This window comes from Theropithecus gelada, chromosome 13, assembly GCF_003255815.1.
Source record: "Theropithecus gelada isolate Dixy chromosome 13, Tgel_1.0, whole genome shotgun sequence".
Classification (NCBI taxonomy): domain Eukaryota; kingdom Metazoa; phylum Chordata; class Mammalia; order Primates; family Cercopithecidae; genus Theropithecus; species Theropithecus gelada.
Window position 1 is genome coordinate 51,113,445 of NC_037681.1, and position 144,179 is coordinate 51,257,623.

General features: G+C 43.3%; 1 protein-coding gene across 1 annotated transcript; it reads right to left on the reverse strand.

Annotated features, from left to right (window-relative positions):
- Window positions 1-38,916: 38,916 nt before the first annotated feature.
- LOC112604483 (calpain-13) lies at window positions 38,917-97,641 on the reverse strand. Its single transcript, XM_025353517.1, has 12 exons — window positions 97,480-97,641; window positions 77,554-77,783; window positions 68,008-68,080; window positions 66,356-66,471; window positions 60,381-60,517; window positions 54,173-54,347; window positions 53,099-53,173; window positions 48,208-48,299; window positions 44,428-44,502; window positions 43,197-43,342; window positions 41,263-41,411; window positions 38,917-39,015 (listed from the first exon to the last, which is right to left on the reverse strand). Exons 2-12 carry the CDS (start codon window positions 77,749-77,751, stop codon window positions 38,917-38,919), a joined length of 1,335 nt encoding a protein of 444 aa, XP_025209302.1. The 5' UTR covers window positions 77,752-77,783; window positions 97,480-97,641.
- Between the last annotated feature and the right edge of the window lie 46,538 nt (window positions 97,642-144,179).

The following is a 144,179-nucleotide window of genomic DNA, read 5'->3' on the forward strand; positions in this document are numbered from 1 at the left end:
GGAAAACAAAAGCAAAGTTGGAGGAACCATGCTACCTGATTTCAGGACTTACTATATTTATCATAAAACTGTAGTAACGAGGTCAGTGTATGATTTTGGAGGGAAAAAGAAAAAAACAGATATGTCAATGGTACAGAATAGAGTCCAGAAATAGATACACACATGTAGTCAACAAATTTTTTTTACACAAATACAAAGGAAAATCAGTAGAGAAAGGATAATCTTTTCACAAATGATACTGAAACAATTAAATATGCATAGGCAAAAAGTAAACCTCCAATCCATACTTCCCACTCCTAGGTAAAAATTACCTTAAAATGGATCATAAACCTTAATGTAAAAGTATAAAACTTCTAGAAGGAACACAGAAGAAAATCTTTGTGACTTTGGGCTAGGCAAAAACGTCCTCAACTCAATACTGGAAGCATGATTCAGAAAAGAAAAAAATTGATAAGTTGATTTCATCAAAATTTTAATAACTTCTGTTGTTTGAAAGACACTGATAAGAGAATGAAAAGACTAACCACAGACTGGTAAAAAAATGTTGCAAATCACACATCCAAGAAAGGATTCGTATCCAGAATATAAAAAGAACTCTCAAAACTCAATAGTAAGTAAAGAAGCAACCAAAATTTTTAAAAGAGAGGGCAAGTACTTGTAACAAAATAGATTTGTAGATGGCAAATAACTACATGAAAAGGTGTGCAGTCTGGGCATGGTGACTCACGCCTGTAATCCCAGCACTTTGGGAGGCCAAGGCAGGCGGATTGCCTGAGGTCAGGAGATGGGGACCAGCCTGTCCAACATGGTGAAACCCCACCTCTACTAAAAATACAAAAATTAGCCGGGCATAGTGGTGCATGCCTGTAGTCCTGGCTTCTCAGGAGACTGAGGCAGAATGGCTTGAACCCAGGAGGCGGAGGTTGCAGTGAGCCTAAATCGTGCCACTGCACTCCAGTCTGGGCAGCAAAGCAAGACTCCATGTCCAAAAAAAACAAAAACAAAAAATGTGTGCAACATCATGAATCATTAGCAAAATACAAAATAAAACCATAATGAGATATACAATTAAAATGGTTAAAATAAAATAACCTGACAATACCAAGTGCTGATGAGGATACGAAACAATTGGAATACTCATTCAGTGCTGGCGGAATGAAAAAGGGTACAGCCACATTGGAAAAGAGTTTACCAATTTCTTATAAACTTAAACAAGCAAACATCTAACATACAGCCCAGTTATTCTATTCCTAGGATTTACCATAGGGGAAAACAGATTCACAGAGAAATCTGCATGTTTACTGCAATTATAATCATAGTGGCCCCAAACTGGAAACCCAGATGTCCCTCAACTGGGCAATTGATAAACTGTAGTACGTTCATGGAGTACTATTTGGCAATAAAAAGGAGTGAACTAACATATGCTGCCGCAGGGATGAATCTCAAAAGCATTATTATGCTAAGTGAGAAAAGCCAGACATGCTTCCATTCATATGATATTCTGGAAAAGGCAAACTACAGGAGCAAAAAACAGGTTAAATGATTGCCGGTAGCTGGATATATGGAGATCAATACAGAGAGGATGGGGAAGTGTTTAGAATCTTGGGACCATTCGGCTTATATCCTGATTGTGGTGCGGGTTACACAAATAAATTTATTTGCCAAAACTCACAGTACTGTATAATAAAAAGAATGAATTACTCTATGTAAATTATACTTTAATTGTTAAGAAACAGTGGGTGGAGAGGATGGCTATACACCTATCTCCTTATGTTCTAGAACTTCCCCATGGCCACACAGCTTATAGGGGATATAACCAGGATTCCACCTGTCCATTTTCAAAGCCCATGTTCTTTCCACAGAAGCCCTCTGCCTTTTTTTAGAGAAAAGTAAAACAGCACTTGTATTGTGCTTTACTGTTTAGAAAGCACTTTTTAAAAGTCCTTTTCCATGGCCCAGCTCATTCAATCCTCACAAAGCCCTCTGCAATATTATCACCACTCTCCTGTAACAGATGAAGAAATTGAGACCGAGAGAGGTTTGATGAGCTGCACACGGTCCTCCAGCAAGTCAGCGACAGGCCTAGAGCTTCTGACTCTAGTGATGGTTCCTGTCCCCCATAGCTGTAAACCCTGGCATGGAGGATGCTGTCCCCAGGGACTCCCACACTGTCTGGCTTCCTCTGTGACCTAGTGGCCCCTCCAGGAAGGGTCCTCATCCCAAACTCAGGCAAGCATTTACCCACTCATCCTTACACTAAGTAAAGTCCTATTCTCCAAGAGCCGCTGGAACCACTCTCTTGGGAAGGGCAGCTCAGGGCTCTGCAGCCCCCAGCACAGCCCAGGTTCCACTAGGAAATTACCTTAGGTTTGAGTCCCTTCGGTCAACTCTTGTCCCCTTTCTACCAGATCCCAACCCTGTCTCTCCCTTTCCCAATCCCTGGTTCTTGAGTCTTTAAGACTCCTTCTGCTGATGTTCTCTGGGTCTCAAATTTGGTCCTGTCTTTAGGCACACACTGACCCATTTTTCTCTCTCTCTTCGGTTGTTTGATACCTGAACCCAGCATCTGTCTGTGATTCAGCTTAAGAGACCTGGAGCCAAGTGCTTCCCCTGCCTCCCCACTTTCTGAGTTACTGCCTGGAGACCTTTGCAGCTCTGACAGTCCCAGCGCCCAGATCACACGGCGGGCACCTGCTCACCCTGTAGGTAGGAGTCCCCCAACCCATACTTGAGGCATTAGTGTTGATAATTTAATTTAAATGCAGAACAGAAGATGCTCATCCTGGTAACAGTTCATCGTATTGTGCTTCTCAGGCTTGCCCTAAAAAATCCTGAATCTTGCTTCAGACTTCCCTTACCCGAGATCTCAGCTTTGGGTCTCCTGCAAATAGAGTACCTCTGCTCTCTGTGACTTCTTGGAAGCTAGAGAACAAAGTGCTCTTTCTGACCTGGTTCCCTCAGCCGCTACCCTGGCAGGTGTCTCTCAGAGCTCTCCCTTGCCCTCATGCCATTTACCATAATATTAAGTGTTCAGTGAACTTGGAGGCAAAAATATAAATGAACAAACTCACAGTTTCCTCTTTGTTTCTCCTGTTCCTCCTGTCTATCTGCCTTTCTATCAACCATGCTAGGTAAGTCTGAATCAGCCATAGAGAGTCACGGAATTTTAGCTGTTGGACCATGTGCCTGCCTCTGTGTGTGCACGCGGATGTGCGGATGTGTATGTGCGTGTGTGTGCATGTGTGGGGGGTATGTTTATACAAAAGAAGTGTGTGAGAGACAGAAGCAGAGGCAGGAAGAAATGAATAGGAATGACACGTTTTTGTTTCTTGAAGGGAGGGAGCCAGAAATTACATCCGCTCAAAAATATCCTGCCTCTTTCATAGATAAATATAGCATCGTGAGTAGATGTATCACTGAATGATACTTTCAAAACAAATCTGGGAAGGTCACTTGAAGAGGCTGCCACTACTGGCTCTCTCCCCTTGCTCGAATGTCCCCCAGTCCTCCATTCCCTCCCAGAGCTCTCAGACTATGGTCAGGAATAAGAGGTGGGGGAAGTGTGCAGGCTTCCCACTCGGCATTCTGGAAAGGGGAGAATAGCAGGAACAATGGTGCTGCTTAAAACAGACTACTGGCCAGAGGCTCCAGGTGACCAAATGTATCCCTCACAGGGAGGCACTCAAGAAGCCACGTCTCCCTGTTATAGAGAAGTAAAAGCTCAGCACAGGAGGCCAGCCCCATAGAAATATATTTACCAGGTGTGCTGGCTGGTTGCAGGTAACTGGAGCTTAAGAATACCTGACTTAGTTCCAAGGGGTAGAGTAAAATCGTTTAATCCCCGGTGAGGTGCCAGCAGCTGCCAGCCAGAAGGGACTCCAGCCCCTGACAATGGGAGGCATAGCGGTCAGTACCAGCTGAGCATCAGTTCCACTTAGACTAATATGCAACTGATCCTTCCAACAGCCCACAGAGGTGACATTGCCATCCCATCTACAGCTGGAGAGACTGGGGACAGGAATGAGTCAGTGATTTATCCAGGGTCTTGTGGTCAGTCATGGCAGAGCTGGGCTTTGTCTCTTCCAAGTGTCAGAGAAGGTCCCCTGCCTTTTACTCACTCCACGTGAAGGAGGTAAGAGGTTCTGCTGGCATGCTGGCCCAGCCTCCTCTCTCAGCAGAAGCCCCAACCAGCTGTGATCATGGAAGGGCAGCTCCTGGGTCCTAACCCCTGTGAGAACAGAGAGCTGTCAGATAGCTGCAGATCCTCCATGAAGAAGCAGGGGCTAGGGGCCATTTTGCAGTTCTGAGCTTCTCAGCTCCTGGCTCATGTGGAGCACCCTTCCAGTGCCTCAAGGCAAGGCTCAGTGTCGGTCCCTCCAGCTTGGCTGTGGGCTAGGACACCTCTCTTACCTGGACAAGTAGCATCACCCTTTGCTGTGTGTTCTGAGCTTCTTAACATCTGTATTCATCGGTTTGAGCTGCCATAACAAAATACCATAGACTGAGTGGCTTGTTTCTCACAGCTCTGGAGGCTGGAAGTCCAGGATCAAGGGACTGGCACTGTCAGGTTCTGGTGAGGGCTCTCTTCCTGGCTGGCAGGTGGCCACCTTCTTGCTGTTCTTGCTGTGTCAGAGACAGAGAGAGAGAGAGAGATTCCATTGTTTCTTCTTATCAGAGCACTAATCCCATCTAATCAGGACCCCAACCTTAGGTCCTCATTTAGCATTAGTTATTTCCTTAGAGGCCTCATGTGCTGGGATTTAGGGCTTCAACATACGAATTGTAGGGGAACACAAAAATTCAGGTCGTAACATCTTTTAGAGTCAGACTTGGGTTCTGTTTTAACCTCTTCCCCTCTCTAGCTCTGTACCTTGGAAAAGTTCATGCCTCTTATACTACTTTCCTGTTGTTGCTGAAACAATTTATCACAAAATGAGTAGCTTAAAATGACAAATATGTATGATCTCACAGTTCTAGAGGTCAGACACCAAAATCAGCCTCAGTGGGGTAAAGCCAAGGCGGAGGCAGGGCTGCGCCCCCTTCTGGCTCTAGCTAGGAGTGTCTTCACTTCCTTGCCTTTTGCAGCTTCTAGAGGCTGCCCATGTTCCTCGGCCCATGGTGCTACATCACATGGACAACAGCTTCCATGGACACATCTACTCTCTGACTCTGACCCTCCTGCTTCCCTCTTGGAAGGACCCTTGTGATTCCATTGAGCCCACCTGGATAATCAGGGTCATCTCCCCATCTCAGGATCCTTTACCTGATCACATCTGCAAAGTTCCCTTTGCCATGCGAGAAAACCAACCCACAGGCTTTACAGATGATGATGTGGACTTCTGATTTACTTTGGGCTTTGTGGGCTGAGGGCGTCCTGAAGTGGCCCAGCTTGGGGCCTCTCCATCCTGTGTTTATTAAGCTGGCCTGGATCATCCTGAACCTTGCTTCGGATTTCTCCTACACAAGGCTCCCCGCTCCATGCCTCGGCATTGGGTCAGCTGCTGTTCTGCCCTCTGGGCGTCACTGGAGACGTGGAGCAATGCACAGAGCAATGCCTCCTGCTGACCCAGCCCCAGACGGTACCTCCGGGGGCTTTCTCTTGCCTCTCCATGTGCCTGAAGACCAGCCATGTTCCTACTGAAGCTGGGACTCAGCAACACCTGACCTTCCTCTCAACTCCTCCCAGCCTCTGGACTGAGGCTGACCCTGAAGTCCCAAGTCCAGTTCCCAGCCAGTTTGAGCTGTGCCTTCACCAGCTGTCTGGTCGCCTGTTTCCCTTGGGCTAAAGTTACGTGGAGAAAAGGACACTCCAACTGAGCCCCTGCAGGCAGGAAAGTCACACAGGTAGAGTGACCACACACTTTCCTGCCTAGAACCTCCATGGACATCTCATGCCCAGCTTCCCAGCCTCCTCTGTCACAACTCCTTCCATTTCCCATGAGTTCCAGCCATAACGGCCCAGTGGCCACACCCAAAATCATGCACCTCTGTGCCTCTGGAAATGCACCTCCGGGCCTCTGGAAATGCACCTCCGTGCCTCTCAAAATGAACCTCCAGGCCTCTAGGCCTTTGCACATACTCCACCTCTGCTTCTGCTGTCTTTCCTTTGCTCCTCCCCCTCAGGGGGCCTAGCCATCCCTCAAGCCCAACTTAAACAGCTGCTTCTCTGTGGTGCCCCTCTTGCACCCCAAATGTGATTACTGCTCCTTCCTCAGTGTCCCCAAAGTGTGTATGCAGCTCTTCCCTGACACACAGGGCACTGAAGTGTGGTCTCTGTGTGCCTGGCTCTCCCTGGGATCGTGAGCATTGTGAGGGTGGAAAGTAGGTCTTATTTTTTGAAACCCTAAGGACTGCTACAAAGCTGGACTAAAGGAGGTGTTCAGGAGAGGTTCACTGCCTTTATAAGGCACCAGCTGTGTACAATGTGCTGCCCAAAGCATTAATGTTCTGATGTTTTAGCAACTTTATAAACCAGGTGGAAAAACAAGATACCCACCCTGCCTGGCAGGGTGAACCAACGAATAAGCAAGATTCAAAGAAACAGAAGAGCAATGAAAGCAAGCGTAGTTTATACCGGTGGTCTCCAGAGTGGGGCATGCCCACCAAATTCATTTGTTCCCAATGCAGGATCAAAATGTGGATCCTCTGTTTACATTTATTTGTATCCTTTTACTTTTCCATGCTTTTCTTTTTTTAAAGTTTTAATGTGTATAATACACAGATCTGTACAGTAATTTATGTCATATAATTTGTAAATGAATACAATATACATTTAACAGGGCAAGCTGAAAGATGTTTTATTCATATAACTTTGGAATAAAATGGGTTTAAACTGTGCTAGGTGAGAGCCCTGTAGTAGGGGGAGCATCAGAAATGCTTCCTGGTGACGTGGGCGCCTCCCAGCCCCATTTCCCCTTCATTAAGGACATGGTCCCTCAGGGTCTGAATTCCTGCCTGGATGACAGGCCCTTTCCATCCACTACCTGTGGCTCAGCCCCTGCCACCTGGTGCCACCATCTTTCCAAGCCAAGGCAGTGATGCAGGCACACCTTCTCCCGAACAGGGTACTTGGCCTGCCCTGCTCCCTCCTAGGGCCTCACCTCTGCCTGCAGGAAGGAGGGGTGGCTAGAATGGGTCTCCGCTGAAGCCAACCTGGGAGAACAGTTCCAACATGGGGAATGTGGATGGAATTATTTTCTTCAGATTTCCCAACAAAAATAACTTGGAATTTATGTCCTTGGACATGCTGTTCCACGTTTCTGCTCAAATTCCTCCCGCTGCTGCCTAGGAGCCTTTAGATTTGCAAACAGCCCAGTCTTGGCATTGGGAGGTCAGAGCCATCTATCACCACTGTGTACTTTATTTTAACAGGGATTCTTTAAGTCCCCACTGAGCACCAGGCCTGAGGCTGGGCCTTGGTGATTCCAGATGAACTCAATACAGAAGGGGAGAGGGGCAGGGACCTCTTATTCGTGATTTTGTTGTCATCTTTGTGCTGGGCACTTAGTAAAACATGAAGGCCTCCCTGCCGACCTGTGAGGGACAGATGATCATTTTCCCATTTTACCAATGAGGAAATCAGGATCTGGTAGGCTGAATGTCTGTTCTCTCCCCACCCCATCACCAGGAGGGATGAGGGATCCTACCCGAGAGGCTGCAAGGCTCAGACTGGTGAGGCCAGAGGAGAGGTGAGAAAGGCCGATATTTGGCTCTGGCCCTGACCCACTGGGAGCTGGCTTCCGGCTCCTCACCTGGCGATGAGGCAGGAGGGTCGCATGTCTCCTGAGGTCTCTGCCAGCCCTGACCTTCTTGGCTCTGTCTGGGCTCATCCAACCCTACCCTGCCTTCTCCATCTTCCAGTCTGAGCCAGGAGCCCTTCAAAAGGTGGGCCCCCCAACAGGGGACCTGGCACCACTGTAGGGTTTCTGAGAATTTGCAAACAATGGCGACAGGCAGTTTCCTTCCTGAGAAGTAGGGAGGCACACGAGCCTTGTTCTCCTCTGTGCCCATTCCACCACAGGTGCAGGGAAAAACTGTCGCCCTTTCCTTGGTCTCAAGGCCTCTGTGGCATTCTGTGAATGCGTCTGAAAACAAGCCATTGCAGGGAGGGAAAAATAAGCCGCTTACCCCTAAATGGCTCTCTGAAGCTCTGCCGGCCACCTCCTCCCAGGCCTTTGCAACAGAGACACCCTCCTATGTTGCCAGGGCAGGTCACCCTAGGAATCCCGCGATTCTCTCTTAGGTGTGAGCTTGCAGCACTCCCAGGAGGACAGGCTGGGTCAGGAGCCCGCCTTCTGCTCTGATGAACTCCCACAGACCCAGGATGGAGAGGCCACAGACTCCCTTTTGCAGCTTTCCCTGGTGGAGGGACAGGTTGAGGGACAGGCTCCAGGCCGGAGGCACTCGGCTTCCATCCAGGGAGAAAAGCTGTGCAGACACGTTTCCCTCACTAGTCACCAGGACTGAGAGCAGGGAACGAGTGAAGCTGGGACAAGCCAGGCCATGGTGCCAGCTGTGCCTGAAGCAAATACTAACAACAGCTATAATTAGCAGTAATGACCTGAATGGCTAGCATACTGTGCTGATGGATTTACAACAGGGGCAGTGGGGCCTGGAGAGAGAATTCGAAAGGTCTGTGAACCTGAATGGGGAAAAAATTTACATCCTTATTTTCACTAACCTTCCACTGAAATTGAGTATCTCCTGCTCTTCTGAATGTAGTCAACAGGCCTCAGATATTTTAGCAGCATCTGCGACTTGCCAGTAGAAGTCAAAGTTACATTTCATATCACAGTGCACTTGTTACGATATCTGAAATTATTGTTTAAGCTAATCACTGCTTCAGAATTATGGGGGTTGCTAGATCTGTCACTAGATCTTGTTTATCGTGTTAGGAAGAATCTGTGATGTGATACCAGAAATTCTAACTTTTATAAAAATATTGTGATAATTGTATTTCAATGTAATTGGTGTTATCCTATGTCTTCTGTTTCATGAATTTAAAAATATAGCTCTGAGGAGGGATTCAAAGCTGCCTTAACAAGGAAGAGAGGGGCTGCTCTACTCGCATGACCTTGAACAATGCTCCCAACCAGCCAGTGTGGTGGCGGCAGGGCTGGAAGGACCTAGGTTGGCCTGCATACATTTTGGGGGTGCAGGTCCCTTTGTTCAAACAAAAAGTTTTTCAGGGGCCTGGCACGGTGGCTCACGCCTGTAATCCTAGCACTTTGGGAGGCCGAGGCAGGCGGATCACTTGAGGTCAGGAGTTCGAGACTAGTCTGGCCAACATGGTGAAACCCCATCCCTACTAAAAATACAAAAATTTGCCAGGCCTGGTGGTGCATGCCTGTAGTCCCAGCTACTCGGGAGGCTGAGGCAGGAGAATCACTTGAACCAGGGAGGCGGAGGTTGCAGTAAACCGAGATCACACCACTGCACTCCAACCTGGGCGAAAAGAGCAAAAATTGCATCTAAAAAAGAAGGCAGGAAGGGAGAAAGGGAGGGAGGGAGGGAAGGAAGGGAAAGAAAGAAGACTAGGAGAGAGAGGGGTTCCTAGCCCAGAGGGCAGAGGGCTCTCACCAGCAGCTCAGGAGTTAAAAACATGGACTTAGAAAGCTCTAGGTTCAAATACTGTTCCACCGCTTACCAGTGGTGTGTGCTGTCCAGCCTCCATTTTCACCTGGTAATTAGGAATCATAAAATTTCCCAAACTTAAAGGTTGTTTTGAGTTAAATGAAAAAATGCATGTAAAGAGCTTAGTCTGACCCAGCAAATGCTCAGTAAGTGGCTGTTGCTACCTGAGCCCTTTCTCTGGGGAAGATGTTTGCACCTGCCACAGCCTCTGCCCTCATCATCCTTTCCCTCTAAGGCATCTCCCCACTGGAGACCACCTCCAGGCTTGTTTTCACCCTCCAGGCCTGAAACTCTTAGTTCTTCCAATCCTTTCCAAGCATGTCACTTGGCATTCTCGGGGTGTTTTGGTAGCAGCAGTCACAGCTCACCCAGACAGCACACACTGTAGCTATTATCTAATCATCTAATAATTAGCTTGACATTTATAAAGGGCCTTGAGGGATAACTGCTTGGGATAACTGCTGTTTTCAAATGCGAGGGTACCGTAATTTTGCACCTGTGCCAGGCAAAATGTGAGCAGGAGGGAACAGTGACCCCAACCTCTGCCTGCCCTCAATTGTCCTTAGTGTGTTTAAGCAGAAGCAGATTTACCCAGAAGCTAACAGAGCATAAACATCAAGACCCCTTACCTGCACAGTCCTGTGTTTTCTGTAAAGTTTGCAAAAGCAGCATGTTTGCTTTTTTGGTTTTGTTTTGCTAAAGAGGTGCTTCAAAATTGTATGAGCTGCAGGCACCACAAAACCTAACCCACTCCTGGGTTTAAATCAGAGCTGTCTCTTGGATCAGTCCTGCCTGGAAGCCTACTTCTCCTATTGTTGCCATTAAGAACTGGCAAATGGGTTTGGGGCAGACAGGTTAAGGAGGGGGCTGCACTGTGGGCTAAACGTGGTGATTTGCTGGATCAGAATGGAGCTCCAGACTTTCCAGCATTAGGGAGTCAGAGTTCCCTGCTCTGCCACCTGCTGGCTGGAAGACTTGGGTGCAGCCACACAATCTCAGTCCAGGAGTCCTCAGTAAATTGCCATTTAGAAGCCTGACCTGCCTACAGTACAGCCAGAGGTTACTATGAAGAGCAAACAAGCTCTCTGTCAATATGCTGAGGTGGCTGTTTGGTGGTGACTGCAAAAACACACAAAACATTGAGTTAGGAATTAAAAGGCCAGCAGTAAACTCCCTCCCCAGCCTATGGCAAGTAAGTCATGCATGGAATGAGGTACATAGCTTGCGTGTGCCTTACTCGACTAAGAAATAAAATAGGGAAAATACTCCCTAGCCATCATTAGTAGGAGCACAGGTTGTGAGAGGTGAAAGCAGTCATCTGCCCGGACACCTGGGGGGCCACAGTCTTCCCACTTCTACAGCCTCAGGCCTTTGGGAGTAGCCCCCAGGACAGATGACGAGGGAAAGGATATGGCTTTCACCAGGACGTGGAGGAGAGGGGTGAGAGGTAGATAAAAGCTCCCACGGCAACAAGGGCAGGCTCTCATTACTGCTGTTAGTGGCCCCACCTCCCAGCTGGGCTCAGACCCCAGTGCCCTCTGATACCTTCCCTTCTGATTTCCCCACATCTTGTTAGTTAAGTCCTAAAATCCCCACCCTTAGTATCTGCTGCTTCATCCCCTCCCTCCTATTCCTACAGGCCATCTTCTGCTTCTGATCTGAACTGTAGCAGCAGACATCTAACACAGGGCTTCCAACAAATGGGCTACAGGTATGCTAGGGTTTTATCTCCTTGGCCCTGGACACAACCAGACCAGGCTTGGGGAAGCTGGGGCCTCTGGACTAGCATCTTGCAGCCCCGGGAAGCCTCCTTTGGTACTCCCAGTATGCAATGCAAATGTCATCATTTTTATATTGCCTCTATGTGGAAAATCTGGGAAGCGCTGACCTCCCAAGTGCCCCTTTCTGCCCAGTCAGACACATCCTGGGCTCTGTGGCCAGGTTTATTTCCATGGAGTCCAACTATAATAGTGCAGTTCGCCTTCAGAATGGCAATCAAGATTCTGCAGCAAATGATGGTTGCAGCAAGCCACACCCGGCCACAGGGGCAGGTGAAAAGACCCAATGCCAGGGCCCTTCTCACAGCGTGGTCCTGTGAGTTGCGATGTGTGGAGAAACATAGTCTGGGAGCACAGCGGACTACGCTCCTTCTCCTAGGTTGTGGTTCTCAGATTCTATGGCGCACGTGCATCACCTGCTACACTTGTGAAAAATGCAGATTCCAGGGCCTCCTCCCTTCCCCCTACCCCACCCCCAACCCCCCACCAAAATGTTAAACTAGGGGGTTTGCAACTAGTCCGAGAAATTGACATTTTGGAGAAGCATGCTGACTATGAATGCAGGTGTTACACAAACCCTACTTTGAGAAACAGTGCCCCAGTGACCACAGCTAATTGCGGATTTCACCCAGTCAGCCCAAAAGATGAAACCCTGCAGATGGACAGGAATTAGCAGTAAAAACTGTGTTTCAACCTAAAACTTGAAATCAAATACATCGCTTGGAATAATTCCATAAGAATAAGAGATCATTAAAATATGGAAAGTGGTTGAAAGGAAGACCATCTGTGCAAACCAAAGCATTTTCGAGGAACCATAATAAGTTACTCAGACCCAAGAGCATTCTCCCAGAAGGGCAAACCACATGAAAAATACAAAATGTAATCCTAAAGAAAAAGGAAAGTCTTGAGATTCTGAAAATAAATTTTTTATAATCCATAACCAAAGCAGCCCATTGGGCAGACAAATACAGCAAACTGTTCTCTACAGTGTGAGCAGATGGAAGACATTGAATACGCACATGACCAAATATGAATGGCACGAGTTCCTTTAGGGGGTTCCCAAAGTGGAGTGAACTTCATCAATGGCATTATCATCTGCGGTGGGGATGATGCTTCAGCAACAATTCCAGCAGCTCAGGGACCTGTCCTGTCCTTCAGCTGGGAGGCTCTACAGGCTGTCACCACCTTTTCTGATTCCCAGATGGAGGCATGGTCGGCTCACAAGAATACCATAAATTTGTATCAGGCAAGTGGCACTGAACATCCGAAATCAAGACCGACTTGAAAAATAGAGATTGCACATTCACCATAATGTTATGGGATATTTGACCCTCAGTCGGCAGATATTTGCCATCCTCATGGGTTATTCCTGCCATTTGCTCCTTTACTTCCTTTTGCCCACCACATGAACCATTTCATCACAGTTCGAAACTCTGCTCAGTATGTGGAGTGGAGCAGAGGGCTCAGGAACCATTCTGGGTGGTAATGGACTGTGACTAAATAGAGACCCAGGAGTGACTGCAGAGTCCTTCTAACCAGGACAAAGCTGTGGTTCTTCCCCTTTGCTCGGGGACAGTGGAGGCCAGAGAAGACCAGGAGATGGTTCTGGAAGGGGTGACTCCACCTAGTTTACTAGCACTTTATTTGGGCTGGTTCACACCCATGGGATGGGCGCTCACTGACATTTCCACAGGAAATGTAGGACTTCGTGACCCACATCAACCTGATATCTCAGTGACCTGGATCAACAATGTTTCAGGGGGAGGTTGAGAATCAGCATAAAGAAGCAGTTAGTGACTGATACAGTTTGACTCTGTGTCCCCACCCAAATCTCATCTCAGTTTGTAATCCCCATGTGTCCAGTAATCCTCACACATCAAGGGAGGGAGGTGATTGGATCATGGCGGGTGGTTTCTCCCATGTTGTTCTCATAATAGTGAGTGAGTTCTCATGAGAGCTGGTACTTTTAAAGTGTGGCACTTCCTCATTCTTGCTCACACTCTCTCCTGCTGCCTCATGAAGACCGTGTCTGCTGCCCCTTCTGTCATGATTGTAAGTTTCCTGAGGCCTCCCCAGCCATGCTGAACTGTGAGTCAATTAAACCTCTTTCCTTTATAAATTACCCAGTCTCAGGTATTTCTTCATAGCAGTGTAAGAATGGACTAACACAGAGATGGAACATGTTTTCAGCTTTTATGTGAGGCTGTATTTTTAACCAGGATGAAATACCTATCAGGGAAAGAAATAAAAAAGCCTCAATGGGACCTTTCAGCGGTACACTAAAAACACATCCTGATATAAGCAACTTCAGCAAAGTCTCAGGATACAAAATCAATGTGCAAAACTCACAAGCATTCCTATACACCAATAACAGACAGAGAGCCAAATCATGAGTGAACTCCCGTTCGCAATTGCTTCAAAGGGAATAAAATACCTAGGAATCCAACTTACAAGGGATGTGAAAGACCTCTTCAAGGAGAACTACAAACCACTGCTCAATGAAATGAAAGAGGACACAAACAAATGGAAGAACATTCCATGCTCATGGATAGGAAGAATCAATATCGTGAAAATGGCCATACTGCCCAAGGTAATTTATAGATTCAATGCCATCCCCAACAAGCTACCAATGACTTTCTTCACAGAATTGGAAAAAAACTACTTTAAAGTTCACACGGAACCAAAAAAGAGCCTGCATTGCCAAGACAGTCCTAAGCCAAAGAAACAAAGCTGGAGACATCATGCTACCTGACTTCAAACTATACTACAAGGCTACAGTAACCAAAACAGCATGGTACTGGTACCAAAACAGAGACATAGACCAATGGAACACAACAGAGTCCTCAGAAATAATACCACACCTCTACAACCATCTGATCTTTGACAAACCTGACAAAAACAAGAAATAGGGTAAGGATTCCCTATGTAATAAATGGTGCTGGGAAAACTGGCTAGCCATATGTAGAAAGCTGAAACTGGATCCCTTCCTTACACCTTATACAAAAATTAATTCAAGATGGATTAAAGACTTAAATGTTAGACCGAAAACCATAAAAACCCTAGAAGAAAACCTAGGCAATACCATTCAGGACATAGGCATGGGCAAGGACTTCATGTCTAAAACACCAAAAGCAATGGCAACAAAAGCCAAAATTGACAAATGGGATCTAATTAAACTAAAGAACTTCTGCACAGCAAAAGAAACTACCATCAGAGTGAACAGGCAACCTACAGAGTGGGAGAAAATTTTTGCAGTCTACTCATCTGACAAAGGGCTAATATCCAGAACCTACAAAGAACTCAAACAAATTTACAACAAAAAAAACCCCATCAAAAAGTGGGCAAAGGATATGAACAGACACTTCTCAAAAGAAGACATTTGGGCAGCCAACAGACGCATGAAAAAATGCTCATCATCACTAGCCATCAGAGAAATGCAAATCAAAACCACAATGAGATGCCATCTCACACCAGTTAGTATGGCAATCATTAAAAAGTCAGAAAACAACAGGTGCTGGAGAGGATGTAGAGAAATAGGAACACTTTTACACTGTTGGTGGGAGTGTAAACTAGTTCAAGCATTGTGGAAGACAGTGTGGCGATTCCTCAAGGATCTAGAACTAGAAATACCATTTGATCCAGCCATCCCATTACTGGGTATATACCCAAAGGATTATGAATCATGCTACTATAAAGACACATGCATGTGTATGTTTATTGTGGCACTATTCACAATAGCAAAGACTTGGAACCAACCCAAATGTCCATCAATGACAGACTGGATTAAGAAAATGTGGCGCATATACACCATGGAATACTGTGCAGCCATAAAAAAGGATGAGTTCATGTCCTTTGTAGGGACATGGATGCAGCTGGAAACCATCATTCTCAGCAAACTATCGCAAGAACAGAAAACCAAACGCCACATGTTCTCACTCATAGGTGGGAATTGAACAATGAGAACATTTGGACACAGGGTGGGGAACATCACACACCAGGGCCTGTTGTGGGGTGGGGGTAGTGGGGAGGGATAGCATTAGGAGATATACCTTATGTACATGATGAGTTAATGGGTGCAGCACACCAACATGACACATGTATGCATATGTAACAAACCTGCACGTTGTGCACATGTACCCTAGAACTTAAATTATAATAAAAAAGAAAAAAACACACATCCTGATAAATGCAAAACGGCCAAGTTTTAAGATAAGCATTGAGCTGGAGCTGAATATTGCTGTCATAGATACCCTTTGCGATACAATAATAAATAGGAAATTTTGTTTAAATGAGTAATAAGCATTACCCTTTTATTATTAAAGTATTTAGTGGTCAGATTTCTAGTCTGCCTTTATAGTGCAGGAATAATGATGTCTTAGCATGGTCTGCTGTGAGATTGCACCTTGCATTTCACTGGGTGCTGTATATTTACAACACTCACTAGAAATCCACGCTCACTGAGACCAGCACACACTGCCAATACAGGCTTCTCATGATGTTGATCTTGTCCATATTATTAATCTTTCCTTTCTCTTGAACTAAAACAATTCCTTTTTAACTTCTTGATACAAAGAATTCCCAACCAGGACTTCTTGAAAGCCTCATGGCTCATATTAAGTTAAATAACTAAAAGTGAAAAGTAGCTCTTACAGGTTAACTCTCCCCACCTGAGGGTAGGATCTACCCTGAGACTGCAGCGAGCATCAGCCTACACCCAGGTGTTCATGGGCTCTCAGAGAAGGGGTCTTGGAAGCTGTAAAAACATCAAGCCAGACAAGCCATTGCACTCAGCAGAGGAGGGAAGCCTAAGAGTTACAAGGTATTTCAGGCTTTGACTTGATTATGTAACCCTGAATAGAGCAACTGATCATCAACTGACCAATGGTGATTCAAACTGACAAGTTTAAACTAAATATGCAAAAGGCATTGCTATACACTGAGAAGAAAGTGAAGGCAAAGGTGTTACAGCCAGAAAGTGCTGAGCATGGGCGACAGTTGTCATGGTGGGCTACCTGAAGGAGGTGGGGTGTGCCCCAGACCTGCAGAATCCTGCAGGAGTGGGTTGACTGACTAGAGAGACGAAAACATTGACCGGTTGTGGGGGCTCATGCCTGTGATCCCAGCACTTTGGGAGGCCAGGGCAGGTGGATCACGAGGTCAGGAGTTCGAGACCAGCCTGGCCAATATGGTGAAACCCCATCTCTACTAAAAATACAAAAATTATCTGGGTGTGGTGGTACGTGCCTGTAGTCCCAGCTACTCGGGAGGCTGAGGCAGAAGAATTGCTTGAACCCGGCAGGTTTTAGTGAGCCAGATCGCACCACTGCACTCCAGCCTGGGCGACAGAGGGAGACTGTCTCAAAAAATAAAAAGAAAAAAGAAAACATTAGCACTGATTCCTTTGCAATTCCTGACCAAACACATCCCTCAGAAGTAAGCAACACAGTTTAGTAAACTAAAAGACAGCCAAGGGAAGAAAGGGACAATAACTCGGCCCTTGTGTCGTTCATGAATTTTATCTCACTGGTGAAGATCCTGAAGCACATCATTCTGTGACTGCCCTAGGTCACATTGCTGGCTGATGATAGCGTCAGATAAGCAAGGGCAATTCCAAGTCCCATAAGACCCCATGGGCCCCAACATCTCTTGTAACATGAAAGAGCTGCCTTCCTTTCTCCTGCTAATAGGAGAGTTGGGTTTGGCTATATAGTGAGGAGTTTGGCTTGGTTAGATTCTTTGAGCTGTCTCTGTTATATTTTGTTCTGAAGGGTGATATGGTTTGGATATTTGTCCCCTCCAAATATCATGCTGGAATGTGACCCCCAGTGTTGGAGGTGGGTCTAGCAGGAGGCGTTTGGGTTATGGGGGAGGATCCCTCATGAATGGCTTGGTGCCCTCCTCATGGTAATGAGTGAGTTCCCGCTCTATTAGTTCACACAAGAGCTTTAGTTCACATAAGAGCTGGTTGTTTGAAAGAGCCTGGCCTCTCTCTTGCTTCCCTCTCACCATGTGATATGTCTGCTCCCCCTTTGCCTTCTGACAGGAGTAAAAGCTTCCTGAGGCCTCCCCAGGAATGCTGATGCCATGTTTCCAGTATAGCCTGCAGAACCTCTTTATAAAATTACCCGGCCTCAGGTATTCCTTTAGAGCAGCACACAACAGATTAACACAAAGGGTTAGTGGAGGAGGGAAAGGGCAAAGAAGTCACTTCATTTTTTCCCTGGTGGTGGAACCTAGATGCAGGCAAGAAAACCCGTGCCCCTGAGCAGCAGTGCCATGGCCCTCCCATGTGGATCACGCTCCTGTTGCCACTAGAACAAGTTCCCACAACCTTAGTGGCTTAAAGCAACACACATTTACACCTTAGAGTCCCTTGGTCAGCAGTCTCACCGGACATCAGCAGGGCTACATTTCTTCCTGGAGCCTCTCAGGTAGATTTCGGGTTTTTTGCCCCTTTCTGCATCCTCTTGCTTGTGGCCCCTTCCTCCATCTCTGAAGCCAACAACAGCCGGTTAAGTCCCTCTCACATCGCATCCCTCTGACCTGCTCTTCTATCTCCATCTTCCACTTTTATGGACCCTTGTGATTATGCTGGACTCACCCATCTAAGCCAGGATATAATCTCCCAATCTTAAAGTCAGCCACAACCTTAACATTATCCATAACCTGAATCAAACATAACATATTTACAAGTTTCGGGGATTAAGATGTGGACATCTTTGCGGGGCGCAGGCACTATTCCACATCACAAATGCTAAAGTCAGAGGATAGCATATATTTTTTATTTGACAATCCCCTGACTTGGTTTGTAATTTTAAGTATTTAGAGACACGGTATGTGGCCTCCATTTGCACGCTTGCTCTAGGTCTCACAAATGTTGGGGGTGCTCTGGTGGGAGCAGCGTTTGTCCCAAGGTGACTGTTGCCACGGCAGGTCTTGATGGAGTGGGAGGCACCGAGTACTCAGCTTTGGCCAGCAGCTGCCCCCGCTGGAAGCAGTTTCCAAGGTGCCCCCAGCCCGTGGGCCTCCAGAGGAGCAGGTCATCTTCCTTATCTTATCTCTGCCTCAAACCCAATTCTCTGCTCCCAAAACTTTGCTCTCTTTACAATGGCATTTGTCCCCCCCCCCAAAATAAATTTCCAGTTCTTTTCGCCTTTTACTTTTACATTAAAAAAGGGAGACACAAGGAAAGAAACATCCTACTCATCCCAGGCCTCGTAGTACAGACACATCAAAGCATGCCAAGCCCTTCCGGAAACCAGAGCATGGCTGACATCATCCTGCCCACATCGCTAAGCAACTGTGGGATCAACATCTGTTTCCATGGAGATATCTCATCATCACCATTCGCCAGGCAGAGCTGAGAAGTGCACCAGGAGGAATGAATATGCTGGGCTGTGCCAGGGAATAACAAAACCCAGTGGCCGTGAGCAAAAAAGCAATCACGAGGGTGAAAGGAGGATGAGAGAGATGGCGAGGAGGAGGAAGAGAGGGAGAATGGTCCTGAATGGGGTTCAGCAGGGAGTCACTGGCCAGAACCAGGCCAAGGTGGACATCACCAAGCCCAACCCTCTCATTGCCTGAGAGAACCCCAGTTTCAGACTGCTGCTCTGTCTTGCACATTGCTTCACAGGCCATGCTGGGGCCAGAACCCCAGCTCTGTGTCTCCTAGCCCGGGATTTGTCTCCTTTAGAATGAAGGCACTGAGGAGCAAGGATGCTCTGTCTCCTGTTGGTTCCAGGCAAGCACAGATGGTTCCTACTCCTTTTCCTCTGCCCCTTGCTCTGGTCTGCCTAGCATAGTTCCTTCCGAGGATGGTGGCTCCTGCTCATCCAAGGCACCCCCTGTCTCTGCAGGGCATGGCCTCTGATGTGAAGATGGTGGAGGGGAATGGAAGGGAATTGACTTTACTGAGAGCTCACTATGTGCCAGGCACTGTGTCTCGTGTTGATTATAGGCCATCTCTATTCATCCTCAAATTCCTCCTGTAAACACTAGAATCTCATTTAACAGGCAAGGAACTGAGGCTCCTCTGAGTTCTTATTCACTATAATGATAAGAAAAGCAAACACTTAGAAATCATGTACTATGCACTGGGTATTGTTTGAAGCTTTTCCAGCTATTAATTCATTTCATCTGCACACCGAGCTATGAGGGGAGGAGTATCATCTCTCAGTTAAATAGATGGCAGGGGGAGGATTTGAAGCCTCGAGTGACCTTCCCACTGTAGTCAGCTGACCCTACTGTCCTCACTGAAGAGAACAGCTCAGGAAGTTCAAATCAGGTTCACTAGAATGAGCTGATGATGGGCTGGATGTTGGAACAGGAAGCCAAGTGGGATTTTTCCTTGTGTCTCAGAATTGTAGCCAGTGGCCAGAGCTGACAGTGGAAAGCACTGAAGACCCAGCAATCCTGAGTTCAGAAATCCACCTGCAGTGGGGCTAGCTCCCACCTAGACCTGGGGAGAGATCTGGCTCCCAGCAAATGCCAAGTGCTCTGCCTGCCTTCCCACTGGCAGTGTTGGAAGAGGCAAGGCCTCCCAGGGAGGGCAGGGGTTGTGGTGAGAGGCTACTCCCCTGAGGCCCAGTGAGAAGGCCTGAGATTCCCTTGTTCCTGGGGTGTCTGCAGCAAGGGAGGCCAGTGGCTGGTCCCCAGGCTGGGCCAGTATTCAGCAAGCCGCAGACCCAAAGCCAGCGGTGGAGCTGTTGTCAGAGCCTCGGGCGCATTCTGGGAATATGTGTCTGACACAGGGCCTCCCACACTGTGGGGAAGAAGAGGACCCATGGCTGGCTCCCTTAACATTTTGGGGTTCACTTGGACCTCGAGATCAGTGCCTACCTCTGGTCCAGAGATTTCCAAAGGCAGAGGCCTGGTGATGTGGCCTTGGCCAGCGGGGCTCAAGAGCAACAGAGATGGAGGGTGTTTCTGGGACCGTACCCATTCTTCTAGCTCTCAGAAAGTCCAGATGAACACCCTAGAAGGTCCCTGGGGTCTATGTAAAGGGATCCTGGGGTCGGCACAGAGCAGGAGCTGCATAGGTCACTGGGGCAAGTAACAGCACTCCCAACCCGGGGTGGGATTTGTGGGTGCTCATTTGCTGTCAGGGCTGAAGGTAGACACAGCTGCCGTCTGCAGGAGTGTAGGACTCAGCTACGGAGGGGACCATGGGGAGCTGACCACGAGCCCCAGAAAATGTTGTGTGCCATCTATGCAGAGAAGACCACCTCATCAGCACCACCAGCATTGGCCAGAACCAAATGAAGCCAGGGACACCAGGGAGAGAGAGACAGAGAGACAGAGATGACAGAGACAGTATGTGGTCTGCAGCACTTGAAATATTTACTGTCTGACCTTTACCAAAAAAGTTTGCCAACCTTATTTGTAGCCTGACTGGGTGGGGGTGCAGCTCTAAACAAGGTAAAAGATTCACATTTTAAATTCTATATAAATCCTTCTGTCACTTGTTTCTTTCGCTCAGCATTGTGTTTTTAAAACACCACTGCTGTGAGTGAATATATTACAGTTTATCTATTCATTTTCCTCAGTGATAAATATTTAGGTTGCTTTCTACTTTTTGCTATAAAACTGCTAGAAACATTCTTGTTCATGTCTCCTTGTGCCCATGGGTAAAGTTTCTTGGAGATATATACTTACAGGTGGAATTACTGGGTCGGGGAATATAGACTGCTCCAACTTTATAAACTGTTGCCAAATTGCTCTCCAAAAATGTGGTATCAGTGTATGCTTCCACCATTAGTATTTTCAAGTTCTCTTTACTCCATGTCTTCATTCCACTTGGTATTGTCAGCATTTAGAATTTTTACTAATCTAATCATGTGAAAACAATATCTCATTATGGATTTAATTTGCATTTGTCCAGACACAAAGCGGATGTGCTTTCTCTTCTGTTCATATCTTTTGTTCATTTGGGGAGCTATTTATTTCTAGGCATTCTTTATATATTCTGTATATTAATTCTTTTTTAGTTTTATGGATTGTAAATATCACCTCCCAACATGTGGCTTGTGTTTTGCTTTGATTTTGATGTTTTTTGAGCAACAGAAATGTTTTATTTTAATGTAGTCAATTCTCAACCTTTCTCTAAAGTTTATAACCTCTGTGTCTCTTTTAGAAGATTATTTCCTGCACATGTCTATAATTCCAGCACTTCGGGAGGCTGAGGCAGGAGGATCACTTGAGCCCAGGAGTTTGAGACCAGCCTGGGCAACATAGGGAGACCCCCATATCTACAAAACATTTTTAAAAAATTAGCCAACCATGGCACACACTTGTGATCTCAGGTACTCATGAGGCTGAAGTAGGAGGATTGCTTGAGCCTCGAGAGGTCAAAGCTGCAGTGATTTGTGATTGCACCATTGCACTCCAGCCTGGGCAACAGAGCAAGGTCCTGTCTCAAAAAGGAAAATAAAATAAATTATTTCCTGGCTCAATTTGATATAAAATTATCTTATAACACATTTTTAAGCTCTGCTTTTCCCATTTGAATCTCTAATCCATCTGGAAATTATTTCTTTGTGCCTCAGTAAATAAACATTATTATTTTTTCATTGAGATAACCAAATATTACCATCATTTGCCATTGACTTATAGTGACATTTCTGAAATATGTTTAGTTTCCACTTGACTATTGACCTATCCATGTGCCAATACCACACTGCTGTAATTTACTATATGTCTTAATATCTGGTCGGAAGACGTCACCCATTCCTCTTCCAAACACTTTTGAAATTTTTGGTCCTTTGTTCATCCAATTAGATTCTACAGTTGACTTTCAGGTTCCATAAAAAACAATGAGATCTTTATGAGGATTGCATTGAAAACATAGACTAATTAGGAGATAATTAACATTGTTATATATGTACTTCTTCCACCTGTGAGCATGATGTATCTCCCCACTTATCATGTCTTCTTTGGTACCTTACAATAACTTTTTTTTTTTTTCCCACAAAAATCTTGTACAACTTCTACTAGATTTATTTCTAGGTAAAAACTTTTTTTTTCTTATTTTTTATGCCATTTGTAAAAGAATGGATAGCTGTCCACCATAAGTCTATAACCCTCTTGGATTATGTGAAGTTGCTGCTGGAGGCAACTGCACAGTCAGAGGCTGAATACCTCATCCCTCCTGGTATCCAAGTGTGGCCATGGCATCAGTGGTACCTGAGGAATGTGAGCAGAAAAGCAAATGGGTCCTGCCCTCTGGCCCCTGCCATATGGTTGCAGAGGACTTCAAAGTGTTACAGGGCAGCCAAGAGAGGGAGAGGAACCTAAGTTTCTGAGTCACCAACAACCAGGAACACCCACTTTGAAACTTCTTTGTATTACACAGCGGACCGAAGTCTGATACGGCAGTTGGCTCTCTAAGTAATACACTATTTGGGTAGAGTTTTAACTGTTTTATAAAAACTATCTTTTCTGGCCGGGTGCAGTAGCTCACGCCTATAATCCCAGCACTTTGGGAGGCTGAGGCAGGCAGATCACTTGAGGTCGGGAGTTCAAGACCAGCTTGGCCAACATGGTGAAACCCCGTCTGTACTAAAAAACACAAAAGTTAGTCAGATATGGTGGTGCAAACCTGTAGTCCCAGCTACTCAGGAGGCTGAGGCGGGAGAATCACTTGATCATGGGATGTGGAGGTTGCAGTGAACCAAGATTGTGCCACTGCACTCCTTCTGGGCAACAGAGTGAGACTCCATCTCAAAAATAAATAAATAAATAAAAAATTATCTTTTCTACTCAATGTTGTCAGTGAATTTTTTAAAAAAATATAAGTGGCTGGGCATGGTGGTTCACGCCTGTAATCCCAGCACTTTGGGAGGCCGAGGCAGGCGGATCACGAGGTCAGGAGATCAAGACTACCCTGGCTAACACGGTGAAATCCCGTCTCTACTAAAAATACAAAAAAATTAGCCAGGCGTGGTGGCGGACACCTGTAGTCCCAGCTACTCGGGAGGCTGAGGCAGGAGAATGGTGTGAACCCGGGAGGCAAAGCTTGCAGTGAGCCGAGATCACGCCACTGCACTCCAGCTTGGGCGATAGAGAGAGACTCCATCTCCAACAAACAGCCAAACAAACAAAATATATATATATGTATTTTGTGTACATTTGTATATTTTTTATATTAAGAAAACATGCTGAAGTGTCTAATAATTTCTATTCTCAGATTTTATGTACAGAGTCATGTTATCTGTGAAAACGATAACTTTGTTTCTTCCTATTCACTTCATATACTTGTATTTCTTCTTCTCATCTCCATCCTTTGGCCAGGACCTGCCTTTCTCTCCTCTCCCATATAACAGTAATCTTTCTCATGTTTCATCATTAAGTATGAAGTTGTCTAGGATTAGGGATGGATGCCATCTGTTGAGTTAAAGAAGTTTCTTTCTACTCCTAGGTACCCAATCATTTTTATTACGAATGGATATTGAATCATAGCAAGTGCTTTTGCTGCATCTATTGAGATAATACATACATTTTCTCTTTCATCCCTTCATGTAGTGAATGACTAGATAATCTAATATTAACTCATCTTTACAATCCTGGGCTAACTTTGGTCATGAAGAATTTCTTTTATACATTAATTAGTTTCTTTATCTCATAATTTGTTTAAGATTTTTGCACTCATGTTCATAAGTGATGTTTGTAATTTTATGTTCTCTTGTTTTCTTGGTTTCAGGATGGTTTTGCTAACGTTATTAAAAGAGGTAATTTAAGGAGCTAATCTCATCTGTTTCTAATCTCTAGGACAGTTTGTAGTTTTAAAAGTATATATCCAGTCCTGAAATTTTATAGGGGGAAGGAAAGGGAATGACTAGCCTATTAAGCTATCTGGTGAGAGTTTCTTCTTTCTTTTATTAGGTAATTATTTAATTTATTTAAATGTATGTTCAGATTTTATATTTCTCCTTGAACAATATTTTAAATATTTTCTCTGAGGTGTCTATTTTGCCGAAAAGTTAAATTTATTCCCATAAAATTGTCCATAATTATCTTGTTTTTTTAAAAACTCTACATTTTTGTGTTTTTTTTTTTAATATTGTTTATTCATGCCTCCTCCTTTTTTTCCTTGATAAGTCTTACTGGAGACTTTTCTACCTTATTCATCCGTCCAAATAACCAGCTGTGGGCTTGGTTGATTTTTCTCTAATGTATATTTTAATTTCATTGTATTGATTTCTGCTCTTAATGCTATAATTTCCTTCCCTCTACTCTCTATTCGGATTTACTCTATGGTTCCTTTTCTTATTCTTAAGTTGCATATTAGCTTGTTAATTTTTAGTCTTCCTAACTTGCTAATATAAATACTACATATCTCTGTCATTTCCACCTTAGCTGGATTCCACACCATTTTGTTTGTTTGTTTGTTTGTTTGTTTTGAGATGGAGTGTCTCTTTGTCACCCAGACTGCAGTGCAGTGGCACAATCTCAGCCTCCGGAGTAGCTGGCACTACAGGCGCCCGCCACCACCCCCAGCTAATTTTTTGTAATTTTAGTAGAGACGGGATTTCACCCATTAGCCAGGATGGTCTTGATCTCCTGACCTTGTGATCCGCCCGCCTCGGCCTCCCAAAGTGCTGGGATTACAGGCGTGAGCCACCGTGCCCAGCCTTCCACACCTTTTATTAACCATAATATTTTTACTTCAGTTCTAAGAATGTCTACTTTCCATTATAATTTTTTAATCCATGAATTACTAGAGGTGTGTGGGGTGTGTGTGTGTGTGTGTGTGTGTGTGTGTGTGTGTGTTTTAATTTCCAAATGTGTGGGGAGATTTGTGTTATTTTTTGTCACTGATTTCTAACTTAATTTTGTTGTGGCCAGATAATATGGTTGGTATGACACTGATCTTAAGAAAGTGGTTGAGACTTGTTTGCCTCATTCATAGATAATTTTTGTAAATTTTTTCATATAGATAAATGGATATATGAATGGATGGATGGGTAGGTGGGTAGATAGATAAATGTAGACAGACAGACAGACAGACAAATGGAGAATGCTGTAATTTGTTATAAGGGAATGTGAGAAAAATGTGTATTTTCCAATTGGTGAATGCAAAATTCTTCATGCATCTATTTAAATCAAGTTTGTTACTGGTGCTGTTCATTTCCCAATATCCTTACAGGAGTTTCATGATTTAACAATGATGAGATATGCTGAAGTGCTAAAGGAACTCACTGTGAATTCAGATTTCTCAATTCCTCTTTTCCGTGCACTTAGGCTATGTCTATCTTTTCTTGTAGTGGTATATATAGCTAGATAAGATTTCTTTTTGTTAGCGTTTCATTGGTGTATATTTTTCCATCCTTTTACCCTTTGGAGTTCTTGGGTTTTTTAGTATGTTTCTTTGGAGTCCTTAAGTTTTTTATATGTCTCTCATCAACAAAATATAACAGACTGTTGTTTCTTTGTTTCAAATAGTCCAACAATTTCTCTTTAAACTAGAAACTTTAGTCCATTTACATTTACTGAGATGATTAATAAATTCAGATTCATTTCTAGCAAAGGCATGTTGGTTTCTATATATATTGCTTTTTAATTTAGTTTTGTTTTTTCAAAGTTTATTGAGATATGATTGACATACAATAAACTGCACAGATTTAAAGTATACAATTTGATAAGTTTTGACATATGTATAAACCCATGGAGCAATTAGCACAACCAAGATAATGAACATATCTATCATTCTCCTGAGGCTTTCCTATTCCCCATTGTGATTTCTCCTTCCCGCCCTCCCCAGGCTCCATCCCTGAGCAAACACTGATCTGTTTTCTATCACTATAGATTAGTTGACATTTTCTAGAATTTCAGATCTACGTAATTATGAAATATGTACTCGATATTGTTTAGCTTCTTACATTCAGCTGTAATTACTTTGTGGTTAGCCATGTTCATTCCTTTTTATTGCTGAGCAGTGTTGTGTTATGTAGATATTCTTTAATGTGTTTATTTGCTCCCTTGTTAATGGGCATTTATTACAGATAAAACTGTTAAGAACATTTGTGTACAAGTCTTTGTTACAGACATATGTTTTCATTTCTGTTGGTAAATACTTAGGAGTGCAATGGCAAAGTCACATAAGAGATATATGCTTAATATTTTAGGAAATTGTCAAGCTGTTTCCCAAAGTGGTTATACTATTTTATATTCCCATAAGCTGTGTATAAGAGTTCTACTTTCTTCCATATTTTTACTAAAACTTCGTAGGGGCAGTCTTTTTAATTTTCTCTTTTCTAATAGACATGTAATGATATTTCACTGCAGTGGTTTTACTTTGCATTTATAATATAGTAATTTTAATTTGCATTTACCTAGCTACTAATGATTGTTGAGCATCTTTTCATGTGTTTATTTGCCATCTATCTATCTTCTTTGGTAAAGTGTCTGTTGAAGATTTTTGCCCATTGTAAATTAGGTTTTTAGTTTTATTATTGAGTTTTGAGAGTTTTATATATTCTGTAAACAAGTCTCTTATCAAATCTTTGCTTTGCAGATACTTTCCTCCAACCTGTGGCTTTTCTTTTCATCCTTTTAACAGTATCTTTTTAAATGCACAGGTTTTTAATTTTGATGAAGTCAGGTTTATTAATTCTTTCTTTCATGGGTTGTGCTTTTGGTGTCATATTTTTTAATGTCTTTGCTAATTCAAATTTACGAAGATTTTCTCCTATGTTTTCTTCTAGAGGTTTTATAGTTGTAAGTATTACATTTAGGTATATGATCCATTTTGAGTTAATTTTTATATATAATGATATATATGAATTAAAGTTTATTTGTTTGTTGTATGCAAATGCATATCCATTGTTCCAGTACCACTGAAAAGTAGAGACCTTATTCTCTCTCTATTTAATTTTGGGTAATTTCTGTTGCTGTCTTGATTCACTCACAAGCTCTTTACCATGACCTTCCATCAAGTACTTTTGAAACAGAATGGGGGAAGGAGCTGACCTTTCTTAATGGCAATAGGTTTAAAACTTGGGTAATCCACTCCCACTGGAGGACAGACACAAAACTCCAGCCACTTCCCAGACCCTTCTCTTTTACAAGGAAAAAGCCTTAAGATACTGGAAGGATAGGAAATCAAGGTCCCGGGAGAAAATCACTTTCCCTGGCTAAAGGTAAAAGCAAAGGTCATTTGACGTTGGAGGAGGGGTCAGAAATTCTTCTGCTCCTCATCTACTACTGGTGAGGCAAGAAGCCCACTCAGTCCCAGGATTCTGTACCGATACAAAGCAGAGGTCTGATATCACTGGAGGTGGGACCATAGTGAGGCAGGCAGCTCTCCTCTGTCTAAGATGCCCCACAGGTATGAGGCAAGGTATAGATTCCACAAAAGGGAGAAGCAAGAATTATGAGGGGCAGGTGCACAGAGCCTGCCTAAGACTAAGACTAAATGAGAAAAATGGAGAATCCCTCCTGCCCCCAGTATGAGCCTTGTGCTGAGTAATGAGCAATAAGAGAAGAATATAGAGGGCTCCCCTCTGTGGTGGAGGCGTGCAGGGTCCCCTGAAAGCTAAGCAGGAAGTAGAAATACTGAGAAAGATCTTCTGGCTCCCCAGGCCCTATACTAGATACAAGATAGCAGCAACCCACCACTGGAGGAATTTGAAGTGTGTTGCCCTAAAGTAAGTTATTACAACTACAAAACTAAAACCCAGCACAACTACTGATTTTAACTGACTCAACCCCCCACACGAACAGCCTGGCAGATACAGAGGGATACCTACTTCCTGGCATAAACACAAGTTACCTCAATCTTTACTGTAATTCATACACAGTGTTTGGAACACAATTTTTAAAACTACAAAGACACCCTCATACACACATTTATAAGACACACAAAAAAGCCAGAAAATAAGCAACCTATTGTAAAAAGATAAAACAATTCACAGAACCAGACCCAGAGATGGTACAGATGCTGAAACTATCAGGGGCTTTAAAATAATTACGATTATTTGGTAGAAAGGGGTCTAGTGGAAAAGGTGGACAACATATGTGAACAAATGGAGAATTTCAGCAGAGATGGAATTATAAAAGATAATCAAATAAAGATGCCAAAATAAAAAAAAACATACAGAATTTCTTGAAGGCTTTTAAGCAGACTGTATGCAACAGAGGAAAGAAACAGTGAACTTAAAGATAGGTCAATCAATAGGAATTATCCAAATTGAAACACAAAGAGGCAAAAAATGGAAACAATAAAAATAACAATTGAGAAAAGCATCCAAAAGCTGTGGACAATATCCATATCAATGATCTAACACTGGGATCCCAGAAGAAAAAGAGAGGGAGGGCCGGGCACCATGGCTCACGCCTGTAATCCCAGCATTTTGGGAGGCCAAGGCAGGCAGATCACCTGAGGTCAGGAATTCGAGTTCAGCCTGGCCAACATGGTCAAACTCTGTCTCTACTAAAAATACAAAAATTAGCTGGGCGTGATGGTGTAGCACCTGTAATCCCAGCTACTCAGGAGGCTGAGGAAGGAGAATTGCTTGAACCAGGGAGGCAGAGGTTGCACTGAGCTAAGATCGTGCCACTGCACTCCAGCCTGGGCAACAAAGCAAGACTCCAGCTTAAAAAAGAAGAAGAAGAAAAGAAAGAGAGGCTAGAAGAGAACTATTTGAATATACAATGTCCAAGAACTTTCCAAAATTAATTAAAAGCAACTCTCCAAAATTAATTCATATTTCTATGAATCTTAGCAAACTCCAACAAGAATAAATAAAAACAAAACAAAAATTAAGCTCATCATAGTCAAACCACTGAAACCCAAAGATAAAGATAAAATCTTGAAAGCAACCAAAGAGGAGGGTATCATGCAAACAGGAGTAAAAGATTAGAATTACAACAGACTTTTAACCTCTGCAATCCAGAGCTAGAAAAACATCTTTAAAGTGTCGGGGAGGGCAGGGGCAGGAAACCAAAAACATGTCAGTTCATAATTTTATACCCAGCAAAAATAGTTTTTGAAAACAAAAGCAAAATAAATACTTTTCAGGCAAAGAAACCTGAGGGAATTCACTATAAAAACTTGCAAAGGAACTTTTGCAGACCGAAGGAATATATCAAATGGAAACTTGGATCTCCACAAAGAAATGAAGATTGCTGGAACTGGTAAAAATGGGGGTAAATAGAAAAGACTTTTTGTTCCTTTTAAAAGTCTCTTTACAACAGGTAAAATGTATGACAAAAATAGCATAAAGAATGGGAGGAAGGAAATTGGATTATACTGTGCTAAGCTTCTTACACTACTGTTTAATGGTGTATTTGAAACTGTTTATTGTAAACTCAAGAGCAGGACTATAAAAACAAAAGTAAAAATGGAGATGTGAGTCACAAGTCAAAACGTATCTGTTGAAAATATATAGTTAATACAATTATTTTAAGTGAAGAAGAGGGGTAAAAAAATATTGGAAACAAAGTAAGTTTTGCTAATTGCCTTCTCTGTAACATGTGATAATGAAAAAAGCTGAATAGTTAGGCAATAGAAGTATGTGCATATTTAACATGGTGAAGATAAATGCAAAAAGATAATTTCATAAACCAGGAGAGCATTGTAGTGGAAAGGGAAAAGGAGGCATGCTAGTTTTATTCTTATTTATAGAAAAGAACTAATATATTCTGCCTAAGGAAAGCTAAGGCCATTACACAAAGCTTTAGTCTTAAAGGTAAATACTAGAAAAACAACAACAATTCACTTTCTTTTTTATTTATTTATTTATTTATTTATTTTTAAAATTTATTTATTATTATTATACTGTAAGTTGTAGGGTACATGTGCATAACGTGCAGGTTTGTTACATATGTATACTTGTGCCTTGTTGGTGTGCTGCACCCATCAACTCGTCATTTACATCAGGTATAACTCCCAATGCAATCCCTCCCCCCGCCCCCCTCCCCATGATAGGCCCCGGTGTGTGATGTTCCCCTTCCCGAGTCCAAGTGATCTCATTGTTCAGTTCCCACCTATGAGTGAGAACATGCGGTGTTTGGTTTTCTGTTCTTGTGATAGTTTGCTAAGAATGATGGATTCCAGCTGCATCCATGTCCCTACAAAGGACACAAACTCATCCTTTTTTATGGCTGCATAGTATTCCATGGTGTATATATGCCACATTTTCTTAATCCAATCTGTCACTGATGGACATTTGGGTTGATTCCAAGTCTTTGCTATTGTGAATAGTGCTGCAATAAACATACGTGTGCATGTGTCTTTATAGCAGCATAATTTATAATCCTTTGGGTATATCCCCAGTAATGGGATGGCTGGGTCATATGGTACATCTAGTTCTAGATCCTTGAGGAATCGCCATACTGTTTTCCATAATGGTTGAACTAGTTTACAATCCCACCAACAGTGTAAAAGTGTTCCTATTTCTCCACATCCTCTCCAGCACCTGTTGTTTCCTGACTTTTTAATGATCGCCATTCTAACTGGTGTGAGATGGTATCTCATTGTGGTTTTGATTTGCATTTCTCTGATGGCCAGTGATGATGAGCATTTTTTCATGTGTTTGTTGGCTGTATGAATGTCTTCTTTTGAGAAATGTCTGTTCATATCCTTTGCCCACTTTTTGATGGGGTTGTTTGTTTTTTTCTTGTAAATTTGTTTGAGTTCTTTGTAGGTTCTGGATATGAGCCCTTTGTCAGATGAGTAGATTGCAAAAATTTTCTCCCATTCTGTAGGTTGCCTGTTCACTCTGATGGTAGTTTCTTTTGCTGTGCAGAAGCTCTTTAGTTTAATGAGATCCCATTTGTCAATTTTGGCTTTTGCTGCCGTTGCTTTTGGTGTTTTAGACATGAAGTCTTTGCCCATGCCTATGTCCTGAATGGTACTACCTAGGTTTTCCTCTAGGATTTTTATGGTGTTAGGTCTAACATTTAAGTCTCTAATCCATCTTGAATTAATTTTCGTATAAGGAGTAAGGAAAGGATCCAGTTTCAGCTTTCTACTTATGGCTAGCCAATTTTCCCAGCACCATTTATTAAATAGGGAATCCTTTCCCCATTTCTTGTTTCTCTCAGGTTTGTCAAAGATCAGATGGCTGTAGATGTGTGGTATTATTTCTGAGGCCTCTGTTCTGTTCCATTGGTCTATATCTCTGTTTTGGTACCAGTACCATGCTGTTTTGGTTACTGTAGCCTTGTAGTATAGTTTGAAGTCAGGTAGCGTGATGCCTCCAGCTTTGTTCTTTTGACTTAGGATTGTCTTGGAGATGCGGGCTCTTTTTTGGTTCCATATGAACTTTAAAGCAGTTTTTTCCAATTCTGTGAAGAAACTCATTGGTAGCTTGATGGGGATGGCATTGAATCTATAAATTACCTTGGGCAGTATGGCCATTTTCACGATATTGATTCTTCCTATCCATGAGCATGGTATGTTCTTCCATTTGTTTGTGTCCTCTTTTATTTCACTGAGCAGTGGTTTGTAGTTCTCCTTGAAGAGGTCCTTTACATCCCTTGTAAGTTGGATTCCTAGGTATTTGATTCTCTTTGAAGCAATTGTGAATGGAAGTTCATTCCTGATTTGGCTCTCTGTTTGTCTGTTACTGGTGTATAAGAATGCTTGTGATTTTTGCACATTAATTTTGTATCCTGAGACTTTGCTGAAGTTGCTTATCAGCTTAATGAGATTTTGGGCCAAGACAATGGGGTTTTCTAAATATACAATCATGTCATCTGCAAACAGGGACAATTTGACTTCTTCTTTTCCTAACTGAATACCCTTGATTTCTTTCTCTTGCCTGATTGCCCTAGCCAGAACTTCTAACACTATGTTGAATAGGAGTGGTGAGAGAGGGCATCCCTGTCTTGTGCCAGTTTTCAAAGGGAATTTTTCCAGTTTTTGCCCATTCAGTATGATACTGGCTGTGGGTTTGTCATAAATAGCTCTTATTATTTTGAGGTACGTTCCATCAATACCGAATTTATTGAGCGTTTTTAGCATGAAGGGCTGTTGAATTTTGTCAAAAGCCTTTTCTGCATCTATTGAAATAATCATGTGGTTCTTGTCTTTGGTTCTGTTTATATGCTGGATTATGTTTATTGATTTGCGAATGTTGAACCAGCCTTGCATCCCAGGGATGAAGCCCACTTGATCATGGTGGATAAGCTTTTTGATGTGTTGCTGAATCCGGTTTGCCAGTATTTTATTGAGGATTTTTGCATCGATGTTCATCAGGGATATTGGTCTAAAATTCTCTTTTTTTGTTGTATCTCTGCCAGGCTTTGGTATCAGGATGATGTTGGCCTCATAAAATGAGTTAGGGAGGATTCCCTCTTTTTCTATTGATTGGAATAGTTTCAGAAGGAATGGTACCAACTCCTCCTTGTACCTCTGGTAGAATTCAGCTGTGAATCCATCTGGTCCTGGACTTTTTTTGGTTGGTAGGCTATTAATTGTTGCCTCAATTTCAGAGCCTGCTATTGGTCTATTCAGGGATTCAACTTCTTCCTGGTTTAGTCTTGGAAGAGTGTAAGTGTCCAGGAAATTATCCATTTCTTCTAGATTTTCCAGTTTATTTGCGTAGAGGTGTTTATAGTATTCTCTGATGGTAGTTTGTATTTCTGTGGGGTCGGTGGTGATATCCCCTTTTTCATTTTTAATTGCGTCGATTTGATTCTTCTCTCTTTTCTTCTTTATTAGTCTTGCTAGTGGTCTGTCAATTTTGTTGATCTTTTCAAAAAACCAACTCCTGGATTCATTGATTTTTTGGAGGGTTTTTTGTGTCTCTATCTCCTTCAGTTCTGCTCTGATCTTAGTTATTTCTAGCCTTCTGCTAGCTTTCGAATGTGTTTGCTCTTGCTTCTCTAGTTCTTTTAATTGCGATGTTAGAGTGTCAATTTTAGATCTTTCCTGCTTTCTCTTGTGGGCATTTAGTGCTATAAATTTCCCTCTACACACTGCTTTAAATGTGTCCCAGAGATTCTGGTATGTTGTATCTTTGTTCTCATTGGTTTCAAAGAACATCTTTATTTCTGCCTTCATTTCGTTATGTACCCAGTAGTCATTCAGGAGCAGGTTGTTCAGTTTCCATGTAGTTGAGCGGTTTTGATTGAGTTTCTTAGTCCTGAGTTCTAGTTTGATTGCACTGTGGTCTGAGAGACAGTTTGTTATAATTTCTGTTCTTGTACATTTGCTGAGGAGTGCTTTACTTCCAATTACGTGGTCAATTTTGGAATAAGTACGATGTGGTGCTGAGAAGAATGTCTATTCTGTTGATTTGGGGTGGAGAGTTCTATAGATGTCTATTAGGTCTGCTTGCTGCAGAGATGAGTTCAATTCCTGGATATCCTTGTTAACTTTCTGTCTCGTTGATCTGTCTAATGTTGACAATGGAGTGTTGAAGTCTCCCATTATTATTGTATGGGAGTCTAAGTCTCTTTGTAAGTCTCTAAGGACTTGCTTTATGAATCTGGGTGCTCCTGTATTGGGTGCATATATATTTAGGATAGTTAGCTCTTCCTGTTGAATTGATCCCTTTACCATTATGTAATGGCCTTCTTTGTCTCTTTTGATCTTTGATGGTTTAAAGTCTGTTTTATCAGAGACTAGTATTGCAACCCCCGCTTTTTTTTGTTCTCCATTTGCTTGGTAAATCTTCCTCCATCCCTTTATTTTGAGCCTATGTATGTCTCTGCGTGTGAGATGGGTCTCCTGAATACAGCAGACTGATGGGTCTTGACTCTTTATCCAGTTTGCCAGTCTGTGTCTCTTAATTGGAGCATTTAGTCCATTTACATTTAAGGTTAAGATTGTTATGTGTGAACTTGATCCTGCCATTATGATATTAACTGGTTATTTTGCTCATTAGTTGATGCAGTTTCTTCCTAGCCTCGATGGTCTTTACATTTTGGCATGTTTTTGAGATGGCTGGTACCGGTTGTTCCTTTCCATGTTGAGTGCTTCCTTCAGGGTCTCTTGTAAGGCAGGCCTAGTGGTGACAAAATCTCTAAGCATTTGCTTATCTGTAAAGGATTTTATTTCTCCTTCACTTATGAAACTTAGTTTGGCTGGATATGAAATTCTGGGTTTAAAATTCTTTTCTTTAAGAATGTTGAATATTGGCCCCCACTCTCTTCTGGCTTGGAGAGTTTCTGCCGAGAGATCTGCTGTGAGTCTGATGGGCTTCCCTTTGTGGGTAACCCGACCTTTCTCTCTGGCTGCCCTTAAGATTTTTTCCTTCATTTCAACTTTGGTGAATCTGGCAATTATGTGTCTTGGAGTTGCTCTTCTCGAGGAGTATCTTTGTGGCGTTCTCCGTATTTCCTGGATTTGAATGTTGGCCTGCCCTACTAGGTTGGGGAAGTTCTCCTGGATGATATCCTGAAGAGTGTTTTCCAACTTGGTTCCATTTTCCCCCTCACTTTCAGGCACCCCAATCAGACGTAGATTTGGTCTTTTTACATAATCCCATACTTCTTGCAGGCTTTGTTCATTTCTTTTTCTTCTTTTTTCTTTTGGTTTCTCTTCTCGCTTCATTTCATTCATTTGATCCTCAATTGCTGATACTCTTTCTTCCAGTTGATCGAGTCGGTTACTGAAGCTTGTGCATTTGTCACGTATTTCTCGTGTCATGGTTTTCATCTCTTTCATTTCGTTTATGACCTTCTCTGCATTAATTAGTCTAGCCGTCAATTCTTCCACTTTTTTTTCAAGATTTTTAGTTTCTTTGCGCTGGGTACGTAATTCCTCCTTTAGCTCTGAGAAATTTGATGGACTGAAGCCTTCTTCTCTCATCTCGTCAAAGTCATTCTCCGTCCAGCTTTGATCCGTTGCTGGCGATGAGCTGCGCTCCTTTGCCGGGGGAGATGTGCTCTTGTTTTTTGAATTTCCAGCTTTTCTGCCCTGCTTTTTCCCCATCTTTGTGGTTTTATCTGCCTCTGATCTTTGATGATGGTGATGTACTGATGGGGTTTTGGTGTAGGTGTCCTTCCTGTTTGATAGTTTTCCTTCTAACAGTCAGGACCCTCAGCTGTAGGTCTGTTGGAGATTGCTTGAGGTCCACTCCAGACCCTGTTTGCCTGGGTATCAGCAGCAGAGGCTGCAGAAGATAGAATATTTCTGAACAGCAAGTGTACCTGTCTGATTCTTGCTTTGGAAGCTTCCTCTCAGGGGTGTACTCCACCCTGTGAGGTGTGGGGTGTCAGACTGCCCCTAGTGGGGGATGTCTCCCAGTTAGGCTACTCAGGGGTCAGGGACCCGCTTGAGCAGGGAGTCTGTCCCTTCTCAGATCTCAACCTCCGTGTTGGGAGATCCACTGCTCTCTTCAAAGCTGTCAGACAGAGTCGTTTGCGTCTGCAGAGGTGTCTGCTGCTTTGTTATTGTTTTCTGTGCCCTGCCCCCAGAGGTGGAGTCTACAGAGACAGGCAGGTTTCCTTGAGCTGCTGTGAGCTCCACCCAGTTCGAGCTTCCCAGCAGCTTTGTTTACCTACTTAAGCCTCAGCAATGGCGGGCGCCCCTCCCCCAGCCTCGCTGCTGCCTTGCCGGTAGATCACAGACTGCTGTGATAGCAATGAGGGAGGCTCCGTGGGTGTGGGACCCTCCCGGCCAGGTGTGGGATATGATCTCCTGGTGTGCCTGTTTGCTCAAAGCGCAATATTGGGGTGGGAGTTACCCGATTCTCCAGGTGTTGTGTGTCTCAGTTCCCCTGGCTAGGAAAAGGGATTCCCTTCCCCCTTGCGCTTCTCAGGTGAGGCAATGCCTCGCCCTGCTTCAGCTCTTGCTGGTCGGGCTGCAGCAGCTGACCAGTACCGATCGTCCGGCACTCCCCAGTGAGATGAACCCAGTACCTCAGTTGAAAATGCCGAAATCACCGGTCTTCTGTGTCGCTGGCGCTGGGAGTTGAAGACTGGAGCTGCTCCTATTCGGCCATCTTGCTCCGCCCCCTGACATATCACTTTCTAATAAGATGAAGTAAAGACAAAAGAAATTTTTCTTATTAGAAACAAGATACACCATCACTTAGAGTCTTCAAACACTGTTGCACTCTAACTTTCATGACCCGACAAAGCATTCATGGACCAATCTACAAACTAGTTTTAACAGACACATAATAGCTGTAAGCAGACATGACTTCCTAAATTTATTAGGTATGAATTTTACAAACGTTACTTATATCTGTGATAACATTGGAGTTAGAGAATATTGCACCTTCTCCAAGTTGCATGGTGAGAACCACCAATAGTGTGGTAGAACTTACGGCCCTTTCCAAGGCCGTGGCTCTTGCAGCCTGAAGATGTGAGCCCACACATCCCGCGCTTGTGGACTGATTTGGTGATCCACTAGGTGTCACGATTTCCTCTGATAGCTTTATGGAGTGGATCAATGGGGATAACCTCAAAAAATGTGTAAGTGGAACATGTTCCTCTTCCTTGTGTGGCCTGCCTGTTCCTTGGCACACCTAGAGGTGAACTGGGATGACTGGTTACCCATTCTCTGTGTGAGGTTGTAAGAAATGAAACCCACTCAGTTGCAGAGAACAGCAAGAGGAAGGAAACTGAGGCAGAAAAGGAGGTGTCTGAGAGGAGGAGGTATTCTTTGGTCGGCCCAGCAAGGTGTGGTTACTCTTCACAGCAATGATGATTGCATTGGAAGGAAGGGGGAGAGTTTGACAGGGCCTGCAGATGGCACAGAACCTGGTGCAAATGTAAACTCTCTAACATCGGGAGCTTCCTTAAGAAGTCAACTTCTTTTAGTCCATCAGACCACTGTAAATAGATGGGAATTTGTTCTTGCACCCCCACCCCCAATGCTTGTAGGAATGTCTGTGTGCCTATGAATGGGGAGATACCCATGTTCCAGTCTTCATGTAGTAGAAGGAATACCTGAGGATGCAGTTCCATTAAAAGCCTCTCTACAGTTTGCAAAGCACTTGTATGTAATGTGTTGGATACTCACAATAATCCTGCAAGCCGATGCTGAGTTCCCTATTTTATGGGTGTAGAAATTGAGGCTGAGCAGTTTAAGTAGCAGAGTTGGGAACAGGGCAAGCTGTGCTGCTTGCTTTGCAATCAAGCCCTGTCACCACCAGGTGATGTCTTCCTTAGTTGGCGTGATTCTTTTCCACTGATGACCCTGGGCCCCATCCATGTTTACAGACCTCTCAGTTTTCCCAGACCGACTTATCTGGAGGCCAAGGGTGAGCTGAGAGGAAGGTGGAAAGTCCAGGCCTTGGGGAGGAACTCTGAGGGAGGTGAGGATGAATTGGCTCATTCACCCTCATCCTTTTCACTGTCCTGTCTTCTCCCTGCCCATTCATACCCCATCAGGGTCTAGTTGGATGTAAAGCAGAGCAGTGCTCCCACAGCAGCTGGGGAGTCACAGGCCCATGCCAGGGCTGGAGCATCATCATATCAGCAGGGCAGCACTGGAGCCACAGACACCATGTGAGCCCTGGAGCCTTCTGAGAGTCTGGCTGCTGGCAGGTACATTGCTGTTTCTCAGCTGAACTGTGAAAGCAACCCGTATCATTTGAGTTGTCCAGGTCTGAGCTGTTCTTTGGTGTTTAACTCAATCAGGATCTTGCAAGATCTGCTGCGATCTCCAGGAAGCCTGAGGAGCTCTTGGGTCTGAGTGTTCTTTTAGCAAATTGGGGAATGGTGAGAAGTAACACATCTCTGGCAGAAAAGTAGGGAAGTGGGTTTGATATCATTTTAAAAATGGTGTAGTTACAGTCTCCGTAGGGTTCCTGAACTGTGAAGACTTTGGGTGAATCAACACAAGGCCCGTGGTCACCCGTGTGAACAGAGCCTCGGAAGTTGTGTGTGTGCTGGGGCAGCTGTGATCTTTTTCTGGGCTTCTGTCTTGGCTCAGAAGAAGGAAGAGTTGGCTGAGATGTTTCTAGTAGGCCTCTTTGGTGCTTGACCTGGTCAATCCTGGCTGGGCAGACCAGGGACCTCAGTTCCTTCTCAGCCTTTCCCAAATCTTTCCCTCTGCCTCCAGCCTTTTCTTCCCAGAGGTGAGAGCTGGAGAATCTGAGGATGAGGGTCCTCTTAAAAGGCACCTGAGTCAGCAGGAATTCTTGTCTAAAAGCCCTGGAAACTAATGCAGGCTGGGGTGGGCTGAAAGGTGCTTCTTGGAAGGAAAGCTCACAGAGTCGATGGGATGCTAGAAAATGCAGCCCAGAGGTGGGCAGGGGCCAGACAAGAAGGATACACAGCAAATAATCCTTAGCTGTTCCCACCTATTTTAGTTATTTCCTCGAGTGCCAAGGCTCTGAGTGACTGTGTGTGTGTGTGTGTGTGTATATGTGTGTGTGTGTGCGTGTGTGTGTGTGTATGAGGGGTGAGGGGGAGATGAAGGGAGCATCTAATTGGGCAAGCCTGGGTCACAAGTCTACAACTTTTGCATCCAAGGGCTTGGTTGAGGGAATATTTGGCCTCTAGCTGCTTGCAGTAGGAGGCTGGGCCCTGCCTCCCACCAGGATTCCCCTAAGGTGGAAAAAGTGTTCAGGTACCAGGTGGTGATGAAAATGACAACCGTGTACTACTGCATCCTTAAGAGATATTCTTTGATAGCATCAGAGGGTTTGAGGCACTTCAAAACTACTCTGCTAAACTCCAGCAATGTCTCTCCACCAAATTGCTGAAATTGGGAAATGGAAATATGGTCAAGGAGAGCAGAACACAAAAGCTTTCCTGCTCTTTGTGGTTTTTGGAGCCATGAGTATCATCAGAAAGGCATGCTCCTAAGCCCTACCGAGAGCCCTGGGCCTGAGACCCTAAGTCCTGGGATCAAACACCCCTGTCACCTCCAAGGTGCACCTTGGATAGGTCATTCCTCTCTGAGCTTTAGCTTCCACACCTACAAAAGTGGGGCTAATTGGGTTTTTGAGACAATGAATGTGAACATGCTTGTACTTCTGAAGTACAGGTTGAGCATCCTTAATCCGAACATCTGAAATCCAAAACGCTCCAAAATCCAAAACTTTTGAACACCAACATAATACTCAAAGGAGGTGCACATTGGAGCATTTTGGATTTTGAGCTTTTGGACTAGAGATGTTGAATCAGTAAGTATATAATGCAAATATTCCAAAATCCTCCAAATCTCAAATGTGAAATACTTCTGGTCCAAAGCATTTCTGGTAAGAGAGACACGATCTATATTCTGTCACCGTGAGGCCCTCTTATTAGTGTGAACCACAGCCAATGCACAGGACTGTTCAGCTATGTCTGGGTACCCAGGAGCCCTGTCTGTCCATAAATGCACTGACACTCAAGGCTGTGAATTTTGCCTTCAGCTCAGTGAACAGAAACTGAAATCATTCCTAGAGACACTGTAATTCAAGTTCCAGCCCAGTCTGCTAAAGGACCTCTGATATCCCTGGTGCTCAGAAAGGTGACTTGTGTGTTTGACTGAAGGCTTAGGGGACCTCTGGAAGCCAGTCTCAGCTCTGCCATTAACTCTGACCATGTCACTTCACCTTTTGGGGCCTCATTTTCTTCAACTCTATTATGAGGAGAGAGGATCCCAGCATGTGATGAGTACATGATCTTAATTATCCACATTAGTGCAAAGAAGCCGTGGGGTGTATGATTTGAGAACCTTCACTTGACTTGGGGGATGCACCGAATTGTTTGGGGGAATAGCAGGGAGTAGAGATATCAGACGTTCTTTTGTAGCTTTTTTCTTTTAAATGGTATTTTTAAAAAATGAATTCCCCCAGCTATCGCATTACTGAGTACATACCCAGAGGAACATAAGCATTCTACAATAAAGGCATATGCATGTGAATGTGCACTGCAGCACCATTCACAATAGCAAAGACATGGAATCAACCTAAATGCCCATCAGTGACAGATTGGACAAAGAAAATGTGGTACATATACACCATGGAATACTATGCAGCCACCAAAAGAGCGAGATCATGTTTTTTTCCTGGGAAAATGGATGGAGCGGGAAGCTATTATCCTTAGCAAACTAACACAGGAACAGAAAACCGAATACTGCAAGTTCTCATTTATAAGTGGGAGCTAAATAATAAGAACTTATGAACACAAAGAAGGAAACAACAGAAACTGGGATCTACTTGAGGGGGGAGGGTGGGAGGAGGGAGCGGAGCAGAAAAGATGATTACTGGGTACTGAGCTTAATACCTGGGTAATGAAATAATCTATAAAACAAACCCCCATGACACGTGTTTACCTATGTAAGAAACCTTCACATGTACCCCCAAACCTAAAATAAAGGTTTCATAAAACCAAAACCATGAAAGGAGAGAGAGCCTAGGTGGAGGGGAAACCTGGCCTCAGAATAGCCAAGCAGAAGTTTGCATGCCAACCACCAAACTATGACTCGACTTTGGTCTAAACATAAGAGAAAAACACACCTCTTGGATTTATACTCAGAACAGTTTAGACAGCTTCCCCCCGCCCCCACAACTTCCAAAGTTTAGCCAATGATTCTCAAACTTTAATGTGCATAAGCCTCTGGAGAGCTTATGAAAATGCAGATTTTCAGGCTCTGTCCTTAAACATTCTGATGTAGAAGGTCTGGAATAAGCCCAGAATCTGCTTTGTTAGAACAGCTAGTCTTGGCCCAGACCACTTTTTGAGTAGCAAGCATTAGATTCTACAGCGTCCCAGAAAACGCTGACAAGCGACACAGGCAGGAGGTGAGTCCCACTGTAATTATGGTCGATTGTCATCTCTCTGGCCTCAGATTTCTTGCACATTTAGCCTTGGACTGGATGAATGCTACAGCCTCTTTGGGATTTGTCTCCAAGGCTGTGGTATAGTCAAATCTCCCAGCATGGCCAAAGCTGTTCTCCCCAACTCAAGGTTTACACTGAATTTCTAAAAGGGAAAGCCCTGAAGCAGGCTGCCTTACCGGAATCACTTGGAAATTGAGTGGAAGTTTCTCATCTTCTGCCTTCAAATTTGGTGGCGTGATAGCAATTGTGATGCAGATGACAACATTGGTGCCTTCCATTGGCTCTTGCACAGAAAAGTTGAATTGAGCATCATTCCGAAGTCCTCCTGCATCAGATAGAGCTGTTACTAGAGCTCAGCTTCACTACTGGGAATCCCGGGCGGGACCATGTCCAGTGCAGAGAGCTCTGTGGGGTTGTGTTGTGAACTCTGGATTGGAGACCTAAGGCCTGGGTCCTAATCCTCACAGTTACTACTTGAGATACAAGTTTATTTTCTAAACCTTGGCTTCCTCCTCTTAAACACAGGAAAGGTTGTATAGTCCCCACTGTGTGAAAAATGTTTCTTAAACTGTAAAGTCAAAGTCTATTTTATAATGATAAGTGAAATTACAGAGTTCCCAGCTACAAGTGAGCTTTTGCATTGGTGGTAACCATCAGAGCCTTGAAATGGCATGAACCACCCAAGCACAACTAGAGACAGGAAAATAGGCAGAGAGATGGCAATTGCTGTACTCTTCTAACCAAGCATGCTTATCAAAGCCAGAACAAGAGAGAGCGAGCTAATGTGAAAACCATTAGATTCAAATACATGGAAGAATGAAGATAAATCAAGATAGAGATGAATTGATATACATCAGAAGATTGGACTGACAATGGGGGAGCTCTGCAAGGGAGTGGGGAGGCGTAGAGGACCATCATAGCATGGACGTGCCGTGAGGACTGGATAAGACGGTGCATTAAAATGCAGGTGCTCGATCACTGGCTCCCTTTTCTTTTTCCATTGTAAGGTATTACTGAAAACGGCCCTCATGTACAGGTTTTGTTAGTTCATTGATAAGGACTGTATCCAGGGGAGAGGGCCTTGGCCCTATAATCAGAGAGGCGTAGCTCAGGAAGAGGAATCAGTAAATTTGCTGCCCAACAGTGACTCAGCAGCTCTTGAGGTTCTGCCCAAGACCTCCTGGTGACAAGGTTCTCTGAGCAGCAGTTCTGTAGATCGCTAGAGCCTGGAGGTCAAGAAGAGGGACACCATGGGGTATGGGCTCATTCAAACAAACCATCTCGACAGGCAGGTGCCCAGAGGAAGGGATGCATACACATCCCTGGGTGTAAACACACAACAAACACACTCTCACACACAAATGCATTGTTTACGCAGCCTCTTTTATCAAGGATGTATAAGCACACTCTGGTTCCTCTTCACAGGGAGCTCTTTCACTCATCAATGCCACAAACAGGGAATGGGAGGTACAGGGAGGGAATGTGACTTTCCCAAGGCCATGATCAACAAGATTCATCTCAGGGGAGCTCAAAGACGGGCTCAGAGGCGCCTATCTGTGGGACTTCAGCAGGGACACACCTGCCAAGACAGGGCAGGGATAGTCTCCCTTGTGTCTGGGTGGTGCTCTCTAGGCTCAAGGACAGACAGGTATGACTAATTCCACTGCTGAATGTTGGGGAGGCTGAGGACAGGGTGACCAATTATGTTTCCAACATCACAAGGCCAGTATGTGGCAAAGACAAGGGTCCAACCTAGGCCCCAACTCTTTTCCTGTGTTCTTTCTGCAGCCCTCCCCTTGTCCTGGATGTTTACTGGAGGGTGGTGAGCCTGCTCTCCTCCCAGGAAGCGGGAGGGGGTTAGTGGAAGGACAGTGGCACAGCATGGAGGGCTGTAGGAGAATCACATCAACGATTCTCCTGCTTGGCCCCTACCAGCAATCATTTTACTTGGAGGAGCAGTCACAGTCTCTTCATGCTGACAAACTCCCTTCCTTTCAGCTTCAGGCTCATGGCCCAGAATCAAGGGCCAGAGAGAGCTGAAGCCATGGCAGGGCTGGGCTGGGGCAGCCAGCTTCCAGTTGGGCAGTGTGACCACCCGTGTCATCATTACCTGTAGTGTTTCCTAGAATCACTTGCTTCCTAAACATTATTTGGGACCATCCTTCGTGGAGTGTGTTTCCATGGTCCAGGGTAATTGGAATTTGGCTACATATAAACATGGAGACGAATTTCTGTTGGAAATCTTGACATGACATCCTGTTAAAAACAGATATACATCACTCAGTGACTAGTGGTTGTGTCCCCAGGGTGGGGGTTCCTATGACTTTACAGCATAGCCACTGTCCTGCCCAGAGACCAATGTCTGAACCTGGCTCATTCACCATCAAGCACCCTTCTGTGTTTTCAGTCCCTCTGCTCCAGTGGCTGGGAGAGCAAGGACACAGTCACGTTCTGGGGTCTGCCTGTCACCAGGCAGAAGCTTTATCATTAACTGCCATCTCCTTAACGCATTGATCCAATGGTGAGCCCTTTCATGGTCAGTGGGATGACTGCCAGTCTCTGCTCTGGGTTCTCTAAGCTGCTAGGAAAATTGTTTTTACCCTAGGGTGTTTTGCCAAATTTATTGTTGAGGTCTTTATCAGCCTAAAATTGGATTCCACACCTAAAATCCCATCTCCTTCTGTGATTAAACCAGGGACACTGGGAAAGATTTCCTTCTAATCTATATTTGTCCCTCTGATTCTTAATTATTTAGACCCATGCTCCTTTCCACACATGCTAATTTTCATTGAAATACATCACTCAGTAAAACAGACAACCCTCTGAGGAATATACAGGTCATGCTCTGAGATGTGAGTATATGGCCAAGAATGTGTTCTCAAAACATCTAGTCCTGCGTGACTTCTGGGTGATGAAGCCAATGTCTCACCCAGAGCTACAGAGTCTGCATCCTGCTGCTGTTTTTGAGGTCACACTAGAGGAAACTGGGGAGCTCGAGGGTCCCAGCAAGATGGTACAGAAGATATGGGCATGACAACCATGCATCCTGGCTTCCAGGAAACCACAGATTTCAAGCCTTTGGTGCCAATATTCTCTTTTACTATTAAAATGTCCTGAAAGTTCAGCATTTCATAACTGAAATAACTTTCCCACCAAGAGGGAGCCTACAATAATTTTTCATCCAAAGTTTTTGTGTCTTGGTAGAGAAAATAGGCTCCCTCTAAACAGGTCTCTGCAAAGCTATTTTCCATCTTCATAAATGTTTAGGGAAAAGGGTAGGGATTGAAGACTTGGGCAATAGTTAAAGATTTAAAACACCGTTATATAAGAAGGGTAAATACCAAAACTCTCCATCTTCCTGTTTCTTATGTAGCTGGCTTTTCCGCGGGTCACGGGTTTCCTCCCACTCCTGAGACCTGAACATGGACAGACAAACCACGGGGTGAGATTTTCCAGTGCATTTTTTCTCAACCATGTGTGGGTCAACAGGGACCCTCTGTACATGTCCCCATTAGTTCCTGGGGAGCACATGGCAAGTGTCATTCCACCTAGGACAGGACCCAGTTATTCTCTACCTGTTGACGACTTCCAGACATCTGTCCCCAGCCTGGTCTTCTTTCCTGAGGTCTAGATGGATTTATGTTGCAGTTCACCCCACATCTCCAACAGAGTCCCATAGTGACCCCAAATCAACCTGTCCCTGACCATACCCATCCTCTGCCACCTCCTATTGTCTGAGTGAGAACATGAGGAGTCCCTCTGTCACACCCACACATCCAAACAATCATCAAATAGCATTCATTAATTGATCCTACCTCTTAAACCCCTCTCAAAGCCAGGCACTTATTTCCATCCCTCCTGCTGTTACCCCAGTTCAGGCTCCCTGCCCTTCCCTCTGGATGTCCACCTGGTCTCCCTGAACTCAGTTCTGCCCACTTTCCCATCCATTCCTCACACTGCCATTGAAATGATCTTTCTAAAATGTAAACTTGATTATATTATTTCCCTGCTTAAAACCTATCAGTGGTTCCATATTATTCTCAAGGTAAAGTTCACACTCCTTAAAGAGAACCTCGGCCTCTGCCACCCTCTCTGATGTTACCAGTTTCTTGCTTCCTCACCTTACCTCCACTCTTGAATTCTATTCTCCAGCAATAGTGCCTTCATTTCCTTAAAACACCCCCTGCACCCCCAACTTTCACCCTGATGCTCGCTGCACCTGGCGCCCTCTTCCTCCTTTTATTCTGTAACCTGCCCTTACTCATCTTTCCTCTTAAAGGGCATTGCCTCTGGGAAGCCCTGCTTGGCCCCCAACTGCCCTCTGTTCCAGGTCTTTTGAGCTTCCATAGTCTGCTGTGTTACTGTTACTTTGTGTATTGGTTGCTATGTCTCACTAGACTCCCAGAGCCATGAGATTGCTGAGCCTGGCTGGCCATCCTATCATCGCAGGTGTTTTGCCCATGCCTTGGCATGTATTAGGTGGGTGCAAAAGTAATTGCATGCCTAATAGCACACAGTGATTTTTTTGTTTGTTTAATTAATTAATGCTGCCCACTTCGTTGGAACGATATGTTCCAGAAGCCAGTCCTTGGGTCTCTGGCGAGGAAGAGACCCTCACAAGCAGAAGGCAGCAGCTGCCCCTTCTTCAGCCCACTCCTTAGAGGGGAGGCATGCTTGTAGGCAATGGGTTTCAGGGGCACAAAAGCTCAATGAGACCTTTCTCATGGATGAGGTTGCATGGGGAGCCTGGGTCCCCTCTGTGCTAGGACAGCAAGGCAGGGGCCACCACTCAGGCTTCCGGCTGCAGGCTGAAGCAGTCAGATGTGGTATTGTAAAATGGCAATTTTATAATTAAGCGATAATTACATTTTCTGCAGTGTGTAAGGGAGAATAATTGTAGTGTAAATCAATACGCTATCGATTCATACAAGTTTGCCTTTAAGTGTGTGCGACTGAAATTTCAATTATGGCTGAGATTAGACCATCTGGTTCTCTCCATCCATCTCCATTCCTAAAAAGTAGGGAAGAAATCAACCACCTGCTTGGAGACAGTGATTATGCAGTCCCTGTCACTTCCTTCCAGTCTGGTTTCTGGTGCAAAGTGGTGACCCTCAGCAGTCAGCCAAGATACAATATGTGATCCGACAGAGCAGGTGCTGCTAGATCCGTCTCCCCCAGTCCCTGCTCTGCACACATCACGGCCATGGTCAAAAGCCTTCCTTTATGCCCATGCCTGTAGGGGATAAATCCAGACTTCCGGCATCAGGCTGTCTGGTGTTGGCTCCCAGCACTCTCTCTCTCTCAGCTTCCTCTGCCTCAGGCCAGTTTGTTGGCCCTGAAAAGACTATCGATGTTCCCAGAGGGGTGCCATAGCCTATGCGTCCCCCTCCTATCTAGTGATCTCTTCTGAAGTGAGTCATACTTCCTCCACCACAAGGCCAACTCAAGTTCGGTCCCATCCATGAAGCTTTCCCTGAACATGCCAGCTCATGGGATGCTTCTCTCCCCAAACCCTGGTGTCCCCTGTTGCCTTGACTGGTCACTTGATATTTAGCATGGGAAACATGGGCAAAATATCAATTGCGAATATATTGCCTCTTCTTCTACCCTAGGGAATCTGTCATTGTCATTTGCCTTCCCTCTACTTCTATCCCAACAGGCAGCCTCAAATCAGGGGTGCTGGCTGATCCTGTCACACTCTGGGCCATATTTGGCAACTTGGAGTAATGACTGGGAAGGAGAACTGGAAGGTTATTAGGTTTTATATTGGTTAATAACAGAGGTTATTAGGATTTATATTGGAAAGCGCAAAGGATACACCTGGGAAGGAAGAAAGAATAGAGGCGAGAGAGGAGAAACTGGGGAGGTTTGACTGCCCGATTCTCCCAGGGGCGTCTGAGGTCACAGTTAGGTTTATTCTAGGAATTCATTGTGCTGTTTCCTCCCACCTTCCATCTCTGCTTACCTCGCCCTCCATCCCAATCATACTTTCATCCCACACTGGTTGAGTGCCCAAGGGTGCCAAGGTCATGGGAGATTGGAGCGGTCCTGCCACAGCTTAGCCTGGGGCATCAGGTCTAGAACTGGCTGGCTCTGCATTAGCCTCCAGGACACACCGTCCTCACTGTATTGATTTCACTGTGTGCTGGGCCCATTCCTGTTTGTCTGAACGGATTGCACTTCCTTTCAGATCAAGTTCTCCACCCCCAGCCCCACTGGTGACGATGCAGCAGCTGCTGTGTCACCACACTTTTCACGGATGGACACAGACCCCTGGAGGAGTGCGACCGGGCTGAGCCTTGCTGGCTGCCCAGAGGAGCAAGTAACCTGTTGCGGCCCCTCTGTCCCCTCAGGACCACTGTCTCCTTCACAGTCAGCAAGGGGCTGGCGGCCTAGGGGTCCACTCCTCTGGCAGCTGGGAAATGCCAGCCCAGTTCCCTGGGGAAAGCACTGACCACACAGCTGGGCCCCCATGGGATGTCTTAGCTCCTGTGCCTCCTGATTTAAGTGTGGAGAGGTGCAGCTTTATCATTTATATCCCAGGCACCGAGTACTCACAGGCATCCGGAGCAGCAGGGCAAGACTGGAGAGCTGAGTAGATTGGACAAAAACATCATCTAGATCTTTGCATCACTTTCCCCAACTGCCCCCGGTTAGGACGCCTTTTCCACCCTGATAATGTGACATGCTCAGGATCAGAATTCCATGGGTCCCTCTAAGGGAGGCAGTTCCTTCTCTCCATCTCTGTCTTGCCAAGTCGGGGCTTGGCTCCTGCCTGCCCTGCCTCCCGCCTCTTTTACTAATTCTGGGCATGTGCATTCCCTGCTGTGGACTGTAACCTTCTGGAGGGTGGGCACTGGGTCTTGTCATCCATATACACCTCACAGCACCCGCTTAACACAGTGCACTTAGTACAGGGTGTACACAGTAGGTGCCTCGTAGTTGCTTGGCAGATGGCATCACAGGAGCGTGAGATGCACAGATAACCACGTGTAGGTGTGAGCTGGACAGGCCTGCGGTGAGAGGCGCAGCGGCGAGACAACCGCTGCTCTTATGGGCAGGAGGCTCTACCAACACCAAACGCTCTGTGAAGGATGGAGAGAGGTTTCCTGAAGCCATACCCATCACTCCAGCGCCCTCTCCATTCAGTCTCGCCCCAGCCCCAGGGGTTCCACAGGGAGATAATTTCTTCCCAGCCCCTTCTGTATTGAATCTGTAAAGAAAACAGAAAAGGAAACTGTCAGTGCTCTACAGCAAAAGTCAGCAGAAAGGGGGATGAATGCAGCTGCTTTTTACCTCCAAGGACCAATTTAACTTCTGACCTCATTTGGCTGCAACCAGAAAAAATTGAAAGGAAAAAAAATCAATGTCTCTCTACTGCCTGCACGGCGTTGGAAGGAGATAGACGAGGAAATGGCCCCTCATTCCGCTCAGCCCCTCACAAGGGCAGATGCAACTTTATCATTCCTTAAGACTGCATCCCAGAACCTGAGTGAGTTGAGATTTAATAGCAGATAAACAGCAGGGGATGTTGCTTCGGGCTGCAGAGGACAACTTTATGGGTCCCCAGCCTCCTCCAAGCCCTGTCATGGATGGCATCTCTGTTCCACAGACACAGCCTCATTCTCTGCCGGCAGCCCAGTGGGAGCTATGGAGCAGTCTCAACAGCACTGTCGTGAGTGAGGAGGGTAGAGGAGGCAGATTTGAGCAAGACTGAGATGGCCTGTGAACCAAGATAGCCGGGGCTAGCCCTCCTCATCCTGCATCCCAGAGCTGATGAGATACCTCAGTCTGAGAGAAGATGGCCAACAATGGCCTGAACTTTCCCTCCTTCCCTCCCTTCCTCCCTCCCTCCCTTCCTTCCTTCCTTCCTTCCTCTCTCTCTCCCTCCTTTCCTCCCTCCCTTTCCTTTCCTCCCTCCCTTTCCTTTCCTCCCTCCCTCCCTCGCTCCCCTTTCCTTCTTCCCTCCCTTCCTTCCTTCTTTCCCTTTCTCCCTCCCTTCTTCCTTCACTCCCTTACTACCCTCCTTCTTTCCCTTACTCCCTCTCATCTTCCCTTCTTTCCTTCCTTTTCCTCCCTCCCTCCCTCCCTTTCTGTCTTCCCTCCTTCTGTTTCTTTCCTTTCTCCCTCCCCTGCTCCTATCCTTTTACCCTTCCCTGCTCCTATTTTTCCCTCCTTTCTTCCCTCCCTCCCTCTCTCCTTCCCTCCCTCCCTCTCTTCCTTCCTTCCTTCCTTCCTTCCTTCCTTTTCTCTCTCCCTCCCTTCCTCCCTCCCTCCCTTCCTCTCTTCCTGTCTGTCTCTTCCTTCCTCTCTCTTCCCCTTCCTTCTTATCTTGTTTCCTCCCTCCCTTGTTTTTCTCCTCCCTCCGTCCCTCCCTTCCTTCTTTACCCCCTGCCTTCCCTCATCTCTCTCTCCCTCCTTTCCTCCTTCCTTTCTTCTCTCCTTGCCCCCTGTCTGGGGTTACTCATCCTCACCACACTTCAGATAAGGAGGTCTACCCCTTTGCTCCCTCACACCACTTAAGCCAGAGGGCAGAACTGTGAGAAAATGACAACACAGCAGCCAACCCTTGAACCTGCATCCCCGGGAGCCGGCAGCCCTCAGCGTGGCGAGAGGAATTAAAATATGATTGAGCTGTAGCTGTGATATCGATCTGTGCTAATGTTGTCTGAGGAGACAGAAGCCCAGAGGGGCGAGGAAAGGGGCGAACTTGCTCCCTGATTCTTGGTCAGAGAAGAAGGACAACACTCTGGATAGAACAGACTATCACTGTGTGGAAGAGAAGCCGCAGGTGGAGGCAGGGCTCAGAGCTAGGTGCCGGCTAACGTGTGCTAAGGAAACAGCACGGGAGAAGCTAAGCACCTTTCTCAAGATCGCTAAGACAGCGGCAGAGGCAGAATTCCAATCTAGCCATGGTCAGTTTCCAAAGTCCTGGCTCCTAGTTTTGGAATTGGGCAAGAGTAAAGGTCCATTCTTGGATGTAGCTGTGCCCTTGGCCTCGACTGTGACCCTTGAGCCACCTGGTCAATGCCCATGCTCACCAGTGGGGCATTGCTGTGCAGGAGCCGTACAGTCACACACGGGCCCAGGAGCCTGGCTCGGAAAAGGCTGTTTTCTGTTGCTTCCCTTGTCTGCGCCGCTCCCTGGCCAGTACCTCAGCAGAAGGGGCTCTCACTTTCAATGCCTCCAAGAAGCACAAACCCAGCTTTCCTACCCCTGTCTGCCCTACCCTGAGGCACCCCAAGCCTTGCACACAGTTTACTGTTAACTCCCAGCACCTGACAGAGCCCATGGAGCAAGGACACAAGAAATGGTCACCTGGTGCCCCAAATAGCTTAATGAGCCATGCTCAGTGTCTCATGGATACTCAGGGGCTCCGGTGGGCATGGGGGAGAAAATCAACCTGCGATTCAAAGGGGCTGGAAGCAGGGCTAAGTGAGGCATGCAGATAAACACTCACCCCTTTGCCCAAGGGAATCGCCGACTGAGCTAAGTGCATAATAAAAAATGCCAATTTCATTTATCTTCCTGTCTGTGTCCTGCCTAGAGGGAGGATGAGCAGATTAAAAAGTATGCCACATTTATGGGCTGCTTTAATCTTAGCACTTGTGGTTCAGAGTTATAACCTTCTCTCTCTGGAGGAGGAGTCTTTAACCAACTCAAGTTCTTGGTTGTGTCCCTCCTTTATGGCAGTGACCCATTCGTGCTGGCATGGGCCTTGGTCTGGGGGTGCAGGGGTCACACTCGAGGCCAAGGCCATGGCTACACCTAAGAATGGGCCGGCCACATGCTTCTTCGCTCCCTGGCCACTGACTCTGCCTCTGACCCTGCTCAGCACTCAGGAAAGGTGCTACTGGGCAGGAGGTAACCCAAGTTATCTACCCTGCAATAGTACTTCCTCAAATGAATTATCCTGAATGCCAGTTCCATTGGCCATTAATAGTTATTCCTAGCAAAAATGGTTTTGTGGCTAATGGTACAATAAAAACCAGCAGGGCTTGCACTGCTCATACAGGCCTCTTGGAGTCTTTAAAATGCAAATGTACACTCTGAATCGCCAAGGAGGGGATATAGTGAGTGGCATTTTCCAAATGTATTTGGAAACCCATTTTCACAGAGGCTAGTGCTTCTTAGAACACGTTCTGTGAAGTGTCAGCAGCATGGAATGGTGGAGCAGGGACGGATTACACAGGACATGCGGTCTTGATCACCTGTCTTCCCAGGGGAGGTGTTCTGTTTAGACCACTCAGTATATTATTAAAACAATTCCAAGTGTACACTATGGGGGCACAAATGTTCGAGCTGTGGGTGTCATGATCAGGAGCCCAAACTGCAGCTGAGACAGCACTTGGACTCCCGAGTTCCCCTCTGTCACCCTAGATGTTCACATAGCTGCTCTGCAACCCAGCAGTCACTGCCATCTCCACAGCCAGCCTCTGCGGGGACTCATGCTCTAAGGTCATCTGGACCTCTAGGTACACGAGTCCCTTCTCCCCTGTGTTCAGAGCAGAAACAAAGGCTATCTCAATGTATAAAAAGGATCTTGTCCAAGAATGGCAAATACATTGCAAAGGTACCTGACTTCCTCATCTCATGCCCCAAACAGATATTACTAATTGATAATAGCTCTCTTTCCATGAATCTGGAAGTGCCAAGGTCAATTTTGGACAATTACCTGTTGTACAAAAAGCATTCATTAGAGACAGGAGATATTGTCTTGGTTTTGTGATTGGGACAATGATCAAAATGTGAAACAATGGAACAACTGGCCTCAGGTCCATGGACAAGAGAGACAGACGGATAGAGAGAGGAAGGACATGTGGGAAAGGAGGAGAGGCCAGGCAAGTATGAGAAAGCCACACATAGAGCCTGATGCTCTGCAGTCCTCGGTCCATAAAGTCCTGGGAGAAATGATGTGCCCTAGAGTTTGGAACTCAGTCTCTTAGGGCTTAGAAGACATTATTAGACCTCAAGTGTTGTGGGAACTACAGAGACCGAGGAACACTTGCAGGAAACCATCCCATGGCCAGGAAGTGCTGTCACCGCAAGTGTGGTGACAAGTGTAGACAGACACTAAAGAGACAGAGTGTCCAGGCCAGCTATCTCCCAGGTGCCATCTGTCTAACCTCATGAAAGACATCTTTCCTATCAGGCCCCAGCTTCTTTCTTTATGAACGGAGAAAGTTGGACTTCAGTAGCGTTTTCCAGGCCAAATTATACTGCACACAGTGATTACATACATTTTTGTCCAGCCAGAATCAATTTTTCCATTGAGGAGCACGATTGTCCTCCAGCGCCAACCTCCCCCTCTTCCATGAGAATAAAGTTTTATCTGGGCCTACAGTGTATGTCCCAGCCTCCCTTGGCCTTGGTGTGGTCACATAATTAAGCTTAGACTAATGGGATGTGAGAGAAATGATGCATGCCTCTTCCAATTCATGCCTTCTATATGGATATATGAGTGTACCTTGGCTTCTTTCTCTCCTCTGGCTGGGAGATGAGGGATTAGAGCAGCTGTCTTGGGCTCATGGGTGGAAGCCCCATGTGGAGATGCCAGAGCCACCTACTAGTCCTGGCATCACCTGCTTACCTGAGAGAGAAATGTACTTTGTCTTAAGACCCTATATTTTGGAGTATCTTTGTTATAGCAATTTAGCTTGCATGTAACAAATAAAACCCCTTTCAGGGCAAAACTTCCCCCCTGGAGTCAACTGGGTAGTTCATTCTACCTCCTTTGGGGCTAATCTCCCAGTTTAGATAGACTCTCAGAGCTGTCTAAGATCAGCAAGGTCTCTGGTGGATTCCTGGAAAGGAAGACAGTGGGAGTCAGAACTTCTGGATGAACAGAAGGAGCTGAGGCTGTCCATGGTGCATGTCATGATGGGGGCAAGGGTGATAAATCCTCATTTCATCTTTGTTGGCCTTTCATGTGATTCTGGCCCCTATTGAAAGGAACAGGAATGCTGGGGCAGAGGCCAGGGGAGAGCTGGACAGGCCAGCAGCCAGCCTTACCTGCTCGGCCCCAGTCACGGTGTAGGCGTGCAGACTCACCAGCCCATTCTCCATCGCCTGTGCTGTATCTGTTGACTTCAAAGCAGAAAAGCAGACCAAGCATTAGACATCTACGGGTTCTTCAAAGAAATAGAAAAACACAGTCCAAACAGCCGCTGAGCCATCTGGGTCCCACTGACTCACTTGGGACTGATAGATGGCCTGGAACTCTTTTCTAGAGTGGCAGAGTTGGAAGGCCATTGGTTATCTGAGGCCCCAGGGATTTCATGCCTCAGGGAACCACCCCCATGAGTGATGGAAGGAACCCCATGGAGTCCTGAGGGCCTGGGTTACTCTCTCCACCAACCACATGTCATCAGTGAGACACGGCACAAATATGTCTGCTGGGACATTTGCAGGAGGCAGGAATCACTTGACACCCACATTGGGAGTAACTGGGGTTTAAAGTGCATCTTGGGCTTCTGGTGGCATTTTGGATTAGCGATGTGTGACTCAAAGCCCGTATGTTTCAAGATGAAGGAAGCATCCCCGCAGATAGAAACCAGATGTCTCAGAACAGACTCAAATAATTTGGAGGGTCACTCAAGCTTTTCAAAATGAATCATGCTGCCTTTGGGTACTGCCATTAGAGCCAGTGAGCATCAGAGGGCCCCGGGGGACTCTGTGTAAACTTAAGGCAAAATACAAAGGAGTGGTCCACAGTGGCAGGAGCTGCAGCCGCCTTCTCCAGTGCATGGTAAAACCCACTGGTTGCCTGGGAGCTGTAGCAGTAGGTCCAGGCTCTGGGGCAGCAGCACTGGAAGCCTTTTCCAGCCACTTATGAGCTGTGTGATGGTGAGCACCTTAGGTAGCCTCTCTGAGCCTGCTTTCTCTTCTGTGAAGTGAATTCTGCAATTTCTGTCTTAGAGGCAGGCTACTGCAGGGTTCAATGAGGTGACCCAGGTAATACACACTGTCAGTGTTCGTTAATGGTGGCAGCTTGCCATACCCTTCTTAGCTGAATGGGCCCCTGGCTGAGCATTCCTGGCTGAGGAAAGGCTTGAACTGGTGCAAAAGGGCTCCCCGTTGACTTACCTCACTTGGAGTGGCACAGGTAATCAGGGAGCCTGCCTTGATCGCTGTCTTCACTGCCTTCACCAGGTCCACAGGGGAGGAGTGCAGATGGATGTTGGTGATCACGCCTCCCGTGAGGTCCACCAGGGCATCCTCGAGGAAGCCATAGTGCAGATCGGAATAGGATCCGAGCAGCCTGGGAGGGGAACGGGGGATGAACCATCGTGGTGCCTTTGGTGAAATGCTCCGGGAGGGGAACTTGTGCACTGACCCTCTGCCTATTTCCCAGGTGAGAGGCTGCCTGGTCCACTCCTGACCATGGCCATCTACCTCCCATTTGCCTGGATGGAGATTCTAGCACTGTCTGCTGCTCCAGGGGCTCCTACCGTCCTCTGTACCTTCCTGCCCTGGTCCCCTAGGCCTGCACGGTCCCATAAGTGGCAGCACTGATGACAGGCTGGGTGTGCCTGTGCTAGAGCCACAGGCCAGGGGTTGAACCCTACCTTTGCCACAAATTTGGCTGCTTGACCTTGGACACATTAAGGAGCCTCATGGGGCTATGTTCCACATAGTGCCTGGCACGTGGTCATCCCTTAACGAGTACTGGATATTACTACGTTGAGTATCTCTTGCTTCCCATTCAGTTTAACAGCAGTGTGAAGTACTGACTGTGGGCCAGGGACTATGAGAGGCATGTGTTTAAAAACCCCGTTCTTGCCCTCTAAGAGCTCACAGCTATACCCTGATGCTGGCAGTGGTCATTGGGAGCCGCTGTTCTCACTCTGCAAACCCTGATCCAGAATTCCCATCCCCAGAATTACCCACTCACCCCCAGATTATGAGGGAGATCACTGGCTTAACTAAAGGTAACATAGGTAAGGATGAGTCTTACGTAACATAACCCAAAAGCTTAAAACCCTCACCCCCTTCTCCAAAGCATCTCTTCCTGCCACGCCACCTCCACCCCTGCCCATGGCGTTTCTGTTTCTGGGAGATGGGCAGGGCCAGACCCAAGAGGCCTACTGTTCCCCAGGAGAGAGGGTGGCCTGATCAGTCACAATGGAACCTCTCACGCAGCGGCCAGACAGTCAGATGTGTTTTGAGAACTTCAGCTCCCATCCATGGGGTGAATTGGAAGGGTTCCATGGAATTTTGAAATTTAGGCAGGGCAAGCTCACAAAGGATGTGGAACTGAGGCCAGATCAGGCAGGAGACCCTGGCATCAAAGACGCCCAGCAGGAGCCATACTCACTGCTGCCTCTGTCACTCTCGCCAGGGACCTACGCGTTCCTGTCCCCAGTGGGCAGGCAGAGGCCGAGCCCTTCGCAGGGCGGTAGGCAGTGGAGGAAGTCCTTGCTGCAGCTTTTGTTCTGGTAATGCAAAATCACACATGGATCAGGGCCTGGGTCCGTCCTGCTGCCCCCTCCAATTCGGTCTTCTACCCTGGACAAGACCCTTCCCCTCCCTGTCCTTGGCCTTTCATCTGGAAGCTGCAGGGTGGACTGGATCAGCCCTCAACACTCCTTTCTCACTGTTTCCACCTCTGACATTCTCTCCTCCTGGGGATCACAGAGAATTCCAGTAGATTCACTTCAGCAAATACGTATGTATCAAGCAGTCACTATCAGCAGGACACTGCCCCAGGCACGAATGCTTAGAAGGAATGGCTTAGAAAGCCTTTTATTAACGAAAGCTGAGGATTTCCAGAATGAAGGGGCATCTCTACAGGAGCCCCCATGTGACAGATTAATCTTGTTTTAAAACTGGTTCTAAACCTTATCCTCCTTCTCTCCCTCTCTCTGACCCAGGGTCTAGATTCTTCTCTCTGGAGCATTTGCTCAGTCAACTGTAGAGTTTTCTTTGGTGGTGAGCGTGCCTGGTTGGGGCTGAGCTCTGGAATCCCTCGCTGTCCCACGTGGGTTCTGGCTCCTGTTCCATCGACCAGGACATGGCTGAGTGTGCTGGAAATTCACAAGGACTGGGGTTTGGGAATCCGTTCCCCACCAGTGCGACCTCCTGCTCTTTGCAACAGCCCTTTCCTGGTGATATGCTCACGGCGCCTTTCCTGGCTTCAAACAGGGCTGTGCTAAAGAACAGCACTCCAGAAAAGCCGTGGTGGGGCCTGGCCCCTCCCTCACGTCACTGTTTCACTGCCTCTGGGCCCCATCTGACGTCCTGCACCCACGGCATCCGGCAGTCATCTCGGAGTCACCCAAGACAACCTGAGGCACCCCCTGCCACTCACAGCCAGAGCCCTTGGTGTCTTCTGAAGCTTTCTCTTACTACGCATCCACAATGCCCATGAAACCTGTCCCAGCAGCAGCTGGGTGTTTTGACAAGGAACTATCTTTCTGCTTTCTAAACATGAGCTCACGGATCCTGCTGATGTTCAGGAACATGGCAACTATTCTTAGCCCCCTTTGCTGACAGGAAGTAGAAAGGAGAGAGAGAGAGAACTGTGTTCACCGCAGCCACCACTATTCCTCATCACCTGAACCAGGAATTCTGAGACAACCTTGTCCCCATCCCTCTGCTTCAGCCTCATTTGGGGGAAATGTCTTTCTGCCCGGCAATCATATGAAAGAGGAAAGAATTCAGATAGAGCCGGAGCAGATGCTGAAATGCTGTAAAGAGTCTATAGAGGATGGTAAGCAGCCTACCAGCTCTCGTCCCTCAGTCTCCTCTCTTATTTCACGACCTCTGGGGAAAACGAAACCCTAACTATGGTCTTCATTTGACTTGACCAATTAATTTCCAGACTCCCCAGCTGCAAGGAGAATAGAAAGTTTGGAGTCCATGTGTTCACTGGGCTGTTGCCTGCTCTCTTGGAGGGAAGAGGTCCATCTCCATCTGGACAGATGGGCTCTCTACATTTGGGCTGTGGTCCTCGTGTGCCAGACACTGAGCTCCACAAGCAGCAAAAAGACAAATCATTTTCCTGTAGGACTGACAATGTCAGGGATGGTGGGAAGGCATGGGAAGTAGTGACTAGGGAAAAACGTGCTCACTCCATCCTCATCTGAGTGTGATCTTGGGCCAGTCATTTCACCTCACTGAGCCTCAGTTTCCTCATCTTTCAAAGAAGGTGGGGTTTGATGCTGACAGACATCCTTTCTGGCTCTGAAACACTGTAAGTCTATGTGATTCACCCCTGCATTTTAGAGCTTCCTTTTTTGGATAGTGAGGGGTGGGGAAGCTTTTAAACAGCTTTAATAGTTTGAGACATTTTATCCTCTGCTAGATTTCTTTAAGCAGTGGAATGCGGATGCCACGTCCATGTTCCTATTTGTTTTCAAGCTGAATGATTGCTTTAGGTCATCTGTTAACAAAATGGGGTCAAAGTCATCATTTCCTTCTGCAAGCTTTCTAATTCCCACAGGGAACCACTGGTCTCCCTGTTTTTACATAAGGATAAAACAAGGCCCTGAAGAGAGGAGGGCTGAATCCGTATTGAAAAGATAATGGCAGTGTTTTCATAAGTAGCTTAGAAGTGAATTAACCTCCCAAACATGTGGATTGGTTCAACAACCTTGGCTGTTATCTGGGCTTCATTCTCAAATGCTAATGAGCAGCTCTTTCTGACACTGGAAATGAACAAAAACTATAGTTTTTCACAAGTTTGCCTCAAAAAGAAAGAATGCACAAAAAGAGGTCTTGAGGCACCTCACTGTTTGGACTGTGACTTCCAGAAGGACCGGGACTGGGGTGGACTGTGGGGCTATCACCACCTCTAGGGCCCAGGACTGCACTCGGCAAGGGTGCAGAACGGATGGGGAAGATAATGATGTCCCCTGGCCAGGTGAGTAAAGACCCGGCAGGCCCAGCTTAACTACGTGCACCTACCACCCCATCACAATTCGGAGACTCAGCTTCTCCATGTGTGGGCCGAGAGGCTGGTTAGGATGATCTCCAGAATTTTCTGGATCTGTGATGCTGTCCACTCATTTTCTCCTCAAGGGTGTGGTCCTCTCTGCTTTCATCTGCTAGCAGTGATACCCAGCTCTGACACTTCCCTCGCCTCTTCACGGTGCCTGCCTCACACACAGCCTCTTCTGAGGGCAAGTGTCCCCTCCCCAGCTCGTGCCCCTTTGTAGCCACTTGACGCAGGTCATGGCCGATTGGACCGATGGGGTCCTGACCCAGGCTTGACCAATAAGACTCCAACTCTCTGGATTGGAATCAGGTACTGGGCGGGAAATTGGGTAGAAAGTAGCAGAAGGTAAAGACAAGGCTAGGCAGCCTGATGAGGAGTTCAGAGGAAGCAGGGGTCCTCAGAAAGTCGGAGCAAGGAGGCAGCAGAGGAAGATGCACAGCAAAGACAGGCACCTGGGTGGTAGTAGGAGGAGCAGGCCAGCTGCAGAGAGGAGCAGAGCAGAGCAGAAGCCACAGCAGCTGCAGCAAAACCAATGCCAGAGCCTTTCTCCAGGCCCTGGGGACCGGCCCCATGACAGTCCCGGCCCTTGGAACTCTGCATACCTTCCTGTCCTATTTCCAGGTGTGCCGCTTTCCCCCTTCATAATATCGTCACTGTGAGGTCTTGCTCTTTTTTTTTTTAATTTATTTGTTTCATTTCATTTCATGAATTTTCTCTTTTTTCTTTTCTTCCTTCTTCCTTCCTTCTATCCACGTTCTTTTTCTCCTCCACCCCAAGACAAGCACTTCAGGATGTGGAATGTGCACCTTTTGTTCGTATGTGTTCTTGTGAAATGAGAATTGCAGGGCACAGAGTTTCCATTTCCATAAATAACAGTACATGGGATTGCTTAGTGCCTCTTACCTCATTTGCAAAACCCAGAAAGCTGGAGAGTGCCAAGTGTTTGCCAGGATATGGGGATCCAGGAACCCCCAAATAGCACAGGAGGGAGTGTACATACAGGCAGCCTCTGAAGGACAACCTGACAATACTTATCTTGGCTCCATGCACGTCTCACACCCACTAAGGACACTTCTAGGGGACCGCGAGGACCCTGCCTCTCAGAACCGTCCCGGTCACCGTGCACAGATGGGATCTGTGGCTTCTGACTGCTGCATGGCTCTCCATGAAGTGTGTCCATCCATTGTACCCACTGACCTCAGTGATGGATACTCCATACCCTCCTCGTGGCAGTCAAGAACATCCTCAGATGTGTCCCCTTAAGGGCCCCTAGGAGTGTCCCTATTGGGTGTGAGAAGTGTGTGTAGCGAAGCGAAGTATTGTCGGGTTGTCCTTCAGAGGCTGCCTGGGTGCACACTCCCTCCCGTGCTGCTGGAGGGTCCTGGATCCCCACATGCTGGCGAGCACTTGGCATTCTCCAGCTGTTGCAGTCTCATAGGAGGAGACGGATGTGTCATTGCTCTTCGTGTTTACATTGTGTTGATGACGGAAAGTTTGAGTGTATCTTCATGACCTCTGTGGGTGTTTAGGACAGGGCCCTCTTCCTCACACACACATGTGCACCTCCCCCATCCACAGTCCTGCACACATCCACTTGAGTCAGTCTGAGAGCGTCTGTCCCAGTGCCAAGCACAGTGCCTGGCATATGGTTAAATGCTCAATAAACATCTGTTGAATAAAAGCAACCCAAAGAATCTAAGCACAACATGTGAATTGGGATGTTTATAAGTTCTTAAGCTTGTCAGCACCGAAAGGCAGTCCCTAAGTCATGGTATTTTGACCATATGAGAATGAGCATGTCCTGCCCCACACCCACACATAAATGCCACCTCATAGCAGCCACACCGGGTGCCCAACTGCCTGGACCACCCCAAGGATGGCTTTATTTGAATCACTCCCATTGTTAGAGATACCTCCTCCCACCTATCCCCTCTCCCCTTGCTGAAATCCTGCCCATCCTTTGAGGCCTCACTCAAATGCCATCACTTCCACACAGCCTCAGCCTGACTTTCTGTGAGTCAGAGAGTCAGAATTGTTTACTCTCTCCTCTGCCCTCTCGTCAGACTTTGACGAGAAATATTATTAAATATATTTCTTTGGGCCCTGATACCAGCCTTGCAATAATATCATTGTCAATACATATCTCTGTCCAGCCCCTAGCCCGCCCACTCTTCACTATGTGCCTGTGGGATCCTCCTGATGGCCCCAACACTGACCTTTGCACGTGGTGACTGTTTATGGAGACGCCCAGCCAGGTGGCAAAGGCTGCAATGCTCCAGTGGGGACTGTTTGCATTCCAGGTAGGCAGGACCAGCACTGAGACTCTGGGCTGATGGGTGGCGGGGTTGTACTTACTTGGCATAGGCTTTCTCCAGCAGGCAGGGCCAGAACTCTTGGTTTTTGTGGCGAGGACGCACAAAGAGGCACTTATCTCCCTGGACAGGTAGGCGGTCATCAATCACCACTTCCACCCACTGGCCACATTGCCAGAACTGGAAGAGAGCCAAGCATATGCTTTCAGACACAGCTGAGGCACGAGGGAGCTCCTGGGTCCCCCAACTTAAGCCAAAAGTTGTAACATGACCTCTACAATGTAATAACGAACTCTATCCAGAACAAAATCCCAGCCCAGGTTGCCAGGCAGGAGACAGGCATGTCATCTCCACCGGCAGATGGAGAAAATGAGTCACAGACCAACTTAGTCCAGGAAGATATAGGCAGGGAAGAAGCAGACTTGGGTTCTAGCTTCACTTTGCTCCTAAGCGTTGCCTCTCTTTGGCAAGTCCTTTGTGAGCTTTAGTGACACAAATGAGACTCTCCAGGTACTTCTTGTGCACAAAATGGCAATAGGGAAGCAATGCTACCAACAGAGGAGAGTGGTGGGGGCAGGGCTAGCATGACAGAGGCAGAGCCTGCAGGAGCTGAGAGCTTGAAGGAGGAGGCAGGATTTAAGCATGTGGCAGGGATACAGGGAAGGTATCCCAGACAGGAGGCACACTGTGGGCAAAGGCCTGGAGACAGATGACATGGATGGCTCAGGAGGACTGAGCAGCGACAGCCTCCCTCTGGCCCCTCTCTTCTCCTGTCAAGCTGCCCTGCCATTATAGCAGCAGAAAGGATACTGGCTGGTGTTGCTACTGCTAAGAGTGCAAATGAACCAGATGTTCCTCTCCAAAACAGACTGTTTGAATCTCTAGCATTCAACTCTGAATGGTTCACCCGGGGACATGGCCAAATGAGGAAAATTCATAACAAAACCAGCTTTTTGGATTCTCTTTGCTGGCCTCCCCTGTGTAGGAGAAGCAGCAGGGCTTCCGGCTTCAGCCCTGAGCTTTGGCAAAGGCCAATTTCCACTGGGTGGACTCCATGGAAAGCTGGGTGGATGGGATCGCTCATCCACATGGCCTTTTCCACATCTGGATGTCCCAGATGTCAGGCTGTTGCATCCAGCCGCAGATGCAATTTCAGAGCAGAGATAGAGGTTGAGACAGATATGTCAGTGGAGACATGTTTTAATAGTTGCTAATGAGCCAGTGCACTGTGGCGGGTTCTGCATAGCTGTGGACTTGCGTTCCTATTGCAATGAGCAGCAAGATGTGTCAGCAGTGAGGATGAGAGGCAACAGGGATGGTTTTAGGACGGTGATTACTAAATGCATCCGAAGCACTAAGAGAAGCTAATCCCAGTCCCTAGAAGGGAGTACCAAAAGGAAAATCTGGATTTTGTGCTTAATTGGGTGGCAGCATATAGTAGATAGCAGTCAGTCGGTGGAAATGCAGTTGAATGCTGGTCTTGCCTCTTATTACTTTAGCAACAGATGTTGGACAAGATAATTCTCTGGGACTCAGTTTTCTCATCTGTCAAATGGCAGTAGGAGTAAGAACTGCCTCATAGGTTCTGATTAGGATCAGATGAGATCATAAAAGGTGAGATTATGAAAACAAGATTGTAGTTATGAGAGTAGAGACTCCTTTTTAGTGGCCATTTGGTTCAGCACCTAGGACAACGCCTGGCACACAGTAGGACGTTAAGAATGAGTAAGTCCTGGCTAGAATGAGCTTCTCTGGTTAGTTCATCTTTCTTTCTTTCTTTCTTTCTTTCTTTCTTTTTTTTTTTTTTTTTTTTTTTTGCGACAGAGTCTTGCTGTCACCCAGGCTGGAGTGCAGTGGCACAATCTCAGCTCACTGCAAACTCCACCTCCCAGGTTCACGGTATTATCCTGCCTCAGCCTCCTGAGTAGCTGGGACTACAGGCACCCGCCACCACGCCCGGCTAAATTTTTGTGTTTTTAGTAGAGACGGGATTTCACTGTGTTAGCCGGGATGGTGTCGATCTCCTGACTTCGTGATCCGCCCGCCTCGGCCTCCCAAAGTGCTGGGATTACAGGCACTAGTGCCCAGCCTAGTTCATCTTAAAAACAACTCTTAGCCCTATCTTCCCACACCAGTAATGCTGACCAAACTTGCTCTCCCTATACAAAGGGGACATCAGATAAATTTGCCACTCTCAGAGACGATGCAAAGGGCCTGACCAGTGGTAAAGAATGAGGCCACCACCTGCATTTCCTGGTTCATGCCTCTGGGTGGGGAGGGCTGGCATTTGGATCATGTCTGTACCTTCCAAGAACCATGCTGGAGGTCATTTTGCCAACACCCAGTGGTCTGACAGGGAAACCAGAGTGTTTTAGGCAAAGCATCTGAGGTGACCTGGGCACTGGATAACTTTTGGAGAGCAGTACACAAGCTCGCAGCAATGAGAGGAAATCTACAGAGGTCAGGGCACTGCAGCTGCTTCTGGGGAACTGTGTGACTTTCTTCACCACCCAAAAGGGCAGAGTGTGCCTTGCCTGGGCCTTGAGTTGTCCTAACCACCTAAGTAGCTCCACCAATGCTGGGGACAAGTCCAGACACAGCTCAATCCTGGATCCTCTAGCTCACTCGCTGGTGTGGTCCTTGGACCAGCAGCAGTATCATCACCTGCCTGACAGAAGACCTAATATGCAAATAGCTGAATGTAAGGAGGCAAGAGCAAGATAAAGGAAGGGCCCAGAAATAATAAAGGGAAACTTAGTTGACTGGAAGGATACAGGTCTTCAGACTGAAAAATATCACTGAATTCCCAGACAAGATGAATTTTTAGCAGGTGTATATATAGATATATTCCAGAGAAATTTCTGAACTTGAAGGAGAGAGCCCTTTTTTTTTCTTTTTTTGAGATATAGTCTCGCTCTGTTGCCAGCCCGAAGTGCATTAGTGCAGTGGCACGACCTCAGCTCACTGCAACCTCTGACTTCCTGGTTCAAGGATTCTCCTGCCTCAGCCTCCCGAGTAGCTGGGATTACAGGCATGTACCACCATGCCCAATTAATGTTTGTATTTTTAGGAGAGACAGGATTTCACCATGTTGGCCAGGAATGGCCTCAATCTCCTGACTTTGTGATCTACCCACCTCAAGCTCCCAAAGTGCTGGGATTACAGGTGTGAGCCACCACGCCTGGCCAGCACTTCTTACAGACTCTCAGTTGGACAGAACACTTTGCATACAAAGTCAAAGTCCAGAGAATAGATTAACATGAGATGTTTCTTCTGCAGCACTGGAAGCTGCAAGACGACGACACAATGTTTACAGACTTTTCAGGAAAAGAAACATGATCCAAAATCGTAAACCTAACTGAAATATCATTTTTAAATGAGAGAAAAGGAAAAACTCTCACATATTCTGAGGAAATTATTCAAGGAAATTCTATCTAATAAAGATTTAATTAGAACAAAAATCTTAAGGAGAAATGAAGGGTGGGAGAAACAGTGGTAGGCAATGAGTTTCAAATATGCTTTTTATAAGAAACACACCTATAACCAAGTGAGCATTAAATTAACAATAAAGAAATGAACAAAAATATAACAGGGAAATGTACATAACAGGAAGCTAAAGTGGCAATAGGAATATCAGGTAAAGAGGAATCCAAGGCCAGATCATTAAATGCAACAAATAGGGATATTGTACAAATTTTGTTGCAAGAAGAAGATAGCAAGATCATAAACCTTTGGGTACCAAAGAACATAGCAGGAAAAGTGTAAAGCCAGAGCACCCGAAAACATAAGAAGAATTCTCCTAACAATAACTATGGGAGGAACTTCTCCCCTTTGTTATGATCTAAAGAATCAAGCAGACAAAAAATAAGTAAAGATAAAAGACATAATGACAGATAACACAATTGGAAATCATAGAGCTTGATTCAGTATGTAAAACTCACAACTATTGGATAATGTAGATTGTTCTTGTGTGTCCATGAGCCATTTATAAAAACTGCTGTGGGCTTGGCTAGAAATAAAACTACTTTATTAATCTCCCCAAATGCAGATAGTTATGAATTATATTCTCCAATTATAATAAAACAGAAACTCAGTAACTAAAAGATTACCCCTTGCAAAACTTAATCACTTGAAAATCAAATAAACTTTAAAGAAACAACCCCTATATGATAAAAGATACAAAATCTAAAATTGTATTATCTTAAAAATTAATAAAAGTAAGACTTTTTATATCAAAACCTATAGATACACATCTCAGAGGAAATTAAAAAGACTACGAATATTAAGTGTGAAGTTTCAGAAAATCACAAAAAACAATACAATCAGGAGAAAGTATAAAGGAATTAATAAAGATAGGATTGAAATAATTAGTTATATAGAAAACAAAACCTCAAAAGGAAAAGAATAGAAAGACTAATGAAAATCAAAAGTTGATTAGTTAAAAAAAAAAAAACAAAAAAAACCATACACACACAACACCCACATAACAGATTCATTGGATAAAGAAAAGCAGAATTAAGAAAAAAAGGAAAAGTAAAAATACAGCACAGATTGAGAAAGTAGATTTAGTCACAGATTACAAGAAGTTAAATGAATTGTCAGAGATTCATATAAGCAACTCAGTGGCAATATATTTGAAAATACCAAAGAAACAGTTGATTTTTCTAGTTCGAGTATAAATTTCAAGAATTAACTTCGGTAGAAGTAAGAGACCTGAACAGATCAATAGCTATTGAATACACTGGAAGAATTAAAGAAATCATATTTAAAAGGGAGGCAGGCCCAGGTAATTTCACTATCGTCTATTTTACTTTCAAAGAACAGTTAATCAATGATTAGCTTTCATTATTCTACTTATTTCAAATCAAGGTATGTAAAGCTCAATCAGCTTGTTTTAAAAAGCTAGCAGAACTTAAACATGATAAAAATAACATCAACTAGAAACCACTTTTATGCATGATATAGGTACAAAAATTCCAATACAATTTTTTAACAACTCGAATGTACTAAAAGAAGAGTGAATCAAGAGAGCACATTACTGAAATCAAGAGAAGGCAGGATTTGGCTCTTGTCACTCATTCAAAATTGTGAGGTTCTAGCTTATGTCACAAGGCAAGAGAGCAAAATAAGTTCTACAGATATTAAAAGGAGAGACAAAATTATCTATTTGCAGATAATATTATTAGATAACTAAACCATTCCAGATTCTGTTAAAGAAAGAATTAAGAACTAATAAAAGAATTTGGTAAGGAGCCTAGATACAGTTTAATATACGATAAGCAGTAGCTTTTCTCTTTTTTAGCAGCACCAAGTTCAAAATGAGGGGAAAAGACCTCAATTACATGAGCCACAAAATTATAAAATGTTTGAGAATGAATTTATCAAGAAAGATACAGCACCAATATGAATATTATACTTTATTGAAGGGCATAAAACTAGTTCTGAATAAATAGAAAGGTATCCCATTTTTCTGGAAAGGAAAACTTAAAATTAAAAAAAAATGTAATTTTTCTAAATTAATACATAAATGCTGCTGCATTCTGTATCACAGTGGCTTTAAAAAAATAGACAAAATAATTTTAAAATTCTCATGGAAGAATAAATGTGAAAGAATTACCAAGATATTTTTGAGAAAATGGTAATGAATAATGAAGGAGAACTTATCCTACCAGATGTTACCACTTCCTATAAAGCTACTGTAATCAAAATAGCACAATATGGCACAGGAATAAACAGAGACAAAAATTCGATGTTAGTTACAGGGTTCTCGATCAATGACTCTTTTGCTAATCATTTCTGTCATTTCTTTTTATTCACACAAAAGCATTTCAACTCTCATCTTCCCTGTGTGTTGTCAGACTATAAGCTTGAATCCTTTTTTTGGAGATAGGGAGGGTAACTAACACAACTGTCACTTTCATCTCAGGCTTCCAGGCCATGAGAAAACTTAAGACTCTCACCTTCCCTGTACTCACAGAGAACCCCGTAGTATAATGAGTGTTGCAAGGGCACACGTACCCGGAAACGGAAAATCCCGGCATACTGGTGTGAAAAGCTTTGGACCCTCAGGATCTTCTGCCTGTACTGTGGATTCTGAGTCAAGGAGCCCAGTGCTGCCAGGAACCAGCAGTCAGCTGTGAGGGGAGATAAGGCAGGAAAGGCTGACGGGACACACTTGGAAACCCCGTCCCATAATTTAAAAGGTCCTTACCACCAGAGGCCACACACTTCCTTCTAAATGATGCATTTTTTTTCCCTCTGAGGAGAACCAGGGGAGGGAGTCACAGGGACTGGCTCCAAGCCAGATAAAGAAGGGGCAGAGGTGGTGGTGGTGTTCATGGAGTCTCGCTCTGTTGCCCAGGCTGGAGCGCAGAGGCGCGCTCTCGGCTCACTGCAACCTCTGCCTCCTAGGTTCAAGCAATTCTCCTGCCACAGCCTCCACAACTGGGACTACAGGCATGCACCACCAAGCCCGGCTAATTTTTTGTATTTTTTTAGTAGAGACAGGGTTTCACCGTGTTGGCCAGGCTGGTCTCAAACTCCTGACCTCAAGTGATCCACCCACCTCAGCCTCTCAAAGTGCTGGGATTACAGGTGGGAGCCAGCACCTCCAGCCTCTGATTCTCTTTTTGCCAGAGGTGCTCAGTTACAGCAAATGTTGGCAATGATGCTCTGTACAATTGAGGAAAACTGATTCACGTTTTTCTTTCCTATTAGGTCAGCCTCTCCCTGTGCAGAAGTAGGGGGGTGTTCTCTCCTTTTCCTCCTTGAGGGATGCATGGCCTTGAGTTTCTCCTTGGATGTCCTTGTAAGCCCTTTTGAGTCCTCTCCTCCCCTCCCTGAGTCCTTTCTCCTTCACCCCTAACATGATCAATTTGTCTTTGAATGCCATTTCATGCCAGGCACTGGGTTCAGTACAGAAGCCACAAAGACAGCCTCAGAGAGGTCCTTTTTCCAGTTAGGTGAAACCCTAATAGGGGAACCATCGGCTGGTGGCCAGGCAGGCTCTATTGACTTGGTCCAAGGCACGGTGATTTCACCAGGCGAAGTTCAATTACAGGACCTATCATCTGCAAGCTGACATTTTGAAAGCTTAGAATGTGTTCTCAGAAAGGTTGTTGTCGTTGCTGTCTCCAACTCCTATCCACTTTCCAGCCAGCTCTGCCCTTTCACTCCAACGCTTCTCTTTCTGAGGGTTCTCTTGGCCACACCTGGAACAGCCCAGGTACCTCCTCTTAGGCAGCCCCTCCTGTTGCCCTGTCCATACCCTCCAGCTCTCAGTAGCTCCTTTGCTCTGGGGCTGCCTGGTGGGGTGGGAAGCAGTCAGAGAGTGCTGGATTCTTAACTCTGTTACTAACTGAGTGTGTGACATTAAGCAAATTATTTTATCTCTTGGACTCTCCACTGTCACATATATAAAATGAGGTTGTTGCACACACAAGGTGTCTTGCACGGTCATTGCAGAAACTCAGTGTATGTTTGCTTTCATTTTTCCTGTCTCCTTTTCCCCTGCTCATTGCAGGCTGCAGGACTGGGTGTGAGCAGTTTGTCCACATCTGCACCAAGGGAACTGGCCTTTCTCCCTTAGAAGTAGGGCAGGACTCTCTGGGTAGGCACCACCCTCCACCACTTCCTATCCAAGGCAGGGAGAGAAGATGTTGCACTCTTACCTGCGCCTCCTTGTTGGATGTCAAATCTGCTTATACCATCCAGGATGAAGTGAGGAGGACCCCCTGGTAAATCCTTTAGGAAAGAAGGAGAAAAGCTATGAGCATCATTCATTGCTTTGTACCGCAAAGTGACATCATTCACTTTGTCTTTCAAGGGTCGAGGTTAATTCTTAAAAAGGTGCTTAAAATCCGAGTTAGGAAAGTTTGCTGGGCTCTTCGGCCTTTATTGCTACCAGGAAGGCAGCAGGTATCATAGGGTGTAAATGTAACTGAAAAGACAGGCCATAATGCATTAGCATACTACACGAAGAGAGAACATAAATAAGGACTTGGAATCCTTGGATCAAATAGCCATTCCATCTCAACAAGCCAGGGTTTTAATAAGAGGTTGTAAACAAACCATAAAAAGTGAATAGAATACGTTTATGAGAGGAGACATTTATAAATGTAATAAAGTACTATAGCTTTCATAATAAAGCTTTTGTTGTAAAATGGTATCTTTCAGAAATAAGCATGGGCATTCTGGACTCCAGGTTTAAGTCCAGCCATGTGCTGTAAGGGATATACAGTGCACACACCTCAGCTCTTTACCCACTCCCTGGGTAACTCACAGACTGGGTCTGGAAGGCCCCAGTCCGCTTGTGTGAGGAGCTGGTACTCAGTGCCCGGTCCTTCCCTAACTTCTAACACACATAGTGCCTGCCAGCCAAAGAAAGTGGTTACGGAGGATTCCCCCAGTGCTACCACATCTGGGAAGAACATGAGGAACTGTCAGCAGGCACCGAAATTGTGAGAGTTCCCAAAGGGGATCCCCCAGGCACTTTGGGAGAACACCGGGCCACAGGTCTGGCTCCTGCCCCAGCACCAGCCAGCCCTCTAGACTTGGCCAGGATGACCTCAGCCTCCTCTCTGTGCAGCTCTTTCTGGATTTGCATAATTTAGTAATTGGTCCTTGTATCATTTCTTTTCACATTGACCAATAAGTCCGCAGAGAGCAGGCCTGCAAGCTGGAATTGGATTCATTTGCTCAGTAGACATTCATGTACAGAGTCACGTGCCTTGTAGAACCTGCCAGCTCTTCATAAACTGCCCAGATTTCTGGAAGAGATGCACACTTAGGGGAAAACGAAGGTGTGCCTGCCTGCAAACACAGGGTCCTGGCTGAGGGCATCATTTTACAAAACTCCTCCTACTGCTTTCTCTACAACTAACTGACTCCGTCAAATGCCAGGAGGGGAACTCTCAGGCCCAGGCCCTTCCAGGTGAGGGGGACCCTGGGGTGGCACAAGGTCTGACCCTCTGCCAGAGCCATGGTGGGCAGAACTTTGGCATCTCCCTCAACGCAAGAAAGAGGGAAGGACATCCGGAGGGCCTTCAGGTGCATGCAGGGTTCCAAGTGGAGCCAGTTTTAAAATGGTGTAGGGCATTTCAGTAACCTTTACTTGTCTCCTCTCTCTACTGGAAAAGGGGACTTAAGGTCTCAAAGCAGGCCTGCTGTCAAAGATCCTCTACTCATGGGAAGTAAAGCAGGGATGGAGGCTGTGGCATTTTCAGACCCAGAACAAAGATGGCTTTGCTCCATTTTCTTGACTTTGGCCACAGCTCTTTTTCGCTGTGGTCCTGCTAGTTCCCCTCCAGGGATCCCTAGAGCAAGGGTAGGGGTGCTTGGAGAACCCATTCAGACAGACCTGGTGTGGAATCCTACTCTAACATTTCTTCCTGGGTGACCTTGAGAACTTGAACAATTCCCTTTACTTTACTGTGCCTGTTTCCTCATGTGTAAAATGGGAACAATAATACAAAATGTAAGGACAGTTGAGAGAATCTAATGATGATGCAATCAAGGCAATGGCTGTCATTCATCAAATCCTTGCTGAGGGAGGGTACCTTGCTCCAGGATTCTCTCTGGTAGGCTCCCAACAGCCTTGCAAAGCTGGACCAGTCCTTACGTTTACAAATGAGGAAGGATGTGAAATACTTAGCACAGTGTCTGACATAGTACATGTTCAATAATTATTAATCCCCCTCTTTTGAAATATTTGCAAAATTAAAAAGGCTATACTCAGACAAACCCATAGCCTCAGATGCATTCATTATTAAACAAGATAGAATAAAAACATGAATTTAGCAGTAGATCTTAGGAAGAAAAAGACAAAAAGAGCCTCACAAAAATAGGAGGAAGAACTGAAAAGAACATTAGTGAATTATAAACCAGAAAAACAGCAAGATTAATAAATAAATTGTTCTATTATTTGCCATTGAAAGTAATGGTTTATAATGGTTTTTGCCATTACTTTCAATGACAAAAACCACAATTACGTTTGCACCAACCTAATATGTGGGGGAGGGTTACATAGACTCAACCTTTGGCAAATATGGTGGAGAAACCCAAATAAAAGTAGAATTAAAAATTGGGCTTTAGAAATATAAAATAATGATGTAGAATTCTATGCCAATCAATTAAAAAAATCCGATGATTTTCTGACAAAAATAAACTTGGCTAAAATTGACTCGTGTTAGTAAACAAGCTGAAAAGACTAACAGCCTTTGGATAGTATTTTAAAGTTACCAAAGAGTATCGCCCAAATGCCCTGTAAAGGCTTACAGGTACATGCAATTTTTCCTCTGAGTTCCCTCAAACTTTCAGAGAATAGAAAATTCCAGTGTCATTTACAGTTTCAGTGTAAAAATAAAAATTAAAAAAGAATCCTGCCACCATCTAAGAAGCCAGCATAGCCTTGATGCCCAACCTGAGAGAAAACTCACATACATACCAGACTGATTTTGGATAATTTGTTATCATTGTGTAGGATTTGCTGTAGAAATGCAGAATGCAAGGATGGTTTCACATCAGGACATCTACTAATATGAAGTAGCACTTACATGGGCCAAAGGGAAAAAAATTTGTATCCTTTCAATAAATGCTATGAAGGCATTTGATAAACACACAAGTTTTTATGATTTACTAGAGTAATAAAAGTTAAAAACAAAAATTTTAGCTAATTAGGAACAAAAAGATATTTTAATGTGTTGAAAATTAGATGGTGATGATTTCAAACCACAATTCAATAGTCAACTTCAAGTTTATGGGAAAACATACGAATCATTTGCATCAAAGGTGGGCACAAAAGCAGCTTCTATGTCTCCTGTCTCCTGTCTTCTAAGCTGCTTGTTCCTCCTGGACCCTGGACTTTAGAGCTATGACCAATAATCCAAAAAGAGAGACGGTAGGAAGGGATAGAAATGATACCCAGGAGCATTTTAGTCTGCCAGGCTGACTTCCTGAGACAAGGCCCATTAAGAAAATAGATAAAGATGGCTGGGAAACTGACTCTGGGAAGGCCACCTGTTACCAGATGGGCCAGGCACATCAGGGCAGTGAAGCCAGTGTGATGAGAACCTAGATTAGATTCACCCTGAACTGGCAGCAATGGGCAGTCTCCAGTGAATCACCTAGCAGCTTCACAGACAGGGAGACTGCTGTGCCCCACCTCCCACTGCTGTGATTTCATAGGTCATTCAGAGATAGCGTTCAGGATTTGCATAGCTTCTCAGGGGATTCTGAGACTCAGCCAGGGCCAGGGAGTAGGTTCAGAGAAGTTGAGCGATTTGTCCCAGGTCACACAAGAAACAGGCTCTGAATCAGGTGTCTGCCTCCATAGTGTCTTGTTCTTCATTCTGACCACACCAGCAGTCAGCATCTTCTCAACCTTTTTGTTTTTGGATTCTGTGAGATGGACTTGGGCTTTGAGGGCTATGAAACGTTATTAGTACAGAAGAAAGCTGGGATGGTTAATTTTATATAGCATCCTAACTGGATCACAGAGCGCCCAGATACTTGGCTAAACATTACTTCTGGGCATGTCCATGAGGGTGCTTCCACATGACATTAACATTTGAATTGGTGGATTTAGCAAAGCAGATTCCCTTCCCAGGGTGGGTGGGCATCATCCAGTCTATTCAGGGCCTAAATAGAACAAAAGATAAAGAAAGGGAGAATTTGCCCTTTCTCTGCCTGACTCCTGGAGCTGAGACATTGGTCTTTTCCTGTCCTTGGGCAGGGAATTACATCATCCATTCTCTGGTTCTCTGGCCTCCCACTCAGATTTAACTATATCACTGGCTTTCCTGGGTCTCCAGATTGCAGGTGGCATATCGTGGGACTTCTCAGCCTCTATAAGCATGTGAGCCAATCCCTCCTAGTAAATCTCTCATTATAAATATATCAACAGGATATCTATTAGGATATATGTCAATATGTTAATGGAATATATTTATATAAGATATATTGATATATTTACTAGCAATAAATATGTCAACAGGATATATATTAATGATTCTTGTTCTCTGGAGAGCCCTGAGTAATACAGAAGCCAGCAGCAATAGTCAAGCTAAGTAATCTTAGGAACTTAATTCTGGATTGTGGAGACCTTTCTCCAGGCAATGCTTGGGGGTAATCTCTGTTATATTAGGTATGTCAGAGCTCTTGTAATGCGAGGGCTCCTGGAATCTTAGAAAATACCCTCTCTGATGTGGTCCCAAGCCAGCTGCTCTCCCCTAATCATCTCCAGAGGTAGACAGAGAAATATGCCAAGAAATAATGTGACAGCACCCGGCATATTTCTGCATTCTCTCTAAAGACTTCCACATCCTCATATGGCATGCTGCTTTTGGGTAAGAGAGCCCTGTGTTTAGACTCTTGGTAGTTAGCTCTTTCACATGGTGGCCAGAGTTCAGTCTGGGACAAGTGGCAGCGTCACTCCCTTTCCTATTTTTGCTAGAGGACTTTGATTTATTGGCATCCAAGTTCTCTGGCTGAATGACACTTGGCTGTTGGCAGGGTCACTTTCTGCCATTTTTTGTTACCTATTGCCTTATGGAATGCTTTCATAACCTAACCGGCACTTACAACTCTGCTTTTTAACCTCTTCCTTTCCTGAAGAACACATTTTGGTCCCAAGGTGAATCGTTTCTAGTGAATGATCCTTTCAGAAACTGCTCTGGCTGCATGGAAGGAGAGGTGTCACCTGGATAGGCAGTGCCTCACTCTAGGATGGCCACAGGCAGGAAGCCACATGGGGCTGTGCTGAGCTTCGAACACCTGTTAAGCAACGTGCTTGGGGCACACAGCCCATTTTTCAGTTGAAAAGTAAAATGTGTTTTACTATAAAATGGGTACAAAGATGAAATTTCAGTTTATCTGACAACATTGGTTATCGTTGTGAAGATCTACTGTTTACCATTGTGTACTGTCCAATATGGTAGTCACAAGCCATATGTGGATACTTACGTTTAAATTAACTTAAATTCAATAAAACTTAAACCTTTAATCCCTCAGTTGCATCAGTCACATTTCAAGTGCTCAATAGCCACATGTGACTAGTGGCTACTGTATTGAACAGTGTAAGAAGAACATTCCCATTATCACAGAATGTTCTATTGGATGGTGCTGATCTATTTAATGAGGATGATAATATTATCTACCTCACAGGACTGTGAGGCCAATTAAATGAAATATTGCATGTAAAGTGCTTAGCATAATACTTTACACATGTACATGCTTGATAAATTATCCATGAAATAAAAATTCTGCTAAAAGGGGTCCACTTTAAGTACCAAATTTAGCTCAGGGAAATATCATGTAGATACCTCATGTGTAAGTGTAATTTCTTAGCACTGTCCCTTGCTGAGACTGGGGCTGTAGGAAGCATTGAGACTGATGAGGAGTCGGGTCCTCTCAGTGCCATTTGCACAGGGCACCATCATGGGCTGTTGTGGAGCCTGACTGGGGGATGGGAAGGGCTTGGGAACAGAATGAAGCAGGATGTGAACAGGGCTTCCTTCTATTTCAGAAAAAGTTTCAGCAGCAAAATGGATGAGATTACTGGGTTAATTGTTGGAGGAAGGAAGGACAAGAGCCAGAGGAAGAAAAGGGTAGGTAAGACGGTGAGGAGGAGAGAGAAAGAAAGGTATATGACACAAAACAACTTTTCTGCACCAGGCATAGAAAGCTAAGCCTGGTTCTCATGCCCCTGACTCTTGGGCTAGTGTTGAACCTGCCAAGCTGGGATAAATACTCAAAACAGAATGATGTCCCTTGTGGTTTACCAGTTGCCTATAGGAGGAGATTTCTCATTGTCTGGAAAAACTTAGAATGTGGAAAGGGCCTAAAATACCTTGGTGCTACCTCAGCCATCATATAGTTGAAGTTTAAGGGCCACTGGTCAGACCTCTGGTCAGGCACTCAGCAAGTTCTATAGCTTGGGAGTTAACCTTCTAAAAATAGTGATAGAAAGCAGAACATGAGGCTGGGTATGGTGGCTCATGCCTGTAATCCCAGCTCTTTGGGAGGCTGAGGTGGGTGGATCACTTGAGGTCAGGAGTTTGAGACCAACCTGACCAACATGGTGAAACCCCATCTCTTCTAAAATACAAAAATTAGCCAGGCATGGTGACTCATGCCTGTAATCCTGGCTACTCAGGAGGCTGAGGCAGGAGAATAACTTGAACCCAGGCAGTGGAGGTTGCAGTGAGCCGAGATTGTGCCACTGCACTCTAGCCTGGGCGACAGAATAAGACTCCATCTCAAAAAAAGAAAAAGAAAAAAAAAGCAGAACATGAGAAGAAAGGCATTTTCTACGCTCCCTGCCAACCTTCCTTCAGCCCCTACATAGTTTCCTCTGACCCACATTTTTCCCTGAAAGAGTTTCTTAAACTGGCCAAGGGCTGAAGCTGAGATGGCTGGACCGTGAAAGCCCAAGAATCCCAAGGAATAGGCCCTGAGGCTGCTACCTTATGACATTCTCACAAATTAATCACAGTAACAGTAACTAGTGCATACTTAGTGTTTACACTGTGCTAGACACTGTTCTAAGTATTGTACTCATTTAGTCCTTAAAGTAATCATATGTGGTACGGGTGCCATTTTTATCCCTAAAAAGGAAAAAAAAGGGCAGAACATAGACAGATGAACTTTAGAGAGGGATTGATTCCTGTTTTACTCACATGAGGTAGAAGATTCTACTAGTGCAAAAAACATTACTAGTGACAGGCAGGAACCCAGAATAGGACATGAGCTTATGATGAGGACTTACAGGGTCCATTTAGCATGGTGTTAGGGGCTCAGGTCTTGAAACCAGACTCCTGGGTTCAAATTCCAGCTCTACTATCATCTAACTATATGACTTTGGGCAGAGGTACCCCTACTCTCTGATTCTGCTTCTCAGCTGCTAAACGAGGCTAATAATAGTATCTTATCATAGAGTTACTGTGAGGATTGACAAGTCAAAGCCCCTAAAGCCAGGCCTGCCATATGGTCAGCACTCTGTGGGTGTGGCCGTTACTATTACGAATGGGCCAGGCTGGCGTGGCTTCTCTTCCAGTGCTCTCTGCAGTCACAGCTGTACACTGTGGGTCAAGGACATCACAGTGTCGAAGGGGTGAGTACATTGGCTTTTTCCTTTACTGTCCTACTTGGAAAATAGGTCAACTCAAGGTTTCTTTCTTGCACATGTGAACTTGAAACGTGCATCAGGCACCTGTAGATAGGGTTCTTCATTAATCCATTCACTCATGTACTTGTTCATCCAAATTCTAACAGAGACCCTATTAGGCACTTAAGTCAGTGGAGGGAAAGCGCAGCAGGTGGAAGGAATCTTCATTTAAATTCTGGATCCTTCCCTCACTAATCATGTCACCTTGGCATGTCACATCACCTGTCTGAACATCAGTTTTCTATAAAGTTAGGAGAAAACGAAGAAGATAAAGTATGAGAAGACACATGGAAAGCTCTGGAAAGTACTATACAAAGGTAAGTCTTGCCAACTGTGATAAGAAAGACAAAGAAATATGACATTTAAAAAGAAGTGCCAGAATGAAAAAGTGCCCCCAATCAGCCCAGTAGAGCTCAGGTAAGCTTTTGGATGAGGAAAGTAGTAATGGGAAAAGCAGATTCGGCCCCTGGCTGCCTCTATTTTGGGTTCCTGGCATTATTCTTTATAAGTGATTTCACTTCCGTTTGCCTCAGTTTCTCCTTGCCCCCAAAAGACATCACAAGTTGAAGTGTTGTGAGAATCAGATAATTAGAATCTCTCAATCCTTTCTAAAGAGAAGTGTTATAAATTCTTCAACACTATAAATATGGTCTCACATCTATTGCTCAGCACCTTGTGAGAAAAAAATCCCACCACTTTCTAAAATAATCTCAGCTTCTGAAAATAGCAATGAGAAAAAAATGACCTCTTGGAACTTCTTTAAATAGAATTCTCTGCTTCATCTCTCCTTAGGAGGTAAAGACTAGAAGAAGAGAGTCATTGTTGAGGACTTACTGCCAATGGCTGATAAGAGGATCCTAGAACGCTGAAACACCGCACTTTTCTCTAAGCAGCATCCCAAACCCTACCTGATCCCTAACCCTTCCCTTCACCAAAGCTTCAAATCTGTCCCAATGTAGGGCAAGAGGTGTCGCCTCCCAGAGCCTGATGTCTTCAGTTCTCCTTCCCATGTGCAGAACTGAATTAGAGATCCACAGACCAGACAAATACTTTTGTCTCATAGCCTCATAGACCCTTAGTAGCCACCATTAGAAAATAACTTTATTCTGTAACCTACCTTGGCTTTATGGGAAGTGTTTGGACAGTGCTTGGCATTTAATCAGTGCTCAATAATGGTTGCAGATATTATAATGATTAGCTTACTAGACACTATATTATTTTATCTCATTCTAGGTTATACTGGCAGCCTACAGAAGCATGAATAGAGGTTTGGGCAGGAGGGTCCTTAGAGTGGTCATTATCCGGGTGCTTTGCATCAACAGTAGTCCTGATGAGATTATCAGAATGTTGAGTCAGCTGAGACATTTTCCATGGAGGTGTCATGCCCTAAAATTGAGATAGTTCTAGAAAAACCAGGAGGGCTCACCTGGCTGCAAGGTAGAGGTAGTGGCCATCTGCTGGGGTTGTGGAGTCAGGGAGATCTGAATGTTGTCCTACAATATCTCCCTAATTTTAAAGCTGATGTCTAAAATTCTCTTGCAGGTGGTCAAGCCTCTCTAAGATCGAGAATGTGAATATAAAAGAGAGAGGGGAGGTGATTATTTAAATTCATCCTATAGTGTAAATGACTGACCTGATATCTTCCCTTTGAGCAAATTCTAACAGGGAAGGAAAAAAGAATATAAAGATACTGACATCTGAAGAGAAGAAAGGGTGACAGAGTGATAGACGGGGTCAGTTATGTGGTGGAGGAGACTCCAACAACTACAATTTTCATACCCATGGTTTCCCATCTTTAGATGAAAAATGGAGGCATTTTAATTTAGTGACGTACTTAGTGTTAGAACTGGGTTAGAGTGAGGAGTCTGGGCTCCTAGCTCCTGCTATAGCATCTTCCCATCCCGCTGAATAGCTGCAACACTGGAGCAGAGATACCCAGTGAATTTCATTCTCCTTCCGGTTTGGTTTGGCCCAACCTCCTTTCGGCTGGAGGTGCCATGGCAGGTGACTCCGAGGACCCTGGGGCTGGTATGCTCCTGTGGGGCTCACTCACCTGTGGCCGCTTCCATATCACATTGGAGAGGCGTTTTTCCTGGAGCAGCTTCTGGCCTATGGAAGAATCTGCTGCAGGGAATGTCTCATCCTTAAACGTCTGGCCCACGCTCAGGCAGTGATCCCGCAAGGTGGTAAAGTCCTGGTCTTTGAACTTGATGATGGAGGTCTCCACTGAAGACTCCTGGTTATATGCCATGACTCTCCTTAGAAGACTTCCGAGGTCCTTTCCTGTTGGTGAGAAAAAGGGATACCTTTGGGGTAAGCCATCAAGTCCTTTGCACCATCAGATGTGAGCTCCAGATGGGCACTCTGATATACCACCCTTTACAGGTAGGGGACTGAGACTGAGTCTGCGCTGTCCCTGGTGGCACAGTCAGTGAGACTGAACTAGGATTCAAGCATCCTTACTCCCAGCTAACCTTTCAATCTGCTGTACAAAACAGCTCACCAGTATGCTCTCACGTGCACAAGAGGCTATGGGGTACTAGTACATCTCATGACCATTTATTGAGCACTGCCAGGTGAAGGACTGGCAGATAGGTTTAAAAAAATTGCCCACAGCTTCCCTGAGTAGGAAGTGCACAGAGGCCCACGAGTTGCATTGGAAAGGTCACGGGGTGTTGGAGGGTTTAGTGGGGTGGGGGTAGAGGGGGTGGGTAGGAAGTGTTGGAAGAGATTGCCAGAAAGGTAGGTTGGAAAGTTGGGTGAGAAAATGTTTTATACCCCATAAGCTCTGCAGAGCTGTTGAAGAGGTGGGGCATGATCAGATCTGTACATAGAATGGGGCTGCTAGGAGCAATCTGGGGACCAGAGAGAGGGTGTGGGCAGGGACTGGATGCAGGAAGGAAGCCAGGAGCTGCTGTACTTGTCCACAGGAGAGACGGTGGTAGAGCATCAGAAGGGAAGATGGTGGGGTGTGGACAGATTTGGTGTAATTTTATAGGTGAAGAATTCAGTATGGGGGATAGGGAAGGAAAAAAGAAAACAAAGAAAAGATAGTACAGTGAATATCACATGGGTTTTGAAGTTTGCTTTCTGTTTTCATCAGCTCCATACTGCTTCTGCAACTTGGAGTGGGTATTCAAGCCTGTGAACCCATTTTTCCACCTGTATGGATTGAAGCTATCAATCTCATAGGTTTGTTGTGATATTAAATAAGTTTTGACCTAACTGAGCAGAGTGACAGGCATGCAGTAGTCCCTTAATAAATGTTAGCATCCTAGCTTTCCTCGAGTTGACAAGGAAGGCTGAGGTTTCTTGTTCAGGCAGCCACAGGAATGTAACTGGTGCCATTTACCAAAAATGTACCACGTCCTCCATCTGTGAGGCTGGCCTGGATGGGAATCCTGAATCCATACTTCCTAGTTATGGGAATTGAAAAACCTTTCTGGTCCTTAAGTAGGACTTTTCAAGCTTCTTTGACCAGCGTCAGTGCAGATGGCACAAAAAAATCCAAAGGTCCGTGTGTTCTACCCATTTTCACTTCACAGTGGAAAAGGAAGCAGGTGATAATGAAGGAGCTAGGACTGGAAGGCAGTAAATTCTAAGGAAAGAATATGAACTCATAATCAAAATTTTGAATCCTAGAAAAATGAATGTAAACTTAACATAACTTAGCAATTTTCTTACAATTACCTTGTAATACCATGTGGCAAGTTATTTAGATAGCACAAATTCATAGACAGAATGTCACCAGTGAAGTGTCATTGTGCAAGCATATTTGAGGAGAATTGTGCATACAACTGTCTCAAAAACAAGATATGAATAATTTACATTTACATTTGAACAATTAGATTGGACCATACAGAACTGTCATTTTTGTAGGTCAAAAATGGTTGAATATAGTCAGTTTCATAGGGTTTAACCTAGGGTAAGAAATGGTTAAATACAAACAGTTCCATTTAGTTTAACCTAATACACATGTCCATTTCTTCAATCGAGTTCTTGGAGAATAATGGCACAAAATATTCATTATGTCTCACCACTCACAATAGGGTTAAAAAGAGGGCCCACAACAAATTAAATAGTGATAAAGCTAAAATGTCAAAGTATCATTCAGAGTAAGAAAACAGTGATAGAAATCGATTGTCAGTTCAAGACAAAAGGCAATGGCACTCGATAATGAAGAGTTGTGAAAATCATGGGTCTACCGATTCTCTGTGTGTGCTCGGGGACAGTGGAACCAGTATAGCATTGCCAAGCCTCCCACCTCTCAGGAAAATATTGAATTACAATGTGTGATAAACTCTAGCAATGAGCTAATTTTGGTTTATGAAAACCAAATTATAGTTACCTTTAATAATACAATTATGGGATTGCCTGTAAGTAGCCCTTAATTGCATATAAAATGAAATTCTAAATAACTTTGTTTCATTTCTCCTTTGGAATTATACAAAGGTCTTACATGTGAGGATCAGTTCCTAGTTCATCTGGGGGGCCACCACTGTCCACTATTGGGTAGGGGACTGGCCACACTTTAGGAATTCACATTCTAAGATTCACTTGCCTCGTTTGTGAAATGGAGATGATACTATTACACATATTATAGGGTTGTTGTGAGACTCAGATGAAACCATGCTTCTAGAACACTCAGCACAGTGACTGGTAAGTAGAAAGCAGCCAATGCATGGTGGTTATTAGGATGACGATCATTGCTATTTTGAGCAGGAAAGGACTGTGCAGAGGCCCAATACTGTCTAAGACGAGGACTTGCTCATACTCAGGACAGGCTAGGCTCAGAGGGGCCTGCAGGGTGAGGGCCAGGATGTGCAGTCAGACCTGGGCCCTGGGCTCTGTTACTGCTCTGTATTCACTACATGGGCTGCCCAGGCATGGGGGAAGGGAAGGCTTGAGGACAGGCAGCAGGCTGGGTGTCTGCTGCTGAGGAGGTGGGCTGCTCTGGGAGGAGACTCTTGATGGGGAAGGGAGAAGCAGGCAGCAGAAGCTTGTTCCACCTCCACACACATAGTTTTCTTTCTCTCTGAGTTGCTCAGGGCTTCACCAGGGAACAGCCTGTAGGCTCATGTTCTCAGGAAGGGCCCACAGTACCTGACAACATTTCACTTTTGCGCACAGCAGAAGAGGATCACCTGATTTTCCTGCTGTCACTTTTGGGGAGGGCTTTCTGGTTCCTTCCTCTCTTCTCTACCCTATTTGTCTCACTTTGCAGGGTAGCTAAAGGCAGAAGAAGACTCAGCTTTGTTAATTTCAGGGGAAAAAAGAGATTGCTGAAAGGCCTACGTGATGTTCAAGACAAAGTTTATCTTGCTGCTGGGGCAGCTCTTGGGTGTTGCAAGAAAAGTCACACAAGAGGAGCTAGAAACATCACAAAAATAATTGATATAAAGTTCTTCACGTGAGAAGCTGGTGTAAGCTCATGAATCAAGCTTCATGAATCTGAAGCTTGCTTCAGAGAAGCAAGCAGGAGCTGCAGCTGGGAGTTACAAAGCCTCTTTAGCTCCCCTTGGTGTCTATGAAAGGAGCTTCCCTGTGTCCTCTGCTGAGTTGGGTGACTTAGTGAGCTCAGGTTGCCATAGCAAAATACCACTGACTGCGAGGCTTAACCGCATTTATGCCTGAGGTTGCAATTTTTTGAATTTTTGCAATCAGACCTTGGCGATGACCTTGAGCAGTATGATATAAATAACTCCCATATGCTTAGTGTTCCAATAATGGAACACTAGGCATAAATGGGTTAACAACAGGATTTATTTCTCACAGTTATGGAGGCTGGAAGTCAGAGATCAGAGTGCCAGTATGTGGTGGAGGGTGGGGAAGGGATCTTTTCCTCATCCTCTTCTTATAAGATCACAGTTCTATCAGATTAGTCCCCACTCTTAAGATCTCTTTTAAGCTTAATTGCCTCTTAAAGACCTTATCTCTAGTTACAATCATGTTGGGGGTTAGGGTTTCATATGAATTTGTTGGGGGAGGGGAGCAGTACAATTCAGACCAAGGCAGTGACTAACCCCAGCCTGATCCAACAACTCTCCTATCCCCGGCTGCATACTTCAGGGAGTGTGCACATCAAAGGGGAATTGGGTCATGTCGGTAAGGTTCTCAGAGAATAGACGGAGGATGCCAGTGGACACAAGAACAAATGGCAGAGCAGCAACAGTGATAAGTATGTAAACATTATTTGAATTAATGGAAACATGATGAGGGCTCCTTAATGGGAGATATGTCTTATATACTGCTGAGTATCTTGATCTGCCAGCACGTAGCGCCAGACCTTGCACATAGTAGGTATTCAAAAAAATCTCCTCAGTGTCAGCAGATTAAATATTACATATCAGCTATTCTTGGATGTGTTCTATGATGCAGTTGCTTCATGAAACCCTCCACAAATAACAAATTATGAAGTGAAATTATTTTGGAAAATACCTGATACTGAACAGTCTTTATGGAAATTCACAAAAAGCTCCAAGAAGCCCTCTGATAAAGAAACTTAAGTTTGCTCCCAGTGTTTCACACATATAACCAATAAGTCCTTTTATTGGAGAACTTTTATAAATATTTCATGGAAAAGATGCACAAGAATTAAGTGACTTCAGAACATCCTGACTCAAGTCCTCATTCTACCCCGTACACACTAAGCACCTCAGTTTCTTCATCTGTCAAATGGACACATGATACTTTGTTGAAGAATCAAATAAGAAAATATATGGAAGGAGATTTAAACCATGAAATATTTTATGAAAAGATATTCATTACTATTTATTTATCTGACTAATCTTGTCCTAACCTGCTTGTATTTCTCTCTCTCAGAAATAAATAGTTGTAAGCATACACAGATAAATTACCTAAATTACATCTGCCCAGAAACATGAAAAGAGCATTTATTGTCCCAGTTTCTCTCTTTTCCCTGAACTATGTGTTGTTCTTCTACATGAAAATTCACAGGAGGAATTCAATAACAATAGAATATTTAGGTAAACCTCAAATATCTGGAATTAAACACACTTTTAAATAATTTATGAGTCAGATAATATCATAAGAGAGTTAGGAAGACCTGACATAAGCAGAAGGACATAAACAAGAAAGATAAGAGCAGAAATTAGTAAAACAGAAGACAGATAAGAGCAGCAATTAATCAAACAGAAGACAGACAACAGATAAAATGAGCAAAGCAAAAATCTGCTTCTTTGAAAAGATCAACAACATTAATAAACCCCTAGTCAACTTGATCAAGAGTGAGAGAAAATGTAAATTGCCCATATTATCATATGATAAAGGGGTTATCATCACATGTCCTATAGACATTAAAGGGCTAATAAGAGAATACTACGAACAACCCAATGCCAACAAATCTGCTAAGTTGCATACAGTGGATTAATTTCTTGAAAAATACAATTTATCAAAGTTGACACAGAAGAAACAGAAAATCTGAATAATGCCATATTTAGTAAAGAAATTGAATTTACTATCAAAAGCTTTCTCCAGAAGACACCCCCAGGCTCAGATAGTTTCACCAGTGAATTCTGTTATACCTTCAAGGACAGAGTAACACTAATCTTACATGAACTTCCTCAGAAAATAGACAAGAAGGGAAATATAGCTGAACTTATTTTTATCAGCTCAGCAAAATACTAAAAACAAAACCTCATAAAGAAATCTTCTTCCTCAAAAAAATATTACAGACCAATATTCTCATGAATAGAGAAGCAAAGAGCCTTAAAATTTTAGCAAATCAAATCCAATAATGTTAAAAAAAAAAAAAAAAAAGAAGATACCACATCATAAGTTGGGTTTATTCCAGGAATGTTAGGTTGATTTATATTTTTAAAAATCCACCTGCAATCTACCACAGTAAAAAGCTACAAAGACATAATTTATGATAAAAACTCTCAGAAAACTAGAAATAGTAGGTAACATCCTCAGGAGGGTATCTGTGAAAAATTTACAGCTAACATAATATTTAATGATGGAAAGTGCATTTTCTTCCCTTTACGATCAGAATCCATGCCCATTGTTATAGTTCTATGTACCACTGTTGTGAAGGTCCTAGTCAATGCTACAAGAAAATTAAAGGCAAAAAGATTAGAAACAAGAAGAGAACTGCTCCTATTTTGGTGTTTTGATTGTAGGAAATCTACAAAACAACTACTAGAACTAATACTTAAATTTAGTAAGGTCACAAGATACAAGGTTAATATTTAAAAATTGTATTATTATATAATAGCAACAAAAATAGCAGAATAGTAACATCTAAAATGCAAAATACTTGGGGAAAAAATCTAACATTAAAGATATTAAAGATATCTACAAAAAAACTATAAAACATTGCTGAGAAAAATTAAAGAAGAACTAAATAAATGGGGAGATATATCCGGTTCATTTATTGGAAGGCTCAATACTGCCAAGATGGCAGTTTTTTCCAAATTTATCTATAGGTTCAATACAATCCCAACCAAAATTCTAGCATGCTTTTTTTTTTTTGTTAGAAATTGATAAGCAGATTCTAAGATTTACATCTAAATATGAGGAACCTAGAATAACCAAAGCAATTTTTAAGAAGAAGAAAAAACTGAAGGACTTACCCAATCTGACTTCAACACATGTTAAAAAGCTACTGTACTGGCAAAAATATAGACAAATAGATCAATGGAGAAGGGTGGAGAATCTAGAATAAATCAACACATATATGGCCAATTAATTTGAGAAAGGTTTCAAGGCAATTCAATGGGGGAAATAAAAGTCTTTCCCAAAAAATGGTGCTGGATCAACAGGATTTCTAAATGGGAAAAGTATAAACAAACATGGATCTTACTTCACACCATACACAAAAACCAAGTCAAAATGATCATAGACCTAAAGGTAAAACTTAAATTATAATACTTTCAGAAGAAAACATTTGCAAACTTGGGATAGGTAAATGTGTTTTTGATAGAATACAAAAAAATATGAGCCATACAAGAAAAAAAATGGATAAATTAGACTTCATTAAAGGTTTAAAAGACACCATTAAAAAACCACAAATACATATTTCAGACTAGGTGAAAATATTTGCAGCACATATATCAGACAAAGGACTTGAATCCACAACATATAAAGAACTCTTACAAATCAATAATAAGAAAAAACCCATTAAAATGGCCAACAGATTTGAATAGACACATCACCAAATAATATATAAAAACAGGCAATAACCCAACATGAAAAGATGTTCCACATCATAAGTTATCAGTGAAATGCAAATTCATACCACAGCGAAAGCTCACTATAGACTGTTTTCTAATGGCCTAAAATGTAAAAAGACTGATCACAGTGTTTATGAGGAGATGGAAAACTGGAACTTTCATACACTCTCGGTAGATATGTAAACTGGTATGACTACATTAGAAAACAGTGTGGCAGTTTCCTAAAATGTTAAAACATACACTTACAAAATGATTCAGTCATTCCGGTCCTAAGAATTTACCCAAGAAAAGTGAAAGCATATGTTCATACAAAGACTTGTGCATAATCAAAACAGACTTATATTTAATAGCCAAAAGTTGGAAACAACCCAATGTCCGTCCGTCAAAAGTGAATGAATAAATTGTGATGTACCCATAAAATAAGGTACTACTCAGCAATAAAAAGAAATGAATTATTGATACATGCAACAACATGAATAAATCTCTAAAATCATTATGCTATGTGAAAGCCAAAGTAGAATATATATTATATCGCTCCATTTATATAAAATCCTAGAAATGCAAACTAATGTACCGTGATAGAAAGAAGTTCAGTGGTTGCTCAGAAATGGGGGTAGAGGGAGGAATGGGTTATGAGAAAACTTTTGGGGGTGACAGAAATATTTTTTATTTTGAGTGTCATGATGATTTCACATGTGTATACACGTGTCAAAACTCATCAAAGTTTGCACCTTAAATATATGCAGTTTTTATATATTCTAAGTAGAGTTGTTTCAAAAATTAAATGCTGTATATAGTTTATACAGTCTTCAGTAATTTGCTTCCCCCTGCACCCGATGGTTAAAAAGCAGCAGGATTTCATTTATCTCACTGCTGTATGTTATACTATGATTTATTTGTACTTCTTCTCTCAATGGACGTTTAATGCTCTTCTCTTTGTTTTAATGAAAAATTATGCTATAAATGTTATTGTACGTATCTCCTGATAAACATGCAAGAGTTTCTCTAGTTTACATTACAAGTAGAACTTTTGGGTTTAGGGAGCACACATACTCAACCTCATTAAGTATGCCAAATTATTTTCCAAGGTTGTACCAATTTATAATTTCACCAACAGTGTAAAAGAGTTGCCATTGCTATATATCCTCACTAACTCTTGGTATTGGCAGGCTTTTTATTTGTACCCATCTCGTGGGAGTAAGTGGCAACTCCTATGGTTTTAATTTGTTTCCCTGATTACTGGTAAGATTGAGCATCTCTCACTATGTTTATTCTCCATTCATGTTCCCTCTCTTGAGGAATGAATATTCATATTTTGTGCCCATTTGTCTATTGAGTTGTCTTTTTCTTATTGATTTGTAGGAATTCACTACTCACTCTGCATATTCGTCTTTCATTGGTCATATGTCTTGTAAATATCTTCTCCCAGTTTGTGTCTTATCTTCTTAACTCCTTTACAGTGTCTTTTGTTGAACATCAATATTCTTTACACTAATACAAATGTACTACAAATATTTGCTTATAAGTTTAATTTTTATAAATTGAGCCAATATTAATTCTTATGGGAATTTAATATAAGAAACTTTGTAAGAGATTCTCTTTTTAAAATAGAAAATTTGTAATCAGCACATTCTTCTGAAACACTGATTTAAAATTTTCTTATAGCTCTATAATAATATTTTTAAGAAGTCCAACATATATATCAAAATTCTGAAATAGACTTGCAGAGAAATACTTTGAGTACTTAGGAAATAATGCTGGTATCTGTATTGGCAAATATAGCTTTGCCAAAGCCAATTACTTAATTTTCCCTCCCTTTTCCTTTCTTCCCCAAAATATAGTCCTTACTTTGAAGAAAGATATATATATATAAAAATATCTTGATTTTTAAAATGTATTTGATAAAATCTCCACCTATTCCCTGTGTGTCGACTAGATTAACAGTAAAGTAGAATACAGCATAGTAAATAGAATTTGCAGTTTGACCCAGAGATTATGGATGAATGGTCTGGAGTAGCTAAGAATCATTGCATTGTAATAGTCACACAGTTCTGTCCCGTGTCCTGTCCTATTCTACATTTTTATCTTAGTCCTCAAAGAAGATGTTGAAATAAAAATGAAGATCCTTTTCAACTCTTTCATCATTTTTAATAGTGGAAATCAAGAACAATTAACCAAGCAGATAGCAGAATCAAAATTCTAAATGACTTCAAAACCAAGAAGATGAAATTAACTAAGGGAACTGCAAATCTATCTTTACATTTAAAAAGTTAACTATGCAAGTAAATAGTGAGCAGGATCTGTCTTGGGTAAATTTCATTTTGAAAATATTTTGTATACCTCACTTGACTTCCTATTTAAAATGAGACAAAACTACGAAAGATGTGGCAGGCTCTGACCAGCTTCAACATCAGTAAGGCACTGCTCTAGACAGGCTAGCCCCAGGACCTTGTACAAAGCCGCTCTTGACCCCACGTGGACATCTGTGTTCAGCTCTAGGGGCCACATTCCAAGAGGCTCATCGGCGCTCTCAATGGTATCTGAAAATGAGTGTTTGAGTAACATAAGGGTGCCTGGCAGGGAGGCAAGCCCATTGCTTGCAAGCATGGGCTCCTGGCATGCAGTTATATCCACCTAAAAGAGGTGGCAAATTTTCATATTGGCAAAAATGTGCCATATGGGCAGGAGGCAGTCCAGCTAAATAGACAGGAAGCCTGGAAATCCCTTCCTGGGAGGAAGAGTTGGAGATCTAGAGAGGTTTACTGGGAAGAAGGCCAACTGAGGGGCCTTCAGTGACTCTCAGACTCAGCCCCTGCAGCCCAGGTCCCCCTCCCTCCAGAATAATCCTGCTCTAAGAGAGCAGATATTTAACTACTTCTGGCCCCACAACCGTACTCCCAACCCCTGAGTTTCCATACCGCCAAGGTTATGCTCCAGTTCAGGAAACTGAACTCTGCCTTGTGTCTTAAGGAAAAAGGAAAAAGAGACAGCATGGAACGGTGCTCACAGGCACATAGAATCAGGTTGAAACTTGGGTTTGAATCCAGCTGTCCCTTACTGACTCAATGATCTTGGCCAATACTCTTAATATCTCTGAGCCTCCTTTCCTTACCTATAAAGTGGACGGGAGGTGGAGGTAATAAAACCAGCCTCGTAGCAGCAGACAGATATTAAATGAGAAGATTCTTGTTAAGGGCTTGGTGTGGCACATAGTAAAAGCTTGTGTCCATTATGCTATCAGAAACTCCTTGAGAATCCTGCCTGGCCCTGAACTTGAGCCCAGTGACTACAACCCTGTACCAGCTGATGGGCATGCCAGGCACCTGCCAGTCACCTCTGAACTCCCAACCTCAGGTCTCTCCAGGTTCCAGAGTTGTGTTCTTTCCATGTGTTGAGACTGTCACCTCCTCCACCTGCCTGGCAGAAACACTGGGTGCACATTTACCTCTGGCCCTGAGCCATGCTGTAGACCACGCTGTCTGCATCTCCAGCTGGGCCAGTGTCCCACAGCCCCTACCCTGTCCCAGGGGGCTTTCTCCTCCTCTGCTTACCCTGCCCTACATGACAGCCAGGTGTCCCTGGGGCCAAACACATGTCCAGTGGAAAGGATATGAATGCAAAGGAAGAACATGTGATCTGTACAGTTCAGAGGGTGGAAAGAGTCAGAAATTTGGGGAAGTGTGATTTTGATTAGACTTTCTGCAATGATGGAAGTGTTCTATATCTGTGCTAAGACAGTGGCCACTGGCTATATGTAGCTATCGGGCACTTGAAAGATGGCTAGTGCAATTCAGGGGCTGGATTTTAATTTTTATTCAATTTTAAATCATTTACTTTTAAGTGAAAATATTCGCATGCAGACTTATTGGATGGTATTGAAGAAGAGAACTGCTAATGACATGAATTACCACAGAACAAGGAAGGCCGTGAACACTCTTGGGTGGAAATGGTTGAGCAGAGGCTGGATGTCTCTACACGGCGGCCCAGAAGAGCCCTTGGATTGGGCAGATCCCTTCCAACTTCAACCTGCTGGGCTCTCTCTTCTTTTCGTCAGCATCATATTTTGGGTACTAAACCACTTAGCAACTTTCTGCCAGTGATGGGACCACCTCCCTGCCTCAGTGACAGGTTGCCCTGGTGTCCCTGTCCGCAGGATGCTCCTAGCATATTCCAGCAACAAAGGGTAATTTTGCTTGCATTTTGTTTTCAATCAGCTATGAAGCAGGAAGCTGCATTCAATGGTTCCCTGCCCAGGAGTGCTGCATGCGGCCCTCTCCTGGCTGGTGTTTTTCAGAACAATGGAAATAAATCTGATGTAATGTAGCAGAACACGACAGGGGACGGTTTTCCCCTTAACAAATACTCATTTGAAATGGTGCCCAAACCCTGCACGAGGTGCAATCTATTTCCCACAACAGTGTTCCAGCAAAACCCATTACTAATTCCACAACTCAAATTAAAACTAACAGAGCTTGAAGGCTGGAGCTGACGCTCTCTCTGCTGACAAGGAACAAGGGTGGGGGAAGGGGTCTGCGCACTTGTGTGTGTATGTGTGTGTTTAATTACACTGTTTAACACATCGAGAATAATTTAGCTACCCGAGTGGAGAAAATAGGCACTTAACTGCTCTCTGGTGGGAAAAAGATGTGCAAACCACTTTCAGTTATATACCTTCTTGGCGTACCTCAGGGCTTTGAGGAGAGAGAGGGAGACAGAGAGAGTGAAGCAGAGAGAGAGAAGAGAGCAAGGGAAGGGGGTAGAAGGAAGGAAGACAGAGAGGGGAAAAGGAAGGAGGAAGAAGAGAGGGGGGTGGGAGAGAGAGGGAAGAAGACAGAATTTTGTGTGGATACAAATCTACAGCAAGTTGGGAGAACATGTGACTACTTCTCAGAGAGCTTATATGAGATGGTGTAAGTGTGAGAATGAGCTTAAACATCGGGTTTGAAAATGGAACTTAACTGCCAGACCAGTGCTGTCCCTGAGCCACTCTGTACTTCAGAATCATCTCAGCAAGTTTCTTCCATGCATGTGTGGCCTGAAGACCACGGTGGGATTAGTGGCCCCCAGAAAGGCGGACCTCAGAGGAAGACTATGCAGGGCTCACTTTGCAGAAGGGGAAAGTGGGGCTCAAGGTGAAACAGGAGAAGTTTGGGCAGCGCTTGGGCTTGACTCCTGTCCCGCCCCCAGCTTCAAAGCTGGGGTGATCTGGCCTGTGAGCAAAGCATGCCTCTGTCCCTGCCAAAGGCATCCTACTTTGTGCCTAATCAGGGCTGAGAGGCGCACGGGCAAGCTAGTGTTTCTCATCCTCTGAGATAACCTCTAATCCACCAAGGGCCAGGAAAGAGGCTATGAAATGAAATGAAAGAAGCCTCTCTCGTGTCTTCAGATGTAGAAAGCTACATAGACCTGGAACAGGTGCCAGAAAGTAAGTGCTCAGAATAGACCTCTCTATTGCGTGCCAGTGACTCTGGGTTCAGCACTGGAGCTGACTGCCAAGGAGATCATCAGCTTGGCACAAGAGAGGCAGAAAGCAGAAGCGACTTTCTGAGGTTCCATAGGCAAGGCAACCCCAGCCTCTTCTCTCCCTACTGCCCTTGCTGTGCGGACCCAGCCTCTTCCTGAATCATAGCACAAGGGAGCTTGGAAAGCTCTGCTGATGGGCCCTTCTCAGGAGACCCTGGAGGTAACCAAGAGAAGGTTTGCCTGACAGAAAGGATCTGTGTAGCTCCACTAAACTCTATGGGCCTTGGGCACGTTGCTCCCTCCCCTAGCCTCGGTCTCCTCACTTGGAACACTAAGAAGGTTGGTCCCACTCTTCTAAGTGCTTTTCCGCTGTAACATTCTATATTTCTGGAACTGAGATGACAGGTTTTATGTAGCCTCAATGATACTGTTAGACAATAAAATGGGAACCCACAGAATGTATTATTCCTTTCAATTAAGTTTAGGTTTGTGCCAACACACACAAAAAACAAACTTGTATTGGCATGGAAATCTCCTCCTTTCCCCTCCCTAGAGGTATTTGATAGGTGTCATTCAATTATGATAGGGTTGAGTAGACTCAACTATAGTCTAAGGACGAGGTAGAGCATTCTTTTTTCTGGGAACTAAAACTATATGAGTCTCAGAAACACTGTGTAATATTTCATCTGTGCTTAGATTTCTCGGCACGTTTTTTTTCTTTTTTCATCCTTGAAGAAGAGATGCACTTCTCATTTAGCTAATTCAAATTTTTTCTGAAACAAATACCAATTTGGTGGACTTAGGAGGTTGGGGCCTGCCATGTACCAAGTTAAAATGCAGGGTCTTGAGAGCCGCTGTTTCAGACCAGTACTCCCCAGGCAGACCCTCGGCTCCGGGCCTGCTCACTTCCCAAAGGCTTGAACTGCAGAAGGCTAGGTTTGAGGTCTTTTTCCTTTCTTTTTTTCAAGGTTCTTTGGAAGCTGAGGCCACACTTATATAATCCGTTTAGTCTTAAAGGATTTCCCTGGGCCTATCTCCTTAGGCTTTTTCATTTAAATGGACAAAGAGAAACAGAAAATGGATGAGTGCCGGGCATGGGGGCTCACGACTGTAATCCCAGCACTTTGGGAGGGTGAGGCGGGTGGATCACGAAGTTAGGAGTTTTGAGACCAACCTTACCAACATGGTAAAACCCTAAAAATACAAAAACTAGCTGGGCATGGTAATGCGCACCTGTAATCCCAGCTACTCAGGAGGCAGAGGTTGGAGTAAACCAAGATCATGACATTGCATTCCAGCCTGGGTGACAGAGGGAGACTCCGTCTCAAAAAATAAATAAATAAAATAAAAAATAAAATAAAATAAAAAGAAAATGAACGAGGCAGAGGCCAAGACAGAGCAACCGCACAAAGAGAAAGCCAAAGACTGGCTGGGTGACAGAAAGGAAGCCAGGGACAGCCAATCAGCAGGGATGGAGACTGAGGAAGAGAGTGGGAGGAATGAGATGGCCCAGACGCAGAGAGGACAAAGTCCACCAGGAGAAGGGATTCTCACACCAGCCCAGCATCAACGGCGCCAGAATTGTGTCCATATATCGCCCTGTTTTCTTATCCTTCAAGATGTGAATTCTTAAGGCATGGCTGGAAAACAAGGAATGCAGATGCTGTGACTCTCGGATGGAGCTTTTTAAAGACCACTGCCCCTCTGCTGCCTCTAGCCACAACACAGTAGAGAGAGAAAGGACAGTGGAGCCAGCTGTTGGACCCCTGGCCCGGATACCTGGGCATCCCAGTCTGTGCCTGGTCATTCTGGGTCTCTCAGGCCTGACCTGTGGAGGCCGCAGAGGCGAGTGGGCTGAGCCCTGGAATGGGAGCTCTGGTGGAGGGGTGGCAGGGGGTTGGAGACAGATCCAGTAGTACCAGTGACCAAGCACGTTGGCTAAAGGAGCCATTCCTTTTTCAGACCTGGTGCTCAGAGACACACGACGAAGGTCCCCATGGAGGCCCAGGCCAACCTTCTTGTTCTGGAGCAAGCTTCCATCCAAGCAGGTGGGGTCCCATCTCTGGGGTCAGGGTGTGGACCAGTGGGAGGAGAAATGTTTTTCAAAAATAAGAGCTTTCTATATTAAATATGTTAAAAGGCAACAAGAAAAAGAAGGAGCTTAGAATGTGTATGTGCATGCATGTGTGTGTGTGTGTGTGTGTGTGTGTAAATGCAAATGTAAACATGTCTAAGTGAGTGAGTGAAGCAGAGAAAGGCAGGCTGGGGAGGGTGGTGGTTAGGCCCCTGAGGTTTCCCTTGTTCCTTCTGTCATTCTTTCCTTCTCCAGCCCTAAGAAACGGGGAGAGCCAGAGCTTCTGAAGGCAAGGGCTGAAGGCAAGAAGGAAAGACAGAGGAAAGAGAGAGGAGCAGAAACGACCTAAAAACCAGCTCGTGCAGGGCCCACTGAGGAGATGGTGGGAAGGATAGGACCTGGGGCAGGGGGTACAGGCCTGGGAGCCTCTGCCTGAGAAGAGAGGGAGACGCAGTCCCGGGAGACCTCCGCCCCTCTTGCTGTCTGGCCTATGTTCCAGAACAGGCAGGGAGCTGTGGGGAATCCCCATGCCCACCTAGGGAAGATGACCTGGCTGAGGAGGAAGACAGTTTGAGGACAGGTCTGAGGGGATGGTAGCACTGGCTCAGGACAGCCCCTGGGTTGACAGAACATGCTTGGGGTGGTCTTTTGGCTGGAGTCCCAGGAGCCAGCCCCTGCAGAAAGCCTCTGCCCTCATCTCCCCGCAGGGCCATGCCATCTGACAGTATCTTAAGTTCCTGCAAGAAAGCTAGAGCTTTCTGAGATGGGGCTTAATGGTATATGTAGTTCAGCTGGTTGACAGCCACATCTGGTTAAGGATTAGACTGGGGAGAAGAGAGAATGTTTGGCGAGGAGAATGGGGGCAAAGTTTCCTGTCATCTCTCCATCACCTCTCCGGCCTCAGGCCCTTGAGAACCAGTGGTCTCTAGTGGGCCACTGGGTGCATCTCCCGAAGGCAGGTGTGTGGTTCTGATGGAGACAGCGCCCCTCGTGCCTCTGGTCTGCAGGCTGGGACGGGGTCTGGCTCAGTTCTCTGAGCTGTGTGGGAGGTGCTGGTCAGACCCTGGTCCACAGGCATGGGAGGTGGACATGGCAGGGCTGTCCAGTGGAGATCAGAGGGCAGAGTGCTGCCTGAGGGACCATTATTTCAGAGGGAAAGGAAATAAACCTCCTGGCTACTCCCAGTTTTAAACATCCCTCAGGACTTACTTGGCTGAAGTGAGGATATTAACCCCCGAGTCCTGGCTGTCCTCCAGCCCAAGTCCTTAGAGGCAGCTCATCGCTCCGGCCACTACTGTGGGACATGGTACACGTCCCATCTCATGTCCAACTCACCAGAGAGGGTGGCAGTGGGCAAACCTCCACTTCATACCCCTACAACTTGTCTTAACAATTTGGATCTCTTTATTCGCTAGTCTATCTCTGAGGCAACGCAAGAGGTAGACGAGGTGACCTTTAGCTGCCTTTCAACATGAGTATTATGGATTACAAGAGGTTGGGACACCCCTTGGGGATCGCCTGGTTCACTCTTCATTATTGAGATGAGGAAACAAGGCTTGGCTGAGCTTTCCTGGTTGTTTCCTGGGAGAACGAGCTCTGCAGATTGGTAAAAGCTTCTCATGCACCACACAGCCTTCCTTATACTGCAGAGGTTTTTATTCAACAGGGTTTGTGCAAAGCAAAAGGTAGTGCATAGTGGAGAAGAGTCCCCTGATAATTCAGGAATCAAGAAAAAAGAGACTGAGCCCATGAACACATGGTCCAAAGCTGTGTTTTCAACTGGAGTTCAGTATGGGAAGTTCTGGTGCATTCAGTTCAACTGGTTCCTTTGTTTTGGCCTTCTCAGAGCCTTTTTTTTGAGACAGAGTCTCACTCTGTCACCCAGGCTGGAGTGCAGTGGCACGACCTCAGCTCACTGCAACCTCCACCTCCCTGGTTCAAGCAATTCCCCTGCCTCAGCCTCCCAAGTAGCTGGGATTACAGGTGCATGCCACCGTGCCCGGCTAATTTTTTTGTATTTTTAGTAGAGATGGCGTTTCACCATGTTGGCCAGACTGGCCTTGAACTCCCGACCTCAGGCAATCTGCCTGCCTTGGACTTACAAAGTCTGGGATTACAGGTGGGAACCGAGCCTTTTTAAGTAAATTGGAATCATAACTCTCTGAGGAGGGAAGAGCAGGAGGCAACATTCATCCAAATATTTGATCATAAATGCTTTATATCAAGGAGCCCCCAGCAACAGCCCCCAAAATTGGTGTTGTATGTAAACCATGCTTTAGGAAACACTTGTCCAAAAGCTAGAGTCCCAAAGGTGGTAGAAAATCAACACCTCCTCTTGATTCTGCTCTGATGTTTTCCATGGCTGTGGACTTCCTTGCTGTCTATCAGTGGCATGCTACACCATGGACAATTCTGAGAGAGTTAGGATGCCCTCAACCTGACTTCTTCCAAACACTGAGGAGAGATGGAATGGGCCAGCCTATCCAAGGTTCCCTTTATGGTTTTTCTCATGGGAGAAAGAGGTGACATCTAGGCAGGAACACTGGTGCCGTACACAGTGCTTGGCAGATATTAATGATAATTCAGTCTTTATTAAACCTTTCTTAGGTGCCATCTCAGGTTCTCTTAGCCTCAACCTGTCTCTAGGACTCTTGGTTCCTTTTTTACACCATCCAAGGAAGTGGCTCTTCTGACCACTTCTGGACTCAGATGAGGTGCCAAGCCTCTAGCAATTAGATCTAGTTTTCCCACTGGCTGCCATGGGGGTCAGAAGACACAAGCTGGAAGTGCAGGACAGTTAACTCCCCATAGGGCAAGCTTTGAACAATAATAGAAGACAGAGAGTGAGCCAACAGATAAATGTCCTCTTTACCCTTGCTCGGATGGACTGTTCCAAGGCACAATGCATCTGCAGTGCCAGTCCAGCGGGGTCCTGCTTTGGCCAAGTGGCTGGCCATGTCTCTTTGTGAAGAGAGGCCAGGTGGTGGCACATCATCCGTCACTGCTTCCCCCTTTCTCCTCTCATTTCCCACTTCCCTGATTCTCACTCCCCTGGTGTCTTACCTTAAGCGCTAAGTAGCACTTAAGCTTTGCCTCAGGCTTTGTTTTGTAGAGAACCCAGGCTAAAATAATGTCAACAATAATAACTAAAATGTCTTCAGCACTTGCCATGTGCTCAAGTACTGTTAAGTGCTTTCCATATACGATCTCATTTGATCCTTTCACTGATCTTTTGGGGTAGATTACTGTTGCTACCATGTTTTAGCGATGAGGAAACTGAGACCCCCCCAAGAGATTAAGGAGCATGCCCCAAATCACACAGCTCACCGTGTGGAAGTATCAGGCACAATGCTTGATATGGAGTGAGCCTCCGGGCCAGCAGGTTGGTGATTTTTGTTTGTTTGGTTGTTTGTTTGTTTTGAGACAAGGTCTTGCTCTGTCACTCAGGCTGGAGTGCAGTGGCATGATCGTAGCTCACTGAAGCCTCAACCTCCTAGGCTCAAGCGATCCTTTCACCTCAACCATGGCACCCCTCCCCCTGCCCCCAGTAGCTGAGACTACAGGTGTGCATCACCACATGTAGCTAATATTTTTTTCCCAGATCCCCAATTTTTAATTTATTTTTGTAGAGACAGGGTTTTGCCATGTTGCCCAGACTGGTCTTGAACTCCTGGGATCAAGCAATCTGTCCCCCTCGGCCTCCCAAAGTGTTGAGATTACAAGTGTGAGCCACAGTGCTTGGCCTTATGTGTGCATTTCTTCATAGCACCTTTTCTTCTAAGGTGTCCTTTCAAGACAGTAACTGAATACAACCAAATAACTAGGGGACAAGACAGGCACAGAACTCGAGCTCTGTCATGTGCATCTGGAATAAACTTTAGCAGCAAGTCACTCACCAGGTCCCTCACTTTTTCCATCTACAAATTGGGATAATGAACTTATGCTACATAAACCTTTTGCCTATTACACAGTTGGTAGATTATTACATTTCCATCAACCAATCTACTAATAAGTAAGCCTTCCTGCAGCTGTCACTCCTCCAAACTTCAAAACAACAATAACAACAAAAAACCCACAACACTTGTGTCAAGGTGGGTACAAAGGTGAGACAATTCAAGAGGATAATCTGACTGAAAGTCAAGTTAATGCCACTTGGGGGTAAACAAAGTTGTGCTTGTGATCCAGGACAAATGGGACAGTCGGTATAGTTCATGCCCCAACTATAACTATAGAGGGAAAATATCTGCACGTATTCTAATCTGGTTGACTTGGGTCCAAGCGGAGCAGCTGGAACTGTCTCCCTGAGAACAGCATCACATCTCAAAGATTACACAACTTTAGCAGTTATAGAGACACACACGTGTGACCATGACACCACTAGAGGCATGTAGGAACCTCCTGAATCTCTGAAGTTGTAATGATCCATCTTTTGTGATTAACCCAGAGTTGTCAACTTCATTCCTATAACTAATAAGCTAGATGATTAGAAAACAAAGGGCCCTTGGCCGGGCGCGGTGGCTCAAGCCTGTAATCCCAGCACTTTGGGAGGCCGAGACGGGCAGATCACGAGGTCAGGAGATCGAGACCATCCTGGCTGACACGGTGAAACCCCGTCTCTACTAAAAAAATACAAAAAACTAGCCGGGCGAGGTGGCGGGCGCCTGTAGTCCCAGCTACTCGGGAGGCTGAGGCAGGAGAATGGCGTGAACCCGGGAGGCGGAGTTTGCAGTGAGCTGAGATTCGGCCACTGCACTCCAGCCTGGGCGACAGAGCGAGACTCCGTCTGAAAAAAAAAAAAAAAAAAAAAAAAAAAGAAAACAAAGGGCCCAGGTCCCCTTCTTCCCTTTAGCAAATGTTTATTAAGTACCTACTATCTATCAGAAACTACACATCAGTGCGCAAAGAAGGCATCATTTCTGCCATCAATGTGTCCTTATGACAAACACAGCCCTCAGGGTCACAACTTAGAATGAGCAGAAATCAAAGGTGACAGAATGATTGAGAAATACTGTCTTTGCATGAACTATGCAAAGTTTGGATTAGCTTCTCTTAGAAAATCAACTCCCCCTTTGCCCCAGTGTTTCTTAAAGCATATCCTTTGGCCATTTGCATCAAAAACACCCAGTACCTTGGGAGGTGGGAACTCAGAACTGACATCATGAAGCTCTCTAGAAAATTGTACATGCTCACTAATGTTTAGAGGGCTGCCTTGGTCCACAGCTCTGGGAGATGACCACTCACATCTTACCTGTTTCCTAGACAGGTGCGTCTGATGGAGGAGGGGAGACAGGCAGGTTCCACAGGCTCTCGGGATAGAGAGTGGTGATGGAGACTGGCAGAGGAGAACATGGCCGGCCGGCTGGCCGTCTTGGAGAAAGAGCAGTGCTGGTGTCTGCTTGCTCCTGCCCTCAGGCTTTTCCTTATATGGGTGTACCAGGTAAAGGCAGGCTCCACCTTCGTTAAACAGTGACTTCAGCACTGGGCAGTGGCCTGCCACTTGGTGGAAAGAGAGAGGACATTGGCTGTAAACAGCAATAGCTTCCAGATCCGCCTCCCCAAGCCTATTTCTGCCTGATCCCACCTCACTTCCTGGGGCCCCTGAGCTGCCCATTTCTTGGCTCTTGTGGTTTTCTTGTTTCCAGATATTTAAGTTTCTTTATCTTTATTCTGCTTCAGGGAATTGGTGTTTTGTTTGGTTTTGTTTTACAAAACCCCTCTGCTGAGAAAAGACTGAGGGAAGCAACCTTCCTTCCGGCCTCATTCTCATATAGGGAAGTACAATTGCCATGTCTCCCGTGTCAAGAGTGGCCACTCCATGTCAATCACATCACATCTCTTTCTACTAGACAGACCATCTTCTTTCTACAAACACATCGTAGAACACGTTAACTCCTGGGCAAGGCGAGACCCAGGGAAGGTCTCTGCATCATCCCTGCTTACTGGATGGGGCAGAAAGAGATGAGGCGTGTAAAGTGCATGTTTCCTGTTCTCAAATCCAAGGGGCTGTTTGCTTTTCTGGCATCTTTAATTCCTTGATGTTCTTCCTCCCCATTCATAGGTGCTCTTTAGAAGCCAATTCCAGAACCCTGATGGCTAGCATACCTTATGCTACAGGCAATAACGATAAAATAGGTAAAGCAGGGAAACAATGTGGAAATTACCAAAAACTGATATGACTGGTCCATTCCCAAACTCTGATGAGTAGAAAGGGATATTTGGCATGTTGTACCTGAACGAGTTAGAGAAACGCTACACTTTGAGACGAATTTAAGAGTCCTTTATTAGCCGGCGATGGAGAGACGGCTAACACTCAAAATTCTCTCCGCCTGGAGGAAGGGGCTTGATTTTCTTTTATACTTCGGCTTAGGAAGCGGAGGGGAGCTCAGTTGCAACAATTCTACAGAAGTAAAAACATGTAAACAGTTAAAAAGACAAATGATTACAGAGAAACAAACAATTTCCACGTGCAGGGGCTCTAAATCTTTCATAAGATGTTACGTATGTGGGCTCTGCCGGACACAAACTCAAGGCTTTATGGTGTTATCTCTTGAGCAAAATCTTGGGAACTTTGTACATTGCTTGCTTCAGTATCTTATCAGTTAATTTGACTCTGATATGTTGAGAGTCTGCTTACACAAGTTAACTCCTTGAGGAAGGGGGTGGGTAAGGAGTCCCTGAAGCCTTGCAAATGACGGAGCTTAATGGAGTTGGTCTGGCTTTCTCAGCTAAGGGAGAGCTTATTCATGTGGAAATAAGGCTAGGTGATTAAGCGAGAAAAGGAGAGTCTAAAAACAAAGTTAGTAAGAAAAACAAGGGTAGGTATTACAGGCATATGAATGAAAAATCTGAGAAGCTGGAAAGTACGGAAGTCAGTTTTAACCCCAGTGTTGCAACTTTTGGCTATGTGACCTAGTCAAGTCTATTTCCCTCCAAGGCTTAGTCTACTAATCCATGAACTGAGGAGTATGATGCTTGCCCTGTCTGCCTTGTGTTTGTTTAGTGGGATGCCTGCACCCCAGCGGACACCTTCTATTAGAACTTTCACTATAAATACAGTAAACAACACACACACACACAATTGTATAAATATAATCAGAGAATAAATATGCAGATACTTGTGGTGCATGTTCAAAATGATTTTACTAATAGGGTATGCAATGAAAAATGTTGGAAAGTCATAGTTTCAGAAAAAAATGGAGAGAAAATGCTTCAGGAAGCCCTACCCACAAGGATGTATCACAAGACAGTATCTCAAGAAAAATAATTGGGAGTTTTCTTGCTTATTGATGATGGTTTTGTCATCTCCCATCTCTAAAAAGATATTTTTCCCCCTGAGAGTGGGAGCTGTTATCCCCAGAGCAGTCTTTGGGAGTATTGAGTTAAAAAAGGAAACAGCTCCCGATGGAGTGTTCTAGGTGCGAAGAAACAAGCAGCTCTGGGTGATAATTGTGCCGGAAGAATGGCTTAGGTGAGGGACCCTGTCAAGAACACCTGTTCACAAATCCCAGGGGCTGTTTTCTTTTCTGGCATCTTTGATTCTTTGGTGTTCTTCCTCCCATTTATAGGTGCTCTTTAGAAGCCAACTCTCAGTGATTTGTGTTTTCCAGAGAATTCCAGCCAAGGGCTATAAACTGGGCAACACCTAACAGTAAGTTCTTAGCTGGAATTGCTCCACCTCTGCAGACCATGTGGCATGCCCCTTAAATCCTTCCAATGCCTTTCTGGCATTCCCTGCTGAGCACTGCATAGCTGCCCTGAGATGTAGCCCTTTGGGGCATGCATCCTTTACTGTATATTATGGCCTCTGTGTCACGGAGCCCCACTGGGGCCTCCCCTGCCACTACCTGTGTCTACTAAATACACTGATCCTGCTGTGGCTGCCCAAACCTGGCCTGTGAGGGCTGTTCTTCCAGTGCAACTGTGGGTGTAGCAAATGTGTCACTGCCATTGTGCAGTGGCTATACCCGCACTTCCTCTGCCACACCACGGCTGCCCCTCATGTGACTGGCCACCGCACTCCTGCTGCTGACATTTAGTGTTCAGTGTCCTAACGAAATGCAAAGAAATAGCTGTTTTTTCTGCAATTGCTTTGAGCCAGGAGAAAATTGGAGCCAGACTAGGCTCAGGGTCCCCATCCTCCCTCCTCAAGGACCTAGGCTACAGTGCTTGAACCAGTCTTGCCCACAGAGAGACCACCTTCTCTCAGAGACTTCTTCCTCCAGAGACTCCTTACTCGATCATGTCAGCACACTCCTGAGTGCTGCCACTCACCCACCTCTAGCCATGCCTCGGAATACCCAGATCTTGAGAGACATAACTCTTCCTCTCTCCTTCCTTCCCCTTCTCCTTTCTGTCTTCTTCCCCCAACCCCACTGTTCTGTCTCCCTCTTTGCCTCTCCATCATTCCCTTACAAACCGTTTCTCATGCCATCTTGCCAGGCACTGCACCAGACTCAGGGTCCACAGCAGCAGGTCCAGGGGACACACAAGCCCAGTGGACTTAGAATCTAGTGAGAAACACACATGAAACCAATAACCACAAAGCAGTCAGATTATTTCTCTTGCAGTTAGTGAAGGATGTGGGGAGCCAGCCAGGAGGAGAGGGTCGAGGGGGAGGCTGCAGTGAGAGTGCTGAGAATGCAAATCCTGTGTACAGCTTGATAGATGTTCACAAAGGGAAACCCAAGTTACCAGCATCCAGATTAAGAAACACCATTACTGGAACCCAGAAGCTCCTTTGCACCCTTTCTCCTACTGTCCTTTGGTTTACCCTCAAGGGAAACCGTCCTGAGTCAATTAATTTTGATAAGCCTTATCCTCTTTTCCTTTATAAGAAAACAAACCCTGTGTTGACTTAGAGAATTAAATCAAATGACCCTGTAAAACATGACAAAGGCGACTGTTTTGGCAGGGTAAACAGGTTTACAGAGTGTTTACCACATAGTTAAATGGATCATTTAGCAGATTTCATGTATTTCTACATTCCTCTGTGGGTAGAAATAGCAAAGTCAACAAAGTGCGGTGATTTTTATCAATGACAAAAAGTATGAAGTAGAGGTCACCCAGCTCAAGTTTGCTGTGCCATGGCTGCCAGCTAGGCAGATTACGAACTACCTAGTCAAGCCCAGGCCTATTCCACCCCAGTTCCTTCTTGTGCCCTGGGGGACAGAACCCCAGCAAAAGCCAGAGTTTCCATTCTTATGGGTAGGTGACAACACAGAGTGTGTGTGCATGGTGGGGCCAGCAGGAGGCATGGAGGCAAGAGGAACATAAGGAAGCCAGAGATGGGTTAAAAATGAGTGATGTTCCTTATTATAAAATACTCATCACAGGCTGGGTGCAGTAGCTCATGCCTGTAATCCCAGCAGTTTGAGAGGCTAAGGCTAGTAGATCACTTGAAGTCAGGTGTTCAAGACCAGCCTGGGCAACATGGTGAAACCCCGTCTCTACTAAAAACACAAAAATTAGCCAGGCATGGTGGTGCAGGCCTGTAATCCCAGCTACTCAGGAGGCTGAGGCAGGAGAATCGCTTGAATCTGAGAGGCGGAGGTTGCAGTGAGCTAAGATCGCACCACTGTACTCCAGCCTGGGTGACAGATCAAGACTGTCTCAAAAAAATAAAATAAAATGAAACAAAACACTCATCACAGAAACATTTGAAAAATTATTTAAAAGTTAAAAAATAACAACCATAATCTTATATCCAGAGAAAATGACTATTTTTCTTTTGTCTTCCTTTTTCTAGACATAGCCACACATAATGCAGACATTTCAGTCACTGGCACCTACAAATGCTTGTGGGAGATGTCGACTCAGTGCTCACATTCTGAATGCACTGGCTTGGAGCTTTTTCCCTGCAAATGCAATGTCTACCCCTGGGAATTTCTGGGAAGCCCAGGGAGTGTCTGCTGGTTGTCCACAGAACATCTTTTGCGTTCCATTAGGCATTGTGGTCTCTGGGGGACACTATACCTTCTCTAAGGAAGCTCTGCCCTCCCTAGGGTTATAAACTCTTGATTGACCTGTCTCTATTGTCTCTAGCCCTAGTTCTTCCACTCCCAAATAGCTTCTTAGGGTCCTTCTCCCATGCAAATCACTTGAGCAAGTGTGTGCCCCCAAAGCGAGTGTTTAGAATACCAAGTCTCAGCTGGGAGTGGTGGGGGATGCCTGTTGTCCCAGCTCCTTGGGTGGCTAAGGCAGAAGGATCACTTAAGCCCACAAATTTGAGACCAGCCTGGGCAACATAGCAAGACTTTGTCTCAATAAAAATAAAAATTAAAAATTAAAGAAAATAAATAAATTCAACCATAACTTAAAACAAAGAATATCAAGTGCTTAATCTAAACTTATTCTCAATAGGATCACTCTATTTCTCTCTTGTTCTTTCTCTCTCTCCCACATACAACCTTTCCTTTTTTCCCCCCACAAGATTGAGGTTAAACTATGTACTGTTTTGAAGCCTGCTTTTTTCATTTTAAATTAGATCATGAACATTATGTCATTAAATCCTCTTTAAAACTATGATTCGTAATAACTGTATACTATTCCAATGCTTGAATGTAATATTAACCAATACATAATAGAATAGAATAAATAGAATATTAGCCAATCCTGTGGTTTTGGACATTTAGATTATTTCTCACCTTTGGCCATTACAAATCCTGGCATACAAATTGTTCCAAATGCTTCCAGTGAATTTCTTACAATAAATTCCTAAAAGTGAAATGAAAACGTCAAGAGCTATGAGCACTATAAAGGATTTTGATTCCTATTATTAAATATTCTTCCAAAAGACTGCTTCAGCGTATAGCTGGCCAGCAGCATATGTGACCTTTTTCCCATCTTTAGAGTATTTTTACGTTATAAAATGGTGTTACTTTCCTAAGGTGGGAAGATGGGGCACTGGCGGATAGAAAATGAACTCCAAACCCTCAGTGAAGGCTGTGAGTTCTCATGCCATGTAGCTATCATTTCTCCTTCTCCGCTATGCCATGAGCCCATGGCCCAGCCAGCAGAGTACTTGAAAATCCTGAGACATACTATACACTTCCATGTTTCTATGACTTCAAGTATGATACTTTTATATCTATAATTTCTTATCATCTCTCCTCTGCCCAATCAAACCCTAACTCATCTTTCAAATCCCAGTTCAAATATTATTGCTAATCTTTCTACTTACCAGGAGCAAATATGTTTGGTAAATATTAGCAATTGCCACTATAACTATAGCTTCTTTCTGGAGTACTACTCCTCATAACCCTACAAGAGAGGCATCATTGTTCCCATTTTATACACAAGGACTATGACATTGAAAGGTTAAATAACTTGTCCATAATCACTCAGATTTGAACCCAGTCCAACCTGGCTCCAAAGCTTGGGTTCCTATCCACTACAGAGATTTCCCTAATCTTACAGCTACCCTCACTTCTCCATACTATACTATACTATACTATACTATACTATACTATACTATACTATACTATACTATGCTATACTATACTATACTATACTATACTATACTATGCTATACTATACTATTCTCTCACTTAAACTATGGTATACTTGATCATTTCCCAACTGGTTCATGAGCCCCTTACAGGAAATCGATCATGTATCCTTTCTATTTCCAACTCCTATCAGATACGTGGCTCATAGTAGGTGCTCAATAAATTTGCATGGCATTCAGTCAGTTGGAAACCAAGTGGATTACTCGAGTGTTGAAGCAGGAGACCATTAATTTCTCTTGGGCTATAATAATTATTTTACCTAGATGAATGAACTACAGTTAGAGGGAGTCCTCAGACTAGAATCTGGAACTGGCAGAGAAGGCCCAAGAGGGAAGCACTGGAGGGAAGGGGCATCAGTCATTTGACCTCTAGAAGGATGATTCTTGTGGACACACAGGGGTTCTGGGAAAGATAGGTCTTGTCATGCTCCTAGATTCAGAGCAATAGGTGATAAATCTAATATTATTTTTAAGAGAAGCATTATAAACACTCAATCTTTCAATACAACTGTTCTGGCCCCACCACTTACTTATTCTGGAATTTTGGACACAGTACTTAACTTTAAGCCTATTTCCTTGACCCCCAAAATGCGGATTATAATAGAATCTAACTCACTGGGCATTGTGAGAATGAAAGAAGCAAAGGCAGATAAAATGTTGAATACTGAGCCTGGTATGTAGTAAGTGTGCAGTAGATGATGGCTATTCTTTAGTAAAATTTGACTGAGTATCTGGCTGGTGGAAGTTTATGAGAACCAGGTTAGGGGGAGGCTGGGACTTCTAAGGTAGAAACCAAGGACATTTCTGGGAAGGATGAAGGAGAGAACCGAGGCCAGGGAGGTAAGAACTGACACTGACCAGGAGAAAATCCAGAGCGGGAGAAAGAACTCATTTTTATTTGCTCCTTAAAGGTTCTGTTTCAAAAACAAGTAAGTCTGTATGCTGTAAGCATTGTCTGAAGACACAGAAAGAGACTGGCAAAATAGGATCATCTCTGGTGTTGCCACAGGTTGTTGCACAGAAGAAATTAGCTCTGCTACTGGTGTGGAAACCTTAGCAATGGGCGGACTGAAAGGAAATGAACCTCTCTTCTTTCTTTCTCTTGTGGTGGCCATGGTGAAGGAGGCCTTGAGGAACCCAAGTTCCTGCCCGTGCTGGAGAAGCAGGAAGCCTTGCATTGGGCAGGGTTGAGCAGGTGCTGGCTCTGCCCCTTTCTGCATCTTGGCGCCTCTCAGGGTGAGCTCCTTTGGTGGTCACCAGATCCATGAAAGCACAGCCTAAGGGTGGTCACTGTCACTGCAGCCTGAGAAGACTCATAGACCAGAACAAGAACTAGATTCTGTCTTGGTACTAGAAACCCGAAGGTAGGAAGCAAAGGTCAGGATATGAATTGTTCTTGCTAAACCCTTCTTTGATTGTATCTCCTGATAAATTCTCAGGAATTTGAGGTAAGAGGGCTTAGGTCAACCAATGCACGTGGGTGGTGTAAGGGAGCTGGAATAAGCTACCTGTTATCGTTATCTAGCTAACTCAAGGATAAAAAACCCTTCCTTCTTCCTAAAAGGTAATAAATTGGTGGAATGGGGTGGCATGGGAACAGGTACAGACCAGAAATGTTCAGAGTTGGTGCAGAACAGCTTGTAGACAGAGGAGGGACATTTGGTAAATAGGTGGGGACACATTTCATTTACTTAGAAAAGCCAAAGTGCCCTATGTAGGGGTGAGTGGATCTTGCGGAAGAAAAGGCAGGCACAAAGGATTGGTACAAAGGATTGGCAAGCAGGTTCTAGCAGAGGCAGGTGGCTGTGCCAACCCCAATCCATGGGCACTATGGTATGACAGTCTCATTTTGGAGTCAGTCACCTGAAAAAAGGCTTTCCATCCCTATGGGAGAGACCTCCAGGTACCGTCTAACAAAATGACCTTGGAGAACCAGCTTGGACAAGTGCAGCTTTTTCTGTGGACTCCTTGGCTCCTCCATCTGTTCCCTATGGTGATGGGCAAGAAAACTAATTTAAAGGATGCCTGTGCTCATATTGGGGGACAGAAAGAAAGAGATGTCCTGAGGAGACTGTCTCCAGCGATAGCCAGTTTTGGGGGTGACAAAAGGAACTCTAACAAGGTAGATAGATGAATCCCCTGAAGAAAAGAGGAAGGCAGGCTGGGACTCCAGAGGGAAGAAGGAAGAAGCCACGGGTCTGAGCCAGCGAGAAACCACATGGGGCTCCGTACGGGGTTGCTAACTGCCCACTGACACATTATCTATGAAATATAATCAAAATAGTTTCATTAATATGGATGCCGGTACCATCACAAAGTAATTAAATGAGGAAGTTAAAACTGCCAAGTACCACTGTGTATGAGAAATATACAGAGCTGCCTCGTAAAGGTCAGGCTTCAATCAAGCTCAGTTACGATTACAAAGAGCCACGATGAGTGGTCAAAGAAACATTTGTGCTTCCTCGATAAGACGATGCTACTGCGGAGGTCCGTGCAAGTCTATTAATATCAATTTTTATCCTTTTTAGAGTCATACTTACATTTTGAGAGGACAATCATTAGACAATGGGCCACGCATAAGGATAAGGACCGAGGGCTCAGTGCAAGCATTGCCTCTGAACTGAACAATCAAGCTTTATTCATTTCTTGTTTGGCTCATTATGTTAACTTTTTATTATGCAAAACTGCCAATTCAATTGCACAATGAGAAAAAATATATTTGGAACAATTCACAAGCAATGTTTACCATACCTGCTAAAAGGAAAAAACTCACCAGAAAGAATTTACTGAAGAGAATTCTTGTAATCTTCCCAGATCCTCATCGACAGCTGATTTGACCATCCAGGAATTTTCAATGACCTCTACTTGAGTGCCTCAGAAAACGTAGGAGCAGCGAGGGCTCCTTGGCTACATGTGAAGCAAAGTTTTCATATAAGTGATGTGGTGCGTCTGAGAAAGGCCCTGGCAGGGAGCACTAAGCGGTTTCAAACTTCCATGCATAAGGTTCACTTGGGGAGTTTGTTAAACAGTGCAGATTCCCGGGTCTCTCCCTAGAAATTCTGATTTAGTAAATTGAGGTTGGGCCCAGAGAATCCACAGGTTTAAGCTTCCCAGGGATCCTGTCTTGAGGCTCCACAGGCTTGCCCTGGTTGTGGCTGGCTCACTATTTAGAAAGGGCAACCCTCTCTACACACACTGTCAGGGGGTCATCTGGCCTTCAAACGCTCAGGAGCCAGGGCTCCCCTCTGTGAGCATGGGCTCTGGGGCCCAGGCTGTGGGCCTCAGTGTTAAGTCAGGACCTGAGCACCAGAGGGGATAGATTATAGGGAAGATATTAGCTTTCTCTGCCTGCCCATCTCTGTTAGCCACGTGATCCTCAGGTCTGGCTCCATAGTGGAATCACCTGGAAAGAGTTTTTTAAAATGCTTATGCCTGGGACCTACCCCAGATCAGTCAAATCAGAATCTTAGGGGTGAAGCCAGTGTGCTTCTGGCAATATGTTTCAAAGATGCTCAGGTGAATCTAACGTGCAGTCAGGATTGAGAACCCCTGGTTTTGTCTATATCTTACCTCCTGGGTCCCTTCTTTCCTGTCCCTCTTTGGTGGGGACACCTCCAGGAGCTCCATGCTCACACTGCACCCTCTGGCTGCCTAGAGGCCCCTACTCTGCCACCCAGTTGAGGCCTGTTCTGAGAGTGCTCCCTGGTCCCTCCTCTTCTTCAAATACAACCCTCTTCCCTCAGTGCCGTTAGTGCGAGGGGAGTGCACTGATGCGCAGGAGTCTTTGAGGGAAGATGTGAATTGCCATACCCTCCTTTCACCCTGTGTAAATGACTAATGGTCTTAAGTCAAGTTCCCTGAGAAACAAACTCTGAGAAGGAGGTTTATGTGCAGCAGGCTTATTGGGGAGTGCTAGTGGGATCAGCATGTAGGAGGGAAGGAAGACAGAAGCGCTGGATAGAGGGAGGAACTGGGTAGACCTTGCAATATAGGCTGTTGCAACAGAGCCCTTGGCTGATCCCATGGTTAGCTCAGGATGACCCCTCAGAATCTCTGTGCTTTCAGGCTAGGGGGCAGGTCGTTTATATCCCCAACATGGATGGGTAATTGTATGTCTGCTGCCTCTGGGGAGGAAGCCGACCCTGGACGAGGCAGTTCTTTACAGTTCAGGGAAATTAAGGACTACGGTAGGGCAGGGACTCAGCTGAGAGTGTCAGTTGTCAGCATGCGGAACCTGTGGGGCATCAGCTACCTCGGTCCTGCATGCAGCTCTTCCTGTCACTCCCCATCACTCCCCATCATCCACACCAACCCACCCTGGTTTCCTTATTTTTTGAGACAAGCTTGCCAAAATGAACAAACGTCAACTTAGTTACCTTGAGAAAGGGAGGCTTCTTAGGACCTTGAGAGGCAGCTTGGGTGCGATCTAAAAACTTTTGGGGTTGGATTAGAATCTCAGCTTGGCCTTTACTGAAATTATCTTAGGCAAGTTGCTAAAATCTTTAAGCCTCAGTTAATTTGTCTTTAAAATGGGACTGATGAATTGGTACATAGCAGAGTTGCTGAGGATTAAATGCAGTAGTGTGGGCAGTATCTGAGACATGGGAGTGTGTGTGAATGCAGGCTCCTCCTAGGCTGGGCGCTGCCCACCTGGGGTCTGTCCCCATTGGACCCACAGGACACTTAGGACAAGACTGAGCCACTTCTCTCCAATTCACGCTTCTCTCCTGGTAGCCGAGGTGCTGAGAGAATGCTGGAAATGTCCCTGGGAGGATGTTTGTCCCGGACCGGATTCTCAGATTTCCACTTCTCCCACTATAGTGCCAAGAAGTGCCTTGCCCAATTTTCCTTTAAGCAGTGGCCAGGCAGGGAGTTTTGCAACTTGAGAAAAATGTTGTAAGGGTAAAGAAGACCCCTCTTGGGCCTGAAGAAATTCCAAAGTCAATGTGGAGAACAACCCTGAATGGGGCTTCTGCATCATCAGTAGTGTTGCCAGTCTCCCAAATAAATTGTATTAGAAGGTTGATTAACAACCAGCCTTGGCAAAATGCTGTGAGAATATCAAATGGAAAAAAAAAAAAAAAAAAGTGGGACTCAAAATAATGTATTCAATATGATCTCAGCTGTGTTACACAGTGGTTTAGAAAAATTCTGGAAGCAAAAATGCCAAGATGTCACAATAATTACCTCTGTATAGTAAGAGTGGCTGATTTTTTTTTTCATGCCTTCTTTACACATTTCTATCGTTTTAAATCTTTCTGCGATGAGCAGGAGCTGGGGAAAGAAAAGGAAAAAGAAAATGGAAAATGTACTCCCAGCAGTGGGAGAGGGCATGGCAGTGTTTCCCACTGGTCTCTCGCACAGCAGATGATGCCTGCGGAGGGGCGTGAGGCTGGGTGTCCATCTCACTTACCCAGCCTGAAAATGTCTATGTGAAGAAGCGTAAGCAAAACAGACACTTGCGCTAATCACTGTTCAGAGCTTGGCTGCTGAGTGTTTTCTGGGAGCTGCATTGTCAGTTGAGGGCTGCCCACTGCGTGGGGTGGATTCCCCAGCCCTCACAGGATAATTTTATCACGGAGGACAACATTTGTAGTTCTGCATGAGCGGCTCTCCTGGCGAGATAAAGAGGAGACAGTGAGCTGAGGCTGAGGCTGAGAAGGCTGGCATATGTGATGTCTTCGGGGATCGGAAGCTGTAAATAGCACAGAGGGACACACAGAGGCCTGTGGTGGTGGAGGAGGGGCTTGACGGGTCCTGGTAAGTCCTGTCTGTCTTCAAAACATACTCCTCCTCTGAGGGCCCCCTGCCCCTTCAGTGCCTATGAGCCTTGCCTTGGGACCTGTGGGGCACATGTCATGCCACTGGTTGCCATGGTTTTCAAACATTTAACCCATTATTGAGAGAATCCTTAGTAGAGAGCCAAGCCTATGGGGAATGGACATCAAATGGATGAGTTTTCATGACAGGGAAAAGAAATGTTAAGACTAGGAAATTTTAGAGCTGGAAGACAGTCTTTTTTTTTTTTTTTTTTTTTTGGACAGAGTCTCACTCTGTCATCCAGGCTGGAGTGCAGTGGCGTGATCTTGGCTCACTGCAACCTCCACCTCCTGGGTTCAAGCAATTCTCCTGCCTCAGCCTCCTGAGTAGCTGGGACTACAGGTGTGTACCACCACACCTGGCTGATTTTTTGTATTTTTAGTAGAGATGGGGTTTCACCATGTTGGTCAGGCAGGTCTCGAACTCCTGACTTTGTGATCCGCCCACCTTGGTCTCCCAAATAGCTGGGATTACAGGTGTGAGCCACTATGCCTGGCCTGGAAGACAGTCTTAAGATCACCTTGTCCTAGCCCTTTGTTTTGTAGGGAGGAGTTGAGTTCTAGACAGGTTCATACTAAGCCTTGATTTGACCCCTTTGAGTCCAAACCAAGATTCTGCTTGTTTTATGGGTTGAATTGCATTCCTTCCCCACCCCAAGGATTATGTTGGAGTCCTAACACCCAGTACCTCAGAATGTGACCTAATTTGGAGAGAGGGTCTTTACAGAGGTAATCAAAAATATAAGATGATCCAGATAAGCCCTAAATCAACATGATTGGTGTCTTAGGGGATTTCTAATTTAGACACGAAGATAGGCATGTACACAGGGAGAAAGTCATGTGAAGACTGAAGTTAATGCTTCCAGAGGCCTCCTATTGAATGGAGGAAAGAGGCCTGAAACTGATCCTTCCCTGGCACCTTTGGAGGGAGCATGGCCCTGCCTGGCAACATCTTGATCTCAGACTTCCAGCCTCCAGAATTACGGCATAATTACTGTTGTTTAAGCCACTCCATATATGGTACTTTGTTACGGCAGCCCTATGAAAGTAGTATACAAAACCTCATCAAAGGAAGGATTTACAAACTTGGCCATATAGGATAAAGTACATCTATGAATTCTAATAATCTATGCCAACCCTGTGCCTTATGATTATTAATAACTGAGAATGAACAACTTGCAGTCAAACTAGATCAAACTTGAAGCACATTTGGAAACTTAGCTGATACCCAAGGACCTGAGAAACCAAAAATTGTGATTCGGTACAAGCTGGGCAGAGCAGATCTCTCCGGAGGCTGCCCTGTTCCCTAGAAAGTGGCTGCCTCTGGGCCAGGAGAGAAGAACTCGGGCCAAGGTAGAGACCTAAAAGTAGGATTGTGGTTGGGTGCTGTGGCTCATGCCTGTAATCCAGCACTTTGGGAGGCCAAGGCGGGTGGATCACAAGGTCAAGAGATAGAGACCATTAGCTGGGTGTGGTGGTGCATGCCTGTAGTCCCAGCTACTTGGGAGGCTGAGGCAGGAGAATCACTTGAACCTGGGAGGCAGAGTTTACAGTGAGCCGAGATTGTACCACTGCAGTCCAGCCTGGCGACACAGGGAGACCGTGCCCACCCTCCACCCCTGCCCAAAAAAAAAAAAAAAGTAAGATTGCGTTCTTTTTCTGTTCCTTGTTGAATCTCAAAGACAGGTGTCATTCAGAGTCCTAACAATGATTCCGGTGCCATTGACCAAGAAATCACACTGAACCAGTTTGACTCAGTAACTGGGTATGTTAGCATGAGACACAGGAGAGGAGCTTATGGAAGGCAGGTGACAGATCAAATACAATAAATACAGTTACTTTCTTATTTTCAATTGAAGTTTTTCTTAAATCCCTTCAGTCCAATATTTGGATTCTTTTTATTAGTAAGAAGTGAGGTTTAGGGACACCTTGCTGTCAGAGATGCTATCTGGCTGGAACCAATCTTGGAGACAAGGGGTTCAGACCACGTTTGCTTTCACTCCTTTCCTTCTTAAGCTTGGACATTGCATCTGTAGTTCACAAAGCAGCGAGGGGCTCCTGGATTAGCACTACCTTTTTCCCAGATCCCTTTGTCTCCAGGAAAGGGGTCTGAAGCTCTAATCTATTGACACATTGCCAAGCACTGTGATTTGGCTAGCAAAATTCCGTATCACAACTGTGGAAAAAAATTAGCTCTGATGATTGAAAAGCAACGTGGAGCTTGAGAGTTTATCTCATGAAGGGGCACGTGTGGATACGTTGATGCAGAGCTCTCAGAGCTGACTTCTGAGCCTAGCTGAGGGGCCCTGGCATGTAAAATGGGAGATGGAATAGATTAGTCATATTTAAATGTGTTTCTTCTCCCTTTTTACATCAGTGGAATTGTTTCTTCAAATCTTAACTGGAAGCTCAAATAAATAAAAAATAATAAATGTTTAAATGAGTTGCTTTGTTTAAAAAATGGGCAAAGGACTTGAGTAGACATTTTTTTCCAAAAAAGGTATACAAATGGCCTACAAGCACATGAAAAGGTACCTAACATCTGTTACATCAAGTTTAGCTTAAAGCTGCCTCCTTACATATTTTAAGTTTGGTCTAAATGTTTTTCTGTACATCCTGAACTATAACAAGTGGAGGTGTAAACAGACTGTAGCCCACACTTGCGCCAATCACTGATTTTTGGCCAATTAAATGTAGCCAACCATTCAAACTGTGTTCAAATAAGGCAAATGCTGAGCTGTAACCAATCCAGCTGTTTCTGTACCTCACTTCTGTTTTCTGTACAGTTGCTTTCCTTTTTCTGTCCATAAATCTTCTTCTACCACGTGGCTGTGCTGGCTCGCTCAGAAGGCTGCCTGACTCGCAAATCATTCATTGCTTAATTAAATTCCTTTACATTTAATTCAGCTGAAATTTTTCTTTTATTAGATGGTGTCAGAAGTGGGATCAGAAGTAGAGCTTCTAATGACCCTCCAGGAGTGCTGAGTGACCAAAGTGAGGTACCGGCAGAGCTCTCTGAGTTTGAGCAAATTTTTGATCCAAACTGGGCTTGGAAGTTGCCACAGAAACTGGACTGGATCCAGGATTGGATGTGACTGGCTTGGATCCAGTTAGAGGCCTCTTATGTCTGACTGGGTCAGAAAGAAACTGGTAGTAAATGGTAATATTGCAGGGGGCATAAAATTTGGCTTTTGAAAATTTGCAGGGATTTTTGTGTTCTATCACTTTGTCTCATTTTTCTTGGTAGGAAAAAAAAAAAAGGATTGGCTAAGTTGATCAAGGAGACCTGAGCGCAAAGCCAATATCTTAGGTAAAAATGGGATCCTTAATTTCTGAAGAACTGAGTTCCTCCTGGCTTACACATGCATAAGTGTTAGGCCCCAGAAACAGTGAAGTCTTAGAGAAATGGTGAAATCTTACTAAAGATAACTTAGAGTGGAACGTTCCAAATGAACAAAACCGCACTAAAGTGCATTTAAAAATGAGGACTCCCAAATTAGTTTCATCCAGGGATGCCTATTGATATGCAGAAGCTTCTATAAAAATTTTAATATTTTTATTTAAAAACTTTACAAAAGGCAAATTAAAAGCTTAAGTGGCAATTAGTTTAAAAAAAATTAAATCTGCTAACCTTTCAGCTTAGTTACTATCCCAATCCAAAGGAAATAGACCGCAGCACCAATTGACTGGCTTTCGGTAAGCAATGGGTAGATTTTACTTGGGTAAATAATGGGATTGTGTTAGAGGTCCTCCCCTCAGGAAAGTCCCTCTTGGTTAAAAATTGATTTGGCACTATGGGATGTTTACTCCTATTCTCTTTGAATTAATCTGCATTGTACTCTTTGCTGATAGCTGTGGATGACAGGATTAGGCATGTACAGGACAAAGGAATGTGGGGAACTTTTTCTCCCCAAAGAGGAAAACTTGAGAGCTGATGGGATTGCCGGAAAAGATCCCTTCATGACCAACAAGTGGCCGCCTGAACTTTTGATTCAGTGTCGCTGCAATGGGTGGGTCTTTCTCTGGCCTCCCTGAGCTCCTTGCCTTCCCCACCCTGCCACAGGCAATGCTTTTCTTTCTTTCTCTCCTTTCCTGTGCCTGTCTTTTCTGTTACTCAGGATGACCACCTTGCTCAGAGACCACATGATGAAACTCCTGGTGGGAGGTTGGATTAAAGATGACAGGGCCAAACCAAGGGCAAGTTTGAACTTCACCAGTTCGATATTGGGTGCTAAGCAGAGTGGCTAATGTCTATGTTTTGTCACACATATTTTGCAATGGCCAAAATGGAAAATGTTAATTCGGTTACCCCATGCAACCCTTTGGACAGCATCTTACAAAATTGACAGGCTTTTGCCTGTGGTTCTGTGAAACAAATAAAAAAAGTATTTTGTGTTATGGCTTGGCCTCCAGAGCAATGGTACAGTGAGCTGAGTCACTCGGGCCGCTCAGGGAGGGGAAACCCAGGAACCTGACATGCTAGAAAAAGGGTAAGAATTTCTTACCAGACTCTGGCCTCTCTCTCTGTGTGTAAATTGGCTGAATGAATGGTAAAAATCACTGTTTCTCTCCTCTGTAAAGTTTTGATTAATGCAAAAAAGGATTCTGAGGCTAGTCTTAAGTTGTAGTGAATCTCGTGTCGTTTGTGTGTCATTCTGTATGGTTCTGTCATAAAGAGCAGTACATTAGGATAGAACACGGACTTAGGACCCCATAAGCTCGCTATTCAAGATGGCACAGCAAGCTGGTCAGTAACAAACTTTGCTGCAGGTCCCTGAAATGAACAAAGAACTGAATGAGTTTTCATCTCAGTGTATGTCCTTGGGACCTTGACCTTGTAACCACGTGGCAGTACTTTCTCTTGGTCTCTGCCATCTAGGGAACAGGAATTTGGGGGTTCATGTCACAGTTAGCTCTAAAAATTATCTTTAGTTAAAAGTAGTGCAAGCTCAAAATTGACTGCTCTGGATTCTTCTGGAAAGAGCAATGGAAGCTGCCAAATGCCGCAGCTCAGCAACTAAGGCTTTGCCATTTTACCGTGGTGGCCCTGGGCTCAATCCTGACTTAGGGAATGAGTGCTTTCTGGTTTGATAGCTGTGTGGCTTTTACAATTTGTTGATTCTCTTTCCCTCCACGAAAAACTTCTAGCTTCCCTTAAATTTTCCTTTCTCTTAAATTTTCCTTTCTCCGAGCTACTTCTGAAGATTCTAAATGTTATAAAAACTGCTTACCGCCTCTTTGAAAATACCTCATACACTTGTGGTTAAGTCATAAGCATAGTTGAGGCTTGTTGGTTTCACTTGTGAGGTTACTTTTGGTAAAGTTTAAAAACCAGAATTATTGGCCATTTGGCCTGGCTAAAGTAGGGTCATAAGAAATTTAAAAGGATTTTTTTTTTAGAGAGCACTATGGTTAAAAGTCAGCTTAATTAAAAGTTGATATCCAAGCTATATGTATATTTAAAAGGCTTTATGGTTTTTCTTCTCTTGGATCTTATTTTTCTGAAGAAAAAGGGTTTTTCATTTCTTCTCAGTTGACTTAATTATTTTTCTCCATTTTGTCTTCTTGTCATTCTTAATGCACATATAAGAGGACCTAAGGTAACTTCTAATAGCCTGGGACTCCTTAAGAAAAACAGAGGAGTTGCCATAGACCCCATTTTGGTAAAAAGCCTCTGTTTTCCTCATGGAAGCCTAGGAATCGAAAGTGGATAGATTCCTCTCAAAATCTAAGGCTCTGTTCTGTTTCACATTTTGTTATTTGACAGTTTTGAGTTTTGGGGTATCAGAAATTATGAGAGAGGTTTGGTGTGTAATAATTAGGTAGGAAATATACTTTAGGGATGGCTAATGGCATTTATGGGGAATACTCGGCTCTTTGTACCCTTGGATCAGAGAAGCATGCTCTTGGCCACCTAGAAGGATGGAGATATCCCCACCCCAAACTGAGAGATAAGACTCCTGTGGGATATGTGCTGACTGTAAAATGGGCTCATTGGCTTTAGGTTGCCATGAAATGAAATGCACAGTAAAAGCATTGCAATGTCTTCTCCCATAGCATTTCCCTCTTTGGGGGGATCCAGGATGTGATATAAAAGTGGGATGCTTAATTTTGGAGATCTGTTTTTTACTTCCAGCTGTGTCTGCTTATTAGGCCCTAGAAACTGAATGCTTTTGTGGCCCTATTCCTTGAAGGGCTCCATCCTAAAGTCACTAATCCAATTAAGACACTTAAAAACTGCCAAGTGAAAAAATCTTACAACTACTGGATCTTCTTCTGTGTATAGTTATATATGTGTTTTTTGTGTGATGTTTATATAAAAGAGCTCTAATTGATTGGTTTAAAGAAAAACAAGCACTTAAATCACTAACGACATTTAGTCTAAATTAGGCAGGTCAGATACTAGGTTTGCTAAATGCTTTAAGGTCATAAACTGCTTCTTTGACTTTTGAAAATTGTTCAACTCTCATGTCTTACAGCTAGGTAAGGCCTGAGGACATTGGGAGTTAGCCATGCCCCTAGCTATTCCAGAAAGAGACAGACCTTATCTGTACTTCTGTCTGGTGTCCTAGACTCCAAACCTAGTACATAATTAAAATCACTTACTTAGCAAGTTTTTCACCAAAAATAAAAATTGCTAAGATTTAACATTGTAACAGGTAATTAAAACTGCTGAAAAACATGCAAGTTATGTAAGGAAAATAAAATGTGTTTTTAGTAAAATATTATAAGAAGGCATGGGATGTAAATTTTTGCCTAGTTTAGAGGGTTAAAGAATTGTTTTAAATGAGATAGGATAAAGCTAAAGGTTTGAACAAGTTGTGAAAGATTTGCGAGAAATGAATTGTAAAAGATTCTGTGTATGAACATATTGGCTAAATTTAAAGGGGTACTATGCAGTTTTTTCTGTAAATTGAACATTGGAATGAAAGCACACCAGGGTTTTCTTAGAGCATTGATATGCTCTTTAACAAAAATTTGTCAAGAGTTATTGAAGGTTTATGAAAATCTCACCTTATGGTCAAACTGATTAAGATTGATAAATTTGTCTATAAGGTTTTCTTAAAGATTGGGGTTAACATTAATAATACACTAATGGCGGGGCACAGTGGCTCATGCCTGTAATCCCAGCACTTTGGGAGGCTGAGGCAGGCAGATCACCTGAGGCCAGTAGCTCAAGACTAGCCTAGCCAACATGGAGAAACCCCGTCTCTACTAAATACAAAAATTAGCCAAGTGTGGTGTGCATGCCTATAGTCCCACCTACTCAGGAGGCTGATGAGGCAGGAGAATCGCTTCAGCCCAGGAGGCAGAGGTTGCAGTGAGCTGAGATCACACCACTGCACTCTAGCCTGGGCAACAGAGTGAGACTCCGTCTAAAAAAAGAAAAAGTACACTACTGCAAGGGTAAAATTTGGCTTTCTCTTCTCTCTTAAACAAGAGTTTCAAGTAGTATTAAAGGATAATGAAATATTTTTGTTTGCCTTTTGAATACTAAAAAAAGAAGGGGAAGATAAGAGACAGACTGTTTGGAAAACTGTCTTCTATCAATGAGTAAATGTTTTTGCCTTTCTAAAATTTTTGAGTCTTCATTTTGGCTAAGTGAATGACTTATAGTAACCTGGAATTTTATTTCATAATATCAAGTGTTTTAAACCTTTAACATGTTTGATAGGCTTCCCAAAATCAAATTTCAGCTTCAAAATTGTGTTTTCTGACCTCTCACTTTGAGATGCTATAGAGGGTCCCCGAAGCATTCAAAAGAGAGGTAAACAGGATTTTTCGACATATTAAGTTACATGGGAAGCATTGTCAAAATAAAAAACGTTTAACCCTCTTCAGGTTATACTTTAGTGAATGATATTAATATATGTTCCAAAATTATATGGGATTTCTAAAATTTTAATATGTCCAAGTATATGCTATCAATCATAATTATGGTTATTAAGTTATTGTAAACCACAGAAATAATCAAATTTCCTTATCAATTGTGTCTTTAACTGTGACTACTTAAAGTAAATTCCACAGTTAATTGCTTAATGCCGATTCAGTTTCTGAAAACTTCACAAGCACACAAAATCCTGGAATATGGTGTCTTTTAGGAGGTTCATGAAAGAATGGAAAGGACCCTGAAAAGCACAAGTTTCTGATAACTTTAAAATCATATCATTTGAACTGGGTAAGAATTCCTAGAACTTTAATGAGAAGACTGACTGGTTTATAAAACTGCTAACCCAAGTAGAACAAAAATTAATTGAATACCAAGAAAACACTTTGCCAGATTTTTATGCTAAATCAGCTGATACTGAAATTGTTTAGATATACAATTTAAATGAACTCCATGATCTAAGCTAAATTACCTATGATAAACCATCAGTCATCAGTGCTATGCACCTAAATTGGAGAAATATCTGGTATTCAAGAAGACATAAGTCCAATGTTAATTAAGCATGGACTCATGGAGAACCAGGACAGCTGCCTTGTTCTTCCTCAATTCTTAAAGTTTTTGTTTTTAAAGATCTACATTCTCTGACTCCTCATGGAAAATAAAATAATTTAATATATATTTAATAAGTTAAATATATATTGGTGTGGTGACTTCTTTTTTTTTTTTTTTTTTGAGACGGAGTCTCGCTCTGTCGCCCGGGCTGGAGTGCAGTGGCCGGATCTCAGCTCACTGCAAGCTCCGCCTCCCGGGTTCACGCCATTCTCCGGCCTCAGCCTCCCGAGTAGCTGGGACTACAGACGCCCGCCACCTCGCCCGGCTAGTTTTTTGTATTTCTTAATAGAGACGGGGTTTCACCATGTTAGCCAGGATGGTCTCGATCTCCTGACCTCGTGATCCGCCCGTCTCGGCCTCCCAAAGTGCTGGGATTACAGGCTTGAGCCACCGCGCCCGGCCCTGGTGTGGTGACTTCTAAATGGAGTAGTTTATGACTAAGGTTTAGTTTATCAGTTTCTCATATTCGTTTATCAGTGGGAAACTGAAACGAATATGGGAATATGGGAAACTGATAAACTAAACCTTAGTCATAAACTACTCCCTTTAGATAAACCATAAGGTTTAGTTTCCCATATTCCTGGGAAAACAATCAAAGCTTCAGGTACATTTTGCTATCTGACGGGCCATTTAAACATTTACAGAGGAATTTCATTCAATTATCATTTTCAATGCATGTTTTCTGGTTGTATAAAAGCTTTCCCGTGCAAGAGGGCTGATGTTATAACAGTAGATTATTATGCCACAGCATAATTAATTTCACCCGGTAAAGAAAGCTTTTTATGGTTCCCTGACTGAGGACAATCAACCCCTTCATAATTCAGAACTCAAAGATTGGATCTTCTGAGAACATCAGAGAAAGACTGCCCTTGCCATGCATACTGCAACAAAACTTCAGAACCTTGAACCTTGGGTTCATAATCTCACAACAAAGAAGGGTCCCTCCATATTCTTGGAGCTGTACACCCATTGGAACTCTTAAGGTAAAGCTAACCAGGAAAATTTCTCCCCAGAAGATGGGATCCTTAATGTGAGCAGCTTTTCCCAATATCACGGATCAAGATTTCTCTACTATCATGAGACTCTTATCTTTGAATATTTTTCCCTTCCTTATGACTCTATAAACACTAGGAGTGAAAAGGGGGGTCTGTTGTGTACACTTATGGGGTATACTTTTATTTGTGAAGGATTTTGCAGCCAGTCTTATACATGGATAACTTACACCTTGATGGATGAAAGATGAGGGAGCAATGTAGGTGATAAACTTAATGGTACATACGTTGCCTCCTCATCAGTCAGAAATAAAACATTGGTTCACTCCTCTTAATTCACATCATAAGTTAAAGACAATATTGCCAGGAGGCCTTCATTCTTCTAGAAGGGCATCATTTGTTAGGTCCTTTTTCCATGGTTTGGGGTAAATGAAGCAATGATTTAAAATGTATCCCTCATGATAAACTCTATAGCAGATTCTACTTTAAAGGCTATAGCTATATAACAGAATTTAAATTCTCTTGTGAAAGTTATACTAACTAATCAAATTGCTCTAGATTATTTACTGGCCAAACAGAAGTATGTGTGGAGCTGCTGGCACTTGTGGCCTGTAGAGAAATATATCACATCAGGTATTATAGAGATTCAGTTGTAGCCAAGAGACTGCTTAGTTAAGTAGGTAGACTCTTTATCTAGCTGAGTCTTTGATCTATTTGTTTTTATGTGGTTTGGTTTATGGGGACCCTGGGTAAGTCGAATACTCTAAACTCTTGGTATTATCCTCCTGATAGTCATCATAGTAGTCTCCCTGGTGTGCTGTATTCCCTCAAAGGTTTTAAATGTTTGCGTGTGGCCATCTCTAAAAGGTCAAATGGTCTGTCTTCAACTGGCATGACAAGAGCTGAAAGAAAAGTGTGATCATGAGGACACCATAACCCATGAATGACATGCTGAGACTGGAAACTCAAAATCATGGTAACTGAGAGTGGTGCTAAGGTTCTAAATTGTGGTTACACTCTCATCTAAGAGAACCTGAAAAAAAGGGAATTTTTTTAAACAAAATTATGAGAGGCCATTGTTTTGGACTGAGCTTATGCACTAGGCCCCAACAGACCAAAACAAACCAAAACATAGTCACTTGCGCTAAATGTGACATAATCAAACTAAGACTTTAAGGAAACTTTAAGGAAAGAATAGACCAGGTTTTGTTTTTCTCCTCTAAACGGGATGTTCCAGTATAAGGAGGTACCGTCTCTTCAGTCAGTCCTTGTCCCCACTTTGCAAAACCCACTGTTCTACTGTTTCCCAATGAGTTTCAAGACCAAATAAGTATGTTTACGACGGTGAGAGTGACATTAATGACTAAAGTTTTGGCCAATCTCTCAAAATTGAGATGACGATCAAACGAGGAGAATTGTTAAATCAAGCTCAGCCTAAAGCTGCCTCCTTACCTATTTTAAGCTTGGCCTAAAGGTTTTTCTATACGTCCTTAATTATAACAAGTGGAGGTATAAACAGACCACAGCTTACACTTAAGCCAATCACTGAGTTTTGACCAATCAAATGTAGCCAGCTGTTTGAACCATGTTCAAATAAGGCAAACGCTGAGCTGTAACCAATCTAGCTGTTTTTGTTTTCTATACCTCACTTCTGTTTTCTGTATGTCACTTTCCTTTGAATCTTCTTCCACCACATGGCTGTGCTGGAGTCTGAGCCTATCCTAGCTCAGAAGGCTGCCTGATTCGCAAATGGTTCATTGCTTAATAAACTCCTTTAAATGTAATTTGGCTGAAGTTTTTCTTTTTATCACTTCATAAGCCACTGGAGAAATGCAAATCAAAACAGCTACATCCCACTTTACACCCATTAATATGACTATTCCCCAAAACAAAACAAAAATAAAAACAAACAAAACCCAGAAAACAACAAATGTTAGTGAGGATCTGGAGAAATGAAAACATTTGTGTACTGTCGGTGGGCCTATAAGATGGTGAAGACACAGTGGATAGCACTAGGCAGTTCCCCCACCGCAAAATGGAAATATAAATACCATATGATCTAGCAATTTTACTTCTGGGTACACCCAAAAGAATTGAAAGGAAAGACTTAGGCAAATATTTGTACAACCCATGTTCATAGCAGCATTATTAACCATACCCAAAGGATGAAAGCAACGCTAGTGTCCATGGGTGGGTAAATGGATAAATACAATGAGGCAGACATATACAATGGAATATTATTCAGCCTTAAAAAGGAAGGAAATTCTGACATATGCTCTAACATGGATAAACCTTGAAGACACAATGCTAAATAAAGTCAACCTTTCACAAAAGGACAAATACTGTATGATTCCATTTATAGGAGGTACCTGGAGTAGTCAGTTTTATGTTATATACATGTTACCACAATTTTGAAAAAAAGAGCTGCTCTCTTTGAATTTTTAAATCTGTATTTTTATGTATTTGATCTTTTAAATAAGATTTCTCCACATTTCTCACCTACCCTAGACACATGGCCCTAAAGCACCTCAGAAGAAGCTGAAGGAAGTCAGGCTCTATAGCTTTCAAGCCCCTGGACTCCTGGATCCAGAAGTTAATTCACACTCTGATCTCAGAGAAGTTCAAGACCTTCAGCAGAGCTTTTCCTGGCTGGGGCATTTTTGCCCCTGAGATATGTCATTAAACACTGTAACCAGGAACTTCTGTTCTTACCCCTGTCCTTCCCTTCACCTTTTATAATTACTAAATGCAATGTTTTATTTTTCCAAATACAAAACAATAAAACAGTTATAAAGAAAGAATTCTTAAGAAAATCACCATATAAAATGAATTTAAAGTCTACCATAAGACTCACCTTAGAATGAAAATAGCTTAAATCTTTTAAGCAGGTACACCCTATTCCTGAGAAATACTTATCTGATTAGTAGAATTACATTTCCTTTTGAGTCTGCTCCCCCTGTATAGACAAATGATCCCGTGTCAGATTACCGGGTTAATTGCAGCAGGACCTGCAAATAGTTTGATCTTGACCCTTTCGGGACTGGCATGATTTAAAGCTATGGTATTTTCTGGTTGTTCCCGAGATAAAATTGGCTAAGGACTATGGGAAATAAGGGATTTCTCTTTATTTCAAAATTGTATGTGAGAAATAAACCTCTCCAAGTTTTCATATTATAGATTTTTTTTAAACAAAAGGTGTGAATCTAAACTTGATGATACAAAGACCTGCGATCTATTCATGTAAATCCTTTGGAGGGGAATTTTTTTTTTATTTTGTCTGAAGAGATTTTGTAAGATTTTTCTAGACTGAATTTGGAAGCAGCTGAGAATCTGGCCCATTATGTTTTGATAGAGATATAATATTCAGATTTCCCAATGGGCAATGTTACATTTCTGAAACTTCTTTAAAAATACGTTTTTTAATCTAGTTGGGTCTTATGAAGAATCACATGCAGATAACATGCTACAGCACTTGTTAACATTTGGGGCTGTCCTCTTCTCAATGTTAGACACCATCTTTGGTGATGATGCCAGGTGCTTAGGGAGTTGTCCACATACATAATTCCTTAAATGGAAATTCTATCAATGATAACTTGTTTTGGAGAACATTAATTTGAAGGGAGCTTGCATTCCAGGGATGTAAACTCAGCACTATTCATAAAATTCTTCCTGAAATTAGTTTCTCTCTGGTTATAATGTGTCTTTCTCTGTACATATATTTAAATGCTAACTGGATTGAAAGGTATTTAGGTAAGCGGGGTAAAATGAAATCAAGGAAAGCTTCCAAGAGGAAGGAAGACACATAGGCAGTGATTTCAGGAGCAGAGAGACACAGTTCAGCAGTGAAGAAGCGGGAAAGAAGGGATTTTTAGAAAGTATGAAGCCTGGCTGAGCGCAGTGGCTCACTCTCGTAATCCCAGCACTTTGGGAGGCCAAGGTGGGTGGATCATGAGGTCAGGAGTTCAAGACCAGCCTGGCCAATATGGTGAATTTCCATCTCTACTAAAAATACAAAAAAATTAGCCAGGCATGGTGGCGGGTGCCTATAATCGGAGCTATTTGGGAGACTGAGGCAGAGAATTACTTGAACCCGGGAGGCGGAGGTTGCAGTGAACTGAGATCGCGCCACTGTACTCCAGCCTGAACGACAGAGTGAGACTCCACCTCAAAAAAAAGAAAAAGAAAATAAAAGAAAGTGTGAAGCCCATGGATGGTGGGTAGTAAATCCATTCACCTGTGTCAAACAGACCCTGAATCAAACAAGATCTGAAGGTAGGTAAATTATGATACATGACCTTGGGATAATAGTGTGAAGCCATTACAATTAATTTCATTAAGACTGGAGTATAGCAGTTGTTCATGCAGTTTAATAACTAGGCAAATGCAGTTTTATAACAATTATGCAAAATGAAAAAAGAACCTAGGACTTGCAAAACAAAACCTATACTTTTTTCCTTAATCATAGGATAATAGGTTTTTTAAAAAATTCCTATTGGTTTTTACATTTTTGTTACCTATTTCTTCAAGATAAAAATAACTATTTTACTTGTTTTCAAATCAAAGAGGTAGGAGATACAGGTGCAGGTCAGGTGCTTTGAGTTTGAGAGAACCCACCGTTTTAAAAAATTTAGATATTTGATTAATTTTCTATTCTTAGAGTTGTCACACAACTTTTATAAAAAGGAAAGATAATTTTGTAGAAGAATAAATTTTAATAAACACTTGCTCTAAATTAGCCATATCCTAAAAATAATAGTAAATTTATATGGGAATACATAGGCAGTACTATTAAATAATTTTTTGAAAAATGAAAATAAATTCAGGTAAATTCATAAATGTAAAGATATGGAGAAAAAAGATTAGATGGAAATATTTCAAAATTCAGGTTACCTCTGAATGACAGTGTTATCAGCAACTTATTTTCATCTATGGATATTTCTATATTTTCCAAGTTGTTCATAAAGCATGTATATTACTCTTAAAATTAGTGAAAATACCTTTCAGCAATTTTTTTTGTCACTATGAAAAGCAGTATGTTGATTCCTCAAAAAATTAAATATAGAATTACCATATGACCCAACAATTTCACTTCTGCAGATATAAACCCAAAATATTTAAAAGCAGGGACTCAAAGAAATATCTGTGCACTCATGTTCATAGCAGCATTGCTCTCAATAGCCAATGGTGAAAGCACACAAGTGTTTGTCTATGAAGGCACAAACAAATGATATGTAGCATGTATACACAGTGGAATATTATTCAGCCCTAAAAAGAAAGGAGAGTCTGACACCTGCTCCAATAGCGATGAACCTTGGAGACATAATGCTAAGTGAAATAAGCCAGTCACAAAAGGCAAATACTCTATGATTTCACTTATATGAGATATTTAGAGTAGCCAAAATAATAGAGACAAAAAGTAGAATGGCAGTTGCCCAGGAGCCAGAGAAGAGATATTGGGGAGTTAACATTTAGTGGTATAGAGTTTCACTTTTGCAAAATGAAAAGAGCTCTGGAGATGAACAATGATGCTGGTTGCACAATACTGTGAATGTATTTAATATCACTGAACTGTACACTTAATAACGGTTAACACGGTAAACTTCATGTTATGTATATCCTACCACAATTAAAATATTTTAATTCAATTTTAATTCAAATTCAGATAACACTAGGAACCCAGATAAAATGATAAAGTTGGTGATGAAGTTGGAAAATGGTGTGCCAAATCACGAAGAGCCTTGAGCTCCCAGCTGATTTGTGACGTCAGAGCCGTGGGAGGAGATATGGAGAGGTGGGCTGGGGAGGCCACCAGTCTGGCCACCATGCTCAGGATGAGTTGGGTAGGATTAGCAGGCGAGAGGGAGGGAGCCAAATGTTATCCCAAGCATTATGTCCTGGATGCTCTGCCTATGTCTCCATGTTTATGACTAGGGAGACACAGACTAAGAGAAGTGGTTTGCCCCATGTCCTAGCAGTAGCAGGTGCCAGAGGCCTGTCCTGAGCTTCAGATGGATATGACCCCATATTCCTGCTCTTTCCTTCATACTATTCTACCTCCATGTATTATAAAGGAAAACAAAGGGGGGAAAGTGGTGGGAGAGGAGAAGATGATGGAGAGAATGGAAAGAAAGGAAACAAGAATAAAGAGAGAGACAGTCAGCAGACAGGATAAGATTCAAAGCTGCAAACAAGAACAAACTTTTAAATAAGGCCCTAAGTCTGCATTGAACTTTTGACAATTATGGTTTGTCAGCATGGTAACTGATTCATAATTATGTTATGGGAGTTTAGCAACTGTATACGTAACTGGTGCAGAGCAGTTGCAGAGTTGTTAATCCTGAATGTTTATTACCCACCATTTCATAAATAGCTTAATAAATCTAAACAAGTCCAATTTATGGGGATGGTTATGGCATTCTATTCAAATTTCAAGCAATTACAATAAAAACACATCTATTGAGGGAAGAGCAGTTTTGTTATTTTTTAAATTTGATACTGGAGGATGGCTGAGACTTGACATCCCCTTGAGCTGGTCTTTGCTCCATGTCTGGGCCCAGGGGGTAGGGGCAGGACAGCAATCAGAGGCTGTCTTTGAGTTGTTGTCTGCCAAGGAGATGGAGTGAGATACAGGTTGTCATTTGCCATCATGTTTAAGGATCTAGTTTCCTGGTGGTCATGACATTTCAAGGCTCGCCTTGGACCCTGCTGTGGTAGAGTATTCTACCCCTCAGGTTGGGTAGGTGTTGGGCATTTTCTAGAAGGTGAATGATTTGGGACGGGCCAGAAGCAATGATTTCTCTCCTTACATCTCCTTTCAAGGTCATGGACTTCTCTGATCACTGCCAGGAGTTCAATGCAGCCTACAATACAGGGTTGTAGGTAGAATCAGAAAGAAGACAACCCCCACCACCACCCCCGCCCCCTGCCCAACAAACTTAATGGTATTACTTACCTCTTGATCCATGCATTTTCTCTTACTCCTGATACTTTGCCTTTCTTTCATTGTTGCCTATTAGGGAGGCAATTGGTTGAAAGTGATGCAACAAGCGGGGTGGGTGGGAGAGACAGAGAGAGACAGAGAGAGAGAGAGACAGAGACAGAGAGACAGAGAGAGAGAGAGAGAGAGAGAAGTAGAAAAGGCAAGGGACTAAAAGAGTCAGCCTGGGCTGTTATCCCTACTGTGTGCCTTGAACAAGTCAATTCTACTGCTGCATCTCAGTGTCCCCTTTCAATGCTGACATTCTGTGGTTCTGTGATTCAATGAAAGGGAACAGCAGGTGAATTAGAGACAGCCGAAAGCAGTGGTTCGCAGAGGAGGAGCCCTGTCCAAACTGGAGACAAGACTTTACATCACCAAAGATAGAAATTTGACTCTACCTTCTTCCAGCTCAAATGTTGATTGAGAAACAACTTCTCCACTGTGAAGGGCAATGTTTGAAACTGCACATGAGTAAGGCTCATTCTCTCCCTCCCTGAGAGTTTGAATCTAGCAGAGTAGGAGATGCATACACAGGTAATTATAGCACAAGGAGGTAAATGCAAATTGACATTCTGAAGGAAATGTTTTAGGTGTACAGAGAAGGAAAGTTGCTTGTTTGAATTGGAGAAGGATGTGTTTAGTTCATCCTTCATGGAGAAACTTATGTTTAGCCTAGGCCTTCAAGGATGAATGAATAGACATCCCCCAACTGAGAAAATAGGAGAAGAGCACCACACGTAAATGGAACAGCAAAGGCAAGGAAGAATGGAAGAACATTTATTTACTTGGTATATGCCAGGTTTGTTTGTGATCACTATGGATGCAATAGTAAATAAGACAGTCTCTGATCTCATGGAGTTTACAGTCAAGTGGGTGGCAACAGGTATTAAACAAGTATTCCTATACATGAACACAGTGGTCTTAGGAGATGGAGATGTCTGTGTGCCTGAAGTGTAAGGTATGTGGTGGGGAGAAACTGGGCATAAACTTAAAAATATACAAAAGGTTGTGGAGTGTCTTGACTGCAGTGTATTTTATCCCTTGAGTAGTAGGGCACTAACAAAGATTTTGTTAGTAGTGAAACATTAGCTGACCTGTGTTTTAGAAATAAAACAAAAACAAAAACTGAGGAAGGAATACATTAGATGGAAAGACACTGGATGCTGAGAAAGCAATTAGAATGTTACTACTACAGTCTAAGAAAAAGATGATGAGATTGGACCCTATCCATGGGAATGAAGACAAGGGAGAGATTCAAAAAGCATTTGCAGAGGAATGAATAAAATTTGATGACATGAGCAGTGAGCAAGAGAGAGGCAAAGACGATACCATTTACAGATCAAGTGACTTGGGAAATATTTCCACCATTTCTGAAGATAAGAAATACAAAAGGAAGAGGTGCTTAAAGGAAAAGCATGCAATTGAATTTGAGGAGGTTATGGGACATCAAGTAAGTTGATAGAAACGTTATCTTGGAATTTCAGGCTGGAGTTAGTGATTGATTTGAGAATCTTCAATTTAGAAATAGACACAGAAGCCATGGGGATGCATGAGAACACTTAGAGAAAGAATGGAGAAGATGACTATGCCTCCCCAATGTAAGTCATGCAGAAGAGGATAAGTGAAGAAATTTAGAATGAGTACTCAGGGAGAATGATGTCCTAGAATCAATGAAGGAAGTAAAAAGATAAAGGGGCTTAATATGGGAAATTATGCCTGAAGGCCAACTAAAACCAGGGGGAAAACAAAGAACCATTTAATGATTCATCACTCAGAAGGGTGTTAGAGACTTTGGGTCAAGTAATTTTATTGATTTGCTGGGAGCAGAAGGCATTAAATAAAAGGTTATGAGGTGCCAAAAGTCCAGAAAGTAGAGAAAGCAAGCATAGAAAGGACTCTGAGAGAGTATTCCAGCAAAGAAGGTCTAGGGATAATTGAATATTACAGTCATGACATTCATTCACTCGTTGACTAAATATTGCTTTACTAATACCTTCTAAACACTGAGCTAGGGGTCATTATAGAGACCAGTAAGGTATAATTCCTGCCTCCAAGGTGCTCAGAGTCTTGTAAGAGAGGCAGATGCAAGCTGCAATGAAAGCAATAGTGAAGATATATAAAGATACAGGTGTATGTAGCTCAGAGAAAGAAAAATTTGTTCTATCTGGTGAAGAAGTCAAGAAACTTCCTACATAGGTGCCATAAAGCTGTGTCTTAAAAGATTAAAAAGAGTTTACCAGCTGCAAGAAGATGAAATTTATTCCAATGAGTGGGAATAGTAGTACACGCAATTAAATGAAGGCAAGAAAAGAATGTATTTTGGCAACCTCAAACAATGTGGCATTGTTGGATCATGAAGTGAGATGGGGAGTGTCAACTAATGTAGCTAAAAGGCAGACAGGCACTAGAACATAAATTGCTTTAGGTGCCATGCTTTAGGCTAAGAACTTGGTCTCTACCTTGTAGGTAGAGAAAAAAAGTATAAGCAAGAAAAACTTGGGGTTTTGAAGGAGCTTTGATTTTAGCTTTACTCTTTATTGATTCATTTTTCCTGATTGGTTTATGTCACTGTTATTTTCCTAGTTTAAAATCAGCACTTGGTCCCTTAATTTTTCTGGGTATATACCCAAAAGATTATAAATCATGCTGCTATAAGGACACATGCACATGTATGTTTATTGCGGCACTATTCACAATAGCAAAGACTTGGAATCAACCCAAATGTCCATCAGTGACAGACTGGATTAAGAAAATGTGGAATATACACCATGGAATACTATGCAGCAATAAAAAAGGATGAGTTTGTGTCCTTTGTAGGGACATGGATGCAGCTGGAATCCATCATTCTTAGCAAACTATCACAAGAACAGAAAACCAAACACCGCATGTTCTCACTCATAGGTGGGAACTGAACAATGAGATCACTTGGACTCAGGAAGGGGAACATCACACACCGGGGCCTATCATGGGGAGGGGGGAGAGGGGAGGGATTGCACTGGGAGTTATACCTGATGTAAATGACGAGTTGATGGGTGCAGCACAGCAACATGACACAAGTATACATATGTAACAAACCTGCACGTTATGCACATGTACCCTAGAACTTAAAGTATAATAATAAAAAAAAAGAAAAAAAAATTTTCATTGTCTTTCTTTAATAATTAAGTACTGCTTTTATAGTATCTTATATTATTTTTGTATGAAGTGTTATATTTTTCACTGGTATCTAGGTTATAAATAGCTTCTTTTAAAATTTCCTGTTTGAAATCAGTTTTTAAAAGGAAAGCAAAAAATAGAATAAATAAATAAATTGATTCTTTGAGAAAACCAATAAAACAGACGTGCCTCTTACAAGCCTAATTAAGTGGGGAAAAAAGAGCATAAAAGTAGACAAGATTAAAAACAAAAAAGGAGACACAAGTTCCAGAGTTACATGCTTGAATTGTATAGCAACAAAATTTAAAACCTACACAAAATAAATTAATTCCAAATATAACACATTCTACTGAAACTGATTAAGAAGAAATGGAAATCTTGACTCAATCAATTATTAGAGAAGAAATAGAAAAACTGATTAGTGATCTATTGTTGTAAAAGTCACCAGTCCTCAAAGCTGAGCTCTTATATAAGTTAAGCACAGGTAATTCCAATGCAATTAAACTATTCCAGATGATATAAAGAAACAAAACCTGCCATATAACTCTAATAACAAAACCCGATATAGACAACAATGAAGGAAAACTATATATTAAGATGACTTATTAATATAGATGCAAAGTTCTAAATGAAATATTAGCAAATAGAATCTGTCAATGATCTAAAGAATAGTACATACTGGCGATGAACAATCTGAAAATGAGACTAAGAAAATAATTACATTTATAATATCAAAGAGAATAAAATACTTACGAATAATTTTAACAAAAGTAGTGTAAGACTTGCACCCAAAAAACTACAAAATATCCTTGAAAGAAATTAAAGATCTAAAAAATGAAAACATCCCATGTTCATGTATTGAAAGACTTAATCTTGTTAAGATGGCAATAACTCAAGTTGATCTACAGGTTAGGTGAGATCTCAGTTGCTCTTTGTGTGCAAATTTATAAGCTTGTACTAAAATTAATATGGAAATGCAAATTACCCAGAATAGCCAAAACAATCTTTAAAAAAATGTGATTGGAAGACTTACATGTCACAATTTCAAAGTTAACTACAAAACTATGTGATCAAGACTCTGTAGTACTAGTATAAGCATAGACATAAAGATCAGATACGTGTTTATCAGAAATAAACACATATGTTTTTGGCCAATTGATTTTCAACAAGGGTGTCAGTACAATAAAGTGTGGAAAGAATCATCTTTTCAACAAATGATCCTGTGATAGCAAATGATCCTGGCTATCCACATATGAAAGAATTAAGTTGCAACTCCACATAGCACTATTTACATAAAAATTAACTCACAATGGATCAGAGACCTAAAAAACTAAAACCATGAATGTCTTAGAAAAAAAAATAGGTATAAGTCTTCATAATGCTGGATTTAGCAGTTTTTTTTAGCTATGACACCAAAAGCACAATCAATCAAAGAAAAAATAGATATATTAGACTTCATTGAATTATAAACTTCGGTGCTCCAAAGGACACTATCAAGAAAGTGAATAGATAACACACAGAAAGAGAGAAAATATTTGCAATTATATAAATGATGAGTCTGGTGTCCATAATATATAAATAACTATTACAATTCAACAATTAAAAGACAACCCAATTTAAAAATGAGCAAAAGATTTGAACAGACATTTCTTCAAATAAGATATATGAATGGATAATATTATTTCAACATCAGTGTAGGAAAATTAATAGACAAATCAAAATTGCAATGAGATACTGCTTCATGCCCACTAATGCAGTTATACTAAAAAAGATAGACAACGACAAGCATGGAAAAATTTGAATACTCATACACTGCTGATAAAAGTGCAAAATGGCACAACTTTTCTGGAAAACAACTAGTTTGACAGTTTCTCAATTACAGCTAGGGTAATTCCAACCCTAGCTGTATACCCAAGAGAATTGAAAACATATGTTTGTACCAAAACTTGTATACAAATGTTTGTAGAAGCACTACTCCTAACAGGCCAAAGATGGAAGCACATAACTGTCTATCAATTGATGAATAGATAAGTTATGATATAGCCATACAATGGACTATTATTCAGCTATAAATAGGAATAAAGGTTTGATACATGGATGAATCTTGGAAACACTATGATAAGTGAATGAAGGAGACACAAAAGGCCACATATTGTAAATGTCAAAAATAGGAAAATCCATACAGGCAGCATATTTGCAGTTGCCAATGGCTGGGGGAACAGGAAAATGGAAGTGACAGCTAATAGGTACAGGGTACCTTCAGGGTGATGAATATATTCTGGAATTAGATTGTAGTGATGGTCATACAACTTTGTGAATATACTAAAAACCAATGAATTCATATACTTAAAAAGGTAAATTTTATGGTATGTGAATTATGTCTCAATAAAAATTTAGTTTATATATTTTTGCAAAAAGGATATAACAAAGCTAATAAACAATAGTTTTATTAAAATGTTTATTCTGATTGTAGCTAAAGAGTTAATTCTTCTACTATGGAAATAAATTATAAATTAATAAAATGACTAAATCACAATACATAGAACAAATTACATCAAAATGCAGTTCATAGAAGGGCATATGCAAATGGCATCAAATATGCTCAACTCACTGACAGTCATATAAATCCAAATTAAAATAACAATGAAACATCTTTATGCACCCACAAGACTGACAAAAATAAAAAACGAACTATCATATCTATTGCTGGCAGGGATGTGGGGGAATAAAGACTACTCTCATACACTGCTGGTTGGAATAGTCATGTACTTAGCTATTTTGAAAGCTAGCCAATGACATCTATTATTAATAATATTCAAAGTAATATATCCTTTGATCTAGCAAACCTACTTCTGTGAATTTATCTTATATAAATAAAAATGGCAATTTCTAAAGATAGAAATATATATATACACATATATATAGTTGCTGAACTGGTTATTGATGCTTATAGAGGCCCCAAACTAAATACATTGTGGCATATGTACACTGCAGAATATTATGTAACCATAAAAAAGTATGAATTGGAGAATTTCCAGAAGACTTAGAGAGAACTTCATAGATTTTATTGGATGAGAAAAGCGAGATACAGAAAACTATGTATAATCCAATCCCTTTTAAATAAAAGAATTAGGAGCAATATATGTATATGTGCATATATATGTATGTATAAATGTATATATGATACACTTTTTAATATATCTATAACAACAGAGGGGGAAAAAATAATGTTGGTGGTAGATGCTTAAGGGAAGCAATAATAGCTAGTACAGAGATCAGTGGGGAGACTGCTGTAGCAGTCCAGGAAAGATATGATGAAGACCTTGGCTAAATCAGTGTGGGAGGCCAGGAGACAGAGCATCTCCTGAAAATCTTACTGGGACCCCATTCTGGGGCTTTCTTTTGGTTGTCAGAGTACTCACATGCCTGTCCTCCTGCACAGTAGGTGATAGGCCTGCTAGTCTCCTGCTTTACCGTCACCCTCACTTTTCAGTTTTGGATTCTCTTTTTCCCAGGACGGTACAGAATAAAAGCACCTGTACAGCTTCTTCCTACCCCAAACCCTGCCCAAGTTGTCATCTTAGGCATGCTTTCACATTCTTCTGACATTCTCCATGAATTTGGACTATGGAACCCCACAGAAACAGACAGGATGCATAAGACAACCAAAATGAGATCTTCATGGCTTTTTCCTAGTATTTATCTTTGGTCTCTAGGGACAATAATGAGACCCAGCTGTGATCTTCCTTCACCACTACCCTGTCCTCTCATGTTTTCTGTCTTCATCTGTCTTCTGGGAGTCAACTCCACTACTTACATTCACTGTCTAGAGATTCTGAGTTCTCCCAGAACGTCATATACTCCTCCATTCCAACCCAACTGTCTTTCCTTCAGACCTAGACCAGAGAGTCTCATATAGGGGATGGGTTAGTACATCAGAATTCTATGGTGAAAGTTTTTCAAGTTATACATGGCTGAACTCTCCTGCATGTGTCACAGATTATGGGAAAAATAAACTCTTTTTTAATTCTAATATTAGGATATTACTATATACTATCTCCATTTTACAGATTAGGAAACTAAGTACCAATGACATTGAATGACATTCCTAGGATCTTCTGACTGCAGAACTTATACTATTTCTACTGCACTCCCAGCTTGTCAGCAGAACTCACTAAAGACTCTGAGGAGGTACCTTCACTTCTCATAGGGACCTCTGGGAGTCTAATGCCCAATAGCTTGTTTTAGTATACCCTTATTCTGCAAGCAATCATTGAGCTTCAAATATGTGCCAGGCTCTGTAGGATGCACTCGGAGTGGGGTGTGAGGAGGTTGGTGGCAAGATGTGGAAATACACAGGTAAACAAAACAGGACATTTGCCTTTGATGAGCTCACAGCAAGTGAAGGAGCTAGATCAGTAAAAAGAGGCACTTACAATCAAGGTAATGGGTACCTTTAGAGGCTGGAGGAATTTGGATTTTTTTTTTTTTTTTTTTTTTTTTAACAGGATCTCACTCTGTCACTCAGGCTGGAGTGCAGTGGTACAATCATAGCTCATTGCAGCCTCTAACTCAGGGGCTCAAGCAATCCTCCTACTTCAGCCTTCTGTGTAGTTGGGACTATGGGCATGTGCCACTATGGGCATGGCTAGAATTTGTAATTTATCTTACCTAGGAGTACCTAAGGCTTCCAGGGAGTAGGTATTTAGGACTTATGATATGGTTTGAATCTGTGTTGTCACCCAAAGTTCATGTTCAATTGTAATCCCCAGTGCTGGAGGTGGGGCCTGGTGGGAGGTGATTGGATCATGAGGGTGGTTTCTCATAAATGGCTTAGCACCATCCCCTTGACACTGTCCTCACAAAAGCGAGTGAGTTCTCATGAGATCTGGTTGTTTAAAAGCATGTAGCACCTCCCCCGCTGACTTCTCTCTTGCTCCTGGATGGCATTTCTGGATTCACCCTGGGCCACAGGGGAGTCTGCTGCCCCCAGGGGAGAGACTCAGGCCTGGCAGCATTCACCACAAGCTGATGGAAGAGCCCTTGAGCCTTGAGTGAACATCAGTAGTAGGCAGGCAGTACTTGCTGCAGGGTTGGGGCAGTGGTGGCCATGGTGAAAAGACTCCTCTGGTTGAGAAAAGGAGAGGAAAGAGTGGGAAGGACTTTGTCTTGCTCTGTGAGTGCCAGGTCAGCTGCAGGGGAATAGAACACCAAGTAGATTCAGCATTGACTCATGTGGCATTTCTGGACTTACCATGGGCCGGCGGGGAGCTTGTCACCCTGAAGGAAAGGAAACAAGCCTAGCTGGATTCACCACCTGATGACTGAAAAGGCCTTGGGCCTGACAGTAGCCAGGCATTGGTTGCCACAGGCCTTGAGTGACACCTAGCACTGTGCCAGTTTCAGATCTGACTCAGCACAGTCCCAATGATGGTGGCCAAAGGGTGCTTGTGTCACTCCTCCCCCAGCTCCAGGCAGCTTAGCACAGATAGAGAGAGACTGTGTTTGGGGGAAGGTAAGGGAAGAGAACAAGGGTCTCTGCCTGGTAATCCAGAGAATTATCTGAGATCTTCCTCAAGACCACTAAGGTTGTGCCTCTGTAAGTCTTAAAGAGTCACAGCATTGGTCTTGGAGTGCCCCTTAATGTAAATACAGCTACAATGACCAAATACAACATTCAGTTCCCTTTGAATACAAAGGGAATTTGTATTCAAAGCCTTCCCAAGAAGGATGGTCACAAACATGCTCAAAGTTCAAAGACTACAATAAATATCTAAGTCTTCAATGCCCAGACATTGATGAACATCCACAAGCATCAAGACCATCCAATAAAATATGACTTCACCAAACAAAATAAGGCACAAGCAACTAATTCTGGAGTGACAGAGATATGTGATCTTTCAGAAAGATAATTTAAAATAGCCATCTGAGGAAACTCAAAGAAATTCAAGACAACACAAAGAAGGAACTCAGAATCCTAACAGAAAACTTTAAAAAAGAGGTGAGATAGTTTTTACAAAATCAAGCAGAAATTCTGGAGCTGAAAAATCCAATTGAAATACTGAAGAATACCCCAGAGTCTCTCAAAAGCAGAATTGATCAAGCAGAAGAAAGAATTAGTGAGCTTCAAGACAGTCTATTTGAAAATACAGTCAAAAGAAACAGAAGGAAAAAGAATAAAAAGAAATAAAGCATGCCCACAAGATCTAGAAAATAAACTTAAAAGAACAAATCTAAAAGATATTGAATTTAAAGAGGAATTAGAGAGACTAGGGTAGAAAGTTTATTTAAAGGGTTAGTAACAGAGAACGTTTCAAACCTTGAGAAAGATATCAACATTCAAGTACAAGAAGGATTTAGAACATCAAGCAGATTTACCCAAATAAGACTGTCTCAAGACATTCAATAATCAAACTCATAGAGGTCAGGGATAAAGAAAAGATCCTAAAAGCAGCAAGAGAAAAGAAAGAAATAACATACAAAGGAGTTCCAATACACCAGACAACAAACTTCTCAGTGGAAACCATACAGTTCAGGAGTAGCACGACATTTAGTGCTGAAAAGAAAAACTTTTATCTTAGAATAGTATAGCTTTCAAACACAAAGGAGAAATAGACTTTCTCAGACAAATAGAAGCTGAGAGATTTCATCAATGCCAGACCTATCCTATAAGAAATGCTAAAGGGAGTTCTTCAGTCTGAAAGAAAAGGATGTTGATGAGCCATAAGAAATCATCTGAAGGTACAACACTCACTGGTAATAGTAAGTACACAGACAAACACAGAATATTATTTCACTGTAATTGTGGTGTGTAAACTACTCATATAATAAGTATAAAGACTAAAAGATGAACCTATCAAAAATAACTTTTCAAGACATAGTATAGTAAGACATACATAGAAACAACAAAAAGTTAAAAAGCAGGAAAAAGTTAGTATTGAGTTTTTATTAGTTTTGTATTTACTTGTTAGTGTATTTGTTTTTGCAATCAGTGTTATCATCAGTTTAAAATTGTGGGTTATAAGATGTTATTTGCAAGCCTCATGACAACCTCAAATCAAAAAATTTAAAACAGACACACAAAAAATAAAAAGTAAGAAATTAAAACATACTCATTAAAAGGAAGGAAGTACGGAAGAAGGAAAAGAAGGATAGATAGAAGGAAGGAAGGAGGGAGGCAGGGAGGGAGGAAAGGGGGAGGGGAGGGCAGGGAAGGGGAGGGAGTTAAGGATGGATGGAAAGAGGGAGGAAGGGAGATTTGAGGGACAGAAGGAGAGAGGGAAGAGAAGACCACAAAACAACCAGAAAACAAACAAGAAAATGGCAGTAATAAGTGCTTACTTTCCAATAGTAACATTAAATGTAAATGGACTAAATTCCCCAATCAAAAGACACAGAGTGGCTAAATGAATTTTAAAAAAAATTAAAAACCCAACAATCTATTGCCTGCAAGAAACACACCTCACCTATGAAGACACACATAGACTGAAAATAAAGGGATGGAAAAAGATATTCCATGCAAGTGGAAACCAAAAAAGAGCAGGAATAACTACACTTATATCGGAAAAAATAGATTTTAAGACAAAAATTAGAAGAAGAGACAGAGAGGGTCATTATATAATGATAAAGGGATCAATTTAGCAAGAGGATATAGCAATTGTAAGTATCTATGCACTCAACACTGGAGCACTCAGATATATAAGGCAAATATCAGCAGAACTAAAGAGAGAGAAAGACCCCAATATAATAATAGGTGGAGAAGTCAACACTCCACTTTCAGCATTGGACAGATCATCCAGAAAGAAAATAAACGAAGAAACATTGGACTTAATCTGCACTACACACAAAATGGATCTAATATATATTTACAGAACAGTTCATCCAATGGCTACAGAATACACATTCTTCTCCTCAGCACATGAATCATTCTCAAGGATAGACCATATGTCAGGTCACAAAACAAGTCTCAAACTATTTTTAAAAATTGAAATCAGATCAAATATCTTATCTGAACATAATAGAATAAAACTAGAAATCAGTAACAAGAGGAACTTTGAAAACTATAAAAACACATGGAGATTAAACAATATGCTTGCTCCTGAATGACCAGTGAGTCAATGAAGAAATTAATAAGGACATTTAAAAATTTCTTCAAACAAATGAAAACGGTAATACAATATACCAAAACCTATGGGATGCAGCAAAATCAGTACTAAGTGGAAAGTGTATAGCAATAAGTACCTATATGAGAAGAGTAGAAAAATTTCAAATAAACAACCTAATCATGCATCTTGAGGGAGTAGAAAAGCAAGAGCAAACCAAACCCCAAATTAAGAGAAGAAATAATAAAGATCAGAGCAGAAATAACTGAAACTGAAATGAAAAGTTCAAAAGATCAAGTAAATGAAAAATTGATTTTTTTAAAAGATAAAATTGACAAACCTTTAGCCAGGCTGAGAATAAAGAGAGAATACCCAAATAAATAAATTCCAAGATGAAAAAGGAGACAATACAATATTACAACTGATAACACAGAAAATCAAAGGATCATTAGAGACTACTGTGAACAACTATATGCCAATACATCATTAAATCTTGAAGAAATGGATAAATTCCTAAACACATGCAACCTACCAAGATTAAACCATGAAGAAATTCAAAACCTAAATAGCCCAATAACAGGTAATAGATCAAAGCCACAGTAAAAAGTCTTCCAGCAAAGAAAAGCCCCAGACTCAATGGCTTCCCTGCTGAATTTTACCAAATACTTAAAGAAGAACTAATACCAATTCTACCCAAATTATTCTGAATAACAGATGGGGAAGGAATGCTTCCAAACTCATTCTATGAGGTATTACCCTGATACTAAAACCAGACAAAGACACATCAAAAAAAGAAAACTACAGATCAATATCCCCGATGAACACTGATGCAAAAATTATCAACAAAATGCTAGCAAACGGAATTCAACAACATATTAAAAAGATCATTTGTCATGATCAAGTGGGATTTATCTCAGAGATGCAAGGATGGCTAAACATACGCAAATCAATTACTGGGATACATTATATCAAAAGAATGAAGAGCAAAAACCATACGACCATTTTAACTGATGCTGAAAGAGCATGTAATAAAATTCAACATCCTCTCATGATAAAAATCCTCAAAAAACTGGGTATAGTAGGAATATACCTCAACACAATAAAAGCCATAAAAAACACTCACTTAAAGTGAATGGGTCTGTTTAGACCTACCTGTTTCTAAAAAGAAGACCTACAGCTAGTATCATACTGAATGAAGAAAAACCTTTCCTCCAATATCTGGAACAAGACAAGGATGCCCATTTATACCACTGTTTATTAAACATAGTGCTGAATGTCCTAGCTAGAGCAATCATATAAGAGAAAATAATAAAGAGCATCCAAATGGAAAGTAAAAAGTCAAATTATTTTTGTTTGCAGATAATATGATCTTATATCTAGAAAAACCTAAAAACTCTACTAAAAATTATTAGAGCTGATAAACAAATTCGGTAACATTACAGGATACAAAATCAACATATTGAAAACCAGCAGCATTTTTACATGCCAACAGTGAAGACTCTGTAAAAGAAATCAAGAAAGTAATCCCATTTACAGTAGCTACAAACAAAATAAAATACCTAGGAATAAATTTAATCAAAGAAGTGAAAGATGTCCATAATAAAAACTATAAAACATTGATGCAAGGAATTGTAGAAGACAGAAAAAAATGAAAAGATATTCTATGTTCATGGATGAGAAGAATTAATATTCTTAAAATGTTCATACTACCCAAAGCAATCTACAGATTCAAAGCAATCCCTATCAAAATACTAATGACATTCTTTACAAAAATAAAAAAAAAAATCCTAAAATATATATGGAAGCACAAAAGACCCAGAATTGCCAAAGCCATCCTGAGCAAAAAGAACAAAACTGGAGGAATCACATTACCTGACTTCAAATGATACTACAGAGCCATTGTAACCAAAATCCAGCATGGTACTAGCATAAAAACAGACACATAGACCAATAGAACATAACAGAGAACCCAGAAATAAATCCATATACCTACAGTGAATTAATTTTTGACAAACATACCAAGAATATACACTGGGAAAAACACAGTCTCATCAGTAAACAATGCCAGGAAAACTGGATATCCATATGCAGAAGAATGAAACTAGACTATCTCTTATCATATACAAAAATCAAATCATAATGGATTAAAGACTTAAACCTGTAATCTCAAACTATAAAATTACCAAAAGAAAACATTGGGGAAACTCTCCAGGAAATTGGTCTGGGTAAAGATTTCTTGAGTAATACCCCACAAGCACAGGCAACCAAAGCAAAAATGGACAAATGAGATCACATTAAATTAAAAAGCTTCGGCCGGGCGCGGTGGCTCAAGCCTGTAATCCCAGCACTTTGGGAGGCCGAGACGGGCGGATCACGAGGTCGGGAGATCGAGACCATCCTGGCTAACACGGTGAAACCCCGTCTCTACTAAAAAATACAAAAAAAACTAGCCGGGCGAGGTGGCGGGCGCCTGTAGTCCCAGCTACTCGGGAGGCTGAGGCAGGAGAATGGCGTGAACCCGGGAGGCGGAGCTTGCAGTGAGCTGAGATCCAGCCACTGCACTCCAGCCTGGGCGACAGAGCGAGACTCCGTCTCAAAAAAAAAAAAAAAAAAAAGCTTCTGCACAGCAAAAGAAGAAAACAACAAAATGAAGAGACAATCCACAGAATGGGACAAAATATTTGCAAACTGTCCATCTGACAAAAGATTAATAACCAAAATATATATTTTGGTTGGAACTCAATTCAACAGAAAAAAATCTAATAATCTGATTAAAACATGGGTAAAATATCTGAATAGACATTTCTTTTCTTTTCTTTTCTTTTTTTTTTTTGAGACGATGTCTCACTCTGTCACCCAGGCTGGAGTACAGTGATGTAATCTCGGCTCACTGCAGCCTCTGCCTCCTGAGTTCAAGTGATTCTCCTGCCTCAGTCTTCTGAGTAGCTGGGATTACAGGCACCTGCCACCACACCCAGCTAATTTTTGTGTTTTTAGTAGAGATGGGGTTTTTCACCATGTTGGCCAGGCTGGTCTCGAACTCCTGACTTCAGGTGATCCACCCACCTCGGCCTCCCAAAGTGCTGGGATTACAGGTGTGAGCCACTGTGCCTGGCGACATTTCTTAAATGAAGACGTACAAATGGCAAACAGACATATGAAAAGGTGCCCAACATCACTGATCATCAGAGAAATGCAGATCAAAACTACAATGAGATATCATCTCATTCCAGTTGAAATGGCTTTCATCCAAAAGGCAGGTAATAATGAATCTGGCAAGGATATGGAGAAAAGCAGACCCCCATACACTGTTGGTCAGAATGTAAATTAGTACAGCCATTATGGAGGTTCCTCAAACACCTAAAAATAGAATTACCATATGATTCTGCAATCCCACTGTTAGGTATGTACCCCAAAGAAAGGAAATTAGTATATTGAAGAGATATCTGCACTCCCATATTTATCACAGTGCCAGGATTTGGAAGCAACCTAAGGGTCTATATCGATAGATGAATGGATAAAGAAAATGTGGTACATATGCACAATGGAGTACTATTCAGCCATAAAAAAGAATGATATTCTGTCATTTGCAACAATATGGATGGGACTGGAGGACATTATGTTATGTGAAATAATCCAGATATAGGAAGACAAACTTCACATGTTCTCACTTATTTGTGGGAGCTAAAAATTAAAACAAATGAACTCGAGATAGAGAGAGAGTAGAGTGATGGTTATCAGAGGCTGGGAAGGGTAGTTAGGGGGGAATGGGGTTGGTTAATGGGTACAAAACTATAGTTAGATAGGATGAATAAGATCTAGTATTTGATTGCACAACAAGGTGCTTACAGGCAACACTTTATTGTATCTTTAAAAATAACTAACAGAGTATAATTGAACGTTTATAATGCAAAGACATGATAAATGCTTGAGGTGATGGATATCCCATTTATCCTGATGTGATTCTTACACATTGCATGCCTGTATCAAAATAGCTCTTGTACCCCATAGATATATACACCTACTATATACCAATAAAATTTTTTTAAAGAAAAGAAAAACCGACATTGAAAGACTCACTTAAAGTGAATGCATCTGTTCAGACCTACCTGTTTCTAAAAGGAAGTGACCCTGTGTCTCCTTCTAAACTTTTTTTTTTTTTTTGAGACAGTATCTCACTTTGTCACCCAGGCTGGAGTACAGTGGCGCGACCTCAGCTCGCTGCAACCAGCATCTCCTGGGTTCAAGAGATTCTCGTGCCTCAGCCTACAGAGTAGCTGGGATTACAGGTGCACATCACCATACCCGAATAATTTTTGTACTTTAGTAGACACGGGGTTTCACTATGTTAGCCAGACTGGTCTTGAACTCCTGACCTCAAGTGATCTGCCCGCCTCAGCCTCCCAAAGTGCTGGGATTACAGGTGTGAAGCACCGCACCTGGCCTCCCTCTGAACTTCTAAAGCACACTTCTTTGGGACCCATTGTGTTTCACACTTAACTTGGGCACAACCCGAGAGTAGAAAAGAGTCCAATCTTTCCCCACAGATTTCCAAGGGTGCTCATGAACTAGGTTACCCCAGGTCTTGGCAGCCAGGCCAGCCGCACGACGCTTTCCCCACTCTGACATAACAAACGCGTGAACAAACACTCAAAGCAAGTGACTCTTTAAAGCGTTTTAGAGAAGTGAGTGTAATCATACAGGAAAGAATAGGGGTTCACCAGATGAGGAAAAGGAAGAGAAGAGAATGCTAAACAGAATAAGGAGTATGAGTAGGAACAAAAATTCAAAATGCTCCAGGAAGATATAAATGTTTCTGATTTTGAAACAGAGAACGTTGCAGGGGCAGGTGGCCGTGGTGACACTGAAATATAGGTCAATCCAGATTGTAAAGGATCTTATGTGAGTCTGGGCTTCAGTAAAGGAAATTAAAAGGTAAGTGGATTTTTAAGGTGAGTTGTTGCAAGAACAGAAAATTTATTTTTGATCATTCCATCATAACTTCCCCGTGGTTTTCCTACCTAGCAGCATTTGAAGAATGCCTGTGCGTGGAATCAGCCAGAGAGACGGCAAGAGAAATCCATGTCTGACATGGCCTGGATCACCTACCTCTTCAAAGCAGAGTGGAACCGGCCAGGAGAGAGGTGTCCCAGGGTGAGCGTGCACGGGAGGGAGTTTGCAGAGCCAAATGCTGTGAAGTTCCTGCCTTTTGGGCCCAGAGACTTCTGAGACTTGTGCTCTCCCTCTGTGCTTTCAACTTATAAAACCTGCCGTTTTGATCTAAAAGAAAAAAAAGAAGATTCAGCTGCTAGGTTAATGTTGTTGGCTAAGTATTTCAGAGACGCTTCATGACTTACACATGAGCAGAGAATGGGCCTGGGAAGCGGCAGCAGCTGTGGGAATCAAGCCTGTCCACTGAACCTGTATGAACCAGTGTTCTCATCTATAAGATGGGAGAAGTAAGCCCTGTCCCACATTCCTTCCCAAGGAGGGGACAAAGGAGACTGTTCAAGGCAAGTCTCTTCACCAGACATCTGTTGTCACATTCATGATGCTGGACAAAACCCTCAAAACCACAGTGGCATACAAGAGAACTCACTGAATTCACTCATGAGCCTGGGCTTCAGCTGATCTGAGCTTGGCTGTTCCTAACTCTGCTTGCACGTGTGATTGTGTTCAGCTGCAGGTCAAAGAAATGTGTCTGCTGATATGGGCTGGGCTCGCGTGCATGCCTAGAAGTGAGCTACCTATCTATTGCTGACCTAGGATGGCCGTTGGCTGGAACAATGGGATGCCTTGGTTCTATTCCATGGGCATGTTTTCTAATGGTGAAATATAGGGCAAGGATGAGTGGAAACACAGAAGTGCTTTTTTAGCCTCTGCGATGGCACATCTCCTAACATCCCATTGGCTAAAACAAGTCACATGGTTAAGCCCAGCAACAGAGAGAGATGGTGTGATAAAGTTACAGTGGCATAAGGTGAAGATCAGAGAGTGGTGAAGAATTGGGTCGTTTCTGCCATCTACCACAGCCTCTGTAAACTGTAAACTATGCAAATAAATGTAAGGCAATATTACTATCCAAAGGCAATTTAATCAATATATGCTTGTTGAATTGATTTACATGGGCATTGGCCTGTCTCAGACCTGATTACTTTCACAAGTGTTTTCCAATTACCCCATAGTTTTTCATAGCTAGAATAAAACTCCATTTAAAAACTATCTGTAAATTTTTCTTGGACAACTGAGCTCTCTGCTTTCTCTCCGTCTGATACTATAGTGCGGGGGTGGGAAGTGGCGGGTATTCGTGGTGATTTTCTGTTTCTATTTAGCTTAAGTCATCAGCGATAACTTTAACTTGGCAGTTTCATCAGGGCTCTTTCTAAATGTGCTGACATTTCAATTAAATGTCAGTGGCATCATTCTGTTTACCAGCTGGAAGATTTGTAATGGGGAATATTGGTAGTGCCAGAGACTAGAGATTTCCATTTGATAAAATGCCAGCCAATGTTTTTTGTCTCTACTACCCCCTGAGGATCCTTTGCACGTGGGTTTTGACAGGCTGATTGGCCCTTCAAGACGCCCCTCATGCTCGAGGTCAGGAATTTTCAAATTGTTCCCTGAAACCCTAATGCGGATGCTTCTGATGTTAAGTTGTTTTTAAAATTTATTTTTTTGTTTAGAGCTTGAAATGAAACCTCTTCTGCTTTCCAAGTTTAATTAAAGAATAGTCTGAGCGTGCAAGGCAGGCAATTAAAAAGTTATTAATTACAACTACATATATATAGTAGGCTTTTAATTGAAGCAGCAAAAGAAAATCATTATTCAGTTTGTAGACGATGGGACTAGGCTGCCTAGGTTTGAAGCCCAGCTCTAGCTTGCTACTTTGGGCCA

Bases quoted from the DNA above. Each gene is read 5' to 3' on its own strand.
- LOC112604483 (XM_025353517.1), bottom strand. From the start codon at position 77,751: ATGGCATATAACCAGGAGTCTTCAGTGGAGACCTCCATCATCAAGTTC. The intron at 44,503-48,207 runs GTATGGCTTCAG...GTCCATGTTCAG, and splicing joins AGAGGGCGCTGGAGTGATGG to GTCTCAGGAGTGGGAGGAAA. The intron at 43,343-44,427 runs GTATTTACCCTT...TGTTTTTAACAG, and splicing joins CAGGAAGATGGAGAGTTTTG to GATGTCATGTCAAGATTTCC.